We start from the raw sequence: 144,179 nt of genomic DNA, 5'->3' as shown, positions 1-144,179 counted from the left end.
ATGTTGCATCTTTATCTTGGAGTGCTTTATCATATATCCAAGGATAAACTTCATGTTCACTAGGGATCAAGTCCGAAGACTCTCCCAAAAACATGAATCTATCAGGTTGCCTAACAACCCTCCCACTACGACGAGGCACTACCTGTAACTGTGCATCATTTGTGACACGTGTTGCAGTTACTTGTGGTATCTCATCTTGTACTGTTGGTACTAAAGTAGAAGCGTCCTCTTTTATTTCCTCAAGAACAATTTTACTCATGGGCTTGTGGTTCATTACATAGTCTTCTTCTAAAAATCGTGTATTGATGCTAACAATGACCTTCTGATCTTTAGGACTATAAAACAAACCACCTTTCGTTCCTCTAGGATATCCCATGAACAAGCAAACTTTCGTACGTGATTCCAACTTATCAGCGTCTCCCTTCAGCACATGTGCTGGACTACCCCAAATCCGAATGTGTTTCAAACTAGGCTTACTCCCATTTCATAATTCTGTGGGAGTAGAGGGTACTGACTTAGAATATACCAAGTTTAAAATGTACGTTGCCGTTTCCAGAGTGTATCCCTAAAACGAATTTGGTAATTTTGAATAACTCATCATTGATCTAACCATTTTCATAAGAGTCCTATTCTTTCGTTCCGCCATACCATTCTGTTGAGGTGTACCAGGTGCAGACAATTGAGATTGAATCACTGCATCTGATAAGTAACTTATAAACTCTCCTAAGAGGTACTCTCCACCATGATCAAACCGTAGTGTCTTGATACTTTTACCTTGACATTTCTCCACATCAGCCTTGTACTCTTTGAACTTATCAAAGCACTCAGACTTGTGGCGCATCAAGTAAATGTACCTATATCTCGAATAGTCGTTTATAAAAGAGATAAAATATTTGAAATCACCTTTTGCCTGGATAGTTATAGGCCCACATAAATCAGAATGAACAAATTCCAACACTTATCTGGCTCTATACCCCTTTGCCTTAAAAGGCCTCTTGGTCATTTTTCCTTCCAAGAAAGACTCGCAGGTGGGAAAATTTTCCACTACCAATGAACCCAAAGGTCCATCAGCTATTAACCTTTGAATCCTACTCAAGTTAATATGACCCAACCTTAGATACCAAAGATATGTTTGGTTCATTTTCGAAGGTTGCTTTCTCTTATTGAATTAGAAGATGTGTTATTAATTTCCATTTGTTGCATCGAGGGAGTTTTTAGATTAAGAGTATACAAATTACCAACCAACGTACCAGAACAGATAACCACCCTATTTTTTTTTATAACCACTTTGTCATCAAAAGAAACAGAATATCCATCCTTAAATAATTTAGAAACTGAAATCAAGTTTTTTCTAAAACATGGTACGTAAAGACAATTTCTCAAAATCAATATTTTATTCCTATAAAAAGATAAATAAACATCTCCCACTGCAACAGCCGCTACTCTTGTAGCATTGTCCATGTAGACGGTGATCTCTCCTTCATATAGTTGTCTGGTTTCCTGGAACCCCTGCAATGAATTGCAGACATGATCAGTGGCTCCCGTATCTACACACCAGATACCGATAGATAACACCACTAAATATGTTTCAACAACTAATGAATAAGATACACCTTCATTCTCCTTTCTCATGGGCTCCTACCTGGCAGCCTGATTCTGGTATCTGAAGAGTTCCTTGAGATTGAGCATCATGTCATAGGCAGTGGGCAAGGCCTGATGCTGATGTTGAAGCACATTTGACATAGAAACCAAAATGTAACACCGCGCCATCTCATCTGCCTTGACCCATTTCCTATGTCTCTCTATCTCCTCTTCACTAGAATCTTTATTAGGCTCGCTAGGACAGACCTCAAGAAGTACGAACTTGTATTCTTCAGCAGTTAAGACAATATCCAAGTTTCGTTTCCAATCAATATAATTTGGACCAGTAAGTTTGTTTTCTTTTAAAATAAAAGCAAGGGAATTGAAAACCATTTTGAAATCCTGAGAATCATAAAATAAAATACTTGGTCAAAACTTTAGAATTTAAAATAATATTGATTCCTCAAACAATATAATTTAAATTCACCAACACCTCAAAACACTGTGAATTTCGTATGCCACGATAGTGTGGACGTATACTAATTCAAACATTTGTAAGAGGAGATTTTACCCATTAATTTTATTATCTTGTCAACATAACTTTATGACAAATAAAATTAATAGTTGGTTTATCTTCGGTCACACTAACAATAGCAGTGACTCCGATAGAGAGGATACTATTAAATGTGCCTAAGTATATACCATTACTTGATACTTAGTCCATTAATTGAGATTGTGCCCTTTCAGATGGAAAAAATCACACATACCTAATTAATTTTCTATAATCATCCATAGAGGAAGTTTGATCTAGTGATCCGTAAACAAACTCATCTGATATGGAGGAAGGCACTTAAAGCCAACGCGCAAGTTTGAATGCATCACATACAAACTAGTAATGGAGACCGTGAAATTTATTTAAATAATCTCTCTCCTAATTAGTTATTTAAATTGAGAAATTTTAATCATGCACGTACATCACAACACACACATCACACCACATAAAAATAGCATATAAGGCAATAAACATGAAAATAAAATTCACAACTATTATGGCCTCATCCAACGCTGTCCTCCAATGTGCCGCCGATGGATCAATCCGTCATGTCTATCTCGCTTCCTTCTCCATCGTGCCTCTGGTCCTCAAAATAGCACCACGCATAGCAAAGATACAAGCCACAATAAAAATAAAATTTTACATTTATCGATCCTATATTCTACAAAGGAATTTACGTGTAATTTAAATCGAACAGAATATAAAACAACAACAATAATAATAATACAGCAACTGACCGTATTTAATTATTACAATCATGCACACACAACAAACTTGACATGCCTAAGGGTTCAAATCACACACAAGCACACAAAAAGCCATAATAATTGGATCTAGGATGCCTGCAACCACAGAGTTAATCTATCTAGCATATCCAACTATTATCCGGCCTAAACTTTTGTATGAGCAATGCATAATTTAACCAAAAACCAATCACACAGAACCAGAAAACTCGCTCTGATACCACTTGAAGGGCACTGGAATTCCGTTCTATTTCAATTTCCTTGTACAAAAAAAAATTGTGCAAGAATAGAACTCTTCCTAGCAACCCGCATGTTCGATCAAAGATGTGTTCAATCAATCAAGCAAGTCCTTGAATGATCAAAGCACACCTTAATCAAAATACAAGATCGCTGGCCTCTTGTGTTGGTATTCAAAATCGATACGCAAAATCAATACAAAGAAAAATGAAACTAGATACGCAGTGTAATTAAAGAACTAGTTGTACCTTTTCCTTGTAGCTAAAGACCTCTTGATCTTCTGCTGTATTCCTCTCCTCTTCTTGGACGTCGTGTGGGCGATGATCTACCAAGACAACACCACTCTCCTTCTCTTCTCAGTTTCCAAACCGCCGGCTACAAAATGATGCTCTTAGGATGGGGCACCTTCTAATCTTTTTCGTTCTCTTCTTCTTCCTCTTCTTTCTCTTCTTCCTCTTCTTGCTTTTCTTCCTCTTTTCCCCTTTCTTCACGCCGCCAGCCACCAAGATGAAGAAGTGGCACCGACCACCAAGGAGGAGGAGGGGATAAGGGCGCTGACCCTAACCAAGGAGGAGGAGGGGGAAAGAGGCGCCGACCCTAAGCTAGGAGAGGGAAAGGGCGCCGACCACAATGAGGAGGAGAGGGGTTTGTGCCGTCGGCCCTAGGGGGAGGAGAGGGGGCGGCAACCACAAGGAGAGATGGGATTGTGGAGAATAAGAAAGTTAGGTTTTAGGGGCCACATCCTACTCCTTTTTATAGACTTACCGTTGGTTACAAGAAAAGAAAAATTAACAAAATTTTGTTTAGAAAAAATCTAAACAAACTATGTTAAATCAAACCAAGTTAAGTTAAACTAAACCAAGTTAAGTTACACCAAACCAAGTTAAGTTAGACCAAACCAAGTTAAGTTAAACCAAACCAAGTTAAACCAAACCCGGTTATGGATGGGTGGATGTGAGGCTTTATATATAGAGGATACAACAGGGATCTAGAGGAGGAATTGGTTTAGGTCTCCCAATGGGTTTGGATTTCCCGTGTTCGCCCCGAACACCCAACTCAAATCCATCAATAATAACTCATACCACTAAAGGGTTATTATTGAACTACCGCACTAATCCCATATTACAATATGAGCTCCTTCTTATTATGAGTGCATTAATCTCTCCGTGTTTAAGATATCGTATGTCCGTTAATTAAATGAGTTACTGACAACTTAGTTAATTAACATCTGAGTCCAAGAGTAGTACCACTCAACTTTATTATCATGCTGGACTAAGTCCACTTGCAGGGTTTACATGATAATCCTTATGAGCTCCTCAAGGGGACATCATCAACCTAAATAATTAGGATACGGTTTCCTTCTATAATCAACAACACACCATATAAATAGTACTATCTCCCAACTTATCAGGCCTATTGATTTAACGAATAAATCTCACCCATTGATAAATTAAAGAAATTAAATACTAAGTATACGTGTTTGTTATTATATAGGGATTAAGAGGACTCACATCCATAATAACAGAGGTTCTTATTCTTTTATATATAGTCAGTATAAACCGAACAACCTCAAATGGTCCTGCTCAATATACATATAGTGTACTAGTGTAATTTAGAGTCAAGACAAACTAATTCCAAATTACACTACTGTTAGCTAGAGCCCTAGAGCTAATCATTTGATGATTGTATTATGGACTTGTTGTATCATATTCTATATAAATAAAGGCATTTGGTTTTTTGGTTATTATACTTACTTGTATTGGTGTCAAATAAACTAAATATAATAACGTCCTTGAGTAGAAGATTCTTGCCTATATCAATCAATTAGCTGAACCGATAGTGAGATGATATAGGGAACACTACTCTTAATCATTCCTAGTCGAGTATTAACATTCAGGGATAATGTTAATGCAATAAGACTAGCATGTAGGTCAACTCGATGACTTGATCTCACAAGTCATGGATATAGAGATATCAAGTTGACACATGGGTATGCATTAGAGAATGTATACTGAATGACCCTCCATGAGAAAGTATCATGGATCGTTATATGAGTGTCATATACTTTCTCATGTGGCTATTAGTATGACTACTAGTCCTTGGACTTGAAGTCACCATGGATCCCTACATAAGGAGTTATGTACTTTGGTTTCGTCAAACGTCACCCGTAACTAGGTGGACTATAAATGCGATTACTGGGTATGTAACGAATTATGCAGAGGGATGTGAGTGATGTAGATGGGATCTATCCCTCCTATATGACGGGAGAGACATCGGTATTCTTGATAGAGTGAGACCACGAAGTGCATGGCCATGTCCAAATGAGTCAATATGAGATATTGAGCTCATTTGTTTTAGTAAGTGTTAGCTAGAGCCCTAGAGCCAATCATTTGATGATTGTATTTTGGACTTGTTGTATCATTTTCTATATAAATAAAGACATTTGGTTTTTAGTTATTATACTTACTTGTATTGGTGCCAAATAAACTAAGTATAATAACGTCCTTGAGTAGAAGGTTCTCACCTATATCAATCGGTTAGTTGAACCGATAGTGAGATGATATAGGGAACACTACTCTTAATCATTCCTAGTCGAGTATTAACATTCAGGGACAATGTTAATGCAATAAGACTAGCATGTAGGTCAACTCGATGACTTGATCTCACAAGTCATGGATATAGAGATATCAAGTTGACACATGGGTATGCATTGGAGAATGTATACTGAATGACCCGCCATGAGAAAGTATCATGGATCGTTATATGAGTGTCATATACTTTCTCATGTGGCTATTAGTATGACTACTAGTCCTTAGACATGAAGTCACCATGGTTCCCTACATAAGGAGTTATGTACTTTGGTTTCGTCAAACGTCACCCGTAACTGGGTGGACTATAAAGGCGATTACTGAGTATGTAACAAATTATGAGGAGGGATATGAGTGATGTAGATGGGATCTATCCCTCCTATATGACGGGAGAGACATCGGTATTCTTGATAGAGTGAGACCACGAAGTGCATGGCCATGCCCAAATGAGTCAATATGAGATATTGAGCTCATTTGATTGAGTGAGTCTACTTGGAGTTCAAGATTTAGATTGATTAGAGGATGACACGGTCTATGCCTCACATTGATCAATCTAGATGTCTAGGATAGAAGGACACTTGTCATATATTGTGAGGAGTCACAATTAGTAGTCACAAGGTGATGTTGGATCTCAACATTCTTGTAACTTGGGTAGTAATGATGTATTGCTAGATACCGCTCATTACTTATGCTTCTAAATGAGTTTAGGGGCATTGCCAACGTTACATGAACCTATTGGGTCACACACAAAGAACAAGTGGATGGAGATTAGGTTCATATGATGAACCAAGAGGATTAGATTCATTTGATGAATCAAATTGGATTAAGAGTAATCCTAATTGGGCTAATTGAGTTGGACTCAAGTTGATTCATGTGTTCAATAAGTCTAATTTAGATTATGACTCATTGAATCAATTTAATTAAATGAATTAGATTCATTATATTAAATTGGCTTGAATTAAATGGTTGGATTAGATCAACCATGAGAGAGATTAAGTCAAGTTTGACTTGACTTGAGAGGAAGATGAAGAGTCAAGTTTGACTTGACTTTATGCCACCTCATTGGTGAGTTGGCATTAAGTGGACCAATGATGATGCTCCACATCATCATGGTTACTTAAGTGAAGTGCCACCTCATGGGAGTTACCAAGAGTTGTGACTCTTGGTATCCCATGGAGGTTACAAACCACTTAATTAGATGAAAAGAGTTTCATTTTGCAAGAGTAACTCTCATTCAAGTGATCTTCCTTCTCCTAAGCTCTCTTCTTGCTCATTCTCTTCTCTTGGTCGTGGGTTTCAAGCAAGGGAGAAGAAAGGAGAGTGAATCTAATCCAAGAAGAAAGGTTAGTGAAAGTCACATAGAGATTTTAGAGGAGTGTGTTATCTTCTTTTCCTTTTTTCTTCTTCCAATCCTACCCGAGAGCCCTAGAGAGTGCTAGCACACTTGTGGTGCTCTCTTCTCCATCCTTGAGTGTTTGAGAACACTTCTTGTTCGTGTGGATATCACTAGAGAGTTGTCTACATTGACAACTTCGAAATCCGGCGTACCGTTGGACGAGCGGGATTTGCGAGGGCACGCTTCAAAGGTATAAAATGTTTTTCCTTTGTAGATCTACTATAGATCATAGTTTGAAACTCGTACTCATATTTTCGAAAGTTTTTCTTCGCACGAGATCCAGTGACATGGGTGATTCGGGGTTTCCGTGACGAGAAAAGCGGTCTTCGCGGCCCGAAAACCCAACAGTAAGTCTTCTTGTTGTTCAAGATTTAGATTGATTAGAGGATGACACGGTCTATGCCTCACATTGATCAATCTAGATGTCTTGGATAGAAGGACACTTGTCATATATTGTGAGAAGTCACAATTAGTAGTCACAAGGTGATGTTGGATCTCAACATTCTTGTAACTTGGGTAGTAATTGTTGGAGCAATCCCAATGGTCCGCGGGACCATGTGTTTTGGTGTTTGGGCAAAGGGTTTAAGTTAGGTTCACCCTTGTATTTGATATGTGTATTTGAGTTGTGCAGGTTTGCAGGATACACATGTGACTCAGGTTGATGGCTTCGGGGCCGGTGAAGGATGGAGCATCCGAGGGACTGTAAATAAGACAGCGAGGACAAGGGCCGAGGGAAGCGACTTCGAGGCATACGCGAAGGATGGCATTGGGGACGAGCCGCGGGCTTGAATGCATCTGAGGGACGAGAGCCAAAGGAAGTAGGCTTGAAGGCAAGAGGTCAAAGCTGCAAATGAAGTGTCAAATGAGTCGTAAGGGTGAGGGTACGAGTGCATGAGAGATTGTACTCGGAGTAAAATCCTAGTTTTAGGGTTTTACTGTAGCGTTACTATAGCAGTACTGTAGCAGTCAACTGCATGTTTTAGCAGTCGACTGGTGCAGTCGACTGGGGCAGTCGACTGGCAGCGAATAGAATGTCTCTGTTCACTCGGTTAGTGAGGAATCGAGCCGTGGGATGTAACGGTCGAATTTCCACAGAGGGCAATCGACTGCATGTTTTAGCAGTCGACTGGTAGGCGGAGTTTTCCAACCCGTGGTCTATATAACCAAGCCTTGGGAGCTTGGTTGAGGTTGACGAAATAGAGGTGGTTAATCTCTATTAGTAGTCTACTTGTGCCCTAGCGTCAAAAGAGTTCTTGTGAGGGTTGTGGTGAGGTTTCTCCACCCACAACGAGCTACGTGAGCTAGCCGGAGTTTGCCGGGGAGTAATCCACCGAAGGATCGGGATCATCCACCTTACGGACAGCCGTGGAGTAGGAGCCCTAATCTCTGAACCACGTTAAACGATCGTGTAGCTTGGTTTGCATTTCTTTCTTGCCTTTATCTTTAAGCTTCTTTGTTTTGTTTGTATTTCCGCTGCGTAAACTAACGTTGTAGAAAGAAGCGAGTATTTGGGGGTGCCGTCTATCCAACCCCCCTTCAAGTTGACCGACCGATCCCGCAACAAGTGGTATCAGAGCGAGGCCGCTCTCCATTGGACTAACCGCCAAGGAAGCAAAGATGACCGACTTAATTGAACCGCCAAAGCTTGAAGGTAGAGGCTTATGGGACATCACGTATTGGATGATGAAGATGGAGGTCTTCTTCAACACGGATTGGGACACCATGATGGTGGTCAAAGAGCCGTTTGAAGTCCCTAAAGACAAGAAAGGGAAGAAGCTTCGATCACGACATTGGACGGAGGAGCAAACCACACTATCAAAGGCAAATGATAAGGTAATATCCATTTTGATTGATATTGTGCCTAATGACGTGATGAGCTGTGTAGGAAAATACGAGAATGCTCACGATTTGTGGAGCAAGATAAAGAAGGTTTAATGGGAAGAACCTTTGCCTACAGAAGAAGAAGAAAAATCTGAAGAAACGGATGAAGAAGCTCGAGTAGAGGAGGAGCAACCGGAAGGTGACGAGCACTCAACATCCGAGGAGAAGAAGGATGAAGAAAGGCCATCCACAAGTGTGGATGAGGAAGATGCGTCATCATCAACATCCTCAAGAATTGAAGAAGAATCCAAGACAAGTGAAGAGGATGAAGAAGAGGTTTTGGAAGTGGTCAACCTAGCATGCACCTCCACCGAAGTGAAGTCAAAGGACCATATCACTTGCTTCGGATGCAATGAGAAGGGACACTACAAGAGTAGATGTCCTATGGGTAAGAAGAAGGTAGCTCCTAAACTCAATTCAATTCATTTTGAATCTAATTTGAGTTGTAGGAAGAAGAAGGAGAAAAAGCACATAGTGTGCTTCACGTGTGGTGAGCGGGGTCATTACTACACCAAATGCCCAAAGAAGAAAGAGATCAAAAAGTTGGCACATTTGAAGAAGGAGGAGAAGAAGTGGAGGAAGAATGGAGGCTCATGTCAAGGGGGAGCTCCAAAGGTAAAGGGTAAGGTAAATCCAAATTTAAATTCGAAATCAAATTTAAATTCCTCCATGCATGCTAGGAATAATTGTTATTATTTACCCATGCAAAATTTTAGATTTAAATATCATGATAGGAATAGGGTTAATGTAGATCAAAACCATAGGAAATCTATGCATGAAAAATCTAGAAACAATAGACCTAGGGAGACCCAAGGCATTAATCCCAAGAAGGGGAGACACATGCCTAGGAAGGGTAGGTCTAGGAATGTCCAATTTGGACAAATTAACTCTAGGGTTAGAAACCTAGAGAAGGAGAATCAAGCTTTAAGGGGAAAGCTTGATAAGTTAGAACAATTCCTTAAGAGATTCAATGTTGGATCTAAGGAATTAAGGATGATGTTGGGTAGCCAAAGACCCAACAATGATAGATCAGGTTTGGGATACCGATCTAGTCCCTCCAAGGACAATGAGAGTTCATATGCTAGGGTGGCAAATGATTATGGCAAGGGAGAGGTCTCCAAGGCTAAGGGAAAGTCTTATGCTAGGGTTGCATATGACTATAGCAAGAAGAAGTCAATAAATGGCAAGGGAAAGCCATTTAATGGTAAGAAGAAATTAACTAAGGACAAGGTGTCCAAGGTTAAGAAAGTTACGTTTGTAGGCCAAGTGTCACCGGGGGTGGACCGATGTGGCCTAGCCATTGTGGATGAGTCACCTAGGGAGGTGACTAAGGTTAAGAGCTCTAGGGGGAGCTCAAAGAGTCAATTTGGGACCCATGGCCAATAGATCTCAAGGGGGTTTTACTTGGGAGTCTAGACAAGCCATGGAATGTGACAAGTGGTTTGGAGACGGACTTGAGTCTCAAACCTAGGGTTTTGGCACAATTGGTTTATGTTTCATGCAAGAAATATGACAATTGGGGTCATATAGCATGAAAATTGGTTTTGGATGTATAAATGCCATATAAACCAATGATAGGGATGCATTGTGGGTTAGTATGGGCAAATACATCAAGAGGAAGCCAAAACTAGGACTTTAGGTCAAGGTTCAATTGAAATTTTTAGCTAGTTTTGTGTTTTATGTCAATCTTGGGGTTTGTGGAATTGACATTGACATTATTTTTAGCTATTATTTTTATATATATTTTTCCCAAGTAGACATTGACATAATAGACCTCTCCACAAAATTTGAAATTTTTTAGAGGTTTGTGGAATTTCTGGCGCATTTCTGAAGTTGGCCAGAAAAGGTTGATTTTTTCATGAATAGTGTACCAGTCGACTGGTACAGTTACCAGTCGACTGGTAACACTGTTCACGAGCACAGAATGTCTCTGTAAGCTCATTTTCATGGGGGCAGTCGACTGGTACTTCTTGCAGTCGACTGATACCAGTCTAGAAGTGTTTTCAGCACTAGATTTTGACCAGGTCAGCTCATATAGATATATGGGATCCAGGGGGGATACATACATGAGTTTAGGGTCATTTGGATGACAAGTTTTCAATAATTGAGATATTGTTGGAGAACTTTTTGGATGTTAGGCAAAGGGGGAGAAGTAAGGTTTAGTTGGGAAAACTTGAAAGTACATTTGTGTAGGGGGAGCCTTGGGATAGGTTGTTAAAAAGTCCGTTGTAACAATCCTAGCTCATGGGGAGCATAGGAGTAGGGGGAGCCTTGGGATAGGTTCAAATGCATGATGCATTGTTTCGGCGGTTGCCAAGTGTGTAGCTTTGGCAACGTAAGTCCATTCGGCGATGTAAGTCCAAGTGTATAGCCTTGGCAACGTAAGTCCATTTGTTTTAACATGTTTATTTGCTATATGTTTTCCCTAACTTAAATGTATTGCCAAACACCAAAAAGGGGGAGATTGTTGGAGCAATCCCAATGGTCCGCGGGACCATGTGTTTTGGTGTTTGGGCAAAGGGTTTAAGTTAGGTTCACCCTTGTATTTGATATGTGTATTTGAGTTATGCAGGTTTGCAGGATACACATGTGACTCAGGTTGATGGCTTCGGGTCCGGTGAAGGATGGAGCATCCGAGGGACCGTGGATAAGGCAGCGAGGACAAGGGCCGAGGGAAGCGACTTCGAGGCATATACGAAGGATGGCATTGGGGACGAGCCGTGTGCTTGAATGCATCTGAGGGACGAGAGCCAAAGGAAGTAGGCTTGTAGGCAAGAGGTCAAAGCTGCAAATGAAGTGTCAAATGAGTCGTAAGGGTGAGGGTATGAGTGCATGAGAGATTGTACTCGGAGTAAAATCCTAGTTTTAGGGTTTTACTGTAGCAGTACTGTAGCAGTCGACTGGATGTTTTAGCAGTCGACTGGTGCAGTCGACTGGGGCAGTCGACTGGCAGCCAATAGAATGTCTCTGTTCACTCGGTTAGTGTGGAATCGAGCCGTTGGGATGTAACGGTCGAATTTCCACAGAGGGCAATCGACTGCATGTTTTAGCAGTCGACTGGTAGGCGGAGTTTTCCAACCCGTGGCCTATATAACCAAGCCTTGGGAGCTTGGTTGAGGTTGACGAAATAGAGGTGGTTAATCTCTATTAGTAGTCTACTTGTGCCCTAACGTTAAAAGAGTTCTTGTGAGGGTTGTGGTGAGGTTTCTCCACCCACAAGGAGCTACGTGAGCTAGCCGGAGTTTGCCGGGGAGTAATCCACCGAAGGATCGGGATCGTCCACCTTACGGACAACCGTGGAGTAGGAGCCCTAATCTCCAAACCACGTTAAACGATCATGTAGCTTGGTTTGCATTTCTTTCTTGCCTTTATCTTTAAGCTTGTTTGTTTTGTTTGTATTTCCGCTGCGCAAACTAACGTTGTAGAAAGAAGCGAGTATTTGGGGGTGCCGTCTATCCAACCCCCCTTCAAGTCGGCCGACCGATCCCCCAACAGTAATGATGTATTGCTAGATACCGCTCATTACTTATCGTCCTAAATGGGTTTAGGGGCATTGCCAACGTTACAAGAACCTATTGGGTCACACACAAAGAACAAGTGGATGGAGATTAGGTTCATATGATGAACCAAGAGGATTAGATTCATGTGATGAATCAAATTGGATTAAGAGTAATCCTAATTGGGCTAATTGAGTTGGACTCAAGTTAATTCATGTGTTCAATGAGTCTAATTTAGATTATGACTCATTGAATCAATTTAATTAAATGAATTAGATTCATTATATTAAATTGGCTTGAATTAAATGGTTGGATTAGATCAACCATGAGAGAGATTAAGTCAAGTTTGACTTGACTTGAGAGGAAGAGGAAGAGTCAAGTTTGACTTGACTATTTGCCACATCATTAGTGATTTGGCATTAGGAGGACTAATGATAATGTGCCACATCATCAAAGTGTGCCACCTCATGGGGGTTACAAATCTATTCTCTTTAATGACCACATTTAATGAGAATGAGGGTTACCTTTTTGGTTTTGAATGAGAATGAATTTTTCATTCACTCACATTCACATCATCTTCTTCCTCAAGCTCTCTTTTTGCTCCTTCTCTTCTCTTGGTCGTGGGTTTTAAGCAAGGGAGAATAAAGGAGAGTGAATCTAATCCTAGAAGAAAGGTTAATGAAAGTCACATAGAGTTTTTAGAGGAGTGTGTTCTCTTCTTTTCCTTTCTTCATCTTCCAATCCTATCCGAGAGCATTAAGAAGTGCTAGCACACTTGTGGTGTTCTCTTCTCCATCCTTGAGTGTTAGAGAACACTTCTTGTTCGTGTGGATACTACTAGAGGTGTGTACATTTGAACACACTCGAGATCCGGCGTACCTTGGACGAGCGGGATTTGCAAAGGGCACGCAACAAGGGTAACTTTTTAAACATGTAGATCTAAGTGTAGATCTAGTTAGTAAACTCGTACATGTAAATTTCTGTTCTATACTCTTCGCACGGATCCGGTGGCATGGGGGTTTCGGGGTTTCCGCGACGCGAAAAAATGATTTTCGCGGCCCGAATCACCCAACAGTGATATCAGAGCCACGTGCGAAGACATGTATGATTTTATTTTGTATTTTTATGAAAAATATAGCTTCTGTGAATTTCTGTAATTTCATGATTTTTATAGTTTTAAAGGGTATTTTTCTCGTAGAAGCGAAGCACAAGTGTTTAGACACTTGTAGGCTTCGACTACCGAGAAGATTTTTCCGTAACGGCAATGTTTCGACCCAAAACCTTTTGGGACAGTGGGCAAAGGCACTGTAGGATCGCTTAGGAGCAACTCGCGATGGTTAGATCGTGGGTAGGGGTACTGCCCCTAACCCCGCAAGGGGATTTGCTCCGCGATTGCGCCCGAAATCGCTAATTGGGACCGCCGGGAAAAATTTACTCATAAAATTGTAAAAATTATGAAAAATTACAGAAAATTATGAAAAATATATAATTTAGAATTATATATTATTTTTGTGATAGTCATGGCCCAAAAAGACCCAATATGATTGGATTTGTGTTGTAATTTATAATACGGTCTGCGTGCCGTCATGTGTTTGTGTGTGCTGTATTTGATACGCGACTTGCGCGTCGTGCCTCCCTATTTATATTCTGGTTGTATATTAGATTTAGACTCGAATATAACTCGAGTTTCAAAATATAATGTAAATTTTGAAGCGATGGAAGGTCCACTCAAGACGGAGTTACGAGGAAGGCGCGAGCAACACAAGGTGGTCAAAAGGAAGGCGCTTGAGAAGCTGTTGACCTTAGGTTGAACATCCGATCTTCTCATTGGCTTGAGAAGATCGTAGTAGGGCCATGACATAATCACAAAATTATTTAATTAATTGCTTTTGTGTGTATGTGATGCATGCTAGTTAATTAAGTAATTAATTAGTGCCTAACGATTAGATTAGATATAAATCGTGCACATGATGCACCCCATGATTAGATTATATCTAAATCAAGTATATGATACACATTATCGATTAGATTAGATCTAAATCACGTCGACTCTAATGCTTACCGTGCCGTGATACCTATCACTACCTCGATCACATGTGTTGTTGAATCTGCCAAAACAGAGCAACACATATTATCTTGGTAGGGTACGGAGGGACAATCTTGGTCCCGCTTATCAACGCATGGGCGAGTACAAACTCAATTAGATTGAGTATTCCTAGTTTACTCGATTGGATTGAGTACAACTATAGACATTCTTCCAACGGTTGGAAAGGTAGGACAAAATCACGTTTATATTAATTCTCGGGCGTATTAGCCAAAGCTAACTCGAGTTTTAATATTAATGTGGATCTTGATCCTATAAACAAGAGTTGCATAGAGATGTAATTGGTAATCGTTACCTACCGATCATACTAAAACTTGGGCGTATTAGCCAAAGCTAACTCAAGGGTTAGTATGATGTGGATCTTGTCCCACATGAATTATAGAATTTAGTGGGAGCATCATTTAGTTAAAGGCCTAATTAAATGATTTAAAAAGAATATGATATTTATTTTCTATATTTTTCTATTGTAGAATTGCCATAACGTCAAACACGAACATCTTCTCTCTGCGTTCTGTCCTTAAGAAGGACAAGCTCAATAGAGCAAATTTCCTGGACTGGTACAGGAATCTGAGAATAGTTCTCACTCAGGAACGTAAACTGTACGTTCTGGAGCCCACTGCCACGCAAGCTGACAAAGATGCTTATAAGAAACATCAAGATGACGCATTAGATGTGTCCTGTCTTATGCTCGCGACCATGAACTCTGAGCTTCAGAAGCAACATGAGTTGATGAGTGCTTATGATAAGGTTGAACATCTTTGTCACCTATATCAAGGACAAGCAAGGCATTGGAAGAGGAACTCCAAAGAATACTTGGAAGATCTTAAGAAGAAGAGAAATAAGATTTCTACTTCAGGTATATATGTTATAGAAGTCAACCTCTCTATTTCTTCATCGTGGGTATTAGATACCGGATGTGTTTCGCACATTTGTACTAATGTACAAGCGCTGAGAAATAGCAGGGCATTGACGAAGGGTGAGATAGACCTAAGAGTAGGCAATGGAGTACGGGTTGCTGCTGTTGCTGTAGGAACTTATCATCTATCTCTGCCCTCTGGGCTTATACTAGAATTAGATGATTGTTGTTATATGTCTGCATTAACTAAGAACATTATATCAGTTTCTTGTTTGGACAAGAAAGGTTTCTCGTTTACAATAAAGAACAAATGTTGTTCTGTCTATTTAAATGATATGTTCTATTGTAGTGCACCTCTAATAAACGGACTCTATATTCTAGATCTTGAAAGCCCTATTTATAACATAAATACCAAGAGGTTCAAGTCAAATGACCTGAACCAAACCTATCTCTGGCACTATCGCTTAAGTCATATAAATGACAAGCGCTTATCCCAGCTCCATAAGGATGGTTTGCTGGACTCATTTGATTTTGAATCTTATGAGACGTGTGAGTCATGCCTACTAGGCAAGATGACCAAGACACCTTTTAGTGGGCACAGCGAAAGAGCGACTGATTTGTTAGGACTCATACATAGTGATGTATGTGGCCCTTTTAATGTCGCTGCTAGAGGCGGTTACAGGTACTTCATCACATTTACTGATGACTTCAGTAGATATGGTTATGTGTACTTGATGACACATAAGTCAGAATCCTTTGAAAAGTTCAAAGAATTCAAGAATGAAGTACAGAACCAGCTTGGCAAGAGTATTAAGGTACTTCGATCAGATCGAGGTGGAGAATACCTTAGCCATGAGTTTCGTGACTACCTAGCTGAGTGTGGGATTCTATCCCAACTCACTCCTCCTGGAACACCACAGTGGAATGGTGTATCTGAAAGGAGGAATCGTACCATATTAGATATGGTACGATCTATGATGAGTCACACAGATCTTCCGACATACCTTTGGGGCTATGCTCTAGACACGACAGCTTTTATACTCAACCGAGTTCCGTCAAAGACCGTGATAAAGACACCATATAGGATATGTACTGGGAGAGATGCCCAGGTATCTTTCATGAGGATTTGGGGTTGTGAGGCTTACGTTAAACGTCAAGTCTCAGACAAATTAGGACCCAAATCCGACAAGTGCTACTTTATTGGATATCCCAAGGAAACTAAGGGATATTACTTCTATATTCCTAGTCAACACAAGGTAGTTGTGGCAAAGACTGGGGTCTTTTTAGAAAGGGACTTTGTTTCTAGAAAGACTAGTGGGAGTACATTCGATCTTGAAGAAGTTCAAGATGTGGATCCTAGCACTGAAGCCTCGATGGAAGTTGAACTAGAACCACAAAGTGTTGTGGATGATGTTGTTCCACAAAGAGTTGAGGAACAACAACCAGTTCAAGTAGACATACCTCTTCGCAGGTCTGATAGGGTACATTGTCAGCCTGAGAGATACTCATTTTCTCTTGTCTGACCATGATGACGTTGTGCTCATAGAGGATGAGCCTACCACCTATCAGGAAGCTGTGATAAGACCAGAATATGAGAAATGACTAGAAGCCATGAGATCCGAAATGGAATCCATGTACACCAACCAAGTATGGACTTTGGTTGATCCACCTGAAGGGGTAAAACCCATAGGGTGTAAGTGGGTCTTTAAGAGAAAGACTGACATTGATGTACTTATCTATAATGGTCACTTGGTAGCTAAAGGTTTCAAGTAGATTCATGGTATTGACTATGATGAAACCTTTTCACCAGTAGCGATGTTTAAGTCCATTCGGATCATGCTTGCTATTGCAGCTTACCACGATTATGAGATCTGGCAGATGGATGTCAAAACCACATTTCTGAATGGAAACCTACTCGTGGATGTGTACATGACACAACCTGAGGGTTTTGTAAATCCAAAGCATACTAGCAGAGTATGCAAGTTGCATAGGTCCATTTATGGACTAAAGCAAGCTTCTCGGAGCTGGAATCTTCGATTCGATGATGCAATCAAATAGTTTGGTTTCATCAAGAATAAAGATAAACCTTGTGTCTACAAGACGGTTGTAGGGGACATAGTTATCTTCCTCATATTGTATGTGGATGACATACTACTCATTGGGAAGGACATCCCTATGCTTCAGTCTGTCAAGACCTGGCTAGGGAGTTGCTTCTCAATGAAGGACTTAGGTGAGGCATCCCACATTCTAGGGATATAGATCTATAGAGATAGATCTAAGAGATTGCTTGGCCTAAGTCAGAGTACATATATTGACAAGGTACTCCTTCAGTTTGCCATGCAGAACTCCAAAAAGGGATTTCTGCCGATGTCACATGGCGTGAGTCTTTCGAAGACTCAAGGTCCCTCTTCTAGAGAGGAGAGAGACCGTATGGATCAGATCCCTTATGCCTCAGCAATAGGATCTATCATGTACGCCATGCTATGTACTCGACCTGATGTCTCGTATACTTTGAGCATGATGAGCAGATACCAGTCAGATCCAGGTGAAAGCCACTAGATAGCTGTCAAGAATATTCTTAAGTACTTAAGAAGGACTAAAGAATATTTCTTGATATATGAAAGCAATGATGAGCTAGCTGTAAAGGGTTACAGTGATGCTAGCTTCCAGACCGACCAGGATGATTATCGATCGCAGTCAGGGTTCGTGTTTTGCATAAATGGTGGTGTTGTGAGCTGGAAGAGTTCGAAGCAGGACACAGTAGCTGATTCTACGACAGAGGCCGAGTATATTGCTGCATCAGAGGCAGCAAAGGAGGCAGTTTGGATTCGCAAGTTCGTCACTGAACTTGGGATGGTTCCTAGATTGTTGACCCTATTGAACTCTATTGTGACAACAATGGAGCTATAGCACAAGCGAAGGAACCTCGCTCACACCAGTGGACCAAACACATACTACGGCGCTTCCATCTCATTCGAGAGATTATCGAGAGAGGAGATGTGAAGATTTGCAGAGTACCCACAGAGGCTAACATCGCAGATCCCTTGACCAAGGCTTTGACACAGAGGAAGCATGATGGTCACACTAGGTCATTGGGGCTTAGAGCCTATACTGATTGGCACTAGTGCTAGTGGGAGATTGTTAGCTAGAGCTCTAGAGCCAATCATTTGATGATTGTATTATGGACTTGTTGTATCATATTCTATATAAATAAAGGCATTTGGTTTTTTGGTTATTATACTTACTTGTATTGGTGCCAAATAAACTAAGTATAATAACGTCCTTGAGTAGAAGGTTCTTACCTATATCAATCGGTTAGCTGAACCAATAGTGAGATGATATAGGGAACACTACTCTTAATCATTCCTAGTCGAGTATTAACATTCAGGGACAATGTTAATGCAATAAGACTAGCATGTAGGTCAACTCGATGACTTGATCTCACAAGTCATGGATATAGAGATATCAAGTTGATACATGGGTATGCATTAGAGAATGTATACTGAATGACCCGCCATGAGAAAGTATCATGGATCTTTATATGAGTGTCATATACTTTTTCATGTGGCTATTAGTATAACTACTAGTCGTTGGACCTGAAGTCACCATGGATCCCTACATATGGAGTTATGTACTTTGGTTTCGTCAAACGTCACCCGTAACTGGGTGGACTATAAAAGCGATTACTGGGTATGTAACGAATTATGCAGAGGGATGTGAGTGATGTAGATGAGATCTATCCCTCCTATATGACGGGAGAGACATCGGTATTCTTGATAGAGTGAGACCACGAAGTGCATGGCCATGCCCAAATGAGTCAATATGAGATATTGAGCTCATTTATTTTAGTGAGTCTACTTGGAGTTCAAGATTTAGATTGATTAGAGGATGACACGGTCTATGCCTCACATTGATCAATCTAGATGTCTTGGATAGAAGGACACTTGTTATATATTGTGAGGAATCACAATTAGTAGTCACAAGGTGATGTTGGATCTCAACATTCTTGTAACTTGGGTAGTAATGATGTATTGCTAGATACCGCTCATTACTTATGGTCCTAAATGGGTTTAGGGGCATTGCCAACGTTACAAGAACCTATTGGGTAACACACAAAGAACAAGTGGATGGAGATTAGGTTCATATGATGAACCAAGAGGATTAGATTCATGTGATGAATCAAATTGGATTAAGAGTAATCCTAATTGGGCTAATTGAGTTGGACTCAAGTTAATTCATGTGTTCAATGAGTCTACTTTAGATTATGACTCATTGAATCAATTTAATTAAATGAATTAGATTCATTATATTAAATTGGCTTGAATTAAATGGTTGGATTAGATCAACCATGAGAGAGATTAAGTCAAGTTTGACTTGACTTGAGAGGAAGAGGAAGAGTCAAGTTTGACTTGACTATTTGCCACATCATTAGTGATTTGGCATTAGGAGGACTAATGATAATGTGTCACATCATCAAAGTGTGCCACCTCATGGGGTTACAAATCTATTCTCTTTAATGGCCACATTTAATGAGAATTGGGGTTACCTTTTTGGTTTTGAATGAGAATAAATTTTTCATTCACTCACATTCACATCATCTTCTTCCTCAAGCTCTCTTTTTGCTCCTTCTCTTCTCTTGGTCGTGGGTTTCAAGCAAGGGAGAATAAAGGAGAGTGAATCTAATCCAAGAAGAAAGGTTAGTGAAAGTCACATAGAGTTTTTAGAGGAGTGTGTTCTCTTCTTTTCCTTTCTTCATATTCCAATTCTATCCGAGAGCATCAAGAAGTGCTAGCGCACTTGTGGTGTTCTCTTCTCCATCCTTGAGTGTTAGAGAACACTTCTTGTTCGTGTGGATACTACTAGAGGTGTGTACATTTGAACACACTCGAGATCCGACGTACCTTGGACGAGCGGGATTTGCAAAGGGCACGCAACAAGGGTAACTTTCTAAACATGTAGATCTAAGTGTAGATCTAGTTAGTAAACTCGTACATGTAAATTTTTGTTCTATACTCTTCGCACGGATCCGGTGGCATGGGGGTTTCGGGGTTTCCACGACGCGAAAAAGCAATTTTCGCGGCCCGAATCACCCAACAACTACAACCATTCCAATGGTTTGTCCCAATCCATCTTGGTTGTGAGCTACTATTTATAATTTATAAGGAACCGATAATATGATCTTCTGTGTGACACCACACACTATATTATCTACAATATAAATTAAATGGACAATTACATTGACATATATATAAATATAAAATGCAGACATTTGACCAAAATAATTTTCATTTCAAAATATTTCAAAATAGATGTTTATACAAAAGCTAGGCTTATAGTATACATCCCAACAGTTTTAAATTTCTTGAATATGCCGAAGACCTCCGATTTTTGCTTCAAGAAGTATACCCAAGTTTTTCGAGAAAAGTCATCTATAAAAAGAATGAAATAATTACTCTTACCAAGTGAACTTGGCTTTATCGGACCACAAACATCCATATGTATAAGTTCAAGTGGCTTCTGGGTTCATGAACTTGACTCCTTTGGAAAACCTCATCTGAATTTCTTCCCATATAGACATGCTTCACATAATTATTGATCAGGATGTTTGATACAGGGTAGTCCCCTCACCGTCTCTTTCTTTAAAAGCAATTCTAGTCCTCCAAAATTGAGATGCCCAAATCGAAGATGTCATAGCCAAGTGATGTCTTTATAATAAGTTTTGAGACAATTGACAATATTATTTTGAATATTAAGCATAAACATTCTATTTCTTGACATGCACACCTTAGCAATCATGCAACCAATACCATCTTTCAAGATAAGCATATTATCTTTTAGATGAATATCATATCCTTTTTCTAAAATTCATCCTAAGCTCAAAATGTTGCTCTTTATATTTGACACAAAGAAAACATTTGAAATATATTCATATTTTCCATTCTTCAAACGGATGAGAATGTTACCTTTGTCTTTCACCTTGATCTTTGATTCATCTCCAAAGGATACATTACCACCAACTGATTCATCAAGCTCTACGAACATATTTCTTTTTCTACACATATGATTGCTTGCACTAGTGTCGAGATACTAGATTGTATGTTCGCCTCTTTCATTATCTTTATATGCTAGCAGTAGGGTGTCATCTTCCTCTTTCCTTTCTTCCATATAGTTTGCTCTTTCATATACTTTATTCTTGGGTGATTTATATTCTTTAGCATAATGCCCAAATTTGTCACAATTGTAGCATTTAACTTGAGATTCATCGTACCTCAAGTTTGTGTACCCTCTTCCATGTCCTCTTGTTGAATGTTCTCCTCTTTCATTGTTGTGGTTGGAAACTCATCCTTGCTCATTAGGATTGTCTCGTCCATATCCACGACCTCTTCTACGTTGACTTCTATTGTTATTGAAACTTTCATCTTTCTTTGTCGGTTGAAGAGTCGTCTTCAGGCGTTGTGTAATTTCTTCATTTATCTTCTTCTTTTCTTCATGGGCTTGTAATGAACCCAAGAGTTGCTCTATCATCATGGCTTGTAGATCCTTGGTCTCTTCGATGATGGTTGTGATGCTATCAAATTTTGAATCCAATGATCGAAGAATTTTTTTAATGATAGTTACTTCTTCTAGTTTCTCACCATTTCTCTTTAATTGATTGGAAATGGTAGAGACTCTAGAAAAATAATCAGACACCAACTCATCTTCTTTTATACGAAGAGTATCAAACTGATTTCTTAATATATGAAGTCGTACCTTTTTTTTTACCTTTTCTTCTCCTTAATATGAGACTTGGAGCTTTTCCCATGCTTACTTGGCTGGAATAGCACTTGAGATCTTCTCAAAACCATCCTCATGTAAAGATTGATAAATGAGAAAGAGAGTCTTCTTGTCTCTCTTTCTTAAATCTCTTAGACTGTCTTTTTCAGTCGAAGATAGTGTTGAGTCATCACGCGGCTCAACGTAGCCTTTTTCTATAATCTCCCAAATATCATGAGCTCCAAGAAGTACCTTCATCTTGATACTCCAATTATCATAATTACTCATCTTGAGTACCGGAACTTGGAAGGGAACTATACCTCCATTAGCCACAGTTCTGATACCAACTTTGTTGGAAAAAAGAAATTATAGAAGAAGAAATAAAAGAGTTATGAGAGGAAAATCTACTTTATGTGGAGGAGGATAATCTCTACATGGAAAAGGCGGAGAATAAAACAAACAACTTTCAACTTGCTTCATTCATGAAAAAAGTACATATTTATAAATTTATTGGATAAGTATCAATCTCAGATAATCACGACTCTTTTTTTATTATTTTATCACCATGAAACTCTTGTTCCTAGTATAATTATCACCTCATCCATTCTATCTCTATCCACTGTCACCTCATTTATTTTATTCTATCTATTAATTCTATTTTATTTAAAATTAAATTTAATTTCAACAGATCGTGGCTTTAGTAGAAGATGCGACATCATGCTCCGTGTTCAAGAGTTTAGCATTCGCAACCCACTCGGGCTTGAACTTAATACCAACAGTATCGTTAATAATTTTAAGATTACCTCAATGGTGGTGCGTAGTTTGAAGCTGCATGCTCGGTAGTGATGCACCACAAATGCATGCCTTGACTTGCTAGCTCTAGTGGTGCAGGACGGCTTGTGCTTAAGAGCATCTCCAAGATAGGATTTGTGAGAAATTTTTAAAATAAAAAAAAATTAAATTATAGATATGAGATTTGAGATTTGAGATTTGAGATTTATAGTTTAAGAATATTAGTGAAAATTTAAATATGTTCTTTTATATTAAATTTAAGTATATGTATGAAGTTATGTAATTTTAATCATTGGAGATGTTTCAATAAAATTTTATAATACAGTAAATTATGTTGGTCAGAATCTGATCAGCTAGAAATGAATTTTAATATAAAATATTGCTAAATGATCAGATTTCAACCAGAATACATGCATGCATATGTATGTATATTTTAGTAATATCATATGTATATATTAATTATATGTATGTATATACATGTATTATAATTGAAAGATAGAGATTTATAATTTATCTGATTTTGATAAATAAAATTTATTGATTTATATTATTGACATAGCATATTAAAATTCTAAAAAAAATTCAATTTTAAGATATCCTAAGTTCGGAGAGGAATTGTTTCTCGAAATGGATGTGGTGCGACTACGTAATCCTTGAGGGGATCGTCCTGGGTGACACCGAACGTCCTGTGGCCAACTCCACCCTGATGTGCTTGAACTCGACACGTGGTAGCCACTGCGGCGGGAAGAGCATTGCCCGGTTGTAAGTAACATGAGGATGACCAATCGAGAGCCCGCATGTGGCGCGACCCCATGCAACGAGGAAGTTGCTTGTTGCATGGCTGTTCGGCGACTAGGTGGTGAGGTGTGAACGCCACCATGAGGGTCTCGCACGTGAACCTCCTGACCTGCACCAGCTCAGGGTCCAACGAGTGGATATGGTGTTGGTAGTTTTGAGAGCATGAAAATTTAAATGAAGTAATTAAAATAATAATACGGAAATCATAAACACTCACATTGATCTTCTGAAGAATCGCAACCGAAGACGCCGGTCAATGAAGTCGCCGATGAACCGCCGGAGACGTCGCTGCTGCTGTCGCCGAGAAGATCATCACACGGAACCTTCTCGGACTCTTCCACAAACCAAATCCCGTCTCTAAGGATGTTCTCCCTTTGCTCACACACGATCACCTCCACTGCTCTTCTGCGCACCTCTGATCGCCAGAAGCTCTCTCCACCTCTGATTGCCTTGGACACCTCTTATAAGAAGGCTGAGGAAGACGAAGGGGAAAGGATGCCCCTTCGTCTCCTTGGTGTTTCCAGCAAACTGCCGTTTGCGGCAGCGAAAAGGATGAACCCTTTCGTCTCTTGTGTAACGCACAACATCTCCCACTCGTCCAAGTCAATCCAAATGGTCACATAGACCATGTTAGTCACATAGACTACAAGGTGATCATGTCACAAAGACTACAGTAAAATTTAGTCATAAAGACCAAATAAGTCACATAGACTTTATGAGGATCAAGTCACGAAGACCAGAGCAAAATTTAGTCACATAGACCAAATAAGTCACATAGACTTTATGAGGATCAAGTCACGAAGACCAGAGCAAAATTTAGTCACATAGACCAAATAAGTCACATAGACTTTATGAGGATCAAGTCACGAAGACCAGAGCAAAATTTAGTCACATAGACCAAATAAGTCACATAGACTTTATGAGGATCAAGTCACGAAGACCAGAGCAAAATTTAGTCACATAGACCAAATAAGTCACATAGACTTTATGAGGATCAAGTCACAAAGACCAGATCAGAACATCTATTCCATACATTAGGGAAAATGGTTCGTGCGACAGCAAGCACAGTGAGCATTCAATTGCTAAGAAGATTGTCACACCTTACTTAGCTGCTCCATAGAACAAATCAGAGACATAAATGTTCATAGAACAAATCATAGACATAAATGGCTTGCCTTTACCCCAGATTAAATTATTTACATCATCATGAACATCTCTAATCCCTCATATTGACCATATGTCAAGAGCATGTTCAACACCTCCAATCAAACAAATTATTCACAATTACATTTTATGTACTGAACTAAAAATGTAACCGGTACTAGTGAATAAATGTCGCAGATGTAAATCAATCTTAATCTTTCTTTTTAGCTAGAATCCATTCACTCTAATCAGTTGCTTTCCTAGTTATGCTCCATAGACCGAATCATCCATAGCCAATAGGAAACATGCTAAAGTAGCAGACACTGATCAGAACTTCAAGTAGACAGCTAAATAGTCACTTAGGGTAAAATCGAGATTAACTTATAATTTCAAGGGTCTTACATAGTAGAGAAGCAGGGATCCATTCTCCTATAACCCTTCTTGCCGCCATAGCACATATGGTATGAATCACATGCTACGATCTTATTCTCTTTACCAAAAAGAGCGCATATTTTTCCCAATTTTAACATCGTACAGATTTCGATCTAGACATTCCCAATGTCTAATCCTGAATTCAACATATGAATTCTAATTTGGCTTCAAGCAGATTCAGTAAATGGTGGGTGCATTTACTCCAATTATTACACAAATGATCTCATCTTGACACAAATATCAAGGCGACCTTAACTTACGGGTATGTCTCTATTCACAGCTACATAAGCTGTCCCATAAGCAACGGTCTTACCTCTATTCATACTCAACAAATAGAGATGATTGTCCATGTGAGTGGACCAATCCCAATCTGCCAACATGCTTATCGAGACTTTTATTCGAATGTAACCGAGACATATACACTGAATAGATCATGGAATTTTTCATTTATCAAAATGTCTTTACAATTGTTACATTCTCCGAAGTCCCAAAGACTTCATATGCCCATGAAATGACTCTTTAGTCAATGGCTTAGTAAAAGGATCAGCAAGCATATTTCGTGTAGGGATGTACTCAAGAATAATCTTTTTCTTGTCAACAATATCCCTTACAAAATTATACTTAATTTCTATATGCTTGCCTTTGCTGTGATATTTGGGATCCTTGGAAAAAGCTATCGCAGCTTGACTGTCACAGTACACAGTAACAGGACTCCCACTATTCTCAACAATCCTCAGATGCTTCAGGAACCTTCTTAGCCAGACAGCCTTTTGCACAGCCGCTGCACAAGCCACATATTCAGCTTCCATTGTCGACAAGGCTACACAAGCCTGCTTCTTGCTATTCCATGAGATGGCGCCATCATTCAGCAAGAAGACATAGCCAGATGTGGATTTTCTGTCATCAAGATCCCTTGCCCAATCTGCATCTGAGTAGCCACTTAGGCTCATATCTGATCCTTGGAAACAGAGGCAATAATCAGCTGTTCCTTTAAGATATCTGAATACCCTCTTCATCGCTTTCCAGTGTCTCGATCCTGGGTTTGACTGGAAACGACTAACTAAGCCAACAACATAGCTTATATCGGGACGAGTACACAACATAGTGTACATCAAACTACCAATAGCACTGGCATATGGTTTCTTCTTCATTTCGGCTATTTCCTCTAGAGTCTTAGGATACATACTTTTGCTCAAGATAGTACCTTTCGCAATAGGCGTCTGTTCAATGTTGTAATCTGACATATTGAAGTGTTGTAGCATCTTAGTGATATAAGCTTTTTGAGACAAACCCAAAAGCCTCTTTGATCGGTCTCTTACGATCTTCACTCCTAAGATGTACTCTACTTCTCCCATATTTATTATGTCAAATTGTGATGAAAGCCAACTTTTGACTTCTATCACACTCTTTATGTCACTTCCAGCTATTAGCATATCATCAACATATAATGATAAAATGACAAGCTTTCCTTTTTTCCTTTCTTAGGTAAACACAATGATCCTCATTGATCATTTCGAAACCATAAGATAATATTACTTCATTAAATCTTATGTTCCATTGTCTTGACGCTTGCTTTAGCCCATATATAGACTTCCGAAGTCTACATACTCTTTTCTCTTGGCCTTCAGCAACATAACCTTCTGGTTGTACCATATAGATTTCTTCATCAAGATTACCATTAAGGAAAGTCGTTTTTACATCCATCTGATGTAATTCCATGTCATAGTGTGCTACTATAGCTAGGATGACACGTATTGACACAAACTTTACAACTGGGGAGAATGTCTCTTCAAAGTCAATACCCTCTATTTGGGTATATCCTTTTGCAACTAATCGAGCTTTGTATCGATTAATCGATCCATCTGCTTTCCTCTTTACTTTGAGAATCCACTTATTCCCAATAGCCCTTCGGCCCGGAGGAAGATCGACTAAATCCCAAACTTGATTTTTCCTCATTGACTCCATTTCTTCATATATTGCAATTTTCTATTTTTTTCTAACTGAGCTTCTCAAAGCTTCCTCAACTGTTCGAGGTTCCTCATCATCAACTGGGAGAACCATCAATGCCTCATTCTCAATATCAAACCTTCTCCGAGGAATAATCTGACGACTACTTCTTCGAAGGTTAGACTGTTGAGAAACTGACTCATTCAGTGGCAAATTACTCCCACTCGGTTGACTAGATTCAGGCATCTCCTGATTTGTTGATAAAGGAACATTATCCTCCTCCTCTATCTCATATAGAGGAATTGTCTTATCAACTTCACCTCGTGTTGGGAACTCAGTTTCTAGAAAAGTAGCATCTCTTGACTCTATCTCAGAGATGGTTCCATCTTGTCGCTCACCAATAAAAACATAACCCTTAGAAGTCTCAGAGTACCTTATAAAGATACACTTCTTACCTCTGGGTCATAATTTTCCATATTCGTGAGTCTTATCATGAACATAGGTAGCTGACCCCCAAGGTCTCAGATTACTCAAATCCGGCTTTCTGCCTATCCAACGTTCATGTGGGGTAGATGGAACTGACTTTGAAGGCACTTTGTTAAGTAAATAGGCTGCAACTAATAATGCATCTCCCCAATAGGAGATTGGCAAATTAGCCTGTGCCATCATAGACCTAACCATTTCAAAAAGAGTCCTATTTCTTCTTTCAGCAACCCCATTTTGCTGTGGAGTTCCAGGGATAGTAAGCTGTCTAATAATCCCTTTCTCATTACACATTGTCTTGAACTGATCAGACAAATATTCTCCTCCACGGTCAGTGCGCAAGGTTTTAACCTTACGTTCCAATTGATTCTCAACTTCATTCAAGTAACGAATAAAGCAATCCAATGCTTCAGATTTGTGAGAAATCAAATACACATGACCAAAACGTGTGAAGTCATCGATAAATGTAGTGAAATAAGAACTCCCATTTCTAGCCTTCACATTCATTGGACCACAAATATCCAAATGAATTAATTGCAATGGTGATTCGGCCCTAATAGCCTTACTAAATGGTTTTCTTGTCGTCTTTCCCGCAAGACAATGCTCACATATAGACAAGTCAATCTTAGCATGAGTGCCTAATAGACCCTCCTTAGCTAATCTATTCATTCGTTCTTGTCCTATATGTCCCAATCTAGCATGCCAAATTTCCTCATTAACATCAGTATTACTAGTAAGAGCAATGTTTGAAAAATAACTATTATTATTTGGTTCTACATCAAGAACCATAAAACCATTTGTTACATAACCATATCCAATTAACACAGAGTTAATTTGAAGTTCGACACAACGGCTATAAACATTTACATTGTAACCTAAATCAAGAAGACAAATAATGGAAACCAGATTCTGTCGAATCTCAGGAGCGTACAGGACATTATGTAGAAACAAGGTGCCTCCACCACGTAGGTTGAGCTTGCAAGTGCCAATTCCTTTAACTTTAATTCTTGCATTGTTTCCTACATATATCCATTTGTTGCCAGCTGGTACCCGACGGTACTCCACATATGTAGCTCGATCACGAGCTACGTGGTTCGTTGCTCCTGAATCTACAATCCACAAAGGATACGAATCAGCTAACAACACTATACTTGCAACATATTGCTCATGGAAAGAAGACAAAAATGGATCTACCTTTTTAGGCTCAGTACAATCCCGAGCAAAATGACCCTTCTTGCCACAGTTGAAACAGGTCAACTTGCTCCTAGGTTTTTGTCAATTTTTCTTTCCTTTCTTCTTGATTTGGTTTTTCGCAGCAACAACATTAACCTCCTTTCCTTTCCCCTTTCCTTTCTTGAACCACTTGTTCTTATTCTTGGAACCAGAACCTTCAGCTACAAAAGCTTGACCCGAAATCCTTGCGGATTCAATCCTCTCCACCTCAAGTTCCACATGGCGTGAGACATCAGTGAAAGTCTTGATACTCTCACTATGGGTCAGGTTCTGTTTCATCGTTTCCCAAGAATCAGGAAGGGAACGGATAACTGCCTGAACCTGTTGTTCATCGGTCAACGTATAACCAGCAGTCTTAAGCTCTCGAATCATGTTACCCATCTCCCTGAGATGTTGGGCCATGGTAACATTCGAGCGCTTCTTACAACTATCAAACTTGATAGTTAGCTGACGGAGCTTACTCAGACTGACTCCACTGTACTTCTCTCTAAGGGCTACCCAGACTGCATGAGCCGATGGTAATGGCTCATATTCAAACACCAGGTCATCCACCATTGAACTAATCAATATACCCTTAGCAATGGAGTCCTTCCTTTTCCATGCCTTATAGGCATCAAGGTCACGTCTGTGCTGTGCTGTGGAACCATCAACCGGTTCCTCCATGATTTGGTTTACAGCCTCCAGAACTTCTTGTTCCTCAAGAACATTTTGTATCTTGAGGTGCCAGATTTTATAGTTATCCCCATATAATTTCTCACCCTTATTGAGTTCAGCTATGATGTTTTTAGTTGCCATGATCTACATAAATAAACAAATTATTTATTATTTCAGTGTAATTCATATATGTGCAACTATTTATTGACTCAGTGTAAATTAGAGTTAGTTTACAAAATCAAGTGATAACATTGTTTCCACTCATCATTTGTATGTTCTAATCTAATCAGCACTGATCAATTATATTACACATATCTCAACTAATGAACAAATCATTTATATGAACTTATCATATCATGAAATGAACTAATCATTTCCAAGTTAGTTAACATATAATATAACTTTTATTATATAATTCTGTTCGTACAAAACAACAGAAATTATTACATGACTCAAAATCTAGATGAGCTAACACTGCTCGTACATAACGACAGCAAACAAAACACTAATAAACTAGATAGGCCAGCACTGCTCCCACTAGGACAAACACTAGTATAGCAGCCAACACTATCCCTATTAACCTGGACTCATTTGGGATAATCTCAGATGGGGTAGCTTCAGGATTCTCCATTAGATCCATTTCTGAATCTTCCTCGAGCATCTCCTGGTCCTCTTCAGACTCTTCAGGCTCTTCTTCACCCATATGGTGAAGTAGTTCCTCACACAGTACTGAATATGTGACACGCCCTTGATGACGCCCCCATACATAGTCTGCTATTATCCTGGGATACTCTGGCAATGAATGCATCAATGCCCAGATCCTATAACTGTCCAGGACTGGAAACTCTTCTTGCTCAAGTTTCCAAAATAGTCTATCCAGCCGACTAACATGTCCGTCAACTCCATAAGCAGACTTATACTCTATCTCCTGAATCTCCTCTCGGTGCTGGTTTCGCCGCACTTCGTGACGAGTCAATGTGGTAATTGTCCGTGCCATCTGAAAAATTGAATTTAAATAAGTCAGTACAAAACCGACTAAACAGTATAAAACTAGTTTAATTCAATTTATACAGGCATACCATCATTATAAATCAAGAAAAACAAATCTTCTCGATTTTCAGGAGTTTAAGTCGACTGACCCATTAGACCGGTCAATTAGGAGTCTGGATGTTAAACTTAGTCTATTGTCCGCATTAGAACTAATCTAATTGGACCTATGTTCTGTTATCGTTTAAGCTCATTTGAGTCAATCACAGACTTATTAATCAAACTCAGGTCTGTTTGATTTATCTAATGCCCATTGGATTAAGTCTGAGTCATTAGAACAAATCTAATGTTTTTGATCAAATCTGGCACAACGGAACTAATCCGGTCATATTTGATCAGCCCAACTTCTGTAATCAAGAATACCCAATTAATTCAATAATAAACTGGACTGGTTAAACCAACAAATAATTTAAACCAGCTTTAGGTATCATTGAATCAAATTGGTCTGCCTAAATCAATCAATAAGTTAAACCAGACCTGGGTTTGATTGATCAAGTTGGTAGGGTTCTATTTTCGATAAATTGAACCATAATTTAATTAAATATTTATTTATTAATTAATAATACATTTACTTATGTATTTAATTAATTAATAAATATATTTAATTAAAACTTTAGCTCATGCACTTGTTTATTTATTTAATTAATTAATATTATTAATTAAATCTTTAAACAGTGCTGCATGCAACGAAGGCGATTAATTGTGCTTCGAAGAGAAAACAAACTGTTCATGCCGCTTTTTTTTTTTTTTTTACTTGAATCGATTCATGAATCGATTCCGTGCTTTTTTTTTTCTTTTCACTGTGCTTCGTCAAAAGCACTGTTCATCCCGCGATTTTAAATCGATTGAAATACTATTTTAATCGATTCAATTCAATTGAATTGATTGGTTAATCGATTCAATTGATGAACAGTATCGTCTTCTTCGCGACAGAAAAAGAAAAACGCAAGCTTTTTCGCGTCGATTTCCATGCTTTCAAAACTATACATGCTCTGATACCATTGTTGGTAGTTTTGAGAGCATGAAAACTTAAACAAAGTAATTAAAATAATAATGCAGAAACCATAAATACTCACATTGATCTCCCGAAGAACCGCAACCGAAGACGCCGGTCGATGAAGTCGCCGATGAACTGCCGGAGACGTCGCTGCTGCTATCGCCGAGAAGATCACCACACGGAACCTTCTCGGACTCTTCCACAAACCAAATCCCGTCCCTACGGATGTTCTCCCTTTGCTCACACACGATCACCTCCACTGCTCTTCTGCGCACCTCTGATCGCCAGAAGCTCTCTCCACCTCTGATTGCCTTGGATGCCTCTTATAAGAAGGCTGAGGAAGACGAAGGGGAAAGGACGCCCCTTCGTCTCCTTGGCGTTTCCAGCAAACTGCCGTTTGCGGCAGTGAAAGGGATGAACCCTTTCGTCTCTTGTGTAACGCACAACATTTGGTGGTGCAGAACTTGCAACATTAGCGGCGTCGTGCTCAAGTGCTCAGGAGTTCGACACTTGAGAATCAAGGAGTTGTAGTCATGTGAGACTCGATTAGAGTCTCTTTATGCAAGTGTTCCATTTAGTTTTTTATTAGTTTTATATGAATATATTTTTTAATTAAGTTATTTATTTAAGAAAGGTTATTTTATTTTATTTTTAGGCCGGGGTTATTCATCCTTCTCTAGTCGATCGTCAAAGGTCTTAATAAGTGGTATCAGAGTAAAGATACTTCAGGAGGACTAACCATCAAACGAAGCACATAAATAATTTGGATCAAGTATATACCCATCAAAGTTCGAGGGGGAATTCGCAAGCTAGAAATTAAAAGAGAATGGATGCATTTTTCAAAACAGATTCGATTTATTATTAATAATAGAATTTGATTTTGAAGCACCCGAGGGCAAGGAAAAGTATCAATGGACGAAGAAGGAACAAGCCAACTTCGTGGCAAATGACAAAACAGAGTTTCATCTGCTGAGCGTTCTACCGTCATAAAAAATCAATCGGATCGGAGCTTACAAGTCCACTAAGGAGCTCTAGAAACATTCTTAGAACTTCACGAAGGAACCTCGGAGGCGAAACTTACGAGACGGGACTTACTTTGCAACCAGATCAGCAACCTCCGATTAGAAGAAGATAAAACAATAGCACCTCATCACTCGAGGATCAAGGAGCTCATCACCGGACTTTTGAATCTCGGAGAAAAGGTAAGCAACCAAGATTCGCTAAGGTACGCTCTTAATGCATTCCCTAGACATACAAAATAGGCATCATTAGTATATGTCTACTATATCTTTAAGGACTTAGAATCTGTTACCTTAGAAGAGTTATTTTCCACTTTTGAATTCTATGAATCGAGATGTACAGATACGAAGGAGCCAAAGCATAACATTACCTTTAAGACAAAGATGGACGAACAAGCTTCAGAAGCCTCTCTCGATGACGATGAAACAGTCATGATGGTAAGGCGATTTAAAAAATTACTTAAATTTAGAAAATTTAATTATCTACAGGGTAGAAAGAAAAGAACAATCTGATGTTACCACTGCAATGAAGAAGAGCACGTTAAAGACAACTGCTCTAAGTTACAGATCAAGGACAAGGACAAAGGAAATAACAAGAAGCTTGTCCAATCTAACAAGTACAAGATACTAAAGGCTACGTGGGATGAAACATTTTCCGAATAAGAGTTTGTGGCTTTCTCTAAACTTGCATTAATGGCAAGCCATGAAGAAAATGAAAATGAAGCAAGCTCGTCTGAAACGAGCATCGAGAGCATCGATAAAGGGGGAGCTACATCGGATGAAAGCAGCAGTTCAGGGGGAGCTACGGATAGCGGGATCAACCAGGTAAGTCAGGTACAATCTCTTCTACCTGATAAGATATTCAAATTTGTTAAATTATTGTCAAAGGATTACTGTAAGCTAGAAAAAGAAAACCAAGAGTTAAAATTGATTCTAACTAAATCTTGTCCATTAGAAGAATTTGACAAAATAAAATTGAAAAATGATAATTTGCAAGTAGAAATAACATACTTGAAAAATCATGCATATTCGTTTAATGAAAATAATAAAAGATATAATAATTTGAAATGGTATTTTAAATACCACAAGGGACAAATTAAGAAAATTTTAAAGAAATACATACCCAAAAGATTTTTAATTAATCCAGTTGGAAGGAACTTATATTGGGTTCCAAAATTATTTTTGGATTAAAACTTCAAAATTAGGACTTTCAGAGAGTAGATTAAATGTTTGATTTCCTTAAGAGGCTTTATCTAGAAAGTGGTTGTTACTCTAATAACCAAGAAGGCCTAGTGCCTCACCACATCTTGGAATCCAATTAATGAAATAAAATATTTAATTGACTAACTGATAAAGCATTTAATTGTAATTAATGCTTTAAATAATTACTTAAACATTTTTTTTAGAAAATTTTAAATTTAAAGTTCTTAAAATTATTTACGTTGTATTTTTTTTTAAAGTGATATCAAAGTTATTTTCAAAGTTTTCAAAAACTTGATAAGTTTTTTTTTAAAATGTTGAAAAATAAGAATTTTTTAACTAAAAAAATTTATTATTTTTGAAAAGTTACCCTTAAATTTTTTTGATACCCAATTTTTTGTGTGATCAAAGTGCGAGAAGGGAAGATTAAGTCTAGGGGAAGGTAGTTTAAACTTTTTTTATAGTTTAAACTTTTTTCAATTTTTACACTTTATTACAAAATTTATTGTTTTGACTTTATGTCAGTTTATCCTAACTTAACTTAGGTCGCTCACATCAAAAAGAGAGAGATTGTTGGTACCCCAAGGTAGTTTTGATGTGATCAAACAAGTTAAGTTAGGTCATGTTATGTTTAACCCTGTGTCTACGTATGCAGGAACATAGGAGCACAGGGAGTCGAGCAAAAGCCACAGCTAGCGAGAAGGACGAAATGGGAGAGAGCTGATAGGTTAGGTGCGTCTGAGAGACAAGGTGCTGCAGAAGAGTAGATCGATAGACAAGAATGGAGCGTGTAGTGCTTCCGAGGGACGAGAAGTAGGAGCAAAAAATTACTGAGGAGTAAAAGATGCAACTGTCCGAGGGATGAAAAGCTGTGGAAAGTACGTTAGCGGAAGAGAAGGAAGCACTTGACGATTCCGAGGGACGAGAAGTCGAAGCGGAAGCTTGCTCGAGGAGAAGGCTGGAAGTTGTGTTCAGGTGAGTCCTATTTCAGATGGCCAAAATCACCCAAGCGAGCGGAGCCGGAGCAGAAGACCCGGACTCATGCGAGCGGAAACGAAGAAGGAGGCCGAGACCAAAAATCAGCAAAGGGCTTATTTTTGGCCCTTAGGGCGCCCGAACCAGTCCGGGGTGCTTGGACTAGTCCGGGGCGGCCGGAACCGTCCGGCGCGCTCGGACTTTAGGCGCCTGGAACCCTAATTTTATCAACAATGACGCGACATTGGAACGTTACATTAGGGATAGATATCTATCTCATTTCAGGCACCTGCAACGCTTCCAGGCCCCCTGAGCAGGGCTATATAAGAAGCCATGCTCCTATAAGTAAGAACAATGAAAAATAGTGAAACAACATTTGTACGCTTTTTCTGTTTAGCTTTCTAACTCTGTACGTTCATTGCTGTAAGAGACTTCTTCGCCCAGAGGAGATTTTTAGTGTGCTTTTTCATCTGTCTTGGATTAACAACTTTCACGGTTGTGACCAAGTAAATTCTCGGTGCCTCTTTCCTTTTAGTTTCTTTATTAATCTTATGCAAGTGTTCTTTTAATTAAGTTATTTGTCCAAGAAAGATTGTTTTGTTTTGTTTTTATGTAGGGGTTATTCATTCCCCATCTAGCTGGCTGTCAAGGGTCCTAACAATTAATGTTTTAAAAGCTATTTATGTATCTTAGTTAAATTGAAAACCTCCTATGGATGTATATACAATTGATATATATATATATATATATATATATATATATATATATATAGACATTTCACCTTCATCTTCTCATATGCCTGTGTACTTTCATAGCCTATCACTCTTCACCTCATATATCCCTTCTAGTTGCTGAACCACCAATTGAGAGTATATGTGAAGAATTACCCTGATAGCCTTCACATGCTTGGTAGCATGCAAACTTGCTAGCAAAACTTTGTACTCGGTGTTGTTGTTAGAGGCCTTGTAGTTAAGTTGCACGACCACTCTTAGCTCTTTATGGCGAGGCAACACCATTAAAATTCCACTTCCACTTCTTTGTTTTGTGGAGGAACCATCCACAAAGACCTTTCAAGTTTCATTTCCTTTCTTCCCAACTATTTCTACCTGGAAATCGGTCAATGCCTGGCTTTAATGGAAGTATGAGACTAGTATTGAATGTCATATTCACTGAATTTAATAGTCTACTTGGATAACCTTTTTGAAGCTTCTAGTTGAGAGAAAACATGCCCTAGGGCACTGTTATGAACACCGTAATGGGATGAGAGATGAAGTAGGGTCGGAGCTTTTGAGTTATCATGACCAAAGTCAAGGCTAGCTTCTTCGAGGTGTTATAACAACACTCAAAGGATTTTAGTAGATAACTGGTAAAATATATTAATTGTTGTACAATTCCTTCTTGCTGAAGAAGGATCGAGCTAACCAATCCTTATGAAGCCATGGGCTACACTGATAAACACTCCTTGGAGAAGGATCTTGGTTGCCATTTCTTTAATTTAATACATGATTTTTGATAGTGTCATATCATGATATACATGCATCATTCAAATGTGAAAATTTTCTTTTTTAAAAGTATGCATTTGATGTATGTCATTCTCATTATTATGCATTTTAATTCCTTGTAATTAAGGATAATGATAGTATTTAACATTTTAGATAACAAGTCAAATTAGAAATACCTAGATAAATATACATGATCATTTAGTTTAAGAAAAAAAAAATCATTTTTACATCTTATAAGAATGATAAGTTAACTTTTGTGTGTATTGAAACACATTAGACAAAAGTGAAATATTATGATGATGAGTTAAGTTGAAAGTGTTGATTTGATGTATCTAAATGAGTTAAATTTCATCATAATTAAATGAATTTTATGTTGGTGTTGGGAGCACCACATTGAATCCAAGGTTTTGATGTATAACTAAGGTTAAAGTTAGATTTGGTGAGACCAAATGAATTTGTTGTTGGTGCAGGAAGCATCAGATGATTGAACCTAACTTTTGATAATGGAAAAGAGTTTAAAGTTAAGGGCTATTGTGGTTCTAATAAATCAGACTAAGATGAAAAGTCCTAGTTGCGACTAGATAAGAAAGCCCTTGTTCGAAGGACTAGATAGAAGTCTTAGCTGGTTGAGAACATTGGACAAAAATCCTACTGGTCGAGGACAATAGGTGAAAGTCCTAGAGGCCGCAGACACTAGATGGAAGACTGGATGGATCTGGGATTTGACGTCCAGCTGAAAGTCTTGAAGTCTTGGATGCTGAGAAAAAATCCAAACAGTCTGGAGGACTGGTTTGGTATAAGGTAAACTCTCTTAAGAGGAGTAGGTGAGGACGTGCTCCTTATTTAGGGAACAGTAGGCGTCAGTTTGACCTAAGATTTCATAGAAAATCCAAGTCAGAACCAGACAGTCCCAAGACTATCAAATTAATTAGTTAATACTATTTTAGTGTGCAAACTCTATTTTTCAAGGTATAATTGGTATTTAGATTAACATGTTTTGCAAGAGTTGAAATACACCAGCTAGCATCGGGTGAACAGTGCTCGAGGCACCTCAGAGCTACTCGAAGGAACCTCGGAGTTGAACGAAGGTGCCCTGGATAGGGTGAAAGTGACCTCGTGTAGATAAACTTTGAGGATAAAGGTATTCTATAGGGATGTGCCCTGGAGTGGATGTCGGGCGCCTTAGAGTGCATTGGAGGTTCCTCAGAGTGCCTAGAAGGTGCCCTCGGTCGGATAGAAACCACAATTTGTGAAGGTTATTGAGTCTGAAGTGCATGAGATCAAATTCAGGGTTGGAGGCACCTCAAATGGGATTGGAGGAGCCTCTAATGACCTATAAAAGAAGCTCTTGGCCAACCACTTGTATAGAACTTCAAAATCAACAAGCTACAACTTCTACACTCAAATGCTCACCGTGCTACTTTGACTTCCAACTATAACGCTGCGACGCTGTTCTGACAACTGGGCTCTATATCAGATTTTCATACTGTTGATAAAATTTATTTTACGCAAAGTTGTAATAATTTCTTTTGTAAATTATTTGTAATCATCAAATTGTTAGTGAATTTCCCAATGAAAGTGATCATTGAACCTGGGTCATGGAGTAGGAGTTATCACAGACTCCAAACCAGGTAAAACGACAAGTGTTAACATTGCTTTTTAATTTATTTCCTCTATTTTTATTACTCTAAGTCTTTTTACGAAAAACATTAAAAGCTACTAGCGCTATTCACCCCCTTTAGTACTTTTGATCGTACAATTGGTATCAGAGTGGGGTCGCTCTAAATCGGTGCAACTACTATTCAACCACTCAATTTTTTTTTGAGTTTTACGTTTCTCGAAGTTGGTATAACACCACTCAAGTTCATTACTTTTCATACCGCACTACTAATCTCAGACCTAGTCTTGGAATAAGTTTTTCTCAATTTTTTGTGTACGAGATTTTGAATGGCTCATTAAGAAGGCTATAGTACCGCATGCCTGCTCCTCTTCTTCGACGAGGATTTCAGATATTGAAAAGGCCGGATAGAGTACCACCTAAAGATGCAGGTGGAGATGTGGATTATCATTCAAACTGAATTCACATTCCCTAATGAGGATGGGGTACTCATCCCCTACGGCAAGAGGGATGCATCAACAAGGAAAAAGATCAAGGCCAATGTAAATTCAACCCAAACATTGTAGTACAAACTAACTAAAGAGGAGCTCAACCAAGTCGGTCCGTTCACAAGTGAAAAGGACCTCTGGGAAAAACTAATCGAATTGCACGAAGGGACCTTCGATACAAAGGTAAGTAAACATGACTTAATTCTAAAATTATATAATATTAAAATATAGGATGGTGAATCAGTGAGCCAATTACATTCTTGGATCCAAGACTTGCTCAATGGTTTCCATGCGATCAGACAAAAGGTGGAGAACCGCACATTATAAGGTACACATTAAACACTTTTCCGAGGAATACTTTGTGGGCATCGATGGTAGATGTGTATAAAGTTTTAAAGGATTTTTTATTAATTAGACTAGATGAGTTATTTTCTAAGTTTGAATTACATGAATAGACTACTACACTTTCAGTCAAAAAAGGTATTTCTTTGATTGCAGGTACAAGCAAGATGAAGGGTTAAATAACAAGTACTGAACCAAACCCAAGTCCAAAGGTGAATTAGATTCAAAAGATGACAATGAAATGACTGCCAAGCTCATAAACCCGGTTCAAAATTGTACAAAATAAGAAGGGGTTCACCAAACAAGAAATCAAGAAGGTGATTTAAACAAAGATGAAGTAATTGAATCCAAATTCAAGCACGAAGGCTAAGTCAAAGGTCATCTATTACAGATGCAATAAGAAAGGACACATCTAGTTAAACTATCCAAATCTAAAGAAAGCCAAGAAGAAACGGAAAAAGAATGCCCTACAAGCAACGTGGGACGAGTCTTCATCAGAAGACTCTAACAAAGAACATAAGCAAGCAAGCTTCATCGCGCTTCTGGCCCAAGAATGAGTTGCCAAAACTGAGACCAAGAATGAATCATAAGCTGAGTCCAAGTGAAGCCATGGATCCATATCGGGTTTAGACGATTCCGACTCTGCTATAAGTCTATCGTTAGTTAGATTGCACAATTTAATTTCTTACTTATCTAGAAAATTAGTCAAGTTCAATATCCAAGTCAAGTCATTCCAAAGGGAGGTTAAAGCCCTCAAGGAGAAGACTAACCCAAGTCTTTTGACTGAGCCAATTCAAATTGAAACTTCAACTCAAGTCCAACAACTTGAGAAAGAAAATTCTAATTTGAAAACTCAAGTCAAGGAACTTAAGGACACATTAGAACAAGGTTCTAAAATTCGCTAGGCGCTAATCGGGCGCTAGACCAGCGCCTAGCGCCTAGGCCGCCTAGGCGGGAATTAGGCGCTGCTAGGCGGATTCCTCGGATTAATAAGATTTATTAGATTTATTAATTTTAAATATAAAATATCAAAATATAAATTAATTAATAATAGTTATTAGAATTTTTAAATTTTAAATATAATATTATTAGAATATAAATAAATTAATAAATTTTATTAGGATTTTTTAAAAATTTTAAATATAAAATTATGAATATAAATATGATTTATCTGGATTAATAAGATTTATTAGAATTTTTTAATTTATACCTAAAATATTATAAATTAATTAATAATAGTTAATCCTAGTTTTTAAATTTTAAATATAATATTATTAGAGTATAAATAATTAATAAAATTTATAAAAAAGATTTAAATTTTAAATATATTTTTTATTTAGTTTGTTGGGATAATTTAATTAGGGGTATAAAAGCCTATTGAAATTATCCTATTTAAGTGAGAAATTGTTTAATTAAATAAATAATTAAAAATTTTAAAAAAAAGGAAAAGAAAAAAGAAAAAACGCGAACTCAGTAAATGACGCGCGGGACGCCGGAGGCTTCAGGCGGCACCGGAAGCTTCGCTGGAGGCTTCCGGCAGCACCGGAAGCTTCAACGTCGCGTCCCGTACCTACGCTGGACGTGACCCTGGTACCACCGGAAGCCTCGGGCGAAGCTTCCAGGGCCGCTGGAAGCTTCCGGCGACGGGTCTGGCTGCAACAGACGCGTCGGGAACGCGTCTGGCATTGGCGGGCGCGTCCCGTGTCCCGTGATGCGGCGCCCAACGACTACCATCGACGCCGAGCGTCGCCTAGGCGGCCCAGCCGCCTAGGTTGGCCGCCCAGCACCTTTCCAGTGCAGTTGCCAACCGCCGAGCGCTTAGGCGGCGCCTAGGCGGCCGCCTAGGGCGCTTTTTAGAACACTGCATTAGAATGATTCACTTTGGGTTCCAAGAACCTTGATCTAATTCTTAGAAAACAAAGAGTCATATACAATTGATTTGGACTTGGATACAAGACTAAACATTGATTCAGATCTTACTTGTCTTTAGTAAATTGAAGCAATAGAAATCTAGTCTAAGCATGAGTCTCTAATTCTAACTTGACTAATCAAGTTGGACTTAATCAATATTGGATCTCTAAGGATCAAATCCATTACATTGATAGACCTTTTCGAGGCTATAATCTAGGGGGAGCCAATAGGAATACTATCTTTATTATTAGATAGTTTTTCTTGATTTATTGCTTTCCTTATTTCTGCCTAGTTTAGGATAGTTAGACAAGAACTTAGGCTTGATCAATACTTGACTAGTTAGACCAAGGATTTTCAGAAATAAAGTTAATTATTTAATTTCCTTAAAAGGCTCTATCTAGAAGTGATCATTGCACCGATACCCAAGAAGGCCCCTATGCCTCACCATAGCCTTGAAGCCAATTATCGAAATAGATATTTAACTAACTAACTGTTAAACCTAAGTTTAATTCAAATATAAATCAATTCTTAGATTTCAAATTAAATCAATAAAGATAAATTAACAACCATAATACAAGACACATAAGGTTTCTTGTTTGAGAATTTAGAAAAGGGTGAGATGGATTTAGGATAAAATTAAGAATTAGCTTAACTTAACTTAAACTTATTCAAACTTAAACTTAACTTAAACTCAACTCAAATATAATCAAACTTAACTTAAATTTAACTCAAACATAATCAAACTTAACTTAAACTTAATTCAAACATAATCAAACTTAACTCAAACATAATCAAACTTAACTTAAACTTAACTCAAATACAATCAAACTTAACTCAAATTTAATCAAACTTAACTCAATCAAACTTAACTTAAACTTAACTCAAAGATAGTCAAACTTAACTCAAACATAATAAAAAATAACTCAATCAAACTCAACTTAAACCCAACTCAAACATAATCAAACTAAACTTAAACTTAACTCAAACACAATCAAACTTAACTTAAACTTAAATATAATTAAACTTAATCAAACTTAACTCAAACATAATCAAACTTAACTCAATCAAACTTAACTTAAACTCAACTCAAACACAATCAAACTTAACTTAAACTTAACTCAAACACAATCAAACTTAAGTCAAACTTAATCAAACTTAACTTAAATATAATCAAAATTAACTCAATCAAACTTAACTTAAGCTCAACTCAAACATAATCAAACTTAACTCAAACATAACTCAAACATAATCAAACTTAACTCAAACTCATACAAACTTAATGCAAACATAATCAAACCTAACTCAAACATACTCAAACTTAATCAAATCTAGTAACATTAAGATCCATCTCACAAAGAACCCATAGGAGTAACATGATTGATCATCTAGATTGGGTGAGATGAAAAATAAGGAGTTAAAATCAATCAATATATCTTATAATCTATTTAAATTGGATCCAAATCAAAATACTTTGTGTAGGAACATAATAATTTGGATCAATGGATGTTGGATAGTGAATGCTCCGGATACATGACTGGAGACAGATTAAAGTTCACCAAACTTAAACTCACGAACTTAGGATCAATTGCATTTGTCAATAATGGAAAACTTAAGGTGATCAGAATAGTCAATATTGAACTGGGTTCTAATTTTATTATTCAAAAAAGTTTAACTAGCAGACAAGTTTAAGTTTAACTTACTTAATATTAGTCAATTATGTGATTCTGACTATTTAGTAACATTTTCAACCTTTGAATGTATAATTAAAAAAATTAAAAATTTTGAAATTATATTTAAGAGAATTAGGAAAAATAATATATACACAATTGACCTACCAACCTCTTCACTCAAATGTCTATTGACACAATAAGAGGAAATCAAGTTGTAGCACAGGAAACTGGGTCACACTCAAGACTCATTTCTAAAATGAGTTATAATAGTTTAGTTATAGGCCTACCAAAATTAAGAAATTTAGAAAATATAATCTGTAATGCTTGTCAACAAGAAAAATAAACTAAATCAACTCCAAAACCCACAAACCTAAATCAAACTAACTCAATACTCGAGCTCCTATATTTAGACATTTTTTATTCACACGGAGCTAAGTCACTAAGTGAAAACTAATACTGCTTAGTAATAATTGATGACTACTCAAGATTTACATGGGTACATTTTTTAAAAATAAAGATGAAACCTTTGAAAATTTCAATAATTTCTACAAATTAATAGAAAATGAAAAAGGTATAAAAATTAAAAGAATAAGAAGTGATCATGTTTGGGGGGGGGGGGGGATTTGAAAATCATAGATTTACCAAATTTTTCCAAATAAATGGATATCACCATGAATTTTCATATCCTAGAACCCCTCATCAAAATGAACTAGTGGAAAGAAAAAATAGGACATTATAAGAAGACGCTAGAATCATATTAAATGAATATAACTTAAGTAATCAATTTTGGGTGGAGGCAATAAATATAGTATGTTATATTCAAAATAGAATTTTAATTAATAAAGTTTATAGGAAAACCCCTTATGAAATGTATTATGATAAAATACCCAACTTAAATTATCTAAAAGTATTTGGATGTAAAGTACACATATTAAACACTAAAGATTTCTTAGCCAAATTTATATCCAAAACAATAACTAATATTTTCCTAGGGTACTCCACAACTAATAGGGCCTATAAAGTCTACAATAAAATCACCCTAATGTTAGTATTTAGCCCTAAGAGCCAATTATGAGATGATTAGGTTTTTTGGATTACTCATTGAGTTAGCTCAAATGAATCCACTCATTAGATTGAATCCAATCTGAATAAGACACATTGGATTAATAGTTAGACTCATTGAGTTATTGGATTAATGAGTTAAACTCATTGGGTTATTGGATTAATGGTTAATTTAATATAATAATCCAATACATTAAGAGGAATACAAAGAGACAAAAACCCTTGGTATTCATTGGATGAATATAAATAGGTTTTTGATTGAATTTTTTATGATGATGAAAAAGAGAGACTCTTCATCTTCTCCTTCTTCCTCTTGGGTGAATTTTTCTCTTGGCCGAACCTTCTAAGTAGTTCTTCTCCAAATTGTGAGTTCATGTGACGAATAGAACGTGTTCATGTATATACCATAGAGGCACGACCACTTGATCATGCTGAGATCTGCATCCAAAGAAAAGTTACTGTCGGGATTGCAAAGGACACACAACAAAGGTATAACCCTATAATCACGAAACTTAGTATATTATTTTGCCTTCGCATGGATCTTCTGGGAGAGGATCTAGTAAATTTTTCACTGTACTTTTCACGTGTTTAGCACAGTAGATCCCTACAGTGGTATCAGAGCCACTTGCGAAGGCATATACTAAGTTGTAGTTAGATTTTATATGTGATATAGAAATTGCATGATAGGTTTACTATGATCTGTCAAATTATGAATCTCGACCAGATTATGAGTCTCAGCCAAATTTTGAGTCTCGTCCAAATTCTGAGTCTCGGCCAAAATTGGTATTTTGTTGGGAATAAAACATAGTTGGTGTTGTGACCAGCAAGGTCTCGGCCAAAGGTGTTTTGTTAGGAATGAAACATAGTTGGTATTGTAGGTAGTAGGATCTCGGGTTTGGCAGTAACTCATATAATGAGTATGCAAAATATTTTTTACTTCCGGGGTGCTGCCCCCTAACCGCCACAATGGGCACTACCCCCTAACCCCCGCAAGGGGCACTGCCCCTTAACCCCCGCAAGGGGTAGTGCCCCTTTACCCCCACTCGTGCCTTCATTTTTTATCACTCTTGTTGTAACGTTAGACTACCCTTGAATGTAGCTCAAGGTTTCTTTATATTTTGTAATGTACAAATTAGAGAAAGAATGAGTCTACTGGACAATGGTGAAAAAAAAAAGAGAAGGACAACAACACATGGTTACTAAGGAAGTACTTGGAGAAGATGCTTAGACCTAGGTTGACCTTTCGATCTTCTCATTGGCTTGAGAAGATTGTAGTTTATGGGGCCATAACCATGCCATGTTTAATTAGCATATATATTGATGTATGCCATGATATGCCATAAATGTATGTGATGCATGTGTAACTATCATAATTAGGTCCTTTTCATATGCCTACCAAAGTTTGGTGCTCACTTCTAGCTCGATCAATTATAGTCAGATTTTGCCAAAGTAATATGACTTGATTTATCTTGCTAGAGTGCGACTGGACAATTATGATGTCCGACTATTAAACTTTGGCTTGTTTTAGAACTTGAAGAGTGTTGTTATGTGTCTACCTTGAGTAAAAACATTATCTCTATTTCTTGTTTGGGCAAGAAAGATTTTTCATTTGTAATAAAGGACAAATATTGTTTTATTTATTTCAATGAAATGTTCTATGATAGTGCACATCTTGTAAATGGACTTTATATTCTAGACTTTGACAATCCAATCTATAACAAAAATACCAAATGGCTAAAGTCTAATGATTTGAACCATACATATCTCTGGCATTGTTGCTTAGGTCACATAAATGAGAGTCACATATCTCAACTCCATAAGGATGGACTTTTGGACTCATTTGATTTTGAATCATATGAGGTATGTGAATCTTCTCTTTAAGGTAAGATGACAAAGACTCCATTTAGTGGACACAGTAAAAGAGCTAACATCATGTTAGGACTCATACATACTGATGTATGTGACCCTTTCAGAATAACAGCTAGAGGAGGCTATCATTACTTCATTACTTTCACTGATGATTTCAGTAAGTACGATTATGTGTATCTGATGAGACATAAGTTATAATCCTTTGAAAAATTTAAAGAATTCAAGAATGAAGTACAAAACCAACTTGATAAGAGTATTAAGATACTTCGATCAGATCGAGGTAGGGAATACCTTAGCCAAGAGTTTTATGACCATTTCGTTGAGTGTGAGATCATATCTCAACTTACTCCACCTAGAACACCACAATGGAATGGTGTATCAGAAAAAAGAAATTGTACTTTATTAGATATGGTATGATTGATGATGAGTCAAACAGATCTTCCTATTTCCTTTTAGAGACATGCTTTAGAGATGGCCACTCTCACGCTTAACCGCATTCCATCTAAGGTTGTCAAAAAGACACCATATACAATATGGACTGGGAAGAGTCCCAAGATGTCTTTCATAAAGATTTGGGGATGTGAGGCTTACGTTTGATGACAAGTCTCAGATAAACTAGGGCCCAAATTAGATAAGTTCTATTTTATAGGATATCCTAAGGAAATAAAGGGATACTACTTCTATAATCCCACACAAGGCAAAGTGTTTGTTGCCAGAACTAGTGTCTTTCTAGAAAGAGAGTTTATTTCTAGAAAAACTAGTGAGAGTAAAGTCAATCTTGAATAAATTCAAGATACACAATCTAGCATTGAAGCCTTGATGGAAATGGAATAAGTACCATAAGTTGTTATAGATCATGATTTTGTTACATTGCAAGAAGTTGTGGAGCAACAACCTATTCAAGTAGAACAAGCTCTACACAAATCTGATAGGATCCATCGTCAACATGAGAGATATTCTTTTCTCTTGTCTGACCATGGTGATATATTGCTTTTTGGTCTCAATGAGCTTACATCTTATCAGGAAGCTGTACAGGGCCCAGATTTTGAGAAAAGGCTAGAGGCCATGAGATTCAAAATGGAATCCATGTACACTAAACAAGTATGGATTTTGGTTGATCCACCTGAAGGGATCAAACCCATTGGGTGTAAGTGGGTCTTCAAGGTGAAGACTGACATGGATGGTTATATCCATACCTATAAAGGTAGATTGGTGGCTAAAGGATTCAAGCAAATTCATGGTATAGACTATGATGAAACCTTTTCACTAGTTGCGATGCTAAAATCCATTTGGATCATGCTTGCTATTGCAGCTTACTATGATTATGAGATCTGGTAGATGGATGTCAAAACTGTATTTCTTAATGGAAATCTACTCGAGGATGTGTACATGACACAACCTGAGGGTTATGTTGATCCAAAGCATGTTGGAAATGTATGTAAGTTGCAACGATCCATATATGGATTAAAGCAAACTTCTAGAAGTTGGTATCTTCGATTCGATGATGCGATCAAAGTGTTTGGTTTCATCAAGAATGAAGATGAACCTTGTGTCTACAAGAAGGTTAGTGGGAGCACAATCATCTTTCTTATATTGTATGTAGATGACATACTTCTCATTAGAAATGATATCCCTACTCTTCAGTCAGTGAAGATTTGGCTTGGGAATTATTTCTTAATGAAGGACTTAGGTGAAGCAACCTACATTTTAAGCATCAAGATCTATAGTAATAGATCTAAGAGATTGCTTGGTCTAAGTTAGAGTACATATATTGATAAGGTACTTAATCATTTCGCCATGCAGAATTCCAAGAAGGGATTCCTGCCGATGTCACATGGTGTGAGTCTTTCGAAGACTCAATCTCCTTATTCTAAGGAAGAAAGGGACCACATGGATTAAATTCCTTATGTATCTACTATAGGGTCTATCATATACGTCATGCTTTGTACTCATCCAGATGTCTTGTATGCATTAAGCATGACGAGCATATACTAGTCAGATCTAGGTGAAGGTCACTGGACATCTGTCAAGAATATTCTTAAGTACTTGAGAAGAACTCAAGATTATCTATTGATCTTTGGAGGTGATGAAGAGCTTATTGTAAATGGTTACACCAATTCTCACTTCTAAACTGATAAGGATGATTCCAGATCATAGTCAGAGTATGTATTTTATTTAAATGGTGATATTGGGTATTAGATATTCTTGCGGTTCCATCTCATTTGAGTGATCATCAATAGAGAAGATATGAGACTATGCAAAATATTGACCGATGCTAACATTGCAGATCCTTTAACTGATGCTTTGGCATAGAGAAAGCATGATGGTTACACTAGGTAAATGGATATTAGATATTTCAGTGATTGACACTAGTGACATAAGAATATTGTTAGTCTAAGCTCTAAGAGACAATCAAGAGTTGATTGACTTAGGACATATTGTGTTATATTTTATTTTATTTATAAAAGTAAAAGTTGATTATTATATTTATTTCAGTTCAATGCTGAATGAATAAGTATAATAATGTCCTAGGTGGTAGGTTCTAGTCTACAACATATCAATTGGTTGAATTGATAGTGGAAACCTATAGATATATATAGACACTACTCTTAATGATTCCTAGTCAAGGTTTAATATGCAAGAACAATATTAATGTGTTGAGACTATCATGTAGGTCAATGGATGATTTAATCTCACAAGTCATGGATATGAGATAAAAGGTTGACACATGGGTATATATTAGATAATATGTACTAAATGAGACACCATGAAAATGTTTCATGGATCGTTATATGAGTATCATAAATATTCTCATATGACTATTGGTATGAATAGTCCTTAGACCTGAAGTCACTGTGGTTCCCTACATAAGGAGTTGGGTACTTTGGTATCGCCAAACATCACCTGTAACAGGGTGGACTATAAAGTCTATCACTGGGTATGCAATGAGTTATGTAGAGGGATGTGAGTGATGTAGATGAGATCTATCCCTTCCATATGATGAAAGTGATATCTGTGGGCCCCTTGATTAGTAGGACACAAAAATGTATGACCATTCTCAAATGAGTCAATATAAGATATTGAACTTATTTGTTTTGAGTGTGTTTACTTAGAGATCAAGAAACACAAAGATTGATAAGAGGATGACACGGTCTATGCCTTATTGATCAATCTAGATGTCAAGGATAGAAGGACTGAGTCATACAAGATAATAGCCATGGAAATGTTAAGTCAGATCTTAACATTCTCATCACTTGAGTAGTAATGATGCATTGCTAGTGCCACTCATTGCTTATGTATCTAAAATGTTGATTTAGATACATTGCCAAGTTACAAGAGCCTATTGGGTCACACACAAAGAACATGTTGGTTTGGAGATAGGTATTTTAGTTTGACTAAAATACTAAGGATCTTAAGAATAATGGGTTAATCTAAAGTGTTGGTGTCATCTTTGTGGTGATTGACACTAGTGTTAGTGGGAGATTGTTAGTATTTAGCCCTAAGAGCCAATTATGAGATGATTAGGCTTTTTGGGTTACTCATTGAGTTAGACTCAAATAAATCCACTCATTAGATTGAGTCCAATCCAAATAAGACACATTGGATTAATGAGTTAGACTCATTGAGTTATTGAATTAATGGGTTAAACTCATTGAGTTATTGGATTAATGGTTAATCCAATATAATAATCTAATCCATTAAGAGAAATACAAAGAGACAAAAACCCTTGGTATTCATTGGATGAATATAAATAGGTTTTTGATTGATTTTTTCATGATGATGAAAACGAGAGACTCTTCATCTTCTCCTTCTTCCTCCTCTTCTTCCTCTTAGGTGAATTTTACTCTTGGCTGAACCTTCTAAGTGGCTAGCACCAAAAATTTGGTTTTTCTCTAAATCGTGAGTTCTTGTGATGGACAAAACATGTTCGTGTGGATACCGTAGAGGCATGGTCACTTGATTGCGCTGAGATATGCATCTAAAGAAAAGTTACTATCGGGATTGCAAAGGACACGTAACAATGGTATAACCCTATAATCATGAAACTTAATATACTGTTTTACCTTCACATGGATCTTTTGGGAGAGGATCTAGTAAATTTTCTGCTGTGCTTTTCGTGTGTTTAGCGCACTAGATCCCTACACCTAAAAGCTAAAGAAACAACCAATGTAATCTTTGATGAAGAAAATAATCTATCTAACTTAATCGATGTAAATAATGATCGAGATACTAGAAACATAGAAGATGATGAAATTAGACCTAACTCAAGTGAATCAGATGGACCAATTGCTAATCCTAACATAAGAACACTTAGGGTAAGGTCTAACCACCCAATTGACCAAATTTTAGATGACTCAAACTTAGGATTTCGAACTCGATCATCCTATAGAAATTTAAGTCAAATAGTTGTTATCTCCAAGATTGAAATCAAGACTATAGAAGAAGCCCCTACCTGACCCGAATTAGACAATTGCAATGCAGGAAGAACTAGCCCAATTTGATAGAAATCAAGTGTGGGACTTAGTACCTAAACTAGATAATAATTTAATTATTGATACAAAATGGGTCTTTAGGAATAAATTAGATGATGAAGGGGAAATGGTTAGGAATAAAACCTGATTGGTAGTTAAAGGATTTAGTCAAGTTGAAGGACTTGACTATGATGAAATCTATGCCCTAGTAACTAGACTTGAATCCATTAGGATGTTGTTGGCTTATAAAACATATAAGAACTTTAAATTATATCAAATGGATATAAAATCTGTATTTCTTAATGGATTCATAAAGAAGAAGTCTATGTTGGTCAACCTCTTGGGTTTGAGGATCTAGATCACTCAAACCATGCTGGATTAAAACAAGCTCCTAGGGCTTAGTATGAAAGACTATCAACATATCTAATATCTAAAGAGTTTAACTAAGGTCAAATTGACTCAACCTTATTTGTTAAAATCTTAGAAAAAAATATCTTTATAGCCTAAATCTATGTAAATGATATAATTTTTCGTCCAACCAATATAAATTTATTAAAAGAAATCATTAAATTAATGGAAAATCAGTTTAAAATCAGTTTAGTAGGTGAACTAAATTTTTTCTTAGGTTTCTAAGTAAAACAAACTAAAGAGGGTATTTATATCTATCAAATAAAATATGCTAATGAATTAATTAAAAAATTTAAAATGGAGAATTCTAAAAACATCAATACCACAATGACAACTAATGTAAAAATTGATTCTGACTCAGAAGGTAAACTAGTAGCCTTAAAGTATTATAAAAGTGCAATAGGGAGTCTATTATACTTAACTACAAGTCAATTTGATATTTTATTTATAGTTGGTTTGTGTGCTAGGTACCAATCATATGTAAAAGAATCACATTTAATAAATATAAAAAGAATACTTAAGTATCTTAAGGGCACATTAAGTGTAGAACTTTGGTACCCTAGGACTAGCACATTTAACTTAGTTAGATACTCTGACTCAAACTATGTTGGGTGTAAATTAGATAGAAAAAGTATTAGTGGAAGCTGCCAATTTCTAGGTCAGTGCCTAGTAAGCTGGTACAGTAGAAAGTAATACTATGTTGCCTTATTCACCACTGAAGCAGAGTACATAGTTATGGAGGAATGTATAACTCAACTTTTATAGATGATGCACATGTTAAAAGATTATCAATTATAATATAAAAATATAAAAGTCTCAATTGATAACATAAATTCAATCAACTTAAAAAAAAAATTCAATACACCATTCAAGGACTAAATACATAGAAGTCAAACATCACTTTGTAAGGGCTCATATAGCTAAGGGTGATATTATACTTGACTATATTGAGTCCAAGTCAAACCTTTCAGATATCTCCACTAAACTCTTACCTAAACTTGAGTTCAGTACACTTAGAAGATAATTAAGAATATGCACAGTAGAATAGGTTGCTTTATAACTTACTTGTCTTTAAGTTTCTAATTTCTACTTTAAAAATATGTTTTTCAAAATTTCTAGTTTTTAAAATTAATATGTTTTCAACTTTAAACCCTATTTTTCCAAAATTAATGTTTTCAAATTGAGCTATGGACTTAGACTAGGCTTTTCCCTTAGAAAGCATGAACATATAGAGTTTAGCAGCCATCATCTCACAAGCACACTAGGACTACCTTGCCTGTAATTGAAAATACTTAGAACGGTGTGAGATGCTTAGGACCTTGCCTAAACTTCAAAGTGCTTATGTCAGTGCATCAACATAAGTTTAGGAGAAAAATACCGATGTAAATTGATCAAGGTAAGTCATCCTTCTTAGTCAAACTAGCTGGATTACTTACTTAACTTGACTAACTAAATACAACAACAACCAAGCCTTTTCCTACTGGGTGGGGTCGGCTGTATGAATCCTTTTATGCCATTGAGCTCTATCTCCTACTATATCATCATCTATATTTAAATAAATTTTATCTTGTTTTATTGTTAATAAGCAAGTCTTTTTTGGTCTTCCTCTTCCTTGTTTGATATGCATGTTTTTCATACTTTCACATCGCCTAACTGAAGTATTTATTGGTCATCTAAGTACATGTATGTACCATCTTAAATGTGTCTCTTAGAGTTTTGCCTCAATAGATGCAACTCTGACTTTCTTTCTAATGCTCTTATTTCTTATTTTGTCCATCCTCGCATGTCCACACATCCATCTTAACATCCTCATCTCTGTAACTCTCATCTTCTGCTCATGTGCTCGAGTCATAACCCAACATTCAGCTCTATATAACATAGCAGGTCTAACTACAGTTTTATAAAACTTATTTTAAGTTTAAGAGGTACTTTACGGTCACATAAAACACTCGACGCTCCTCTCTATTTCACCCATCCTACTTGTATTCTATGTAAGATATTTCTCTCAATCCCTCCATCATTTTACAAAAATGATCCTAAATATTTAAATCTCTCGATTTTGGGCAACTCGTCCTCTCATATCTTAACAATTATCTCATTACTTCTAATATTACTAAACTTAAATTCCATATATTCTATCTTTAATCTACTAAACTTAAAACCTTTTCCTTCTAGTGTTTCCCGCCAAGATTCTAGTTTAGCATTTACTCCTTCACGTGTTTCATCTACTAAAATAATATCATCTGCAAATAACATGCACCACTGTACTGTGTCTTGAATGTGCATAGTGAGTTTGTCCATAATTAGTGTAAAAAGATAAGTGCTTAAAGCTGATCCTTGATATAACCCTATCTTTATTGAAAATTCTTCAGTTACTCCGTCTGATGTCTTTACTCTGGTCGTTACATCCTTGTATATATCCTTAATTAGTTCAATATATATTACGCTAACACCTCTCTTTTCTAGAATTCTCCATATAATTTCTCTTGCGACTCTATCATAAGCTTTTTCTAAGTCAATGAATACCATGTGTAGATTTTATTTTTGCTCCCAATATTTTTCAATTAATTGTCTAAGAAGATGTATAGCTTTTATTGTCGACCTTCCAAGCATGAACCCAAATTGATTTTCAATCACTCGGGTCTCCTTCCTTAATCTTTTTTCTATTACTTTTTCCCTAAAGTCTCATAGTATGACTCATTAGTTTAATACTCCTATAGTTTGTACAATTTTGTACATCTCCTTTGTTCTTATATAAGGGAACTAGAGTACTTATCCTCCATTGATCAGACATTTTTTTTGTTTTCAATATCATGTTAAATAATTTTGTATGCCATTCAATACCTTATTTCCCTAGGCACTTCCATACCTCTATCGGAATATCATCTGGTCCAATAGCTTTTCCATTGTGCATCTCATTTAGAGTTTGTTTTACTTTTAAAGTTTACATTTTATGATAAAAATTAAAATTTCTATACTCATTTGACCTACTTAAATTACTTAAGTTAAGTTTGCCACCTAAACCTTCATTAAAAAGTTGATGAAAATACCTCTTCCATTGCTTTTTTATTTCTCTATCGTTTACTAATACCCTATTACATTCATCTAATACATTTTATTTGGCTAAGATCTCTTGTTTTCCTATCTCTCACTTTAGCTATTCTATAAATGTCTCTTTTCCCTCTTTTGTATTCAATTTATGATATAATCGTTCAAAATTTTCATTTTTTGCTTCACTCACTACTTTCTTAGCTTCTTTCTTGGCTATTGTATATATTTTTTAAGTTTTCCTCATTCTTACAAATATATAATTCCTTTAAAGCTATTCATTATTCCTTCACTTTCTCTTGTACTTTCTCATTCCACCACCAAGATTCCTTACATAGTAGTGCATGTCCCTTTGACTCACAGAGTACACTCTTAGCTACTATTTTCAACTTTGATACCATCTTATCCTATGTTGTATTAGAGTCATCGTATATTTCACCTAATGCTTGTACTTCTACCTTCTCCTTAAATATATTTTGCTTCCCATCCTTTAACTTCCACCACTTAATTTTAGGAATCGTATATTTTTTTTCTATTGATACTATGTTTGAGGTGTATATCCAACACTACTAACCTATGTTGGGTAGTTAAGCTTTCTCCAGGGATGACTTTACAATCTTTACAAATATTTCTATCCTTCTTCCTAAACATAAGAAAGTCAATTTGCGATTTATTTTCCCACTTTTGAATGTGACTAAGTGTTCTTTTCTTTTCTTAAAAAATGTATTAGCTAATATAAAGTCATATGCTATCACAAAATCTAATATAGCTTTCCCTTCCTCATTTCTCGTTCCAAACCCATAACTCCTATGTATCCTCTCATATTCCTCATTTTTCACTCTGACATGTCCATTTAGATCATATCCTATTAAAATCATTTCATTTGGTGGAATATTTTATAATATTTCATCTAAGTTCTCCCAAAACCTTGATTTGGTAGCATCATCTAATCCTACTTGTGATGCATATATGCTAATTATGTTCATAATTTTTTTTTGCCACTATTATCTTAGGAGCTTAAATTTATCTCCTTTTCTAACTGCTCTTACAACTTCATCCTTTAACATGCTATCTACAATAATACCCACTCCATTTATTGCTTTACTCTATCCAGTGTACCATAACTTAAAACTCGAGTTTTCTATCATCTTTGCCTTCTCACCTATCCATTTTGTCTCTTATACACACAAAATACTAATTCTTCTCATAATCATCATATCTACTATCTCCATTGATTTACCAGTGAGAGTTCCTATGTTCCCTATTCTAAATATTAGATTATTAGTTTTCTTATCATATTTATTTTTATCCAACCTATGGTGTGAGAACTCTTGCCTATTTAACACCACACCCAAGTTCTCATGGAGATGTAGCGGTCTTTGCTGAGACGTTACAGTCGGACCTTGTAATGTGAACTCTTGCATATTTAACACTACACCCGAGTTCTAGAAATGTAGTGCTCCTTACCGAGACGTTACAATCGGACCCTACAACGCTTTCCTTCCGGCGAACAACTTAGCATTAACACAATAGTTTAATGGATCTATTCATTGAATATTTGTCATAACTTTTACGCTGGCTGACAACTTAACGCAACCCTCCTTTATCTGGGCTTGGGACTGGCCATGACCGGTCGTCTGTTGGGTTTTTCGGGCCGCGAAAACCGCTTTTCGCGTCGCGGAAACCCCGAATCACCCAAAGCCGTAGATCCGTGCAAGGAAAACCGAACGGAAATTACGAGTACGAGTTTCAAAACATTGATCTACAGTAGATCTACAAAGGAAAAACCTTATACCTTCGAAGCGTGCCCTTCGCTTATCCCGCTCGTTCAAGGTACGCCGGATCTCGAGAGTGTCAACGTAGACACTCCTCTAATGATATCCACACGAACAAGGAGTGTCTCCCACACTCAAAGGATGGAGAAGAGAGCCCCAAGTGTGCTAGCACTTTCTCTAGGGCTCTCGGATGGGAAATGGAAAGGAAGAAAAGAAGAAGGTACAAAAGAAATCTTATACACTCACTAGTAGTATCCTTCCTTTGTGACCTTCACCTTTCCTTTGCTCTTGGATTCACTCAACCACCTTCTCATCCATGGAAGTGCACGGCACCAGCAAGAGAAAAGAGGAAGAGAGCTAGGAGGAAGAAGAAACAATTACACCACATCAATAGCCATAAAACAATGAAACCTCCTTTCATTATGTGGCCGGCCACACATGGGTAACCCCCTCATTTAATGTGGCCGGCCACATTAAATGGAGGATTGTAACCTCCTTGACAACTAGGAGATGATGTGGCTGCCATGTAGGATGAGTCATCCTCCATGAAGTGGCAATTCATCAAGTCAAACTTGATGTTTCAACTTCCCATTTTGGTCAAGTCAAAATTGACCAAATCTCTTCCATGTTGAGTTGCATTCATTCTTTGATTCAAGTTAATTTCAATTTAATGAATCTCAATTCATTAATATAAATTGACTCAATGAATCAAATTTAAATTAGACTCATTCAACAATTGAAACTAATTGAGTCTAACTCAATAAGTCTAATTTGAATCCAATCTTTGGTGCATCATATGAACCTAATCCAATTGGTTCATCATATGAACCTAATCTCCATTCACTTGTTCTTTGTGTGTGACCCAATAGGTTCTTGTAACGTTGGCAATGTTTCTAAACTCCTTTAGAAACATAAGCAATGAGCGGCATCTAGCAATACATCATTGCTACCCAAGTTACAAGAAATGTCGAGATCCAACATCACCTTGTGACTACTAATTGTGACTCCTCACAATATATGACAAGTGTCCTTCTATCCTAGACATCTAGATTGATCAATATGAGGCATAGACCGTGTCATCCTCTGATCAATCTAAATCTTGAACTCCAAGTAGACTCACTCAATCAAATGAGCTCAACATCTAATGTTGACTCATTTGGGCATGACCATGCACTTAGTGGTCTCACTCTATCAAGAATAGCGATGTCGCTCCCATCATATGGGAGGGATAGATCCCATCTACATCACTCACATCCCTCTGTATAATTCGTTATATACCCAGTAATCGCCTTTATAGTCCACCCAGTTACGGGTGACGTTTGACGAAACCAAAGTACATAACTCCTTATGTAGGGATCCATGGTGACTTCAGGTCTAAGGACTAATAGTCATACTAATAGCCACATGAGAAAGTATATGACACTCATATAACGATCCATGATACTTTCTCATGGCGGGTCATTTAGTATACATTCTCCACTGTATACCCATGTGTCAGCTTGATATCTCTATATCCATGACTTGTGAGATCAAGTCATCGAACTGACCTACATGCTAGTCTTATTGCATTAACATTGTCCCTGAATGTTAATACTCGACTAGGAATGATTTAGAGTAGTGTTCCCTATATCATCTCACTATCGATTCAACTAATCGATTGATATAGGTATGAACCTTCTACTCAAGGACGCTATTATACTTAGTCTATTTGACACTAATAAAAATAAGTATAATAACCAAACAAATGCCTTTATTAATATACAAGAATATGATATACATGAGTCCATACAATCATCAAATGATTGGCTCTAGGGCTCTAACTAACAATCTCCCACTAGCACTAGTGCCAATCAGTATAGGCTCTAAGGCCTAATGACCTAGTGTGACCATCATGCTTCCTCTGTGCCAAAGCCTTGGTCAAGGGATCTGCGATGTTAGCCTCTATAGGTACTCTGCAAATCTTTACATCTCCTCTATCGATAATCTCTCGAATGAGATGGAAGCGCCGTAGTATGTGCTTGGTTCGCTGGTGTGAGCGAGGTTCCTTCGCCTGTGCTATAGCTCCATTGTTGTCACAATAGAGCTCAACTGGGTCGATGTTAGAACCACTGTATGAACTCTGCAAATCTCCACCTCTCCTCTATCGATAATCTCTCGAATGAGATGGAATCGTTGTCAAACTGCTGTGAACTCTTCCAGCTCACAGCACCACCATTTAAGCAAAACACGAACCCTGACTGCGATCGATAATCATCCTGATCGGTCTGGAAGATGACATCACTGTAACCCTTAACAGTTAGCTCATCATTGCCTCCATATATCAAGAAATATTCTTTAGTCCTTCTTAAGTACTTAAGAATATTCTTGACCGCTATCCAGTGACTTTCACCTGGATCTGACTGGTATCTGCTCGTCATGCTCAAAGCATACGAGACATCAGGTCGAGTACATAGCATGGCGTACATGATCGATCCTATGGCTGAGGCATAAGGGATCTGATCCATGCGGTCTCTCTCCTCTCTAGAAGAGGGACCTTGAGTCTTCGAAAGACTCACGCCATGTGACATCGGCAGAAATCCCTTCTTGGAGTTCTGCATGGCAAACCGAAGGAGTACCTTGTCAATGTATGTACTCTGACTTAGGCCAAGCAATCTCTTAGATCTATCTCTATAGATCTGTATCCCTAGAATGCGGGATGCCTCACCTAAGTCCTTCATTGAGAAGCAACTACCTAGCCAGGTCTTGACAGACTGAAGCATAGGGATGTCCTTCCCAATGAGTAGTATGTCATCCACATACAATATGAGGAAGACAACTATATCCCCTACAACCTTCTTGTAGACACAAGGTTCATCTTCGTTCTTGATGAAACCAAACTGTTTGATTGCATCATCGAATCGAAGATTCCAGCTCCGAGAAGCTTGCTTTAGTCCATAAATGGACCTATGCAGCTTGCATACTCTACTAGTATGCTGTGGATCTACAAAACCCTTAGGTTGTGTCATGTACACATCCTCGAGTAGGTTTCCATTCAGAAACGCAGTTTTGACATCCATCTGCCATATCTCATAGTCATGGTAGGCTGCAATAGCAAGCATGATCCGAATGGACTTAACATCGCTACTGGAGAAAAAGTTTTATCATAGTCAATACCATAAATCTGCTTGAAACCTTTAGCTACCAAGCAACCCTTATAAATAAGTCCATCCATGTCAGTCTTTCTCTTAAAGACCCACTTACACCCAATGGGTTTTACCCCTTCTGGTGGATCAACCAAAGTCCATACTTGGTTGGTGTACATGGATTCCATTTCGGATCTCATGGCTTCTAGCCATTTCTCGGAATCTGGTCTCATCACAGTTTCCTGATAGGTGGTAGGCTCATCCTCTATGAGCATAACGTCATCATGGTCAGACAAGAGAAATGAGTATCTCTCAGGCTGACGACGTACCCTATCAGACCTGCGAAGAGGTATGTCTACTTGAACTGGTTGTTGTTCCTCAACTCTTTGTGGAACAACATCATCCACAACACTTTGTGGTTCCAGTTCAACTTCCATCGAGGCATCAGTGTTATTGTTCGCATCTTGAACTTCTTCAAGATCGAACGCGCTCCCACTAGTCTTTCTAGAAACAAAGTCCCTTTCTAGAAAGACCCCAGTCTTTGCCACAACTACCTTGTGCTGACTGGGAATGTAGAAGTAATATCCCTTAGTTTTCTTGGGATATCCAATGAAATAGCACTTGTCAGATTTGGGTCCTAATTTGTCTGAGACTTGACGTCGTACGTAAGCCTCACAACCCCAAATCCTCATAAAAGACACCTGGGCATCTCTCCCAGTCCATATCCTATATGGTGTCTTTATCACGGCCTTGGATGGAACTCGGTTGACAATGAAAGCTGCCGTGTCTAGAGCATATCCCCATAGATATGTTGGAAGATCTGTGTGACTCATCATAGATCGTACCATATCTAATAAGGTACGATTCCTCCGTTCGGATACACCATTCCACTGTGGTGTTCCAGGAGGAGTGAGTTGGGATAGAATCCCACACTCAGCTAGATAGTCACGGAACTCATGGCTAAGGTATTCTCCACCTCGATCAGATCGAAGTATCTTAATACTCTTGCCAAGCTGGTTCTGTACTTCATTCTTGAATTCTTTGAACTTTTCAAAGGATTCGGACTTATGTGTCATTAAGTACACATAACCGTATCTACTGAAGTCATCAGTAAATGTGATGAAGTACCTATAACCGCCTCTAGCAGCGACATTGAAAGGGCCACATACATCACTATGTATGAGTCCTAACAAATCAGTCGCTCTCTCGCTGTGCCCACTAAAGGGAGTCTTGGTCATCTTGCCTCGTAGGCATGACTCGCATACCTCATATGATTCAAAATCAAATGAGTCCAGCATACCATCCTTATGGAGCTGGGATAAGCGCTTGTCATTTATATGACCTAAGCGACAGTGCCGAGGTAGGTTTGGTTCATGTCATTTGACTTGAACCTCTTGGTATTTATGTTATAGATAGGGCTCTCAAGGTCTAGAAAATAGAGTCCGTTTATCAGAGGTGCACTACAATAGAACATATCGTTTAAATAGACGGAACAACATTTGTTCTTTATTATAAACAAGAATCCTTTCTTGTCCAAACAAGAAACTGAAATTATGTTCTTAGTCAAGGCACATAACAACAATCATCTAATTCTAGTACAAGCCCAGAGGGAAGAGATAGATGATAAGTTCCTACAGCAATAGCAGCAACTCGTGCTCCATTGCCTACTCGTAGGTCTATCTCACCCTTCGTCAATGCCCTGCTATTCCTCAGCGCTTGTACATTAGTACAAATGTGCGAAGCACATCCGGTATCTAATACCCACGATGAAGAAATAGAGAGGTTGACTTCTATAACATTTATACCTGAAGTAGAAATCTTATTTCTCTTCTTCTTAAGATCTTCCAGGTATTCTTTGGAGTTCCTCTTCCAGTGCCTTGCTTGTCCTTGATATAGGTGACAAAGATGTTCAACCATATCGTAAGCGCTCATCAACTCATGTTGCTTCTAAAGCTCAGAGTTCATGGTTGCGAGCATAAGACAAGACACATCTAATGCGTCATCTTGATGCTTCTTGTAAGCATCTCGGTCTGCTCGCGTGGCGGGAGGAGCCTCGGAATGGGTTGCTCTAGAACGACGTTCCTGAGTGAGAACTATTCTCAGGTTCCTGTACAAGTCCAGGAAATTTGCTCTGTTGAGCTTGTCCTTCTTAAGGACAGAACGCAGGGAGAAAGAGTTCGTATTCGACGTCATGGTTATCTACAACAGAAAATTTGCAGAAATAAATATCATATTCTTTTAAAATCATTTAATTAGGCCTTTAATTAAATGATGCTCCCACTGAATTCTATAATTCTTGTGGGACAAGATCCACATCATACTAACCCTTGAGTTAGCTTTGGCTAATACGCCCAAGGTTTAGTATGATCGATAGGTAACGATTACCAATTACATCTCTATGCAACTCTTGTTTATATAATCAATATCCGCATTTATATTAAAACTCGAGTTAGCTTTGGCTAATACGCCCGAGAGTTAATATAGATGTGATTTTGACCTATCATTCCAACTATTGGAAGAATGCCTATAGTTGACTCGATCCAACCGAGTAACTAGGAATACTCAATCTAATTGAGTTTGTATTCACCCATGCGTTGATAGGCGGGACCAAGATTGTCCCTCCGTACCCTACCAAGATAATATATATTGCTCTGCTTTGGCAGATTCAACAATACATGTGATCGAGGTAGTGATAGGTATCACGGCACGGTTAGGCATTTAGAGTTGGTTCGATCTAGATCTAATCTAATCGAGAAGGATGCATCTTGTACACGACTTAGATCTAATCTAATCGCAAGGGTGCATCATGTGCACGACTTAGATCTAATCTAATTGTTAAGGCACTAATTAATTAATTAATTATTAAACATGCATCAGATACATAACAATTAATTAATTAATCTATTTGTGATTTAGTCATGGCCCTACTACGATCTTCTCAAGCCAATGAGAAGATCGAATGGTCAACCTAGGGTCAACAGCTTCTCCAAGCTCCTCCCTTTGACCATCTTGTGTTGCTCGTGCCCGCCTCGGAACTCCGTCTCGTGTGGACCCTCCACCGCTCCAATTTGTACATTACAATTTGAAACTCGAGTTATATTCGAGTCTAAATCTAATTTACAACAAGAATATAAGAGAAGGCACGACGCGCAGGTCGCGAATAAATAAAAACATACAACACGCGCAAACATATAACGGCACGCATGTCGTATTATGAATTACAACACAACCAATCATATTGGGTTTTTGGGCCATGACTATCACAAAATTTATATATAATTCAAAATTATATATTTTCATAATTTTCTATAATTTTAAAATTAATTTTTAAAATTTTTACGAGTAAAATTTTCCGGCAGTCCCGCTTAGCGGTTTCGGGCGCAATCGCGGAACGGATCCCCTTGCGGGGCCCAGGGGTAGCGCCCCTACCCGCGATCTAACCATCGCGAGGGTTCCTTTGCGATCCAACAGCGCCTAAACCCGTTATCCCAAAACGATTTGGGCCGAGACATTGCCGTTTCGGAAAAATCTTCCCGGCGGGTTCGTTTTTAGCGATTTCGGGTGCAACCGCGGAGCAAATCTCCTTGCGGGGTTAGGGGCAGTACCCCTACCCACGATCTAACCATCGTGAGTTGCTCCTTTGCGATCTAATGGCACCCGAGCCCGCTGTCCCAAATGGATTTGGGGCGAAACGAAGCCGTCTTGGAAAAATCTTTCCGGTAGTCGAAGCCTACAAGTGCCGAGACACTTGTGCTTCGCTTCTATGGAAAAATTACCCATAAAAACTATTAAAACTTAAATTTACAGAAAATTCACAGAATGTTTAGTTTTCATAAAACCAAAAATAAAAACTCGTACAAGCCTTGCACGTGGCTCTGATACCACTGTTGGGTTTTTCGGGCCACGAAAATCGCTTTTCGCGTCGTGGAAACCCCGAATCACCCAAAGCCGTAGATCCGTGCAAGGAAAACCGAAAGGAAATTATGAGTACGAGTTTCAAAACATTGATCTACAGTAGATCTACAAAGGAAAAACCTTATACCTTCGAAGCGTGCTCTTCGCTTATCCCGCTCGTTCAAGGTACGCCGGATCTCGAGAGTGTCAACGTAGACACTCCTCTAATGATATCCACACGAACAAGGAGTGTCTCCCACACTCAAAGGATGGAGAATAGAGCCCCAAGTGTGCTAGCACTTTCTCTAGGGCTCTCGGATGGGAAATGGAAAGGAAGAAAAGAAGAAGGTACAAAAGAAATCTTATACACTCACTAGTAGTATCCTTCTTTTGTGACCTTCACCTTTCCTTTGCTCTTGGATTCACTCAACCACCTTCTCATCCATGGAAGTGCACGGCACCAGCGAGAGAAAAGAGGAAGAGAGCTAGGAGGAAGAAGAAACAATTACACCACATCAATAGCCATAAAACAATGAAACCTCCTTTCATTATGTGGCCGGCCACACATGGGTAACCCCCTCATTTAATGTGGCCGGCCACATTAAATGGAGGATTGTAACCTCCTTGACAACTAGGAGATGATGTGGCTTCCATGTAGGATGAGTCATCCTCCATGAAGTGGCAATTCATCAAGTCAAACTTGATGTTTCAACTTCCCATTTTGGTCAAGTCAAAATTGACCAAATCTCTTCCATGTTGAGTTGCATTCATTCTTTGATTCAAATCAATTTCAATTTAATGAATCTCAATTCATTAATATAAATTGACTCAATGAATCAAATTTAAATTAGACTCATTCAACAATTGAAACTAATTGAGTCTAACTCAATAAGTCTAATTTGAATCCAATCTTTGGTGCATCATATGAACCTAATCCAATTGGTTCATCATATGAACCTAATCTCCATTCACTTGTTCTTTGTGTGTGACCCAATAGGTTCTTGTAACGTTGGCAATGTTTCTAAACTCCTTTAGAAACATAAGCAATGAGCGGCATCTAGCAATACATCATTGCTACCCAAGTTACAAGAAATGTCGAGATCCAACATCACCTTGTGACTACTAATTGTGACTCCTCACAATATATGACAAGTGTCCTTCTATCCTAGACATCTAGATTGATCAATATGAGGCATAGACCGTGTCATCCTCTGATCAATCTAAATCTTGAACTCCAAGTAGACTCACTCAATCAAATGAGCTCAACATCTAATGTTGACTCATTTGGGCATGGCCATGCACTTAGTGGTCTCACTCTATCAAGAATAGCGATGTCGCTCCCGTCATATGGGAGGGATAGATCCCATCTACATCACTCACATCCCTCTGCATAATTCGTTATATACCCAGTAATCGCCTTTATAGTCCACCCAGTTACGGGTGACGTTTGACGAAACCAAAGTACATAACTCCTTATGTAGGGATCCATGGTGACTTCAGGTCTAAGGACTAATAGTCATACTAATAGCCACATGAGAAAGTATATGACACTCATATAACGATCCATGATACTTTCTCATGGCGGGTCATTCAGTATACATTCTCCACTGTATACCCATGTGTCAGCTTGATATCTCTATATCCATGACTTGTGAGATCAAGTCATCGAACTGACCTACATGCTAGTCTTATTGCATTAACATTGTCCCTGAATGTTAATACTCGACTAGGAATGATTTAGAGTAGTGTTCCCTATATCATCTCACTATCGATTCAACTAATCGATTGATATAGGTATGAACCTTCTACTCAAGGACGCTATTATACTTAGTCTATTTGGCACTAATACAAATAAGTATAATAACCAAACAAATGCCTTTATTAATATACAAGAATATGATATACATGAGTCCATACAATCATCAAATGATTGGCTCTAGGGCTCTAACTAACATCGTCATGGGTGGAGTTTTGATTAACCAAGTAAACACTACTATTTACTGATAACTAGTTATTAACTAAGGGTTAAACATTTTTATTATTTTCAAAATTAATTATTTTTTTCACACATGCTTGGACTCTAGTGTTCTACTCATGCTATTAACTTTGCCTAAATTTAAATTTTTAAAAAAAATTCTCGCCTTAAACAAAACAATTATTTAGATACTTGTATCTTCAATTTTTTTTTACATTTTAAAAAAATTATTTTTGATATATGTCAAAGGGGGAGAACAAGATTAAAAGTTAAATCAAGAGTAAAAGTCAAGATTAAACGTTAAGTTTTTGTTTTTCTAAGCCTCTTTCTAAAATTGAGCTTTTTTCAAATATAGTCTTTGAAACTTAAGTATCCTCTCAAAATAAGTTTTTTTGAAAGCTAAGTACTCTTTCAAGTTAATCTTTTTTTTTTTTTTCAAAAGCTAAGTACTCATTTAAGTTAAGCTTTTTTTAAAAGGGGGCTAAGGTTTTAAAAACTAAGGAGAAAAAGGAAATGAAAGTTTTTTTTTTCAAAATCTATATTCTTTTTCTAAAGTAAAGTTTTTTTTTAAAATTAAGTATTTTCAAATCTAAGCATTTTTCAAAAAGAAGATTTTAAAAGTTAGATGTTTTTCAAAGTTAAGTGCTATTTTTCAAGGGGGTTAAAATTAAAATATTTATTTGGGAAAACCTTGAAAAGCATTATGTACTTAGAAATTTTAACTTTGAAAAAGTAATTAAAAATTCTTATGTATAGGTCTTTAGTTATTTTTAACTAGTTATGTTTTACTTAACTTTGAATTATGTTACCATAATCAAAAGGGGGATATTGTTAGTGTAAGAAGCACTAGTTGATTAAATCCAAGTTTTGATAATGACAAAGGGTTCAAAGTTAAGAGTTATTGTGGTTCTAATAAATCTAATTGATTGTGCAGGAAAGTCCTAAGTGAGCTTAAACAAGGTAAAAGTCCTAATGAATACTAGACAAGTGGAAAATCCTAGTTGCAGTTAGGCAAGGAAGTCCTAGTCTAAGGGACTCGATAGAAGTCTTAGTAGATGGAGGACATCGAGTGAAAAATCCTACTGGTCGAGGATAGTAGGTGAAAGTCCTGGAGGTCATAGACACCAAGCGTATGATTGGACAGGTCGAGGATCGGATGTCCAGCGAAAAGTTCTAAAGTCTCAGATGCTTAGCAAAAGTCCAAATAGTTTAGAGGATTAGTTTGGCATCAAGTGAACTCTCTTGAGAGGAGTAGATAAGGACGCGTTCCCCGTTGAGGGAATAATAAGTGTCGATTAGACCTAGGATTTCATGAAAGATATGAAAGTCAGAACCAGATAGTCTCGAGATTGTCAAATTAATTAGTTAATAGTATTTTAGTGTGCTAACTCTATTTTAAAGGATATTTTTGGTATTTAGACTAACATATTTTACAAGAGCTGAAATACATAAGTTAGCTTTGGGTGAACAGTGCTTGAGGCGTCTCAGAGTTGCTTGGAAGCACCTCAGAGCTGTGTGAAGGCGCCGTGCATAGGGCGGAGGCACCCTTGCATAGACAAACTTTGAGGATAAAGTTTACGTTGTGGGGAGGCACTATAGAGCGCATGGAGGGTACCTTTTAATGCATTGGAGGGCACTTCAGAGCACCTAGAAGGCACCCTTAGGTGGATAGAAATAGTAGTAAGTGGAGGTTATTGAGTCAGAAGAACAGGGAATCAGATTCACGGCTGCAGGTGCCTCGAATAGGATTAGAAGTGCCTCTAATGCCTTATAAAAGAAGCTCTTGGCCAGCCACTTGTACATAACTTCAAAATCAACAAGTAACAACTACGCTCAAACGCACACCGTGCAACTCCACTTTCGACTACAACGCTGCGACGCTACTTCGATAACTGGGCTCTACACATGATTTTTATACTATCAGTATAATTTATTTTATGTAAGGTTATAATAATTTCTTTTGTAAATTCTTTGTAATCATCAAATTGTTAGTGAATTACCTAATGAAAGCGATCGTCGATTGTGGACCTTGGAGTAGGAGTCATCACAGACTCCGAACCAAGTAAAACTAAAAGTGTTAGCATTGTTTTTTATTTATTCCCACTGTTTTTATTACTTTGAGTCTTTTTATGGAAAATGTGAAAAAACCATAAGCTCTATTCACCCCTCTAGTATTTTTGATCCTACATTTGTGTCAAGTGTGTAGGAGCAGGTTACTTGATAGTTGTTGAAGTTTTGATTGGGAACTAGACATTGGCTAAGTCTTAGTGAAACTAGACAACTAAAGTTCTAATTGAGAATTAAGCATAAGTCTTGGTTGAGAACCAAGCAAGTAAATCTTAGTTGGGAACTAAGTAGATCAAGTCTAAGAGGAGTCAATTGGGAGTTGAAGTCTTGGCAAACAAGTCTAAGTGAATTTAGCTCGAGGTTGAAACTTAATAAGTCACACTAGATGGGTTAGTTGGGAGCTGAACATCTAGCTACGGTAAGTGTGAGTTAGATTTTGAATCATATTCATTATGCACATCCAATGCAGGAAGTGAGTTTTGACAATTCTAGGCGACTAGAATATAGTTCGGGTGATTGAGTGTGGATAACTTTCAGTTGACGAAGTCGGGAGGTACCAAGCGACCAAAACAAGGAGCTGGTGACTGCAATATTTGGGAGATCATAGATAGCTTCAAGCGACTAATAGAAGATGAGATCTAGCGATCTGAGAGAGACAGTCAAGATAAGATTTGACCAAACTCTAGGCGACCGGAGAGATTTTAGTCGATCAAAGATTGCATATGATGTTATCTATCAGATAGATATCATAACCACGTCAGCAATATCCAAATGATCAAAAAATCTTCAATTGATTGGACATGTGTCATATCATCATCGACTATAACTCTAAAAAAAGGAGCTCGATGTTTTCGACAATAAATCTTCCTCATCTTGTTGCTCGTGTTGTGCTTCTCAATTAGCTAAAATGGCATGCAGCAACTTTGCACTCAACCTCGATCGATAGGCTTGTAAACCTTACATTTTTGCTGTCGTATGATTGTTTTGATATTTTGTGCTAAACTATTTTTAGATATTTTTCATTAAAGGTTTCTCCAACTTGAAAGTTTTATAGAAAGGAGATTCTGAAATAACAATCAATTTTTTAGTTGTTGTGCGTGTCAAATTTTGCCCAAATCTTGCATGCTCTATCGGATCAGATCTCTAACTAAATTTTGCATGCTTTACTGATCAAAATCTCTAATTAACTCCTAATGCTCTGCCTAATTAAATCTCTAACAACGTCTTGCATGCTTAAATTGTCTTACTTGTGAAGTTGTTATTCATAGCTTACTTGATTAATTTGTGAGAGTTAGAATTTTTCATTATTCCATTGTCATTATTCCATTGTATTGCTAACACTTGATAGGAGAACGGTTATCCTACGGGTTGAAAAGAATAGGGAATTGAGGAGAAGATAAGAAGATAAACCACTAAAAGGGAACTTTTATTAAGGATTATGTTAAGAAATTGAAGAATGAGGATTACGGAGGCAAGTTATAGAGTTAACCCAGTAGATGGTAACAATTGTGGCAATATAAAATCTTGAACGTTGGGAGATTTTATATCGTGGATCTGAATCTACTTTTGAGAATCCATACTATCATTAGACTGCAAGCCGTGAATGCCATCTTTGTGAGGAGTCTTATGAAGACATTTATTTTCAAGTTGAATTGCTTGAATTTTTCGGTACATTACAAGCAAAGAATTTCGTTGATTGGATGAACAAAGTGGAGAAAATCTTTGAGTATAAGCAGGTTCGAAATTAGATGAAGGTAAAGTTGATTACCATCATATTCAAGGGACAAGACAGGACAAGTACAAAATAGATGACTAGAAGAAGAAGAAGAAGCTGAGGAGACACTTTCTGCTTTTCAGCTATACTCAAACTCTGTTTCAACGACTTCACTCATTGCAACAAGATACAAGATTGGTCGACGAATATACAGATGAGTTCCACTAGCTGACAACCCAAAATGACTTATTTGAGGTGGAGGAGCAGATAGTCACACAATACTGAGGGGGGTTGCGTTAGCCCCTACAAGATACCCTCAGGCTTCATTCATTTCTGATGGTGTTAGAAGGCTACCAGCGTGCACTAGTTATTGACAAATAACAAAACTAAAAGCTAGTGGTAAGAGGAGACCAAAATAGTTGATTAGTTCACCCTCAAAGCTCATGTTCTATACCACAATAACCTTCACAGGTTAATTCTAATGCTCCTATCACATGTTATCATTATGGAAAACAGGGACACAAGGCTAACCGATGTAGAAAATCTACTCCTGCTAATCAGAAAGGCAAAAATTTATTGATCAAGGAAGACAGGGAAAAAGAGACAGAAGAAATTGGTAACGTGGTGTATGATGCGTTTGACGAGATAATTTATGGTGACGACCAAGAGATAATGGTCGTTCGTAAAAGTCTGCTAACTCCCAGGGGTGATTCAGAGGAAATTTAGTTGAGAGTAAATATTTTTCATACTACTTGTACCATTGTAGATAAAGTCTACAAGATAATCATCGATAGTGATAATTATGAGAACGTAGTATCTATTGAGGTTATCCAAAAATTATAGTTGAAAACAGACTATCATTCTAAACCATATAAGTTCTCATGGTTGAATAAAGATAGTGAGGTAATAGTAGACCGATGATGCCATGTACCTTTTTCATTGATAAATATTTTGATAATACTTGGTGTAATCTGGTAGCCATAGACACATGTCATGTATTATTGGGGTAGCCTTGGAAATATGATTGCAGTACTATTAATGATAGGCGGAAGAATACATATACCCTTCAAATCAAGGGAAAGAAGATTATGTTGGCACCATCGTAGGAATGAGCCACTCCAATTCCCGGAGCCAAGAATACTAATATACTTTCTATATCCATGTTTTTAGATGAGATGGAGCATGGAGCGATTGTTTATGCTTTGCTACCATGCTAGAGCAAAGCCTTAGACACGGACACTAAGTTACAAGCTGAAGTACAATAGCTGCTAACAGATTATGATGAGTTGATGCCAGAGGATTTTTCTTCTAGGCTACCACCCATGCAAGATATCCAACATTAGATTGACCTTATTCCAAGATCGAGTTTGCCTAATTGACCAACATATCACCTTAGTCCCAATGAGGCTAAAGAATTATAGCGACAGGTGGTGGAATTATTGGAGAAGGGCTATATCCGTGATAGCATGAGCCCATGTGCAGTTCTAGCCTTACTAGTGCCGAAGAAAGATGGTTCATGGTGTATGCATGTTGACAACCAAACCATCAATAAGATCATGGTGAAGTACATATTTCCAATTTTCCACTTGGATGACATATTAGATCAACTATCTAGTTCTAAGGTTTTTGTAAAAAATTGACCTTAAAAGCGGATACCACTAGATCAGAATAAGGCCTTGAGATTAATGGAAAACAGCATTCAAGATGCAACATAAGCTATATGAGTGGATGGTCATGCCTTTTATATTGTCTAATATGCCCAACACCTTCATGAGGTTTATGCATCGATTCTATGGTCTTTCATGGGAAAGTTTGTGGTGATTTACTTTGATGACATTCTCGTCTATAGTTTGACATGGGCATCCCACTTTGATCACCTCCGCACTATTTTGCAAAGTTAAAGACAGAGTGCTTATTTATCAACATGAATAAGTGTTCTTTGGTTACAATATCAATAACTTTTCTTAACATTATTGTATCTACTGATGGTGTTCAAATAGATCAAGTAAAGATAGAAGTGGTTGATACGGGTTATGATAGATCGGCCTGGCGAGGGGAGGAGGAGTTTAGGTCAAGAAAGATAGGAAAGACATATAGTCAGTCAAATGTAGGCCGAGTGAGCACCCATGTGCTTATACACGCTCGGTCGGATGAAGCTCGCTCGAGCATAAACTCTCGGCCAAGCAACGCCCGTTGGATTGTAAAGGCATTTAGCCTTATGTATAACCTCCTTCATCTTATCGGCCGAACACAGGCCGAGAGAGCACCCACGTGCTCATATACGCTCGACCGGATGAAGCTCGCCCGAGCATAATCGCTCGGGTGGGTTTTGCCCGAGCATAATCGCTCGACCGGGCAAAACCCACCCGAGCGCAAAGGCATTTAGCCTTATGTATAACTCTCATCATCTTACCGGCCAAACACAGGTCGAGCGAGCACCCACGTTCTCATATACGCTCGGTCGGATAAAGCCCGCTCAAGCGTAAAGGCATTTAGCCTTATGTATAACCTTCATCATCTTACCGGCCGAACGCAGGCCGAGCGAGCACCCACGCTCGACCGGATGAAGCTCGCCCGAGCATAAACGCTCGGTCGGATAAAGCCCGCCCGAGCGCAAAGACATTTATCCTTATGTATAACTCTCATCATCTTACCGGTCAAACATAAGCCGAGCAAGCACCCACGTGCTCATATATGCTCAGCCGGGCAAAGCCCACCAGAGCGCAAAGGCATTTAGCCTTATGTATATCTCTCATCATCTTGTCGACCGACTGCAAGCCGAGCGAATGCTTCCGCACTCATATATGCTCGGCCGGGCAAAGCCCGCCCGAGCATAAAGGCATTTAGCCTTATATAAAATTCTCCGCATATTGCCGACCGACCATAGGCCGAGCGAGTGCTTCCGCGCTCATATATGCTTGGCCGGGCAAAGTTGGTCAGAGTATAAAAGCATTTATCCTTATATAAGATTTTTAGCATATTATCAACCGACCGTAGGTCGAGCGAGCGCCCCTATGCTCACATATGATCGGTCGGGCAAAGCCTGCCCCAGCATAAAGACATTTAGCTTTATATAAAATTCTCCGCATATTACTGGCCGACTGCAGGCGGAGCGAGTGCCCATGTGCTCATATATTCTCGGCCGAGCAAGGCATGACCCAGCATAAAAGGCAGGTTTAACAGGAAGCATTCTTAAGAATATATGCGGCCGGCTTGAATGACCGACCGAAACATATTCAACAGGAGGTAGTCTTAACAGTATATACGATCGGCTTGAACGACCGACCGAGACATATTTAACATAAAGCATTCTCAACAGTATATATGACCGGCTTGAATGATCGACCGAGACATATTCAGTAGGAGGTATTCTAAACAGTACATGCGACCGACTTGAACAACCAGCCAGACATGTTTAATAGAATATTTGGCGGGAAAATCTTTTACAAGCTTCTTCAACTATGATCACGTGTCCCCATTATAAATACAAATCATAAATGACAAAATGGGTACATCTGGGGTATACAAAAGATTCTTTAAAGGATTATTACACGAACTATAGAGGATGACTTCACCTCCTAACAAACTCTAACGAATTGGGGACCACCTCACGACTACGGAGGTCACGTGAGGTAGTATAAAAAGGGGGGTCTTCTCCATTGGCAAGGTACGCAAGTTCTAGTATCTAAACTCTGATTCACTTTACTTATTATTTTTCTTCGTCTTCTTCCATCTGTGAGAGGAATTGACTTGAGCATTGGAGGGCCTAGCCAGGGATCCCCACATCGGTTTTAGGTCACTAACGTTGTGTTGGCTCGTCTCAATATGCGTAGGAGCGTTGAGGAGTGTCTTTGGATCGTCGGAGTTCATCTTCATCAGAGGTCATCATCATTCATTAAAACCAGTGTTCATCTTCGTAGATTTCAGATAGGATCAAATTTGGCACCATCTGTGGGAATTATTCACCTGGATCTGAGGCTACAAAGATGGAGGAAGTTGGTAAACCCAACACCATCACTATTTCGCAGGATGATATGGAGTTTCTCAACGCCAGAGTACAGAAGATACTACAACAACAACAACAAGTGAATACGAGCGGGGCACATTACTTGTAGTGCCACCTCCGGTAATGTCTGTAACCTCTCACCACCGAGAGAAGGAGATCAGGGGAGGAGATCCGGCTCATATGTTCTCTGCACCTCTCTCTCCAATTTGACATCCTAAAGCTTACTTCTGGACACCCATTGAACAAGGAGGATGAAGAGTAGTCCTTTAGGAATCCTTTAGAGAAACCCCTATAAGGGAAGAATGAAAAGGGAAGGTGGCAGCTAATGATAGTTCTCCAGAAAGGATTATCACTCCATTCTCTCAATGGGCGTTAGAGGATACATTGCCAAAACAATATCAGAACTTAAATGTGGAAGAATACTCGGGAACAACTAATCCCGAGGATCATCTTCTTAAGTTTGAGCATGCGCCACACCTCCAACAATTCACTGATGGAGTTAAATGTCAAATGTTTCTTACTACTTTTGGAGGAGCAGCTTAAAGATGGTTTAAGCGATTGCCGGAGAATTCTATTCACCTCTTCAAGGATTTTTGCGAGGTATTCTTGCATCATTTTTCTAGTAATCGGAGATATCATAAAACTCCATGGAGTCTTTTTTCTATCAAGCAAGGTCCTAAAGAGTCTACTAAGGCTTATATTAAGAGATTCAATCAAGTGGCTATTGATGTTCCATCAACAACCACAGAGATCCTGGTAAGCGCCTTCTCTCAGGGGCTTAATGATAATGATTTTTTTCAAGGATTTGATTAGGAATCCTTCTACCAATTTTGATATATTAATTGAACGGGCTTCAGAGTTTATTAATGTGGAAAAGGCTCAAGCTGCCCGCACGAAAGAGGTTAACACCTTTGCACTAGTTCCAACAATGACCCGCCCGGTGGGACCTACTCAACCTCCTAAAGGACCTCGGGCGGACCCGCATCATCATCATCCTGAGCCTTGACCTCCGGCGGTGCAGCATGTGGATGCTCCTACACATTTTCTGCAAAGATAGTGTACTTATCATCTAACTAGTACCCACAATATAGAAAACGGTTTCGCTCTGAAGAATCAACAAGCAGGCAACACTTGATATTGTCGGCGTTCTCTAATTCCAAATCGACGGTGATATCCCCGACAAAATAGTTTGCTTAGAATCGAATATCAACTGAGTGCGTCACAAGCAGAAATACTACCTCTCCCTGTGGTACAAGCTCAAGCACATGGCCAGGCACAGTCAGAACCATCATCAGCTCGACAGGAAGAAAATCGTAATAATGTCGCTCGGGGCAACATTAACATGATAGTGGGAGGGCCCACTGATGGTGATTCTAACCAGGCCAAAAAATCGCACTCTCGGTGATTAACAATTCATGTCGTTGGATGTAGTGCTGAGAAGGTGGCAGGGCCGAAGATCAATTTCAGACCCAAAGATCTGGTGGGGGTAGAAGTACCCCCTAATGATGCACTAATAATCAAGGCTGTTATAACCAATTATAACATTTCACACACTTTTATTGATACCGATAGCTCTGTTAACATTATCTTTAAACAAGCTTTTGACCAGTTGCAGATTGATCCAAGTGAGCTTCAGCCTATGGTTACTCTATTATACGGGTTCACAGGCAATGAGGTACAACCACTGGGTCAGATAAAGTTGACCATATCTTTAGGGGAGGAGCCTCTTATGCGGACTCGCCGATCGGTCTTCATAGTGGTGGATGATCCATCATCCTATAATGTTATCCTGGGTCGACCAGCCTTGAATGAATTCAGGGCAGTCATTTCTACTTTCTATCAGAAGATAAAATTTCCTATGGATGATCAAGTAAGGGAAGTTAAGGGAGATCAAATAACAGCATGAAAGTGTTATGTGAAGATTGTAAGGGCGGAAGCTAATGCTGCCTGAAAAGCTCAGAGAATGGATATTAACGCCATTCATGAAAAGCCACCCGCCCTTATATATGAAGAGAAGGAGGAAGTGCAAATACAGCCTGGTCGACCGGAAGCTATTACACATATCGCTTCCGACTTGGATCCTGATCTCAAAGAAGATTTGATAAAGTGTCTGACAAAAAATAGTGATGTGTTCGCTTGGACACCTAAGGAAGTGAAAGGTGTTGCACCAACAATCATGGAGCACGCTCTTCATGTATATCCGGATGCCTAGCTAGTCAAACAAAAAAAGAGGGACTTCGGAGCTGACCAAAATAAGACTATCAAAGAAGAAGTAAACAAGCTACTGGAAGCTGGATACATTCGGGAAGTACAATTTCCAAGCTGGTTGACTAATGTGGTTTTGGTTTCTAAGCCAGGTAATAAATGGTGAGTATGTATTGATTTTAGAGATCTCAATAAGGCTTGTCCAAAAGACTATTATCCTTTGCCCTGCATAGATCAAGTGGTAGATTCCACGGCTGGCTACGAGTTCATTAGTATGCTGGATGCCTATCAAGGGTATCATCAAATTCCACTTGCTAAGGCCGATCAGGAAAAGGTTAGTTTTATAACTACTGAAGGTACTTATTGATATAATGTTATGCCTTTTGGTCTCAAGTATGCAGGGGCTACTTATCAACGACTTATGAACAAGGTTTTTCAGAAGCAGATTGGGAGAAATATGGAATTTTATATGGATGATATTCTTATAAAAACTATTCGGGCTTCTAGTTTATGTGTTGATATTGAAGAAACTTGTAAGACTCTAAGAAGGTATGAGCTCAAGCTCAATCTGAAAAAATGTTTATTTGGGGCCAAGAGATGGAAGTTTGTAACGCCCGCCCTCCCTGCTAACCCTAAGGGACGGGGCTACGATACTCTATGTACAAATTTTTCTTTTTAAAACAGCGGAAGACTTAAAATAATTCTCTTAGTTTAATAAAAACTTTTCTTTTGTTTTCCCTTTCATCAAATCCGAACTACACTATCACGGCCTCAATAACATGATATCAAAATTAGTAGAAACATAACATCAAGTCACACATACGGTACTACAATTCATGATACCAAAGCATAGTTCTTTAAAAGTTTTTAAAGCAGGTTCTTATTTGGTTGCCTAGCCACTGCCACACACATCTCCTTGCCTCTCCTGCTGCTCCTCTAGCTCATCCAGCTTTTTCCTTTAACTGTGGTACAAGGACAGTAAGCTGTGAGCACTCATGGCTCAGTAAGTTCCTTTCCTACTCACTAAAACCGAAAATCATAGTATAATCAAAGAATGTCTCAACATGGCATCATTTCAACTAGTCATGACATAATGTAACATACTCTTTTAAGCATATCATGCAACATGAAGAAATCATAACTAGTCATGGCATATCATAGCGTAAAGCATAGCATGAAGCATAACATAATCGTATCTAATCATGGCATATCGTCATAAGGAGTCATGGCATATCCTACACATGGACATATCATGGAACATAACATAATCATATCTAACCATGGCATATCATAAATCATCATAAGGTATATGCAATATGATTTTGAAAAACATGTATCCGAAAAACATGTGTATGTCTCATGATCTTTAAAACCATTTCTTCTTACATATATACTTGAACATAATCTCAACTTAAAGGGGATCCCGGCTATGTACCACTTACATATTGCGCGCAACCTATGTAGGTCCAAGGTAGCAAGTCTTGAACCTTACAAGGCAACATACTAGGCCCGAGTCTTACTCCATCGACCTAGGGGCACTTAGGAGCCCATCCCTACCGAGGCCCGAGTCTTATTCCATCGACCCCGGGGCGCTTATGGAGCCCACCCTTGGTACAAGCCATATAAAGTAAAGTACATGTCATACTTATACATATCATACATCATAAAAGCATGCATCACTTAGGCACACATCATATCATAAAAGTATGCATCACTTAGGCATACATCAGGTCATAAAAGTATGCATCACTTAGGCATACATCATACCATAAAAGTATGCATCACTTAGGCATACATCATATCATAACAATATGCATCACTTAGGCATAGATCATAAAAACATACATATCTTAAGCATAAAGCATATCATCAAGCATGCATAATTTAACCACATAGCATATCATGAAAGCATGCATATTTTAAGCACTAAACATAGCATCAAAGCATGCATAATTTAACCACATATCATAACATAAGCATGCATATTTTCAGTTCATATCATATCATCAAAGCATGTAAAATTTACCCACATATCATAACATAAAGCATGCATATTTTGAACTCATAACATATCGTAGAAATTCTCATCTTGTATAGCTCACAAGCATACATATCTAAGCATAAAAGTGTATCATGTGCTCATCCAATCATAAGGAACAATGTAACATGATTAATTTGGGTACTAAGCTTCCTAGTCCTTTGGGTTCTTATCTTGGCCGAAACCCTCTTAGGTGCCAATTTAGGTTTTAAACAACATCCAAGCATGTAGAACCTAATTCATCCACATATCGTTTTCATAGGAAGTATTATAAACAAGATTTACTTGGACTCTAAGTTCTCCAAGTCCTTAAACCTCATTTGGCTGAACCTTAACAAGTGTGAAACAAGGTTCTAAATGACATAAAGCATGGAAACCTTAACCATATTTATAGCATTTGTTTCAAGGAATATAGTAAGCACAATTGAGTTAGTTCCTAAATCCTTTAAGCCCTTAAAATTATGTCATGGCCGAAACTTACAAGTACTCATTTAGGTTTTCAAGCAAGCATACAAGCATGTGAACTTACTCTAACATCATGTATAAATTTATAAATGGCATCATACAAGTGGTCATGGCCGAAACTTCCCTTAGCATCAATTTAGGTCACTAACAACATATAGCATGTGAATTTTTAGCTTTCTACATTTCATATTTCATGGAGAGTGACATGAGCATGTTCAATGTAAGTTCTAGGGTTTCTAAGGCATGTATCCCTTCATGGCTGAGACTTTAAGGTGTCCATTTGAATCATAGTTAAATGTATAAGCATGTGAACACAATCAACATGTTATCTCAATTTCATAAGAAGCATCTTTAACACATGAGGTCTAAATTTTAAGGTTTGTAGGTCTTTAAACCCTACATGGCCGAACCTCATCAAGCATGGAATTTGTTCAAATGGCATAAAAGCATAGAAAGTCATAACACATTTCATAACATGTATAAAAGTCAAGCACTATAAGCATACATTTAAATTGTGTCTTAGGTTTCCTAGGTTTTTCCTTTCTTTATCTCATAGCATATGTTTGGCCGAAACCTTCCAAGTCTTTAAACTAGGTTTTAGGTGACCTAAAGTATGGAAAACCTAAACAAGTTTTATGGCAAAAATATCAAAGAAACTATACATATAAGTTTGGTTCACAAACAAGCTAGGACCCTTGTGATCATAATTATCATATATCATGCAACCAATTTTCCTATACTCTAATTAAGCATGGGAGCATCAAACAACTTTCATATCTTATTGTCATGGAGGTTTTGAGCATGTTAAAAATCTGTTTAAGCTATTCTAAACCATCCACCTTACCATGGCCGAAACATTAAAAGTGATGTTCATGAGTTTCTATCAACATACAAGCATGCAACTCTTTAAGAAACTCTATATTCTATCATATAAACATGGTGAGTTTAAATTCAAAGTCTTCCTAACCCTAAACCCTTCCTTGGCCGAAACTTGTGAGTGGGGTACTTTTGGTTCCAAGTAACCTTCAAGTATGAAAACAATAATGGATCCTTAACCATTTATTTAGAGGGTTTTGTGCAAGTTAGGTAAACAAATAAATTCCCTAGCCCTTATAAAACCTTTTTGGCCGAAACTCTAGGGTTAGGTACATCTCTAATCCAGCATCACATATATATAAAAATATGAGAGAAAACCTTCTTACAAAGTATAGAAAAATTATCATGAATCAAGGCTTATATTAAACATTCCTAGGATCAACAAGTCCTTTCTTTGGCCGAATTTTCACAACTTTGTTTCTAGGTTTTAAAATCCTCATAAAATCCAAAAACACATTAAAACCACTTGTACCACAGGTGAGGGGATACTTACTTCCTTTTCGCTTGTGGTTCTAAAGTGTGGTGATGGAAGAAAGGGTCTCTTCTTCTTGTTCTCCTCCTTTGATTTCCCTTGGTAGCCTTCCTTGTATCCTAGGAGGAACCTTGTTTTGGGGGCCGAAAATGGAGGAGAGGGGGCTGAGGCTCTCGGTGGTGGAGAGGAGAGAATGAGATAAATGAGAGAAAAATAAAATCTTCTCTTTACATGCTCCCTTTTATGTTAAGGGGGAAGAGGTAGCAAAATTGGTTTTTGCTTTCCTTCTCCCTTAGCCCCTTTTTCTTTTATTTTATTTTATTTTATTTATTTATTTGTTCTCATCATTCATGATGAAACAAGGGGGAATGAATCCCCTTAATTGTCCTCTTTAAGTCACGACAAAGGGAGAGGAAGAGGGAGAGAAAAGAAGGAAGGCAAGTTGCCTTTCTCTTGCTCTTTTCTTGCTTTCTTTTGGCTAGCTTTTACTCTCATCCTTATCATGAGTTTCCCTCCTTTGCTATCAATATATCATTCCTATCCCAACTGGTTATTACCCATTAATCCTATCATTTACATCATGAGAGGTTCAAGGTTCAATCCTTGACCACTCCCTATTTTTATTTCTTTTTATTATTTCTTTTTGGTTCAACATTCTACTAATATTTTTCTAAGGCAAATTCATCATTCTCATATTTATCTTAAAAGCTTAGTGGGTGTTACAAAGTTCCTAGGGTACATGGTGACCGAGCAAGGAATAGAAGTCAATCCCAGGAAGGTGAAAGCATTGCAAGACATGGCTCCCCCAAAGAACCTGAAGGAGGCTCAGAGATTGACAGGGAGCATTACTGCCCTATCTTGCTTCATTTCTCGGTCGGCCGATCGGAGTCTCCCTTTCTTCAAGGTACTCTGATGAGCAACTAAGTTTCAATGGAATGAGAATTGTAGCAAGGCATTCGAGGAATTAAAAGAATAATTATCTACTCTTATTGTATTAGCTAAGCCAATAGTAAGAGAAACTTTGTGGGTGTATTTATCAGCCAACGATTATGCTGTTGGTTCTGTATTAGTGAGGCAGGAAGAAAAAGAATAATTGTCTGTGTATTTTTTGAGCCATTTATTAAAGGGAGCAGAGTGTCGATATTACACACTCGAGAAGTTAGCTTACAGATTGGTTCTAGCAGCTCGGAGGTTATGCCCTTATTTTTTGTTACACCCAATTATAGTATTAACTAACATCACTCTCGGTCGGGTGCTTGTTAATCTAGAAGCATCCGAAAGATTGATTAAGTGGATGACTGAGCTCAATGAGTATGATATACAATATCACCCTTGGGCAGCCATCAAAGCTCAAGCTTTAGCGGATTTCATAACAGAAATACCAGGTCTCGAAATAGAGGAAACTTGGATTATCTATGTGGATGGACTTCTACTCGACAAGGCAGTGGAATTGAAATTCTTCATATATCTCCTAGGGAAGATCGAATATAGTTATCTGTCAGATTGAATTATAGAGCTACCAACAATAAAGTTGAATATGAAACATTGATAGCAGGTTTGTAAGCTGCTAAGCATGTGGGAGCGGCTAGTGTGGTAATTCATTTTGATTCTCAATTGGCATCACAACAATTGACGGGTAGCTTTGGAATTAGTAATGAAAGACTCAAACTATATGCAGATGCCTTTGATAGATTGAAGGCTAAATTTCATGAAGTAACTATAAAGAAAATCCCTCGAATAGATAATTAAGTAGCAGATGAGTTAGCTAAATTAGCTTCTGCCATTGTGCCTTGGAATTTGGATAGGCCCGTGGAACAAATATTATTAGTATCTTGTGTTGAGCAACAGGCTAATCTTGAAATTCAAGGTGATTGGAGAACACCAATCATTCTATTTTTACGACAAGGAATTCTACCCAATGATGTAGAGCAAGCTAGGGTATTCAAGAAGAGGGCAAGCCAATATTCTATGATCGGAGACCACTTATATAAAAGGGTCTTCTCTAGCCCTCTACTTAAATGTGTTGGATCAGATGACATATAGTATATTCTACAAGAAGTACATCAAGGTTCTTGTGGTAGTCATATAGGAGGTAGGTCTCTTGCCAGAAAGATATTATTAGCTGGATATTTTTGGCCTACTTTACAAGCAGATGCTGCTCATCTTGTGAGAACCTGTTTGCCTTGTCAAAAACATCAGATTATTCCTCATTATCTTACTGAATTATTGAAGACCTCTATAGTATCTTGTCCTTTTGATCAATGGGGCATGGATATAGTAGGGCTTTTCCCTCTTGTGCCTGCTCAGAGGAAGTTCTTGTTAGTAGCAGTGGACTATTTCTCTAAATGGGTAGAAGCAGAACCAGTGGCCAGAATTACTGAACATGCAGTTATTAAATTTCTATGGCAGCATATTGTTTGTAGATTTAGTATTCCACACAAAATAGTTTCTGATAATGGAAAGCAATTTCAAGGGAGAAAAATTAAGAAATGGTGTTTTGACTATGACATCACACAAGCTTTTACTTCTGTGGCATATCCCCAGAGTAATGGACAAGCTGAAGTAACCAATAGAGAAATTATCAGAGGACTTAAAACCAAATTAGATCATGTGGAGGGAGGGTAGCAGGGTAGATGAACTACCCAGTGTATTATGGGCATATCGTACTACTCCTCGAGAAGCTACAGGAATTACTCCTTTTCACTTGGTTTATGGTGGTGAAGCAGTAATTCCGATTGAAGTCAGAGTAGAGTTTGATCGAAGAAGGCTTTATGATGATAATAATGCAGATCGATGCCTTATGGAGCTTGATTTAATAAAGGAAGCGCGGGACAAAGAAGCAACTCGGCTTATTTCCTATCGGCAAAGAATGAGACGAAATTATAACAAAAAGGTTATTCCAAGGTTCTTTCAGGTAGGTGATTTGGTATAGAAGAGCATCAAGCCCGTAGGAGATGTTAACAAGCTAGAACCTCAATGGGGAGGACCTTATAAGATTATACAGAAACTTGTATCGGACACCTATTATCTTTAAGATGCAGAAGGGAGAAAACTTGAATGACCTTGGAGTGCTAATCATCTGCAACCATATAGAACTTAACAAATATGCCAGTAAGTTACTTATGTATTTTGTTTAAACATTGTTAATACAAATAACAAAGAAAGTGCAAGCAATATCATTCAGAGAAGACATATACTCTTCTTTAAAACTCCATCTAGTCGATCGGGGACCCTAAGGAGTGACCGACTTGACATCCTTAGGGAGAATCAGAGACTTTAAACCATCGAACAGTCGATCGGGGACCCTAAGGAGTGACCAGCTTGACTTCCTTAAGGGGAATCAGAGACTTCAAACCATCGAACAGTCGATCGAGGACCTTAAGGAGTGACTAACTTGGCTTCCTTAGGGGAAACCGGAGACTTTAAACCATCGAACAGTCGATTGGGGACCCTAAGTAGTGACCGGCCTCGCTTCCTTAGGAGGAACCGAAGACTTTAAAACCTTCATCTAGTCGATCGGGGACCCTAAGGAGTGATCAGTCTGGCTTCCTTAGGGGGGACTTGAGACTTTAAACCATTGAACAGTCGATCGGGGACCCTAAGGAGTGACCGACCTGGCTTCCTTAGGGGGAACCGGAGACTTTAAACCATTGAACAGTAGATCGGGGACCCTGAGGAGTGATCGACTTGGCATCCTTAGGTGGAACTAGAGACTTTAAACCTTTCCTAAAGATCAACCTTGGGGTTTGACATCAACATTACTTATTGAGCCTATATTCAATTTCTCTCGGGTGTACAAATCCGACCGATTTTCTATGTAGTCGGGAAAGCTTGAAGGAATATTTACGTAGCATATATTCAATTTCGCTTGCGTGTACAAATCCGACTAGTCTTCTGTGCAGTTGTGAAAGCCCGAAGGAACATTTACATAGCATATATTCAATTTCGCTCGGGCATACAAATCCGATCGATCTTCGATACAGTCGGGAAAGCCCGAAGGAACATTTACATAGCATATATTCAATTTCGCTCGGCCGTATAAATCCAACCAATCTTCTACGCAGTCGAGAAAGCCCGAAAGAACATTTACATAGCATATATTCAATTTCGCTCGGGCATACAAATCTGATCGGTCTTCTATGCAGTCAGGAAAGCCCGAAGGAACATTTACATAACATGTATTCAATTTCGTCCGGATATATAAATCTGACTGATCCATTAGATAAGTTGGAAATTCTTCATATATGAGTAAGATACTTAATTTATCATACAAATCTGGAGATCACAAGAAGAAATTTATTCATCATTATATATCACTCAAAGGATAACTAGGAGGTCTATTCCCTTTGATTATAATGCTTCTACGAGATTTCTCTACATACGGTAAACATATTGAGAAAGGTCGTTTATACGAATGCTTGGGTGGTTCTGAAGAAAATCAAATCACACAAGGAAAAGCAAGTATGAACTTTCATTAATATTTTATAAATAGTAAATGATATATATCAGTTAGGAAATTGTTATAAAATGCAAATATAAAATTCCAAGTCTACTCAAATTTTCTCAGGAGGTCTTTTGGGAGTTCTCGGTTAAGTCATCGACGATCTATAAATAAGGGGGGAGGGACTTCAAATAGACAACCTACCTCTCTCAGTTGTTGGATTACTCCTTCAACCGAGTAAGTAAGAGTTTCTACAATTCATCTAGCATACTCTGCACCAAATTCAGGAGAATTTAAATAAACTCTGTGCCTGTTGTGCCAGCGCTCCTCCTCGCCTACTTTATATGCATGAAATTCAGATTGTAGGCTATCTTTCTCCCCTTGTAAAGTAGTCTTCTCTGCCTTAGCCTCTACTAGTTCTTGTAGGAGTGAGCTTATTTACAAATCTTGGGCTCGAAATCTTTCCTGTTGTTGGAACAAGGCAAAGTCTTTGGAGGCTAATTTTGGGGCTAACTCAGATGATCCTGAACCATGTTACTATTGTAACTGGTTTAGTAGAGTGGTTTTATGAGTAACATCCGAGAGGGATTTATCTTTTAAAGGCCTTTCAACGCTAAGTGTAGAATTAAGCCCCTCTAACTACAACTCCAAGTTTCTTTTGTCCTCCTCTCAGAGCATTTGACGAGTGTCTTGTAAAGCATTTTCTAAATTAGCAGTGAACTCAGCTTGTGACTTCACCTTATCCTGTAGTTGAATGAGTTCGTTGTTGGGGAGGTTGGAGGCAGCTTGTAACTCCTCTACCTTGTCTTTTAGAACTTGGTTAGTCCTCTCCAAATTTACAACTAGCTTACCCAAATGTAGGCTCGAAGCATATAGCTAGATAAAATGATAGTAAGGTTACATTTTGTAAGTAGAAAATAAGGAAGTTAGGTTCAAAAACTTATCACAGTGGCTTGATGATTGTGGTCGTCGGTATGCTCAGAGAAGGTGCTTCTTCTTATATGCGCCTGAGATTGCAGCTAAGACTCAGCCAGTGCCCCCTTTAGTTGTAATAATCCATATAAGGCAGAGGTAGAAGTTTGATCGAGTAGAGATGGCAAACTATGGCCTTGTTGAAATAAGATGGAAGGACGGGGAGAACTTGTAAATGGTGAAGAAGAGGAAGGAAGAGGTTTAGAGGCTTGTGAAGAGGGGTTAGGAGATGGGAGGCTCACTAGTGGTGGATTTGTTCTACTGGAGGATCCTGTTCAACGGGTGCTATAGTAAACCCAGAAGTGACTGATCTCCTGCAAGGAGTTCTGTTAGCACTATGTCTGGTGGAAGAGGAAGGTAAAGCTAGGAGAAGGGGCAATGTATCCTTAGGAACAATAGGTACCTCCTTTGATAAAGGAACAACTGGGGGAATAACAGGAGACATATGTGTTGGAACTTTCGAGCAGTAAAAACTGATTTTTGCATTGTGGAAACCTTGAAATTCTTAGCCACTGGATCCGTGCGAAGAATAAAATTTTCATGTACTTAGTTTTCTACTCTAGATCTACTTTAGATCTACATGTTAAGATGTATACCTTTGAAGCAAAGCTCTTCGCAAATCCTGCTCGTCCATGGTTCTTCGGATCTCAAGTGTGTTCAAGTGTACACACCTCTAGAAGTGTCCACACGAACAAGAGATGGAGAGGAAACCTTAGAATGTGCTAGCACCCCAAGGAGTCTCAGCAAGGATGAGAGGGAGAGAAGAGAAGAAGAGAGGAAGGAAGAAGATGGATTGAATGAGCACACAATGCTATTCAAGCACCATAATGTGGTCGACCACATTTAGAGGGTTTTAAACCTCCATGGGATACCAAGAGTTATGACTCTTGGTCTCCCTCATGAGGTGGCACTTGATCAAGTCAATCTTGACCAAGTAAAGAAGCCTTGATGATGTGGAACACCATCATTGGCCAACCCCATGCCATGTCACAATGAGGTGGCTTTTGGTCAAGTCAAACTTGACCCTTCATCTTCCCTTCTCAAATCAAGTCAAACTTGACCTCTTATATCCCATGGTTGATCAAATCTAACCATTTGATTCAAACCAATTTAATTTAATGAATCTGTATTTATTGAATTAAATTGACTCAATGAATTATACTCTAATTAGACTCATTGGAAACATGAATCAAATTGAGTCCAACTCAATTAGTCTAATTTGGATTACTCTTAATCCAATTTGGTTCATCATATGAACCTAATCCTCTTGGTTCATCATATGAACCCAGTCTCCATCTAATTGCCCTTTGTGTGTGACCCTATAGGTTCTTATAACGTTGAAAGTGCTCCTAAACCCATTTAGAAGCATAAGTAATGAGTGATATCTAGCAACACATCATTACTACCCAAGTTACAAGAATGTTGAGATCCATCATCACCTTGTGACTACTAATTGTGACCCTTCACAATATATGATAATGTCCTTCTATCTTTGACATCTAGATTGATTAAATTGAGGCATAGACCGTGTCATCCTCTAATCAATCTATATCTTGAACTCCAAGTAGACTCACTCTAAACAAATGAGCTCAATATCTCATAATGACTCATTTGGGCATGGCCATGCACTTAGTGGTCTCACTCTATCAAGAATGATGATGTCACTCTCGTCATATAGGAGGGATAGATCCCATCTACATCACTCACATCCATCCGCATAATTTGTTACATACCCAGTAATCGCCTTTATAGTCCACCTAGTTACGGGTGACATTTGACGAAGTTAAAGTATGTAACTCCTTATGTAGGAAACCATGGTGACTTCAGGTCGAAGTACTGATAGTCATACTAATAGTCACATGAGAAAGTATATGACACTCATATAACGATCCATGATACTTTCTCATGGCGGGTCATTCAGTATGCATTCTCCAATGCATACCCATGTGTCAACTTGATATCTCTATATCCATGACTTGTGAGATCAAGTCATCGAGTTGACCTACATACTAGTCTCGTCGCATTAACATTGTCCCTGAATGTTAACACTTGACTAGGAATGATTAAGAGTAGTGTTCTCTATATTATCTAACTATCAATTCAACCAATCGATTGATATAGATATGAACCTTCTACTCAAGGACACTATTATATTTAGTTATTTGACACCAATACAAGTAAGTATAATAACCATAAAGAAATTTCTTTATAAGTATATAGGAATATGATACATCAAGTTTATACAACAATCATCACATGATTGGCTCTAGGGCTCTAACTAATAATCTCCCACTAGCACTAGTGCCAATCAGTGTAGGCTCTAAGGCCCAATGACCTAGTGTGACCATCATGCTTTCTCTGTGCCAAATCGTTGGTCAAGGGATCAACGATGTTAGCCTTTGTGGGTAATCTGCAAATATTCACCTCTCCTCTATCGATGATCTCTCGAATGAGATGGAAGCGCCGTAGTATGTGTTTGGTTCGCTCGTGTGAGCGAGGTTCCTTAGCCTGTGCAATTACTCCATTGTTGTCACAATAGAGCTCTACAGGATCGACTATGCTAGGAACCACCCCAAGCTCAGTAATGAACTTGCGGATCCAAACTGCCTCCTTTGCTGCTTCTGATGCAGCAATATACTCGACCTCTATTGTAGAATCAGTAACTGTGTCCTGCTTCAAACTTTTCTAGCTCACATCACCACCATTTAAGCAAAACACGAAACCAGACTGCGATCTATAGTCATCCTGGTCAGTTTGAAAGCTGGCATCACTATAACTCTTTACAACTAGCTCATCATCACCTCCATATATCAAGAAATATTCTTTGGTCCTTCTTAAGTACTTAAGAATATTCTTGACCGCTATCCAGTGATGCTCACCTGGATCTGACTGGTATCTGCTCATCATGCTCAAAGCATACGAAACATCAGGACGAGTACATAGCATGATGTACATGATAGATCCTATGACTGAAGCATAAGGGATCGTATCCATGCAGTCTCTCTCCTCTCTAGAAGAGGGACTTTGAGTCTTCGAAAGACTCATACCATGTGACATCGGCAGAAATCCTTTCTTAGAATTCTGCATGGCAAACCGTAGTAATACCTTGTCAATATATGTACTCTGACTTAGGCCAAGCAATCTCTTAGATCTATCTCTATAGATCTTTATGTCTAGAATGTAGGCTGCTTCACCTAAGTCCTTCATTGAGAAAAAATTCTCTAGACAAGTCTTTACAGACTGCAGCAAAGGAATGTCTTTCTCAATGAGTAGTATGTCATCCACATACAATACAAGGAAAACAACTGTGTTCCCAACAACCTTCTTGTAAACACAGGGTTCATCTTCATTCTTGATGAAACCAAACTATTTGATCGCATCATTGAATCAAAGATTCCAGCTCCGAGAAGCTTGCTTTAGTCCATAAATGGACTTATGCAGCTTACATACTCTGCCAGTATACTGTGGATCTACGAAACCCTCAGGTTATGTCATGTACACATCCTCGATCAAGTTTCCATTCAGAAATGTGATTTTGACATCCATCTGCCAGATCTCATAATCATGGTATGCTGCTATAGCAAGCATGATCCGAATGGACTTAAACATCGCTACTGGAGAAAAAGTTTCATTATAGTCAATACCATGAATTTGTTTGAAATCTTTAGCTACCAGACGACCCTTATATATAAGTCCATCCATGTCAGTCTTTCTCTTAAAGACCCACTTAAACCCAATGGGTTTGACCCCTTCAGGTGGATCAACCAAAGCCCATACTTGGTTGGTGTACATGAAATCCATCTCGGATCTCATGGCCTCCAGCCATTTCTCAGAATCTGGTTTCATCACAGCTTCTTGATAGGAGGTAGGCTCATTCTCAACGAGCATAACGTCATCATGGTCAGACAAGAGAAATGAGTATCTCTCAAGCTGACAACGTACCCTATCAGACCTGTGAAGAGGTAGGTCTACTTGAAATGGTTGTTGTTCCTCAACTCCTTTTGGAACAACATCATCCACAACACTTTGTGGTTTCAGTTCAATGTCCATCAAGGCTTCAGTGCTATGGTCCATATCCTGAACTTCTTCAAGATTGAACGTACTCCCACTAGTTTTTCTAGAAACAAAGTCCCTTTCTAGAAATACCTTAGTCTTAGCCACAACTACCTTGTGTTGACTGGGAATGTATAAGTAATATCCCTTCATTTCCTTGGGATATTCAATAAAATATCACTTATCGGATTTGGGTCCCAATTTGTCTGAGACTTGACGTCGAACGTAAGCCTCACAACTCCAAATCCTCATAAAAGACACTTGGGTATCTCTCCTTGTCCATATCTTATATGGTGTCTTTATCACAGCCTTGGATGAAACATGGTTGAGTATGAAGGTTGTTGTGTCTAGAGCATAGCCCCAAAGAGATATAGGAAGATCTGTGTGACTCATCATAGATCGCACCATTTCTAATAGGGTACGATTTCTCCTTTCAGATACACCATTCCACTATGGTGTTCCAGGAGGAGTGAATTGAAATAGAATCCCACACTCAGCTAGATTGTTAAGAAACTCATGGCTAAGGTATTCACCACCTCTATCTGATCGAAGTATTTTAATACTTTTGCCAAGCTGGTTTTGTACTTCATTCATGAATGCTTTAAACTTTTCAAAGGATTTAGACTTATGTGTCATCAAATGCACATAACCATATCTACTGAAGTCATCAGTAAATGTAATGAAGTATCTATAACCACCTCTGGCAGCGACATTGAAAGGGCCACATACATCACTATGTATTAGTCCTAGCAAGTCAGTCGCTCTCTCGCTGTGTCCACTAAAGGGAGTCTTGGTCATCTTGCCTAGTAGGCATGTCTCGCATGTCTCATATAATTCAAAATCAAATGAGTCCAGCAAACCATCTTTATGGAGCTGGGATAAGCGTTTGTCATTTATATGACCTAAGCAACAATGCCAGAGATAGGTTTGGTTCATTTCATTTGATTTGAACCTTTAGGTATTTATGTTATAGATGAGGTTCTCTAAATCTAGAATATAGAGTCCGTTCATCAGAGGTGCACTACAATAGAACATATCATTTAAATAGATGAAACAACATTTATTCTTTATTATAAATGAAAAACCTTTCTTGTCTAAATAAGAAACTGAAATGATGTTCTTGGTAAGAGCAAGCACATAATAACATTCATCTAATTCTAGTACAAGCCTAGAGGGCAGAGATAGATAGTAAGTCCCTACAGCAACAGCAACAACCCATGCTCCATTGCCTACTCGTAGATCCACCTCGCCCTTTGTCAATGCCCTGCTATTTCTCAGCGCCTGCACATTAGTACAAATGTGAGAAGCACATCTGATATCCAATACCCATGATGCAGAAATAGATAGATTGACTTCTATAACATATATACCTGAAGTAGAAGTCTCACTTCTCTTCTTCTTGAGATCTTCTAGATAAACTTTGCTGTTCCTCTTCCAGTGCCTGGTCTGACCGCAGTGGAAGCAGGTTGCATCCTTGGCGACCCCTCCTTTGGGTTTTAGTGCCTTGCCTTTGCCCTTGGCTTGGGACTTTCCTTTTCCTTTAGGCTTACCCTTGCCCTTATGCTTTTGTACCATCAAAATGGAGTTGGGCTTTACCTTCTTAAGGTTAAGCTCAGCAGTTCTTAACATGCTTAGCAGCTCAGGCAGTGACTTGTCAATTTCGTTCATGTTGTAATTCATGACATATTGACTGTAGCTCTCTGGCAAGGATTGCAAGATCAAGTCTGTGGCCAGCTCTTGGCCAAATGGAAATCCCAACCTCTGTAGGTTCTCTATGTACCCAATCATCTTGAGCACATATAGACCTACGGGAGTCCCATCTTGCATCTTGCACTGAAACAATGCCTTGGAGATATCGAATCTCTCGTGCCTCGCTTGTCCTTGATATAGTTGACGAAGATGTTCAACCATATCATAAGCACCCATCAACTCGTGTTGCTTCTGAAGCTCAGAGTTCATGGTTGCGAGCATGAGGCATGACACATATAATGCGCCATCTTGATGCTTCTTATAAGCATCTCGATCAGCTCGCGTGGCAGTGGCAGGAGGTGCCTCGGGAATGGGCTGCTCCAGGACATACAGTTTTCGTTCTTGTGTGAGAACGATTCTCAGATTCCTGTACCAGTCCAGGAAATTAGCTCCATTAAGCTTGTCCTTATCAAGGAAAGAACGCAGAGAGAAGGTGTTCGTGTTTGTCGACATGGCAATCTACAACACAAAAATCCCGAAAATAAATAACATATTCCACTAATCATTTAATTAGGCCTTTAATTAAATGATGCTCCTACTGAATTATAGAATTTTTGTAGAATCAAGTCATGGATGTGGTCAAACCACACTTACTAGATTCTAACCAATTAGCTATAATTCTTACAGGACAAGATCCACATCATACTACGCCTTGAGTTAGCTTTGGTTAAATCACCCAAGACTTAGTATGATCGGTAGATAACTAATTATCAATTACATCTCTATGCAACTCTTGTTTATAGGATCAAAAATCTCATTTACATTAAAACTTGAGCTAGCTTTTGCTAAATCACCCAAGATTTAGTATAAATGTGATTTTTATCCTATCGTCCAACCATTGGAAAATGCCTATAGTTATACCCGATCAAATTGAGTTAACTAGTTGTACTCAATCTAATTCAGTTTGTACTCACCCAAGCCTTGATAGGCGGGACCAAGATTGTCCCTCCACACCCTACCAAGATAATATGTGTTGCTCTGCTTTGGTAGATTCAACAACAAAAAATGATTGAGGTAGTGATGAGTATCAAGACTTGGTAGGCATATCAAGTTGACTTGATAAAGATCTAATCTAATCGTGGATTCGTATCTTATACGCATCAAGGCACTAATTATCCTACTCTAGCATGCATCACATACACACAAGCAATGAATAATTAAATTTTAATTAGGCCATGGCCCTACTACGATCTTCTCAAGCCAATGAGAAGATCGGACGATCAACCTAGGGTCAACAACTTCTCCAAGCTCCTCCCTTTGACCACCATGTGTTGCTCGCACCCTCCTCGTCGTTCCTTCTCGAGTGGACCTTCCACCGCTCCATTTTTTTTGTACATTACAGATATGAAACTGTAGTTACATTTGAGTCTAAAAATCTATTTACAACAGGAAATAAAAAATGAGGGAGGTACGACACGCAGATCGCATAATATATACAACACGCACATCACACAAAATGGCGCGCAGGCCATATTATGAATTACAACACATTTAGTCCAATCAAATTGGGGTTTTTCGCCATGACCATCACAAAATCATACATAATTCTAAATTATGTATTTTACATAAATTTCTGTAATTTTACTACTGGTTTTACAATTTTATGAGTTAAAATTTTCCGGCGGTCTGGTTTAGCGATTTTCGGGCATGATCGCGGGACAATGCCCCTTGCGGGGTTAGGGGTAGCACCCCTTCTCACGAAATAAGTCTCACGAGTGTTCTACTATGATCTTACAATGCCTTAAGCTGCTGTCCCAAAACAATTAGGGCGGGACATTACCGTTTTGGAAAGTTTTTCTCGGTAGTCGAAGCCTACAAGTGTCCTAGCACTTGTTGCTTCGCCTCTACGAGAAAAATATCCATAAAATCTATAAAAATAGTAAGTTATAGAAACTTACAGATCTGAATTTTTGTCATAAAAACAAAAACAAAATAAGTACACACTTCGCACGTGGCTCTGATACCACTGTTGGAACTTTTGAGCCGCAAAAACTGCTTTTTGCATTGCGGAAACCTCGAAGTTCATAGCCACTGGATCCGTGCAAAGAATAAAATTTTCATGTACTTAGTTTTCTACTCTATATCTACTTTAGATTTACATGTTAAGATGTATACCTTTGAAGCAAAGCCCTTCGCAAATTCCGCTCGTCCAAGGTTCTTCGGATCTCAAGTGTGTTCAAGTGTACACACCTCTAGAAGTGTCCACACGAACAAGAGATGGAGAGGAAATCTTAGAATGTGCTAGCACCCCAAGGAGTCTCGGCAAGGATGAGAGGGAGAGAAGAGAAGAAGAGAGGAAGGAAGAAGATGGATTGAATGAGCACACAATGCTATTCAAGCACCATAATTTGGCCGACCACATTTAGAGGGTTTTAAACCTCCATGGGATACCAAGAGTCATGGCTCTTGGTCTCCCTCATGAGGTGACACTTGGTCAAGTCAAACTTGACCAAGTAAAGAAGCCTTGATGATGTGGAACACCATCATTGGCCGATCCCATGCCATGTCACAATGAGGTGTTGGTCAAGTCAAACTTGACCTCTTATCTCCCTTGGTTGATCAAATCTAACCATTTAATTCAAACCAATTTAATTTAATGAATCTATATTCATTGAATTAAATTGACTCAATGAATCATAATCTAATTAGACTCATTGGAAACATGAATCAAATTGAATCCAACTCAATTAGTCTAATTTGGATTACTCTTAATCCAATTTGGTTCATAATATGAACCTAATCCTTTTGGTTCATCATATGAACCCATTCTCCATCTAATTGCCCTTTGTGTGTGACCCTATAGGTTCTTGTAACGTTGTCAATGTTCCTAAACCCATTTTGAGGCATAAGTAATGAGCGGTATCTAGAAACACATCATTACTACCCAAGTTACAAGAATGTTGAGATTCAACATCACCTTGTGACTACTAATTGTGACTCTTCACAATATATGATAATGTCCTTCTATCCTTGACATCTAGATTGATTAAATTGAGGCATAGACCGTGTCATCCTCTAATCAATCTATATCTTGAACTCCAAGTAGACTCACTCTAAACAAATGAGCTCAATATCTCATATTGACTCATTTGGGCATGACCATGCACTTAGTGGTCTCACTCTATCAAGAATGATGATGTCACTCTCGTCATATAGGAGGGATAGATCCCATCTACATCACTCACATCCCTCCACATAATTTGTTACATACCCAGTAATCGCCTTTATAGTCCACCCTGTTATGGGTGACGTTTGACAGAGCCAAAGTATGGCCAGCCACAACTTAGCTCCCATCTTGGTTTGGTTTGGCCGGCCCTAGCTTGGGCTCTAAGCTAGGCTTGGCCGGCCACCAAGATGTGGGTAAGAAGTTGGGTTTTGGTGAATATAAGACTTTATAAATAAGAGGCTATAATAGGGGACGAGAAGAGAAATTGGTTTTGGTCTCCCGATCAGCTTGAGCTTCTCGTGTTCGCCCCGAACACCCAACTCAAGTTTATCAATAATATCTCATTCCACTAAAGAGTTATTATTGTACTACCGCACCAATCCCAAATTACATTATGGTTTCCTTCTTATTATGAGTGTATTAATCTCCCCGTGTTTAAGATATTGAATGCCCACTAATTAAATGAGTTACTGACAACTCACTTAATTAATATCTAGCTCCAAGAGTAGTACCACTCAACTTTATTGTCATGCCGGACTAGGTCCACCAGTAGGGTTTACATGACAATCCTTATGAGCTCCTCAAGGGGACATCATCAACCTAATTTACTAGGACACAGTTTCATTCTATAATAAACAACACACCATATAAATAATATCATTTCTCAACTTATTGAGCCTATTGATTTAACGAGCTAAATCGCATCCTTTGATAAATTAAAGAAATAAATATTAAATATACGCGCTTGTTATTATATCATGATTAAGAGCACACACTTCCATAATAACAGAGGTTTTGTTCTCTTATATATTCAGTATAAAAAGAAACTACCTCAAATGGTCCTGCTCAATACACTCATAGTGTACTAGTGTAATTTTATAGTCTAGATAAACTAATACCAAATTATACTACAACCACTCCAATGATTTACCCAATCCATCTTGGTTGTGAGCTACTATTTATAATTTATAAGGATCTGATAACATGATCTTCTGTGTGTCTTCTCACACCATATTATCTACAATATAAATTAAATGGACAACTACACTTAGCATAAATGTAGACATTTGACCAATGTGATTCTTATTTCTAAATAAATGTTTATGCAAATAGCTAGACTTTTAGTATGCATTCCAACAATCTCCCACTTATACTAAAAGACTCTGCTGCCATATACCCTGCCATACATCTGATTCCCAATCCCTCAACATGCCCATCAAAAGCTTTCACCTTAAGGGCCTAGTGAAAGGATCTTCCAGGTTATCATCTGATGCAATCTAGGCGACAACAACTTCTTCTCGTTTATACGATGTCTCGTATTAGGTGGTACTTGCGCTCAATGTGTTTACTTGCCTTATGGACTCATGGTTTCTTCGAGTTTGCTATTGCACCACTATTATCACAATAAATTGTAATAATTTTTGGACAAATCAGGAATCATATCTAAGTTCTGTTGGTGCAACCTTAGGTCAAGGTTAACCTGGTTGACCTGACTCGAGTTGACCTGACTCGAGTTGTGTTTTGATGTTTGACGAGAAGTGAGTTGTATTCTTGATGTTTGACAAGAATAGGTGTTTGGGAGATTGTAGGTGCAACCTTAGGTCAAGGTTGACCTAGTTGACCTGATTCGGGAAAAGTCCAAGCAGGGAGCTTGGCACGCGACAAGTCCAAGTATGGAGACTTGGCACTGGTAAAGTCCAAGTACGGAAACTTGACACGGGGAAAAGTCCAAGCAGGTAGCTTGGCACGCGGAAAGTCCAAGTATGGAGACTTGGCACGGAGAAGTCCAAGCAGGGAGCTTGGCACGAGGGAAAGTCCTAACTGGGATGTTAGGCAGGTGGAATGTCCTGGTGAGTGATACCAAGCAGTGGGAAAGTCCTAACTGGGATGTTAGGCAGTGTGGAAAGTCCTGGTGAGTGATACCAGGCAGTGGGAAAGTCCTAACTGGGATGTTAGGCAGTTGGAAAGTCCTGGTGAGTGAAGCCAGGCAGTGAGAAAGTCCTAACTGGGATGTTAGGCAGTGTGAAAGTCCTGGTGAGTGAAGCCAGGCAGTGAGAAAGTCCTAACTGGGATGTTAGGCAGTGTGGAAGTCCTGGTGAGTGGAGCCGGGCAAGGGAAAATCCAGATGGATCAAGGGTGATCGAACATCTGGTGTAGGGAAGTCTAAGTAGATCAAGGGAGTGATCGGATACTTGGCACGAAGAGGAAAGTCCAAGTGGGTCAAAGGGATTGACCGGACACTTGGTGGGGAGTCTTAGCAGGTCAAGGGAGTGACCGGATGCTAAGCATGATGTACCAATAGATCAAGGTTGATCGGATATTGGTTTGGAAGGTTTGGGACTTGGTTTGGGCAAAAACCAAGTTTTGGATCGGTCTGCAGACCGATCCAGTGATACACTGGATAGCCTGATCGGTCACCAGACCGATCAGTAACCATCCAGTAGCCTACTGTAGGTTATCTGATCGGTCTGGAGACCGATCAGACAACGATCAGGAGGCGCAAAGAATTCGGGAGAAAAGAAGCCTGATCGGTCCGTAGACCGATCAGGAGCTTCCCTGATCGGTCTGTGGACCGATCAGGAGCTTCCCTGATCGGTCCATGGACCGATCAGAGACGGAACAGAAGCAAAGGCTAGGGAGTGGATCGGTCTGTGGACCGATCCACATGTAGCCTGATCGGTCTGTGGACCGATCCAGGAACTAGCCGTTGCGTCGCAACGGCTAGATTTCTTCTGTGTTTCTTCGCTTTCTTCGCAGGTTATAAAAGGAGGGCTGCTACTGCGAGCCTTTCTTCTTCTTTCTCTTCTTTTCAACTGAGCTGCTGCTGTGCTCTTGAGCTTTGTTGAGTTCCGAAGCTCCGTGTGAGCTTCTTCGACTGGGTTTCTGCTGTTGTAGGCGTCTCGTGAAGTTGCTGCTTCAACCAGTCGACGAGAAGGCAAGCGTGTTTGTTTTACATTCATATTGTCTTGTGCTTCTTTGTATTTTGTATACTTCTATCTTGTTGTTGCAAGAGTTATTGTGGCGAGATTTCTCCACCCACAAGGAGTATATATTAGCCGGTTCTCCGGGGACTCATCCACCGACGGATTGATAGGCTTCGTCCACCTTACGGACACGCCGAGGAGTAGGAGTTTATCTCCGAACCTCGTTACATCGGTTTGTTTGAGGTTTGTCTTCTTTCCCTTTCGTTTCTGTGTTTATTTTCCGCTGCGCTAACACTAGTTTGTAGAAACGCGACGATTTGGGGTCGGCTATTCACACCCCCCTCTCTAGCCGAGTACGAACGATCCTAACAAGTGGTATCAGAGCGAGGCCGCTCTTCGACGGATCAACACCCAGGGGAGCACGGGCTAGAGATGGATCTCTATGGAGAAGATGTCACGATTCAACCCTTCTACGAGTCTCACGACAACTTCACATATTGGAAGATAAGGATGATGTATTTTCTTAGGACTAATATGTTAAATTGGTTTTGCGTACAAGAGGGGTTTTCCCCTCCGATGGATGAGGAAGGAAAACCTATCAAGAAGAAGGAGTGGACGAAAGAGCAAATCCGGCAATCCGAAATCAATGACGAGGTAACAAAAATTATTGAATTTGCTTTACCTAATAATGTTTTGTGTAAGATAGATAGGTACAACAACGCCAAGGAATTGTGGAACAATTTGGCAAAATTTCATGAAGAGGAACCTAGTGAGCCAAGTAGCTCACATCATGGAGAAAGCGAATTGGGAGTTGAGGGCTACTCAACATCCAAGGAAGAAGAGGAGGAGAGCTCTTGTTCAAGATCGGAGCAAGAAGAGGCATCTACCTCCGGAAGGGATGAAGAAGAAAGCTCATCTACATCCACAACCCTAGGTAACTCAAACACTGTGATTTCAAGCAAATTACACATAATGTGTTTTGAGTGTAGGAAGTTTGGGCACTACAAGAGTAAGTGTCCAAAGAGGGTTAGAAAGACTCCATCGGCGCCAAAGATCAAGGAAGTCGCAGTCCCAACACGCAAGGGCAAGGAGCACGTGGTGTGCTTCCAATGCAAGCGAAGGGGACATTATCGGAGTCAATGTCCGAGGGGGAGGCAATCTCACAAGGACAAGAGACCGATAGGGGGAGCTAAGGCAAACCCTAAGGTAACATTTAAGGCACACTCTTGCAATAATAATAAGACTCATGCTAGTAGTTTTATTGCAATTGTCAAGAATGATAAGCATGATAATTCTAGGAACCAATATATGTGCTTAGGTGCCAAAGATGTTAGTCTAGATAAGGATAACACTAGGAAAGCCAACCCTAGGATTAACTCATCTAAGGTTAAGGGAAACCTAGATAGAAATCCCAAATCATCTAGACATATGCCTAGGAATACCTCAAAGAAAAATGAAAAATTAAAAATTGAGGTATTAGAGAAGGAGAATCAAGTCTTGAGGTCAAGACTTGATACTTTGGAAAAGGCTCTTAAGAACTTGGAGAAGTCATCTCTAGGGTATAAGGGTCAAAAACCAATGTCCAAGGACAAGAAAGGTTTGGGTCACAAACCTAAGTCTCAAGTGGTCAAGCCCACTTATCATAATGTTCCATTCGATTATGGAACAAAACCTAGGGCTAGGAAGACCAACACCAAGGTCACAAGGGGAGTCACCCCTAGAGTTGATCTTGATGAGTCCCAAACGGCCAAGGCTTTAAAGCCTAAGAGGGTCATTAGGAGGGTTGCTAGGGAAGTTATTCCTAGTGAATATTTAGTGAACCCAATGAGCTCTAATAGGTATTGGGTTCCTAGGAGCATCTTCTCTACCCCATAGATGGGTTAGAGAGTGTCAACTCCGATTAGAAGGGTAGTTAATCCAACTTTGAGGAAATTGACACTCAAGGAACATTTTCAAGATTTTGTGAATCCTTGAAAATGAAATGGATTTATCATTTACTCCTTGAAGAGTAAATTGTGCCATATTTGAAAAAAAATTATATCGACTTTAATCTTTATTGGCACAAGTTAGGAAAACCTAGAGAAATACCAAGTTGGGGTCTTGGTACTCTCTTAGGAATTTAAGACGATCTAGGCCTTAATTTTAAAAAAAAAAAAAGGTGCTATTCTTGAGGAAATATGAAATATGCCAATATTTGAGGATATACTTAATGTTAAGTGGCATAAATTAATCAAGAAAAATAGGAATGCCAACTTAGGTTTGGGCATTTTCTTGAAGCACTTTGAGCAATCTAGGTTTAGACTTTAAGTTAGCTAAGGGGTTAAGGATACTTAGATAGGTAATCTAGGTATATTTATTTATGCTAAATCTTGCCATGATTGTTTGTCCTCACATGTCATGACATCATGTTTAGTTTTATTATCATTTGAAATGTCATGATAATGCTTAGGCTAGTTTTTATGTCATGTTTATTTAAGTTTCAAACTTTATGCCATGACATCATGACATTGGCACATGTTTTCATTTATGATACCATTTTATGCCATGTCATCATCTCTTGCATTAATAATCAATTGAATTGATTTAAGGATGAAAAACACATTTTGATATTGAGATCAAATTTGTGTTTAGAAAATGCATGAGACCTTAGTCTAAGATACCTAAACCCATATCTCACATTAAAATTGCCATGGATGTGTTTGATACACTTTAGATGTGTGTGAGATATTAGGATCATGAATTAGGATCAAGGTGCATAGTTCTTGTACCTAGATGAGCCTAATTCAAGAAAAGGAGGATCATAGGGAAAACTTATGTACAAGTCATGTACATTTAGCCCTAAGATTATGGTCCTAAATTAAAAGGTTTAAAATCATTTTGAAATTGATTTGGAAAACCTTGATGAAGCCATCTTAGTGATTGCATTCATCATTGAACATTGTGATACAAAGTTGAGTTAAACTTGAACTATTTCAAAGTTTTTGAACTTTGTATCAAGATTGAAAAATGGAAGTTATTTTCATAGAAAACTATTTTTCCTTGATAGTATATGTTATGAGGAATGTATCCTCAAAATTTCATAATTTTTGGAATTTTCTGGAATTTGTTGTGAGTTTCTGAATTTCGGGAGAAGGAAATCAGAACTCGAGTCTGTCCAAGGCTGGATCGGTCTGGGGACCGATCCAGAGGGGTTCTGATTGGTCCGGTGACCGATCAGGCGTGCTGAATTTGCTGAATTTCGACTGTGGTCTGAAATTTCAGCTGTGGGAGTTGAGTTTCGGGTTTCTAAAGGTTTGAAACTCTCCAAGACATTGTTGGTGCAATAGTCAAGGGGGAGTTGACCTTTAGGGGGAGTTTTACCTATTAGTCAAGGGGGAGTTTTTACTCCTAAAGACTTGAGTGATGTGGGATTATCACTAAGTTGATTGTTGAATTTAGTTTCAAGGGGGAAATTAAGGGTTTCAATGAAAGGTATGGGACTTTCATTAGGAAGAAACTCTTGACCTTGATTTCCTCTTTTTGATGTGTGTCAAAAAGGGGGAGAGATGTCCCAAGGGGGAGAGTGTAGGTTTTGGAAGAATGTTCAAGGAAGAACATTGGAAAACCTAAGTTAGGTTATCAGGTTAACCTAACTTGATTTTGGATTTTGTCAAACATCAAAAAGGGGGAGATTGTTGGTGCAACCTTAGGTCAAGGTTAACCTGGTTGACCTGACTCGAGTTGACCTAACTCGAGTTGTGTTTTGATGTTTGACGAGAAGTGAGTTGTATTCTTGATGTTTGACAAGAATAGGTGTTTGGGAGATTGTAGGTGCAACCTTAGGTCAAGGTTGACCTAGTTGACCTGATTCGGGAAAAGTCCAAGCAGGGAGCTTGGCACGCGACAAGTCCAAGTATGGAGACTTGGCACTGGTAAAGTCCAAGTATGGAAACTTGACACGGGGAAAAGTCCAAGCAGGTAGCTTGGCATGCGGAAAGTCCAAGTATGGAGACTTGGCACGGAGAAGTCCAAGCAGGGAGCTTGGCACGAGGGAAAGTCCTAACTGGGATGTTAGGCAGGTGGAAAGTCCTGGTGAGTGATACCAGGCAGTGGGAAAGTCCTAACTGGGATGTTAGGCAGTTGGAAAGTCCTGGTGAGTGAAGCCAGGCAGTGAGAAAGTCCTAACTGGGATGTTAGGCAGTGTGAAAGTCCTGGTGAGTGAAGCCAGGCAGTGAGAAAGTCCTAACTGGGATGTTAGGCAGTGTGGAAGTCCTGGTGAGTGGAGCCGGGCAAGGGAAAATCCAGATGGATCAAGGGTGATCGAACATCTGGTGTTGGGAAGTCCAAGTAGATCAAGGGAGTGATCGGATACTTGGCACGAAGAGGAAAGTCCAAGTGGGTCAAAGGGATTGACCGGACACTTGGTGGGGAGTCTTAGCAGGTCAAGGGAGTGACCGGATGCTAAGCATGATGTACCAATAGGTCAAGGTTGATCGGATATTGGTTTGGAAGGTTTGGGACTTGGTTTGGGCAAAAACCAAGTTTTGGATCGGTCTGCAGACCGATCGATGTCGGATAGCCCGATCGGTCACCGCACGATCGAACCATCCATGGGTTATCGATCGGCCCGCGGAGACCGATCAGACAACGATCAGGAGGCGCAAAGAATTCGGGAGAAAAGAAGCCTGATCGGTCCGTAGACCGATCAGGAGCTTCCCTGATCGGTCCATGGACCGATCAGAGACGGAACAGAAGCAAAGGCTAGGGAGTGGATCGGTCTGTGGACCGATCCACATGGAGCCTGATCGGTCTGTGGACCGATCTAGGAACTAGCCGTTGCGTCGCAACGGCTAGATTTATTCTGTGTTTCTTCGCTTTCTTCGCAGGTTATAAAAGGAGGGCTACTGCTGCAAGCCTTTCTTCTTCTTTCTCTTCCTTTCAACTGAGCTGCTGCTGTGCTCTTGAGCTTTGTTGAGTTCCGAAGCTTCGTGTGAGCTTCTTCGACTGGGTTTCTGCTGTTGTAGGCGTCTCGTGAAGTTGCTGCTTCAACCAGTCGACGAGAAGGCAAGCGTGTTTGTTTTACATTCATATTGTCTTATGCTTCTTTGTATTTTGTATACTTCTATCTTGTTGTTGCAAGAGTTATTGTGGCGAGGTTTCTCCGCCCACAAGGAGTATATATTAGCCGGTTCTCCGGGGACTCATCCACCGACAGATTGATAGGCTTCGTCCACCTTACGGACACGCCGAGGAGTAGGAGTTTATCTCCGAACCTCGTTACATCGGTTTGTTTGAGGTTTGTCTTCTTTCCCTTTCGTTTCTGTGTTTATTTTCCGCTGCGCTAACACATTTTGTAGAAAGAAACGATGATTTGGGGTCGGCTATTCACACCCCCCTCTCTAGCCGAGTACGAACGATCCTAACAAGTTCATCATGAAGTTTCTGAGTCATATAGCTTCCATGGCTGCCTTATAGGCTACCATATACTCAGCTTCCATAGCGGAGTCCGAAAAATCACCTATGCTTAACACTCCTCCATAGTTATGGTTTCACCTCCTAAAGTAAACACAAAATCCTGAGGTTTACTTACTATTGTCCCTATCAGATTGGAAGTCCGAATCCGTGTAACCCATAGAGAGCAAATCATCTGCCTTATAAGCTAGCATATAATCTCTAGTCCCTCTCAGATACTTTAATATATGCTTTACGACAGTCCAGTGTCCCGGTCCTGGATCACTTTGATATCTGCTAACCATACCCACGACAAAACAGATATCCAGTCTCATGCATAGCATACATTAGGCTTCCTATAGCTGAAGCATAAGGAACTGCCTTTATTTCTTCTATATCTTTTGATGTCTTCGGAGACATCTCTTTAGATAAAGATACTCCATGCCTAAAAGGTAGAAAACCTTTCTTGGAGTCTTGCATGCTAAAACGAGCTAGGATCGTATCGATATATGAAGCTTGGGATAAGCACAACATTCTTTTCTTGCAATCCCTTATTACTTTGATCCTGAGAATTGTGCACATTCTCCCAAGTCCTTTATATCGAATTTCTTGGACAACCATACCCTTACTTCCGACAACACTTTGATATTATTTCCAACTAACAAAATGTCATTTATGTATAGTACAAGAAATACCACCACATTTTCATCACACTTCTTGTATACACAAGACTCATCCGGATACTGAATAAATCCATACGACTAGATTACTTCATTAAACTAGATGTTCCAAGACCTTGAAGCTTGTTTCAGTCCATAAATAGACCGATTGAGCTTATATACTAGATGCTCTTTGCCCTTTACAATAAACCCCTCTGGTTGCTTCATATGGATGTTTTCTTCAACACTTCCGTTAAGGAAAGCTGTCTTGACATCCATTTGCCAAACATCATAATCCATATGAGCAGCAATAGATAAGAGTATCCGGATAGACTTAAGCATAGCTACTGACGAAAAAGTTTTCTCATAATCGATTCCCTCTTTCTGAGTATACCCCTTCGCAAAAAACCTTTCTTTGAAGGTTTCCACCTTCTCGTCTGTCCCTCTTTTCCTTTTGTAGATCCATTTACGTCCAATAGTTTTTACACTATTTGATGGTTCTACTAGCTCCCAGACTTTGTTAGAATACATAGATTCTATTTCTGAATTCATTGCTCTTTGCCAAGATGTTGCATCTTAATCTTGGAGTTCTTTGTCATATGTACGGGGATCAGGTTCATGTTTACCTGGGATCAAGTTCGACGACTCTCCCAAAAACATGAATCTTTCAGGTTGCCTAATAACCCTCCCACTATGACGAGGCACTGTCTGTAGTTGTGTATCATCTGTGATACATGTTGCAGTTTCTTGTGGTATCTCATCTTGTATTGTTGATACTAGATTAGACGTATCCTTTATCATTTCCTTAAGAATAATTTTACTCATGGGCTTGTGGTTCATTACATAGTCCTCTTCTAAAAATCGGGCATTGGTGCTAATAATGACCTTCTGATCTTTAGGACTATAAAATAAAACACCTTTCATTCCTTTAGGGTTACCCACAAACAAGTGAACTTCTATACGTGATTCCAACTTATCAGTGTCTCCCTTTAGCACATGTGCTGGACTACCCCAAATCTGAATATGCTTCAGACTAGGCTTATGCCCATTCCACAATTCTATGGGAGTAGAGGGTACTGACTTATAAGGTACCATATTCAGAATGTACACTGCTGTTTCCAGAGCATATCCCCAAAACGAATTTGGTAATTCTGAATAACTCATCATTGATCTAACCATTTCCATAAGAGTCATATACCTTCGTTCTGCCACACCATTCTGTTGGGGTGTACCAGGTGCAGTCAGTTGGGATTGAATCTCGACCTCTGATAAGTAACTCCTAAACTCTCATAAGAGGTACTCGCCACTATGATCAGATCATAGTGTCTTGATACTTTTACCATGACGTTTCTCCACATCAGCCTTGTACTCTTTGAACTTATCAAAGCACTCAGACTTGTGGTGTATCATGTAAATGTACCTGTATCTCGAATAGTCTTCTAAAAGAGATGAAATATTCGAAACCTCCTCTTTCCTGGATAGTCATAGGTACAAATCAGAATGAACTAACTCTAAAACATCTTTGGCTCTATACCCCTTAGTCTTAAAAGACCTCTGGGTCATTTTCCCTTCCAAGCAAGACTCGCAGGTTGATAAGTTTTCCACCACCAATGAACCCAAAAGTCCATCGGCTATTAACCTTTTAATCCTACTCAAGTTAATATGACCTAGCCTTAGATGCCAAAGATATGTTTGGTTCTTTTCCGAAAGTTGCTTCCTCTTATTTAGAAGATGTGTTATTAACTCCCTAATGTTGCATCTTGGGAGTATTGCCATCCAACGTATCAGAACAGATAACTTCCCTATTTTTCTTGATAATAACTTTGTCATCAAAAGAGATAGAATATCCATCCTTAAATAGTTTTAGAAACTGAAATCAAGTTCTTTCTAAAATTTGGTATGTAAAGTCAATCAATATTTTATTCCTATCAAAGGATAAACATCTCCCACTACAACAGCTGCTACTTTTGCAGCAGTGCCCATGTAGATGGTGTTTTCCCCTTTATATAGTTGTCGGGTTTCCTGGAACCCCTGCAATGAATTGCAACCATGATCAGTGGCTCTCGTATCTACACACCAGGTACCGGTTGATAACACCACTAAACATGTTTCAACAACTAATGAATAAAATTCACCTTTATTGTTCTCATTTCTGAGACGACAGTCCACCTTAGTGTCCAAGTTTTGTTTCCAATCATTATAATTGGGACTAGTAAGTGTATTCTCTAACATCTAGGGGATTGAAAAATATTTGAAATCCTAAGAATCACGAAAATATTTGGTCAAGACCAACATCTCAAAATTCCCGTGAATTTTGTATGCCACGTTAGTATGGACGTATACAAATTCAAACATTTGTAAGAGGAGATTTTATCCATTAATTTTATTGTCTTGTCAACCTATCTTTATGACAAATAAAATTAATAGTTAGTCTGTCTTCGATCAAATATTTGGTCAAAACTTTAGAATTTAAAATAATATTGATTCCTTAAAATAATATCATTTAAATTTACCAACACCTCAAACACCGTGAATTTTGTATGCCACATTAGTGTGGACGTATACAAATTCAAACATTTGTAAGAGGAGGGTCTTACCTATTAATTATCTTGTCAACCTTAAATTGCCTCAAATATCATGAATTTTGTATGCCACGATAGTGTGGATGTATACAAATTCAATTATTTGTAAGAGGAGGTTTTACCCATTAATTTTATTTTGTCAACCTAAATTTATGATAAATAAAATTACCTCAAATACCATGAATTTTGTATGCCACGATAGTGTAGACGTATACAAATTCAAACATTTGTAAGAGGGGATTTTACCTAGCTTTATGACAAATTAATAGTTGGTTTTTCATCGGTCACACAAATAATAGCAGTGACTCCGATGAGGAGAATACTATTAAATGTGCCTAATTGTATACCATTACTTCATACTAAGTCTACTAAATAGAATTGTGCCCCTTTAGTTGGAGAAGATCACACACATCCTAAATAATTTCCTATAATTATCCATTAAGGAAGTTTGATCTAGTGATTCGCAAACAAACTCATTAGATGTGGAGGAAGGCACTCAGAGTCAACGCGCAAGTTTGAATGCATCACTTACAAACTAGTAATGGAGACCATGGAATTTAATTAAATTCCTCTCCCACTTAGTTATTTAGAATGAGGAATTTTAACATGCATACAAGCACACAAACACAAGCACACATAGCATAAAAGATAATAAATAAGAAAAATAATTTTCCAACTATTATGGCCTTTATCCTTAGTTGTTCTCCGTGTGCCACCAACCCTAGCTACTGCCATCTTTAGCCTCCACAATCGGGTCTAGTTGCCACATCTATCTTGCTTCTTTTTCCGCTGCGCCTCTGGTCCTCAAATAGCACCACGCCTCGCAAGAATATGATCTGCGACAAAAATAGAATTTTACATTTATTGATCCTATATTCCACGAAAGAATGTACATGTAATCTAGATCGAACAAAAAGTAAAATCCTAAAACTAATACAACTCCTGCTGTATTTAATAAATACAATCATGCACACACACATAAAATGCCCTCGACATGTCCGATGGTCCAATCACACACAATCACAATAGGCCATAATAGTTGGAGCCTACAACCACAGAGTTAATATATTTATACATCCTACTTTTATCCTGCCTAAAATATGTATGACATGTGCATAATTAAACTAAAACCAAACATACAGAGGTTAATACCTAGCTCTGATTCCAATTGTTGGTTGCTACTCGGAATACCATCCTGGTTCCCTTGTATAAAACTTTGTATAAGCATAGAACTATCCTAGCTACCCATGTGCTCTACTAAAGTTAAATTAGGATTGCAAACGATGCTTAACATTATTAATCCAAATTTCCCCTTTAGAAGTTAAACTTGGATTGAGAACAAAACTTAACATTCTTACTCCAAGTTCAACCGATGAGATCTTCCTAAGTTAAACCATATTACAGAAGTTGATCAAATATCTATTTCAAGGATTGGCTTTCAGGTCAAACATGGCAAGACACTAAGCCTTCTTGGTTATGGGATCATCCACCACTGCCTAGACAAAGCCTTTCAAAGAAATCATATATTTAAACTTCTCATAGTAAACTAGGTTTAACTACAGAAACCTCAATAGAAGCACAATATCGAAATATGAAATCAAAACAAAAATCGGTAACAAAAATGATAACTAAAATAGATAACCTCTTGTGTTTGGTTTTTCAAGATCTATACAAAAGATGAACTAGTTATGATACGGAAACTAATAACTAGTTATACCTTTTGTAGCTTATAGACCTCTTGATCTTCTATTGTATTCCTCTCCTTCTTTTGGACGCCGTGTTGGTGACGATCTAACAAGATGAAATCCACCCAAGCCTTCTCTTCTTGTTTCCAAGTTTCGGCCACCAACAACCTTCAAGGATGATGAGTTCCGGCCACCAACCAATCTCCAAGGGATGCTAGGAAACAATGCCTCCTTTCTCTACTCCTTCAAGCATAAGCCAGCCACCAAACAAGCTCCAAGAGATGATGCTGCCGGCCACCAAAGAGGGAGAGAAGGAGAATAGGAAGGGCCGACCACAAGGAATAAGAGAGGAGGAATAGAAGATGACTTGTGAGGTGAGGCACCTCTACCCTCTCTTTTATATTCATTGGTCATGGCAAAAAAGGAAAGTTTTAAACATAATTAAAACTTCCTTATTTTCCTTGCCCATGTCTTAAAAGAAAAGTTTTTTTTTAAAAAAATAAAACTTCCTTTTAATGGTGTGATGGTCGGCCACCTTCATGTGCCCCAAACAAGGAAACTTTTAAAACAAAAAGTTAAAACTTCCTTATTTGTTTCTGGAAATTTTTAAAATAAAAATTTCTCTTTTTAAATCCCTTCATGGTTGGTTATAAAAGGAAAGTTTTATAAATTAAAATTTCTCTTTTAAACCATGTGGATGATTACAAAAAGGAAAGTTTTATAAAAAAATTAAAATCTTCCATTTAACTACAAATAAGGAAAGATATCAAACTTTTCTTTTAATCCTTTGTAGAAAGCTATAAAAGGAAAGTTTTATAATTTATAAAACTTTCTTTTAAAACCATGACTTCCACATATGGAAAGATTTAAAATTTAAAAACTCCTTTTAATCTTAATGTGGCAGGCCACCCTTGCTTGGGCTCCAAGCTAGGGCCGGCTACAACTTGGCTCCTATCTTGGTTTGGTTTGGTCGTCCCTAGCTTGGGCTCCAAGCTAGGCTTGGCTGGCCATCAAGAGGTGGGTAAGAAGTTGGGTTTTGGTGGATATAAGACTTTATAAATAAGAGGCTACAATAGGGACCGAGAGGAGGAATTGGTTTTGGTCTCCCGATGAGCTCGAGCTTCCCGTGTTCGCCCCAAACACCCAACTCAAGTTCATCAATAATATCTCATTCCACTAAAGAGTTATTATTGTACTACCACACCAATCCCAAATTACATTACGGGCTCCTTCTTATTATGAGTGCATTAATCTCCCTGTGTTTAAGATATTGAATGCCCACTAATTAAATGAGTTACTGACAACTCACTTAATTAATATCTAGCTCCAAGAGTAGTACCACTCAACTTCATTGTCATGCCGGACTAGGTCCACCTGCAGGGTTTACATGATAATCCTTATGAGCTCCTGAAGGGGACATCATCAACCTAGATTACTAGGACACAGTTTCATTCTATAGACAACAACACACTATATAAATAATATTATTTACCAACTTATCGGGTCTATTGATTTAACGAGCTAAATCACACCCTTTGATAAATTAAAGAAATAAATATTAAATATACGTGCTTGTTATTATATCATGATTAAGAGCAAACACTTCCATAATGACAGAGATTTTGTTCTCTTATATATTCAGTATAAAAAGAAACTACCTCAAATGGTCCTGCTCAATACACTAAAAGTGCACTAGTGTAATTTTATAGTCTAGATAAACTAATACTAAATTACACTACAACCACTCCAATGGTTTGCCCATTCCATCTTGGTTGTGAGCTACTATTTATAATTTATAAGGATCGGATAATATGATCTTCTGTGTGTCTCCTCACACCATGTTATCTACAATATAAATTAAATGGACAATTATACTTAGCATAAATGTAGACATTTGACCACCAATGTGATTCTTATTTCTAAATAAATGTTTATACAAAAAGTTAGACTTTTAGTATACATTCTAACAATAGGTTGTATTCCCGAGATACTAAAATCATTACCAAAGTTAAGTGTAAAAAATTCAGGGAGCTTGACAGGGATTTCTTATTCGGGTGGCTGGTATTAGTCGATCAAAGTTCAGGGTTAGTTTAAAAAATATATATACATTCGTACATAAACTCGATCGATCACTAAAGATCGACCGAGTATTAAGGTTGAAAGTGAGCACGAGTAGAAATTTGATCGGTCACTAAAGGTCGACCGAGTATTAAGGTTGAAATTGAGCACGAGTAGAAACTCTATCAGTCACTAAAAGTCGGTTGGGTATTAAGGATGGCATAGAGCAGGGATAAACCCGATCGGTCGCTAAAGGCCGTCAATTGTTAAAGAAGAAGCTGAGCATAAATGTAAGCATGATCGGTTATCAAAGGTCGGTCAAAGGCCAAGTGTAAATGAAATTAAACATAAAACTGAATCTGCCCGATCGAAAGGAATCAGATGAAAATGAATATTAAAGAAACAAAAACAAAGGATAACAACAATTAGAGCATCTTAAAAGATAAAAAGTTGTTCTTCAAAACAAAAACATCCTGGTTTACAATTAAAATAACTTAGGAAATGAGTCGAGAGGCTTCTCAGCAAGTAGTTCTCGACGATCCAAGAAGTTGGGTGGGGGGGGGGGGTCAGAAACTAGGTGGCTTAGCCTCTTCAATTGTTTTTCTCCACCCTCAGCTCCCCTGGTGAAGGCTTTGGCAATGCAGGCAGTGATAGGAGCATTAAATTCAGGAGATTCTAGCATTGCCCTTTTTCTCTTCTCGAATCTAGCATCTTCACCCACCTTGTACTCTATTAAGGCATCATGAGATATTTTCAATTCAGACTCTTTAGGAATGCTCTGCCTTAATTATAGTTAAGGATGAGCTTAGGGAAGTTAGCTCAGAGTTCTTAGATTCCAGAGTAGCATCCTTAGCAGCTAATTCCAGAGTGTGAGCATCCTTCAATGCTTGTAGCTGGGATAACAATTGAGCATTCTTAGTAGCATATGTATCTACTTTGGATGTTAATTCGACATGAAGGAGATTCTCTGACTTAGGTTGGGATTTAAAATCTTTGGTAGAGGCTTTCCATTTGCTTGAATTTGTGAGTTTTGCCTCAAGAAGCTTGCGAGTTTCTTGTAATTGGTGAGATAATTCTTCAGAGGCTTGGGAGGAGGAGGCTCCAGAAGCTGTCTATTTTAGCTTGGCAACTTCTTGAGTTAGATCATATATGTGTCAGGACATATTTATATTAATAATCCACCACTGTCAAAAAGTTATTATTAGAATGCATTAATGAAAAAACAGAAGGATAAAGGGCATATTACCTTAGTTTCATCAAAAGAAAACTGGTCAGCCTAGTCGGCAGAAGTGAGCTTCTCAAATTCTTTACAAGCTTCTGCCCAGGCTGTCATTAGAGAACCCCCCAATAATATTGGTAAGGTAGGAGTAGACGTGGAGGAGGATGATAAAGACCTATGGAGAGAAGGAGGAGAAAAAATAAGAATAGAAGGACCCTCAGTTACTGAGGGTGGTAGGAAAATTGGCTCAGAAAAATTCATCATAAACGCAGGATTGGAGCTAACACTCGGAAGTGGGGGACCTTCTGGTAATTGAGAAGGGGAAGAAACGAGTGTGGAATACAAAGAGGAGAGGGTAGGCTCCGGAGAAGAAGAAGGAACACCCCCTGAGGGTATCTTTTCAGAGGTAGAGACAACCCATTTTTTAGGACGGGGTGCTAACATTAATCGACTCCCGAGGCATTTTCTTGTAGGAGTAGCCTCGGGTACCTATTCTTGAATTTCCGCAGGGGTATCTTCTGGAGGTATGCTGGCAGATGCTTCCCCAATAGTAGTTGGAGGGCTAGGAGCGAGCGCTGGTTGGGTTGAAGGCTCATGTAGAGGAGCACCAGATGCTTGAGCTGCGACATTAAGTTCTACTCTAATATCTAGCTCTTTAGATAATACTTCTTCCTCCTCTAGACGGATTGCATCGTCAACCAAAGCTCTGAATAAAGTATCCACTGCAACAAACCAAAAAATACTTTAGTTAGTAAAAGATAAATAGTTAAGATTTCAAAACTTACCAAAGGAATATTGTAGATTCTTTTGAACGGGGCTCAAGCCAAAAAGATATAAGAGATCATCGCGTATCCATCGATGAATATATAAGCGATGACCTAATAATTCACTAGAATATTCAGAAAAGATTGGTTATTGATGAAGCTGCCTTACATCATGGGGAGGGGGAAAGGAAGATTGCCATTTAGTAGACCACGCGATAGGATCGGGAAATTTGACAAAGAAAAAGTGTGATTTCCAACCCTTGATGGATGAAGGTATTTCTTCAAAGAACACCATCTTCAAGCGAGATTGGAAGAGAAAAACCCCTAGTTCTGTTTTCTTGGGGCAAGAAAACATGAAAAAGTTTTGAGCAGTAGGAGGTATGCTGAAGAGGTGAAACACCATATACAACCCACATAGGTATATAAAGGCGTTTGGGGCAAATTATTGTAATGGAATACCAAAATAGTTGCTAATATCTATTAAGAAAGTCAGAATGAGAAAACGTAAGCCTGTGATTAGTTGATCTTTAAAAAAGGTAATGCAGTCGTCAGGGGGAAGACAAGGTTGAGCAAGGCATTAACAAGTCATTGGATAGAAACATGGCAAATCTACATAGTTTTACATCTTCATCACATCACAAATACTTCCTACATCCTAGATCTGGAGATCTACTCCATTACAAAGGAAGAACATCCCCACAACATAAAGTAAAGCATACTTACAACCCTAGATGTAAGAAGAAGGGGAAGAAGAGATGCTTGCCGATGTTTCTGATGTCTTGGAGATGTCTCCTTGCTCTAGAGATGGATGGATCATCAAGGGATGGAGATGAATGAAGCTCTAGTATTTCCCCCTAAGAGAAGAACCCTTCCCCGAAGGAGAGGGATGAAGTCTCTAACCAAAGATGAGTCAAAGAATGAAGATTTTGACCCTTTTATACCTCCTCCAAACTGCCCAGGAAAACCAATATTATAGGGGTCCGGTAAACCGGAATTTTCACCCATTAAACTGGGTTTTCTCATGATTCATCCTGAACAAAAGTTGTAGATCTTGAAATTATCTATAATCTGATATTTAGATCGAGCCCTGGCTCCAACTAAATCAAAAGTTATGATAGTTCAAAGTTTGGTCTGCAGTCTGGGCGGAGGTCCAAATGAACCCGTAGTTGGGAGGCACGGCCATACCATTTAGCATGGGTAGAAAATGCTATCTCTCTTTTTGATATGAAGTAAAGTTGTAGACCTTGAAGTTAGCTATGTTTCAGTATAAAGAATAGCCCAAAACTCCAACCGAGCGTAAAGTTATGGCCATTTTACGATCAGTTTGCAATTTGCCCAAAATTTAGCACAGCTCTGTTTTGGCATGGCACGACCCCGTGGAACGACCGTCTAGATCCACACGGCCGGCTTTTTTTTGGCCTTGGATCTGGTCACATAGACATGTGGGTCACACAGCCGTCGCCTTCTTCTTCTCTGCCAAAGTCACACGGCCGTGTGGATTCACACGACCGTGACCTTCTCCACTTTTGGAAAGTTGGCACGGCCGTGCCATTTGGCACGACCGTGTGCTGCCTAGCGATGGGGAGAATGGCAAGGCCGTGTGGGTCACACAGCCATGGCCTTCTTCACATCTGAATTGCTGGCATGACCGTGCCATTTAGCACAACCAGAACATGCTAATGGCCATACGGCCGTGTGACCTACACAGCTCAAGCTTGATTTTTTCCAGAGTTGCTCTTGTGTGCGTTTTAGCTCTATTTTTGCTCCAAATCGTATCCTATCAATCAAAATAAGCAAAGAGTAGATCTTCAAATAAAATATAATGGAAGTATGATATTATAAGGAAATAGGGTGTAATAAACATAGATTATGCTAATGAAATATAAGTAGATGTGCGTCCAAACATGCATAAAAGTGTATATAATCTACGCACATCATCTACCCTGCCACAAGAGACTCGTAGACTTCTTGAGGTAGAATCTAAAAATATGAGTCAATGGAAGGCCTTTGCAGAAAATTTTGAGTCTCAAGTTAAATCAGAGACTAACTTTCGCGCTGAACTAACATCTAAACTAGATAAGTATACCGCCAAAAATGCTGAATTGTCATCTCAGTTGCAAGCTCTGAAGGATGTTCATGCTTCAGAATTGGCTATCAAAGTCTTTAATTTATAATCTAAGGACTCTGAGCTAAACTCTCTACATTTATCCCTAACCATAGCTCGGGCAGATATTTCCTCCGAAGAGTCTAAATTAAAAGCTTCTCAAGATACTCTGGCAAATTATCAAGTGGGGGAAGATGACTGATTTGAAAAAAGGAAGAGAATACTTTTAGAGTCTCCTGAATTCCATGCCCCTATTACTACCTCGATCAGCAAGGCTTTCACTTATGGGGCTGAGGGGGCTATAAAGCAACAAAAAGAAAAAGGATATATAACTTCTGACCCTCCAGCTAATTTCCTCGATCATCGAAGATTACTTGATACCATACCTCCTGATATGTTTTCTAAGCTGATCTAATTTTTTATCTAATTTTCAGCATGTCTTTGTGATGTAGAACAATTCTGACTATTAACCTTTTCTTATAATGCTTTAACTATTTGCACAATTTTTGTTTCTATCCTTATCTATTGAGTATCTAGAAATTTACATACTTAGATGAAGTTATGTTGATTTTAGTTGATTTGATTTCATTATTGAAGGGTTGAGTTTCTATTTTTAATACATTATTTCTTGATAACAACTTTAGTCGGCCCTTTACCAGCGGACTGAGTTCACTTATGTATTTAATTTCACTAGGACTTAATACTTGACCCGCCTTTCATGACCGGTCAAGTTTATACCTATATATATATATATATATATATATTAGATTAACCTTTGAACTCGATCAGCTAGTAATGGCTGACCAAGTTTATACACATATATATATTTTGGATTAGCCTTAAGATTTGATCGATCAATAACGACTGACTGACTTTATAATACCAAAAACATATAACTTTTATAAATATTTAGTCTTTCTTGGGATCTTGGAATCTTTAAGTTTAACCTCGGTAGTGGCTTTAATATCTTGAGAACGTAATATTTTTTATCGGTTATCAATACCATTTTCCTATTGGTGACACGTGTATCTAGGACGTCTGAAATGTACCTATCTTATTATGTCCACCGCCTTATCAATCCATCCAACGGTTCCTCTTTCACCCCACTTTGTTCCTCACCTTGATCTAACATTCTTATTTAAAACACCCTTTTCGATGCCCTGGTAAGGATTTTTAAAGAGAAAAAAGAGGAAAAACCATAACACTTCCTCTTCTTCCTCTAATGTGCCTATTTCTTATTCTCCACCGTCCCCTAGCTATTCTTCTTGTTCCTACTAATCTTTCAATGTCGACCCCCAATGAGTGGCATACTCAATTCTCCTCCAAATTTACAGTACAGGAGGCCTATGAGCTTCAATGGAACTATGACTTTCCTCTGTACCTAGCTATCCCTACTTCCAAGAATCGTCCTCATCTTCATCCTCCAGAGAATGTAGCCATCTTTTGGGAACAGGCCCTATATAGTTTTCAATTTCCTATTCATCCCTTTTTTGTTGAGGTTAGTAGGTATTTTGACCTTCCCCTGAATCAACTCATTCCCTAATCATTTTCTATTATGGTTGATTTTGTTATTATTTCTTGTTTACTTGACTTTCCTTTATCTCCTTGACTATTCCACCATTTCTTCATTCCTCATCAAGTGGAAGATAGTCTTTCTAAATTTCAATCACGCCCTAAAACAACTTTATTCCATAGAATTCCACCTCAAGGAGAATGGCGGGATAATTCCTTTTTTTTGCCCCCCCCCCCCCCCCCCCCCCCACCATATCCGATAACCTGGCATCGAACCCTTTCTCCCATTCACCAATTAGGTAATATTTTTGAAGATCCCATGGAAAAATTAAAAGAAGCAAAGTTTAATCTGCCTGCCTTAATCGCGAAGGTTTATTATTTGCCTTTGGTCTTAGCCCAATCGATACGGCCTTGGACATTCCCTTTGGTAAGATTATTCTCCTTATATATGTTTTTGATCATTTTCATATTATTTCTAACATGAAGTTCACTTTTTTGAGTTGATGCTATCCTTGTTGGTGCAACCTTAGGTCAAGGTTGACCTGGTTGACCCGACTCGAGTTGACTTGACTCGAGTTGTATTTTGATGTTTGACTTGGGAAGATTGTTGATGCAACCTTAGGTCAAGATTGACCTAGTTGAGTTGCATGTTGATGTTTGACACTCGTGGAAGAGTTGTATTCTTGATGTGAGACAAGAATAGATGGTTGGGAGATTATTGGTGCAACCCTAGGTCAAGGTTGACCTGGTTGACCTGAAAAGTCCAAGTATGGAGACTTGGCAAACGGAAAAGTCCAAGCAGGGAGCTTGGCACGCGAAAAGTCCAAGTATGGAGACTTGGCACTGGAAAAGTCCAAGTACGGAGACTTGGCACGGGGAAAAGTCCAAGCAGGTAGCTTGGCACGCGGAAAGTCCAAGTATGGAGACTTGGCACGGGGAAAGTCCAAACAGGGAGTTTGGCACGGGAGAAAGTCCTGGTGAGTGAAGCCAGGCAGTCGGAAAGTCCTGGTGAGTGAAGCCAGGCAGTTGGAGAAAGTCCTGGTGAGTGAAGCCAGGCAGGGGAAAGACCTAGTGAGTGAAGCTAGGCAGTGTGGAAATCCTGGTGAGTGAAGCCAGGTGAAAATCCTAGTGAGTGAAGCTAGGTGAAAGGGAAAGTCCTGGTGAGTGAAGCCAGGTGAAAGTCCTGGTGAGTGAAGCCAGGCAGTGGGAAAGTCCTAACTGGGATGTTAGGCAGTGTGGAAATCCTGGTGAGTGAAGCCAGGTGAAAGTCCTGGTGAGTGAAGCCAGGCAAGGGAAAATCCAGATGGATCAGGGATGATCGGACTTCTGGTGTTGGAAAGTCCAAGTAGGTCAAAGGGATTGACCGGACACTTGGCAGGGAGTTCTAGCAGGTCAAGGGAGTGACCAGATGCTAGGGATGAAGTACCAATAGGTCAAGGTTGACCGGATATTGGTTTGGAAGGCTTGGGACTTGGTTTGGGCAAAAAACCAAGTCACTAGTTATCTGATCGGTCTGGTGACCGATCAGTAACCGATCAGTGTGCTACTGATCGGTATCTGATCGGTCCACAGACCGATCAGAAGGTGATCAGTAACCGCGAGAAAGACGCCTGATCGGTCTGTGGACCGATCAGGAGCTTTCCTGATCGGTCGTGGCGACCGATCAGGAGACGACGTCGCGAAGGAAGAGCCAGCTGGGATCGGTCTGTGGACCGATCCAGCTGTGTCCTGATCGGTCCACAGACCGATCAGAGTACGCACAGAAGGTTCTGTACACTGGCTGATCGGTCTGGGGACCGATCAGCGCAGGGCCTGATCGGTCCATGGACCGATCAGGGACGGAACAGAAGCATAGGCTTCTTCCCTGATCGGTCTGCAGACCGATCAGGATGTTGCCTGATCGGTCCACAGACCGATCAGGGTTCTAGCCGTTGCGACGCAACGGCTAGTTTCTTCGCTGTCTTCTTCGCAGGTATAAAGGGGTCGAGGGCTGCTGCTGCGCTATGGCTCTTCTTCCTTCTTGCTATTCTAAGTGCTGCTGTGCTTGAGCTTTGTTGAGCTCCTCCAAAGCTTCGCGTGAGCTTCCGGCTGGGTTCCTGCTGTTGTAGGCGTCGCGTGAAGTTGCTGCTTCACCTCCAGTCGACAAGAAAGCAAGCAATTGGTAGAGTGCGATTGTGTTCATATTGTATTGCTTTTCTTACTGCTCTTGTACTCTTTGTTTGCTGTTGCAAACGTTTGTGGCGAGGTTTCTCCACCCACAAGGAGTATATTGTATTAGCCGGTTCTCCGGGGACTCATCCACCGACGGATTGACCGGACTCGTCCACCTTACGGACACGCCGAGGAGTAGGAGCCCTAATCTCCGAACCTCGTTACATCCTCGTGTTAAGGTTTGGTTTTCTTCTCTTTCGTTTCTTTGTATTTTCCGCTGCGACTAACCTAATTGTAGGAAGAAACGAGAGCGATTTGGGGCGGCTATTCACACCCCCCTCTCTAGCCGTACGAAAGATCCTAACAAGTGGTATCAGAGCGAGGACGCTCTTCGTCGGATCAACATCCGTGGGAGCAAAGCTAGAGATGGATCAATTCGGAGAAGACATCACGATTCCACCCTTCTACAACGACAACTTCACATATTGGAAGGTAAGGATGATGTATTTTCTTAGGACTAATATGTTGAACTGGTTTTGTGTACAAGAAGGGTTTTCTCCTCCAATGGATAAAGAAGGAGAGCCACTTGAGAAGAAGGAGTGGACAAGAGAACAACTTCACAAATCCGAGATCAACAATGAGGTAACTAAAACAATTGAATTTTCATTACCTACTAATATTTTGTGTAAGATAGGTAAATACAACAATGCCAAGGAGTTGTGGGATAACTTGGCCAAGTACCATGAGGAGAGCTCCACCTCAAGCCATGAAGAGGAGCCTAGTGAGCCAAGTAGCTCACATCATGGAGGGAGCGAATTGGGAGTTGAGGGCTACTCAACATCCAAGGAAAAAGAGGAGGAGAGTTCCTCTTGTTCAAGTTCGGAGCAAGAAGAAGAAGTTTCCACCTCCGGAAGGGTTGAAGAAGAAAGCTCATCTCCACCCTCAACCCTAGGTAACTCAAGCAATTTAAGTTCAATTAAATTACACATTGTGTGCTTTGAGTGTAGGGAACATGGGCATTACAAGAGTAAGTGTCCAAAGAGGGTAAGAAAGACTCCACCGGCACCAAAGGTCAAGGAAGCCGGAGTCCCAACACGCAAAGGCAAGGAGCACATCGTGTGCTTCCAATGCAAGCAAAGGGGACACTATAGGAGCCATTGTCCGAGGGGGAGGCAACCTCACAAGGGCAAGAGACCGGGCACATCGATAGGGGGAGCTAAGGCAAACCCTAAGGTAATCTCTAAGGTTCATTATTGCAATTCTAATAAAACTCATGCTAGTAGTTTTGTTGCAATTGTTAATAATGATAAGCATGTTAACTTTAGGAACCAATACATGTGCTTAGGAGCTAAACATGTTAGCCTAGGTAAGGATAACACTAGAAATACCAACCCTAGGATTAACGCTTCTAAAGTTAAGGAAAACCTAGGTAGAAATCCCAAGAAGACTAGACACATGCCTAGGAATATCTCAAGAGAAAATGACAAATTAAAACTTGAGGTATTAGAGAGGGAAAATCAAGTCTTGAGGTCAAGACTTGATAATTTAGAAAAGGCTCTTAAAAACATGGAGAAGCCATCTCTAGGGTTTAAGAGTCAAAAACCCAAGTCCAAGGACAAGAAAGGTTTGAGTCACAAACCTAAGCCCCAAATGGTCAAGCCCACATATCATAATGTTCCATTTGATTATGGAACAAGACCTAGGGCTAGGAAGACCATTACCAAGGTCACAAGGGGAGTCACCCCTATAGTTGACCTTGATGAGACCCAAATGACCAAGGCTTTAAAGCCTAAGAGGGTCATTAGGAGGGTTGCTAGGGAAGTCATCCCTAGTGAATTTTTAGTGAACCCAATGAGCTCAAGTAGGTATTGGGTTCCTAGGAGCATTTTCTCTACCCCATAGATGGGTTAGAGAGTGTCAACTCCAATAAGAAGGGTAGTTAACCCAACTTTGAGGAAATTGACACTCAAGGAGCATTTTCAAGGTTTTGGGAACCTTTGAAAATGAAATGGAATAATCTTTATCATTCACTCCTTGGAAGAGTAAAGTGTGCCAAAGTGAGAATATATTAATCTCACTTTAAGTTGACACAATTTGGAAAAACCTAGAGAAATATCAAATTGGGATTTTGATATTCTCTTAGGTAATCAAGGCAATCCGGGCCTTAAATTAGAAGTGCTACTCTTGTAGAATTTTAAATGGTATAAATCAAACAAGAGATCAAGAAATGCCAATTTGGGTTTTGACATTTTCTTGGAGCACTTTGGGCAATCTAGGATTAGGACTTAAGTTAGCTAAGTGATTAAGGATACTTAGATAGGGAATTTAGGTATTTTATTTGTGCTAACTTGCCATGATTGGTTGCCATATGCCATGCCATGACATCATATTTATTTTATTATCATTTGAAATGTCATGATAATGCTTAGGTTATCTATATGTCATGTGTTAGTTTAGTTTCAAACTTTATGCCATGACATCATGACATTGGCACATGTTTTCATTTATGTTATTAATTTATGCCATGTCATCATCTCTTGCATTAATAATCAATGAAATTGATTTAAGGATGAAAAACACATTTTGATATTAAGATCAAATTTGTGTTTAGAAAATGCATGAGACCTTAGTCTAAGATACCTAAACCCATATCTCACATCAAATTGACTTGAATGTGATTTGATACACCTTAGATGTGTGTGAGATATTAGGATCATGAGTTAGGATCAAGGTACATAGTTCTTGTACCTAGATGAGCCTAATTCAAGAAATGGGGGATCATAGGGAAAGCTTGTGTACAAGTCATGTGCATATAGCCCTAAGATTGTGGTCCCAAATTAAAAGGTTTAAAATCATTTTGAAATTGATTTGAAAAACCTTGATGAAGCTTTCCTAGTGATAGCACTCATCATTGAACATTGTGATACAAAACTGACTTAACTTTGAACTATTTCAAAGTTTTCGAATTTTGTATCAAGATTTGAAAATGGAAACTATTTTCATAGAAAATTATTTTTCCATGATAGTGTATGATATGAGGAATGTATCCTCAAAGTTTCGTAATTTTTCAAATTTTTTGGAATTTTCTAGGAGTTTCTGAATTTCCGGAAGGGGAAATCAGAAATTCTGATTTCAGTGGCTGGATCGGTCCGGGGACCGATCCAGGGAAGCTCTGATCGGTCTGCGGACCGATCCAGAGTATTGTGGATCGGTCTGCAGACCGATCCAGTGAGTTCGGGACCGATCCAGAGGGGTTCTGATCGGTCCGGGGACCGATCAGGGCGTGCCAACCTGCTGAATTTCAGCTGTTGTCTGAAATTTCAGTTATGGAAGTTGTGATTTTGGATTTCTAAAGGTTTGGAACTCTCAAAGACATTGTTGGTGCAATGGTCAAGGGGGAGTTGACCTTTAAGGGGGAGTTTTTACCTAATTGTCAAGGGGGAGTTGACTTTTAGGGGGAGTTTTTACTCCTTAAAACTTTTGAGGATTAGTGATATGAGATTATCACTAAGTTGATTGTTGAGTTTAGTATCAAGGGGGAAATTAAGAGTTTCAATGAAATGTATGGGACTTTCATTAGGAAGAAACTTTTGACCTTGATATCCTCCTTTTACTTTTTGATGTGTGTCAAAAAGGGGAGAGTGTTTATTGGAGAACCCAAGTTAGGTTATCGGGTTAACCTAAGCTAGGGGAAGAATGTCAAGGAATGTTCAAGGAAGAACATTGGAATTCTTTTTGATGTGTGTCAAAAAGGGGGAGAACTATTGGAGAACCCAAGTTAGGTTATCGGGTTAACCTAAGGGGAGAATGTCCGGAGAATGTTCAAGGAAAGAACATTGGACATTGGAAGATGGTTGGAAAACCTAAGTTAGGTTATCGGGTTAACCTAACTTGATTATAGTTTTGTCAAACATCAAAAAGGGGGAGATTGTTGGTGCAACCTTAGGTCAAGGTTGACCTGGTTGACCCGACTCGAGTTGACTTGACTCGAGTTGTATTTTGATGTTTGACTTGGGAAGATTGTTGATGCAACCTTAGGTCAAGATTGACCTAGTTGAGTTGCATGTTGATGTTTGACACTCGTGGAAGAGTTGTATTCTTGATGTGAGACAAGAATAGATGGTTGGGAGATTATTGGTGCAACCCTAGGTCAAGGTTGACCTGGTTGACCTGAAAAGTCCAAGTATGGAGACTTGGCAAACGGAAAAGTCCAAGCAGGGAGCTTGGCACGCGAAAAGTCCAAGTATGGAGACTTGGCACTGGAAAAGTCCAAGTACGGAGACTTGGCACGGGGAAAAGTCCAAGCAGGTAGCTTGGCACGCGGAAAGTCCAAGTATGGAGACTTGGCACGGGGAAAGTCCAAACAGGGAGTTTGGCACGGGAGAAAGTCCTGGTGAGTGAAGCCAGGCAGTCGGAAAGTCCTGGTGAGTGAAGCCAGGCGGTTGGAGAAAGTCCCGGTGAGTGAAGCCAGGGGAAAGACCTAGTGAGTGAAGCTAGGCGGTGGAAATCTCGTGTGGAACGGTGAAAATCCTAGTGAGTGAAGCTAGGTGAAAGGGAAAGTCCCGGTGAGTGAAGCCGGTGAAAGTCCCGTGAGTGAAGCGAGGCGGTGGGAAAGTCCTAATCGGGATGTTAGGCGGTGGAAATCTGGTGAGTGAAGCGGTGAAAGTCCCGTGAGTGAAGCGAAGGAAAATCCAGATGGATCGGGGATGATCGGACTTCTGGTGTTGGAAAGTCCAAGTAGGTCAAAGGGATTGACCGGACACTTGGCAGGGAGTTCTAGCAGGTCAAGGGAGTGACCAGATGCTAGGGATGAAGTACCAATAGGTCAAGGTTGACCGGATATTGGTTTGGAAGGCTTGGGACTTGGTTTGGGCAAAAAACCAAGTCACTAGTTATCTGATCGGTCTGGTGACCGATCAGTAACCGATCAGTGTGCTACTGATCGGTATCTGATCGGTCCACAGACCGATCAGGAGACGACGTCGCGAAGGAAGAGCCAGCTGGGATCGGTCTGTGGACCGATCCAGCTGTGTCCTGATCGGTCCACAGACCGATCAGAGTACGCACAGAAGGTTCTGTACACTGGCTGATCGGTCTGGGGACCGATCAGCGCAGGGCCTGATCGGTCCATGGACCGATCAGGGACGGAACAGAAGCATAGGCTTCTTCCCTGATCGGTCTGCAGACCGATCAGGATGTTGCCTGATCGGTCCACAGACCGATCAGGGTTCTAGCCGTTGCGACGCAACGGCTAGTTTCTTCGCTGTCTTCTTCGCAGGTATAAAGGGGTCGAGGGCTGCTGCTGCGCGATAACTCTTCTTCCTTCTTGCTGTTCTAAGTGCTGCTGTGCTTGAGCTTTGTTGAGCTCCTCCAAAGCTTCGCGTGAGCTTCCGGCTGGGTTCCTGCTGTTGTAGGCGTCGCGTGAAGTTGCTGCTTCACCTCCAGTCGACAAGAAAGCAAGCAATTGGTAGAGTGCGATTGTGTTCATATTGTATTGCTTTTCTTACTGCTCTTGTACTCTTTGTTTGCTGTTGCAAACGTTTGTGGCGAGGTTTCTCCACCCACAAGGAGTATATTGTATTAGCCGGTTCTCCGGGGACTCATCCACCGACGGATTGACCGGACTCGTCCACCTTACGGACACGCCGAGGAGTAGGAGCCCTAATCTCCGAACCTCGTTACATCCTCGTGTTAAGGTTTGGTTTTCTTCTCTTTCGTTTCTTTGTATTTTCCGCTGCGACTAACCTAATTGTAGGAAGAAACGAGAGCGATTTGGGGCGGCTATTCACACCCCCCTCTCTAGCCGTACGAAAGATCCTAACAATCCTTTCCACTTTCATGTACAAGAATACTCGCCTAACAAGAGTAGTCTTGACTAGAATGAGGGAAAACTTATTAAGGGATCGTCGTCTCAATCACCCTTCCTCTTCTCTTGGTTTATTACCTTCATCTGAGCAACCCAAGGAATCATCAAGCTCATCAGAATAGGAAGATTGCTTCATGGTGAAGCGTAAGAAACCTCGTGCCTCCTCGCCATGTCCACTTGCTTCCACCATAGCTACTTTTGAGCAGATTCCTATTACTCCTTTTGAAATCTCATATACTAGAGGTAAGAAACTCGCTCCTCCTACATGTGCTCATTCCAATTCTACACTAAATATGATGGGGCCAAGAATTCTCATTCCTATGTATCTTGCTATTCCTCCAGTTGTTTCTTCACATGAAGTAGCACCAACTGTTCTTGTGGCTTCGTTGCCCCTCCTTCAAGCTACCACCTTTTCTTCCACCAAGCCCCATGCCAAAAGAACCCCTTGTAGGAGATCGGATACTCCTGGGCCTATTAGGACATCTATTGAGCAAGATCCATCGTTGGCTGGCCTTTCACCTCATGATCTATCTCCACAGGCTTCCTTGGCTACTCCTAAGCTTCTTCCTTCTTCTTCTTCTTCACAATTTACAACTCCCGCTAGCTCCTCCATTCTTTTCAAACAATCTCATGGGTTACCTTCCTAGCTTGGTCAAACTTCTATTCCCGCATCATATCGGCTACTTCAGCTAAAAGGATCACTAAGTGAGTCCTGGTTACAGCCACAGGCCCATGTGAAAAGAAGTACCATATCTGAACGTGTCGATGATCATAGTCGTCAAGCTACTATGGTAAGTCTCTAACCAAACTTATTTAGTTAGTATCTACAAAATGTAACCGTGTTATTATTCTATCTAGATCTATGCTTCGAGCCTACATTTGAGTAAGCTAGTTGTGGATTTAGAAAGGACTAATCAAACCTTAAAAGACAAAGTGGAGGAATTACAGACTACTTTCAACCTTCCTAACAATGAACTCATTTAACTACGAAATAAAGTGAATTCACAGACTGAACTCAATGCTAGCCTAGAAAAATCCCTGCAATATTGTCACCAATTGCTACAATCTTGATGAGAATAAAACAAAAGCTAAGAACTATAATTACATGGGCTTAATTCTCAACTTAATGCTGAAAAGGACTTAAAAGATAAAGCTCTCTCAGATGCTGCTCATAAAACCACTCTTTTATACCAGCTACAATCATCATATAACTCAAGGTCTCCTGAGCTAGCCCCAGAATTAGCTTCTAAAGATTTTCTACTATTTCAGCAACAAGAGAGATTACGAGCTCAAGATTCACAGATAAACTCTCTTTTGAAAGAACTAGAGGATGCTAATGCAGAGAGAGCTACCTTACAGGGAGAAAAGGATAGCCTACAATCTGAATTCCAAACATATAAGGCAAATGAGAAAGAGCGTTGGTAAAGCAAGCGCAGATCCTATTTGGATTCTCTTGAGTTTGGTAAAGAATATGTTCGGCGTATTGTAGGAACTTTCACCCATTCTGTTGAAGGGGTAGTCCGACAATTAAAAGAGGGGGTTACTTATCTGGAGAACCTCCACCCCTATTTTTAAATCGCTAACGACTTAACCAGAAGCTTCCAAAAGACTTTCTAAGTAGATTTGAATGAACTTGAAATCTTGTATCTATACTTTCTTGTTATTTCATCACTACTGTACACTACTTATTATTTATCAAATGTTAATGAAAATTTGCAATTACCTTTCTTTCCTGGTGTAGATTCCTCTGTCTTTGGAACCACCCAAGTATTCATATAACTTAACTCCTTTAATATATTATCCATATATATCTTGTAGAAGAATCCCATAGAGAAATTGTAATCAAAAGAAGTAGACCTTATAGTTATCTCCTGAGTGACATATAGTAACTGAATGAATTTTTCCTGATGATCTCCGAGTTTGTATGATGGGTTGAATGCCTTGCTCATATATAAAGAATCTTTGACCGGTCTAGTAGTCCGGTTGAGCATATATTCCCAGACGTAATAACTTGTTGAGGGTTTAAAGTATTCGGTTCTACTTAAGGAAGCCTGCCCGATTACTCCTTAAGATCCCCGATCAACCATATATAATGGGATAAATGCCCTACTTATATATAAAGAATCCTTGACCAGTCTAGTAGTCTGGTCAAGCATATATTTCTGAACAAAATAACTATATGTGATACACCGATTGACCTTACATCACCAAACGAAGTGCGATAAATATAATATTCAAATTCAATATACTTTGACTAACTTGCGAAGAGTTTAAAGTCTTCAATTTTCCTTAAGGAAGCCTGTTCGGTCACTCCTTAAGATCCCTGATCGATCATATGGTGGTTTAAAGTCTCTAGTTCCTCTTAAGGAAGCCTATCCAGTCACTCCTTAAGGTCCCCGATCGACTGGATGGAGGTTTAAAGTCTTTAGTTTCCCCTTAAAGGAGCATGTTTGGTCACCCTTTAAGGTCCTCGATCGACTGGATGGAGGTTTAAAGTCTCTGATTTCCCTTAAAGGAGCCTATATAGTCACCCTTTAAGGTCCCCTGATCGACTAGATGTAGGTTAAAGTCTCCGGTTCCCCTTAAAGGAGCATGTCCGATCATCCTTTAAGGTCCCTAATCGACTGGATAGAGGTTTAAAGTCTTCGGTTCCCCTTAAGAAAGCCTCTCCAGTCACTCTTTAAGGTCCCTGATTGACTGGATGGAGGTTTAAAGTCTCTGGTTCTACTTAAAGGAGCCTGTCCGGTCACCCTTTAAGGTCCCCGATCGACTGGATGAAGATTTAAAGTCTCCGGTTCCCCTTAAAGGAGCCTTTTTGGTCACCCTTTAAGGTCCCCGATTGACTGGATAGAGGTTTAAAGTCTCCAGTTCCCCTTAGAGGAGCTTGTTCGGTCATCCTTTAAGGTCCCTGATCAACTGGATGGAGGTTTAAAGTCTCCCGTTTTCCTTAAAGGAGTTTGTCCAGTCACCCTTTAAGATCCCCGATCGATTGGATGGGGTTTTAAAGAAGAGTGTATGACTTCTCCAAATGATATTGCCTGCACCTTTTCTATTATCATATCAACAATGTTTGAACAAAATACATAAATGACTTACAAGCATATTTGTTAAGTTCTATATGGTTGTAAATGATTAGCACTCCAAGGTCATTCGAGTTTTCTCCCTTCTGCATCTTAGAGGTAATAGGAGCCTGATACAAGTTTTTATATTATTTTATAGGGTCCTCCCCATTGGGGTTCCAGCTTGTTAACATCTCCAACAGGCTTGATGCACTTCCATATGAGATCACCAACCTGAAAAAACCTTGGAATAACTCGTTTGTTATAATTTTGTCTTAGTCGGACATATTCTTTGATAATATGAGATGAGTCGGGTTGCCGCTTTGTCCCATGCTTCCTATATTAAGTCAAGTTCCATAAGGTGTCGATCTACATTACTGTCATCATAAAGCCTCCTTCGATTAGATTCCACTCTGACTTCAATTGGAATTACTGCTTCACCTCAATAGACCAAGCGAAAAGGAGTTATTCTTGTGGCATCTCTAGGAGTGGTATGATATGCCCATAGTACACTGGGTAATTCATCTACCCAGCTACCACCAACATGATCTAATTTAGTTGTGAGTTCTCTGATAATTTCCCTGTTAGTCACTTCGGCTTGTCCATTACTCTATGGGTACGTCACAGAGGTGAAAGCTTGTGTGATGCCATAATCAGAACACAATTTTTTAATTTTCTTCCCCTGAAATTGCCTTTCATTATCAGAAAGTATTTTATGTGGAATACTAAATCTGCAAACAATATGCTGCCATAGAAATTTGATAATTGCATGCTCAATAATTCTGGCCAATGGCTCTGCTTCTACCCATTTAAAAAACTAATCGATAGCTATGAATAAGAATCTCCTTTGAGCAGGCTCAAGAGGAAAAAGTTCAACTATATCCATACCCCATTGATCAAAAGGACAAGATACTATAGAGGTCTTCAATAATTAGGTGGGTTGATGAGGAATATTTTAATATTTTTGACAAGATAAACATGTTCTCACAAGTTGGGCAGCATTTGCTTGTAAAGTAGGCCAAAAATATCTAGCTAATAATATTTTTCTACAAAGAGATCTACCTCTCATATGGCTACCACAAGAGCCTTGATGCATTTCTTGTAAGATATACTGTATATCATCTGATCTGATACATTTAAGTAAAGGACTGGAGAAGGCCCTTTTATATAGATGATCTCTAATCATAGTATATTGACTTGCCCTCTTCTTATATACCCGAGCTTGTTCCACATAAGTGGGTAGAATTCCTTGCTGTAAAAATAGAATGATAGATATTCTCCAATCACTCTGGATTTCTAGATTGGCCTGTTGCTCAATACAAGATACTAATAATATTTTCTCTACCGGTCTATCTAAATCCTAAGGTATAATGGCAGAAGCTAATTTAGCTAATTCATTTGCTGCTTGATTGACTGCTCGGGGGATTTTCTTTATATTTACTTTATGAAATTCAGCTTTCAATTTATTGAATGTCTTTGCATATAACTTAAGTCATTCATTGCTAATTTTAAAGTGCCCTGTTAATTTTGGTGCTGCCAATTGAGAATCAATTACCACACGAGCAGCTCCCACATGCTTAGTAGCCTACAAGTCTGCTATCAATGCTTCATATTCGGCCTCATTATTGGTGGCTCTATAATTCAATCTAACAGATAGCTATATTCGATCATCTCTATGAGATATAAGAAGAATCCCTACTCCACTATCTTGTCGAGTAGAAAATCTATCCACATAGATGATCCAAGTTTCCTCTGATTCTGGACTTGGTATTTCTGTTATGAAGTCCACCAGAGCTTGAGCCTTGATGGTCGTCCGAGGCTGATACTGTATATCATATTCACTAAGCTCAGTTGTCCACTTGATCAACCTTCCGGATACCTCTGGGTTAATGAGTATCTGACCCAAAGTGTTATTAGTCAATACTATAATTGGATGTGACAGAAAATAAGGGCGTAATCTTCAAGCTGCTAAAACCAATCTGTATGCTAGCTTCTTGAGTGTCGTATATCAGCACTCTGCTCCTTTTAATAAATGGCTTAAAAATACACATGTAATTGTTCTTTCTCTTCCTGCCTCAAACACCTTGTTGCAGTCCTCATCCCATTGAAATTTAGTTACTCACCAGAGTATTTTGAAGAAGGGAAGACTCTGATCTGCTAACCGGAGATGAAGCAAGATAGGGGAGTAATCCTTCCTGTCAATCTTTGGACTTGAGGTTCTGTGAGGGAGCCATGTCCTAAAATGCTTTTACTTGGCTGGGATTGACTTCTATTTCCCGCTCGGTCACCATGTATCCCAAGAACTTCCCACTCTTGGCCCCAAATAAATATTTGTTGCGATTGAGCTTGAGTTCATACCTCCTCAGGGTCCTACAAGTTTCTTCTATATCAGCACATAAACTAGAAGCCCATATAGATTTAATAAGGATATCATCCACATAAACTTCTATGTTTCTTCCAATCTGTTTCTCAAAAATCTTGTTTATAAGTCGTTGATAAGTAACTCCTACATTCTTTAGACCAAAAGACATAATATTATAACAATAAGTACCTTCAGCAGTTATAAAGCTAACCTTTTCCTGATCCTTTTTGGCGAGTGGGACCTGATGATATCCCTGATAAGCATCCAGTATATTGATAAATTCATACCAGCAGTGGAATCCACTACTTGATCTATACGAGGCAAAGGATAATAATCTTTTGGGCAAACTTTGTTGAGATCTCGAGAATCAATGCAAACTCTCTACTTGTTCCCTAGTTTGGAAACCAGGACGACATTAGCCATCCAACTTAGGAATCGTACTTCCTAAATATATCCAGCATCTAATAGCTTGTCCACTTCTTCATTGATAATTTTATTCTGATCAGCTCCGAAGTCTCTTTTCTTTTTCTTGACCTGCCAAGCATCTGGATGCACATGAAGAGCATGTTCCATAACTGTTGGTGCCACTCCTCTTAGCTCCTTAGGTATCCATGCGAAATGACCGCCCTGAATTCATATAAGGTCGGTCGACCCAAAATAACATTATATACTGATAGGGCATCAACATGAAGGATGATCAGCATGTCCGCATAAGGAGCTCCTTCCCTAAAGATATGACCAATTTTATTTGACCCAATGGTTGTATTTCATTGCTTGTAAACCCATATAATGGAGTGATCATAGGCCGAAGCTCACTTGGGTTTATTTGTAACTGATCAAAGGCTTGTTTAAATATAATATTAATAGAGCTATCAGTGTCAATAAAAGTATAAGAAATGTTGTAATTGGCTATAACAGCCTTAATTATTAATGCATCATCATAGGGTACTTCCACTCTTACTAAATCTCTAGGCCCAAAACTGATTTCCAACCCCACCACCTTCTCAGTACTACATCCGATAGCATGAATTGTTGGGACCAAAAATGTAGCTAGAGGGGGGTGAATAGCTCGGCATGATCTTGTGCTCGTCATTGCTCGCTTCTTGTGATGATATGTAGTGGAAAATACAAGAACCAACACAACAATGCTAACTCTAGGGATTTACTTGGTATCCACCTCAAGAAGAGGTGACGAATCTAAGGATCCACACACTCACGCACCCTCCACTATGAAAACACTCCTTTATGGTAACTACCATAGGCGGAGAAGCCTTACAAGCTCTCAGTATAAGAAGAAAGGAAAGGGAAACAAAATACAATAAGATCTTACAAGTTTACACAAGAAACCCTAACCCTAACTTCTTCCTCGCCTCTTGACTTGGACGTGCACCAGCACAAGCCTCCAAAAATCTTCAAGATCTGGCGGTGAGAGCTATGGAAAGATGCTATGGAATCACTGTTGTCGCTTGAGAAGAAAGCCCAGAGAGATCTACCGAAGAAACGCTCGCCAACGGCTAATATTTTCGCCAACGGTCGGATCCCAATCGATTGGGTTGCTCCCAATCGATTGGGGAGGCTTTGGATCGATCGATCGATCTAGAGTGCCTCTGTGCTCCTGGGAATTACCTGGATCGATTGCCCAATTGATCCAGCACATCTCACGTGTTTTCCTGCGCTGTCGCGCAAATTCCCAGCCTATCAATCGATCACCCGATCGTTTGGAGGCTCCCAATCGATCGAGTGATCGATTGGGAGGCATTCTGTGTGAATGCTTCTCTTCCCCAATCAATCCACTGATCGATTGGGAGAAGCCTTTGTCGTAGCACCCATTCAATCGATCAACCGATCGATTGAATGTGATTCAATCGATCAGTTGATCGATTGAATCACCTTGACTTGATCTAATCAAGTCCCCAAGTGCCTAAATCTAACATTCGGTCAACCATGACCTGTTGGGACATCGTGCCTAGCATCCGGTCACCCTTGACCTGCCATGACTCCCTCACCAAGTGTCCGGTCAATCCCTTTGACCCACTTGGACTTTTCTCCTCGTGCCAAGTGTCCGGTCAAACTTGACCCACTTAGACTTATCTCCACTAGGTGTCCGATCAACCTTGATCCACCTGGATTTTCCGTGCCTGGCTTTACTCACCAGGACTTCCCTTCTTCCTAGCTTCACTCACTAGGACTTCTCACTTTCCTGACTTCACTCACCAGGACTTTCCTTCTGCCTAGCTTCACTCACTGGGACTTTTCATCTGCCTGACTTCACTCACCAGGACTTCCTTCTGTCTAGCTTCACTCACTAGGACTTTCCACAATTGCCTGGCTTCACTCACCAAGACTTTCACCTGGCTTCACTCACCAGGATTTACCAGTCAAGTATCCAGTTAACCTTGACCTACTTGACTCTCCTTCACAATCTCCTCACATGGACAATTGCACCTACAATCTCCATGTATTGTCAAACATCGAAACCCAAACATCAAGACTCGAGGTTGACTCAATTTAATCTCAGTCAATGAAGTCAACCTTGACCTTGGGATTATTACACCAATAATCTCCCCCTTTTTGTTGTTTGACAATACCTCCTTTAAGTTAGGCTAATCCCATAGTCTCTAAATCCTTCATGCCAATATGAATGAGGGTTCCCTTTATTCTCCTCCTTTTCTAGAGGGCAAACTCTCTCTTAGGTAATGAAGGTCTAACTTAAACCCTACATTCTCCCCCTATTGGCACACATCAAAAATTCTCCCCCTGAAGAGTTACCCAACGTTGGTCACAGCTTCACTCGTTGTTCACAACATAATAACGAAGGTCCCATACCCTTCATTATTCTTAACGCTCAACCTTGAGCATATACCACCTGGTATATTCATACATGATTCAAATGAAGGTCCCATACCCTTCACTTTCATCAAATGCTCATCCGTGAGCATATACCAAGTGAACAATGAAGATATCCACTCTCCATTGTAGGTAAATGTCAACCTTGAACATTTATGCTAAGGAAGATTAACCACCTCCCAAAGTGTATGAAAAATAGATTTTCATGTCCTTAAAGAGTAACTCCCCCTAAAGACATGCATGTAACTTCTATCATTGCACCAACAATGACTTTGAATCCCTAAACCTTTAAGAACCCCAAATTTAGAAGTTTTGAGGTTCAAAAATTCAATATTGAAACCAAACCTCAACCTAAACCTCTACTTAGTCTTCCTTGACCAATCCATCCTTGTTTTCATCATGAAAACTCCTCCTAAATGTATAAAAATGTATTTTGAGGGGTTAGGAAGGGTTTTATAGACTAAAAATGGTTCAAAATGCTGAAAATAAGCTTTCCCAGCTAAAATCAACATCCCCAATCGATTGGAGTTGGGTCCCAATCGATTGAACCTGCTTGAATTGATCCACTGATCGATTCAGCTAGTGTGGATCGATCTGTGGATCGATCCAGTAAGCTTCTGCTCGTGAGAAACTCACCCTCAATCGATCGCCCGATCAATTGAGGAACTTCAATCGATCGGATGATCGATTGAAGCTCTGAATTTCTGAAGTTCCATTTTAGTGAACTTCAGAAACTTCCCTAAAATTCTACAAAATTCTAAAAATCATGAAAACTCATGCAGACATTCCTTAGGGTATATACTATCAAGGAAAAATAGTTTTCTATGAAAATACTTTCCATTTTCCAAGATTGACACAAACTTGAAAACTTATAAAAACTTTAGTGTTTTCTTCTAGTGTGTGTCTAACTTTTCAATGATGATTACTATCAAAAGATAGTCTTCACCAAGGTTTTCCAAAAATCATTTTAAAATCATTTTCAAAACCAATATCCAACCATGTTCCTTAGGCTCAATGCACATGACTTGTACATTAGCTTTCCCAATGATTGGAAAACACATAACTATATGTTTTGATGAACCTAGAACTAAAAGAAATGCACTAAATAGATATCTTGAGTTTTGTTCATCATCCTAACATCTCACTTGTATCTAATGTGTACTAAAAACACATACAAGTCACCTTATAGTTCTTTAGTGAGATGTAAACTTTGTTTTTGATCTAATCTAGGGATCATGCATTTCTATCTAGTCATTTTGAGGTTATGAGCATCCACCAAGGATGATACTTGTTAATGAATATCATTTTTCCTTAATTTTAAGGAAAATAATGCATGATGTGATATGTCATACATCAAAATAAATAATTAAAAAAAAATTATAACTACATGATGTATGTATGACATGACATGATATTTTTTAACTTTTTCATAATAAGGCATGAACGCAAAATATGATGTCATGACATATTATGAACAAAAAAAAGCATGACAAATTAGCATAAATAAAATACCTAGAATAACTATCTAAGTATCCTTAAATTTTAGCTAATTTTAAAGTTTAAAACTAGATTACCCAAGATTTCTCAAGAAAATGCCAAAACCCAATTTGACATTTCTTTTGCTTTTATAAATTTTGTGCCAATTTAAATTAAGCATATTCCTCAAATTTTGGCACAATTTACTCTTCCAAAAGAGTAACAATTTGAGTTAAGGCCTAGATTGCCTTTAATTCCCTAAGAACATACCAAAATCCCAACTTGGTAGTTCTTATGATTTTCCCAATTTGTGTCACTTAAAATTACATCCAATTTCTCAAAATATGATACATTTTACTCTCTCCAAGAGTAACTGTTTATCCTTTTCATTTTCAAAGGTTAATAATAACCTTGAAAATGCTCTCCGAGTGTCAACTTCATCATAGTTGGGTTAACTACCCTTCTAATCGGAGTTGACACTCTCTAACCCATCTATGGGATAGAGAAAATGCTCCTAGGAACCCAAACCCTATTGGTTCTTCTTGGATGCTCTAGGTACTCACTAGGGATAACTTCCTTAGATACCTTCCTAGTGACCTTGTTAGACTTCTTAGAAGCCTCGGTCACATTTTCTAGGTCAACTCTAAGGATTTCTTCCCTTGTGACATTCTTTGTGACTTTCTTAGACTTCTTAGAAGTCTTAGTCACATTTGTTGTAAAAATACTCTTATTGATACCCTCCCTAGTATCCTTGACTTGACCCTTAGACCTAGAGTTAGTTCCATAACTATATAGAACTCTATGGTAAGAAGGCACATCCCTTTTGGTTTTAGGTTTGTATCCCAAACTCCTATGGCCCTTGGATGACCCTTGTTTTGCTAAACCTAAGTTATGCTCATTTTGCCCTTTTAGGATATTTTTCATCCTATTTAGGGTATTTTCTAATTTATCAAGTCTTGACCTCGAGACTTGATTTTCCATCATTAAATCCTTAGTATTAGGTTTTTCAATGAATCCTTGAGCATTTTTATTTCTAGGCTTATAACTATAATCCCTAGAATTCTTGCCTAAATTTTTATCCACCTTCCTAGACTTAGGTGTGGTAGTTTTAGCATGAAGAGCTACATGTTTTTCTTTAATGCTATCATGCTTTCTATTCTTATGGTAAATAGCATTAAAATGATAAAAACTTGAGTTAGCATGCTTTTTACCCTTATTTAAAGGGGGTAGGCTCAATGAATGATACCTTTCATTTTACCTTGGAGGCTCCACCTTGAGTTGTGCTTCCTCCTTGACCCTTGACCGCTTTCTTCCCCTTGGGACATTGACTACGATAGTGTCCCTTTTGATTGCAAAAGAAGCACACAATGTGCTCCTTGCTCTTCTTTATGGTGGGGGTGGTCTCCTTGGGCTTCTCCTTGCCCTTAGGTGCACTTGCTTTTTTAGTGCCCATGTTCCCTACATTCAAAACATATGATATGATTTTTATTTTTAATTGAAATATTTATACCTTCACATGTAGGGGTGACATCTTCTCCTTTGGATCCGGGGTAGAGACTTTCTCTTGATTCGACATTGATACTCCTCTAATATATTTGACCTGACTTGTGGAGGTGGAAGCTTCTTCATCCTCTTCTTCTCTTGACCCGGATGTGGAGACTTCTCCTTCTTCTTGATCCGGTGTCACCGAAAGTCGCTCCCCCTCAATCCTAGAGATGGAGGCTTCTTCATCTTCATCTTGTATATGGAACAAATAGTATGCTCCCTCTTTGCCCTTTTCATTGTATTCCTTTGAAGATTAGGCTTCTTGGACTTCTTCTTCTTCGGAAGTTGAGCATCTCTCAATTTCGGAGTCCTCTTGCTCTTGGTCTCGCTCCAATGAGCTGCCCTCTTTGGATTTATCTTGATTTGGTATAGTGGAGGGTTCTTCATGAAGTTTGGCCATCTTGCTCGACAATTCCTTTGCATCTTCAAATTCTCCAATTTTGCAATGAATGGTGCTTGGCAATAAATTAACCAATAATTTGGTTACCATGTCATTCGCCTCGCACCTTTGAGTTTGTTCTTGGCTCCATTTGCTCTTTTTAAGGATTTTGCCCTTTGAATTTCTTGGAGCCTTGAAGCCTTCCATGCGAGCAAACCATTGCTCTATCTCCATCATAAGAAAATTCTCGATTCTTGATTTCCAAGAATCAAAGCTTTTCATTGTGAACAGTGGAGGCACCCTTGTATCGAATCCAAGTCCATCTTGGAATTCCATTTGAAGTTGAGCTTGAAGAAATCTTTGACTTGAAGAATTTTGCTCCAACTTCTTCACCCTCTAGCTTTGTTGCCCCTTCCGATGATGATTCTGGTGAAGAGCGGCCTCGCTCTGATACCACTTGTTGGGATCGAAAATGTAGTTAGAGGGGGGTGAATGGCTCGGCGTTATCTCGTGCTCGTCGTTGCTCGCTTCTTGTGATGATAAGTAGCAGAAAATACAAGAACCAACACAACAACGCTAACTCTAGGGATTTACTTGGTATCCATCTCAAGAAGAGGTGACTAATCCAAGGATTCACACACTCACACACCCTCCACTATGAAAACACTCCTTTACGGTAACTACCGTAGACGGAGAAGCCTTACAAGCTCTCAGTACAAGAAGAAAGGAAAGGGAAACAAAATACAATAAGATCTTACAAGTTTGCACAAGAAACCCTAACCCTAACTTCTTCCTCGCCTCTTGACTTGGATGTGCACCAGCACAAGCCTCCAAGAATCTTCAAGATCTAACGGTGAGAGCTGTAGAAAGATATTGTGGAATCGCTGTTGTCGCTTAAGAAGAAAGCCCCGAGAGATCTACCGAAGAAATGCTCGCCAACGGCTAATATCTGCGCTAACGGTCGGATCCCAATCGATTGGATTGCTCCCAATCGATTGGGGAGGCTTTGGATCGATCGGTCGATCGATCCAGAGTGCCTCTGTGCTCCTGGAAATTACTTGGATTGATGCCCAATCGATCCAGCACGCCTCGCATGTTTTCCTGTGCTGTCGCGTAAATTCCCAGCCTCTCAATCGATCACCCGATCGATTGGAGGCTCCCAATCGATCACCCGATCGATTGGGGCGATCGGGTGATGGATTGTGAGGCATTCTATGCGAATGCTTCTCTTCCCCAATTGATCCACTAATCGATTGGGAGAAGCCTTTGTCGCGTCATCCATTCAATCGATCAACCGATCGATTGAATGTGATTCAATCGATCAGTTGGTCAATTGAATCACCTTGACTTGCTCTAATCAAGTCCCCAACTGCCTAAATCTAACATCTGGTCAACCATGACCTGTTGGGACATCGTGCCTAGCATCCGGTCACCCTCGACCTGCCAGGACTCCCTCACTAAGTGTCCGATCAATCCCTTTGACCCACTTGGACTTTTCTCCTCGTGCCAAGTGTCCGATCATACTTGACCCACTTGGACTTATCTCCACCAGGTGTCCGATCAACCTTGATCCACTTGAATTTCCCATGCCTGGCTTCACTCACCAGGACTTCCCTTCTGCCTAACTTCACTCACTAGGACTTCTCACCTGCCTGGCTTCACTCACCAGGACTTTCCTTCTGCCTAGCTTCACTCACTAGGACTTTTCATCTACCTGGCTTCACTCACCAGGACTTCCTTCTGCCTAGCTTCACTCACTAGGACTTTCCATAACTGCCTGGCTTTACTCACCAGGACTTTCACCTGGCTTCGCTCACCAGGATTTTCTAGTCAAGTATCCAGTCAACCTTGACCTACTTGACTTTCCTTCAAAATCTCCTCACATGGACAATTGCACCTGCAATCTCCATGTATTGTCAAACATCGAAACCCAAACATCAAGACTCGAGCTTGACTCAATTTAATCTCAGTCAATCAAGTCAACCTTGACCTTGGGAATATTGCACCAACATGATTACTAATAGCCAAGCGTATGACTTTCTCGCCGGTTGGAATCACCATCAGTGGGCCCTCTAACTATCATATTTATATTACCCCGAGCAGCATTGTTGTGATTTTCTTCTTACCGAGTCAATGGTTGTTCTTGTTGTACTTGATCCGACACTTGAGTTTGTCCTACTGGGAGGGGTAAAATTCCCACCTGTGATTTACTCAGCTAATATTCAATTTTAAGAGGACTATTCTGTCATGGATATCACATGTGATTTGGAACTAGAGAATACTAACGATAACGAGTGTTACCCGCCTGCTGATTCTTCAAAGTAAAATAATTCTTCGTGCTATGAGTACTTATCAAATGATACGTGCACCGCCTTTGAGAGAAATGTTGAGGAACTTCCATATGTTGTACTACTTGAGGCCAAGGCTCGGGGTGACGATGATGTAGATATGCCCGAGGTCCTTTAGGAGGCTGGGTAGGTCCTGTTAGATGTACTACAGTAGGAACTGGCGTAGAAGAGGTAGTATCCTTTCTTCGGGCGGCTTGAACCTCCTCCACATTGATGAACTCTGAAGCTCGTTCAATCAATATATCAAAATTAGTAGGGGGTTCCTGACTAAATCTTTAAAGAAATTGTTATCATTAAGCTCTTGAGAAAAGGTGCTTACTAAGATCTCCGTGGTGGCCGTAGGGACATCGATGGCCACCTGGTTGAACCTTTTAATATAGGCTTTAATAGATTATTTAGGTCCTTGCTTAATTGAAAAGAGACTCCAAGGAGTTTTATGATACCTTCGATTGCTAGAAAAATGATGTAGAAATACCTTGCGAAAATCCTTAAAGCGCTGAATAGAATTATTCGGTAAATGCTTGAACCATCTTTGAGTCACTCCTCCAAATGTAGTTAGAAACATTCAGTATTTAATGCCATCAGAGAATTGTTGAAGCATATCAACGTTTTCAAATTTCAACAGATAATCCTCAGGATTAGTTGTTCCTGAATATTCTTCGATATTTAGATTTTTGTAATTCTTTGGAAGCAGATGATCCAGCACTCGCTGAGAGAATGGATTGATAATCCATTCCGGAGAACTATCACTAGCCACTATCTTTCCTTTGGCTTATCACGTGTCGGCGCTTTTCTAGAGGATTCCTAGGGAAATTCCTTTCGACCTCCTTGGTCCGGAAGAATGCCCTAGGGCATCAAGTTGGGGAGAGAGGAGTAGGGAATAGATGAACTGGCTCAGCTTCTTCCACCCCTCTTTCCCTTGGATGAGAGGTTGTTGATATAGCAGGATTCGGAGCTACAGGCATCATACCTCCAGTATTGGCTTAATGTTGTTAAAAATGCTTTTACACTTTGGCCTGGATGAGCAGATCTAGATCCTCCTGAGATATAGTAATAGTGTTAAGTTTTCCAACTTCCTCCATCTTCGAAGTTTCAAAATCAGGTGAATAGTTCCCACAGATGGTGCCAAATTTGATCTTGTCTGAAATCTGCGAGGTGGTGCGCTGGCTTTGGCAAACAACAATTTCTAATGAAGATGAACTCCTAAAGATCTAGAAGAGCTCCTCCACGATCCTACACAGTATGAGATGAGCCAACAAAGTGTTTGTGACCTATGACCTAGGTGGGGATCCCTAGCTACGCCCTCTGACGCTCAAGTCAGTTCCTCTCTCAAAGGTGGAAGAAGAAGATGTACAGTAATTGAAGTAATTTGAAATAGAGTTTAGATGCTAGAACTTGCTTACCTTACCAACAGAGAGGATCCCCCCTTTTTATACTACCACATGTAACCTCTGTAGTCATGAAGTGGTCCCCGATTTGTTAGAATTTGTTAGAAGATAAAGTCATCTTCTAAGCTTCATGCAATAATCTTTTAAGGAATATTTTTTATACTCTAGATGTACCTCTTTTATCGTTTGTGACTCATATTTATGATGAGATATGCATAGAAACACGTTACTATAACTGAAGAAGCTTCTAGAAGATATTTTTCGCTAAATTCATTAGACTGTCATATTTATATACTTCTGTTAAGCATGTTTCGACCGATCATTCAAGTCGATCATGTATATATGAAGAATACCTTGAGAATACCTTATGTTAAGCATGTTTTGGCCAAGAATTTCTATGAACTTTATAAGGCTGAGCGCCTTTACGCTCGATCAGGTTTTACCCAGCCGAGCACCTATACACACTAGTGCTCACTTGGCCTTCATTTGACCGGTAACATACCAAAAGCTTCTATTTATGAGGTTAAGTACCTTTACACTCGATCAGACTTTGCCTGGCCAAACACATATACGTATGATAGTACTCGCTCGGCCTTTAGTCGGCCAGTAACATACTAAAAGCTTCTATATGTAAGGTTAAGTACCTTTGCACTCGATCAAGCTTTGCTCGGCCGAATGCATATACGTACAATGGTACTCGCTTGGCCTTTAGTTGGCCGGTAATATACTAAAAATTATATATAAGGCTAAGTGCCTTTACAATCGGTCGAGCTTTGCCTGGCCGAGTGTATATATGTACAATAGTACTCGCTCGACCTTTAGTCGGCTGATAATATACTAAAAACTATATATAAGGCTAAGTGCCTTTATGCTCAATCAAGCTTTGCCCGGCCAAGCGCATATACATACAATAGTACTCGCTCGGCCTTTAGTCGGCCGATAATATAATAAAAGCTATCTATAAGGCTAAATATCTTTATGCTCGATCAGACTTTTTCCTGACTAAGCACTTGTAAGCACATTAGTGCTCACTCGACCATCACTCGGTCAGTAATATACTAAAAACTATATATAGGGATAAATATCCTTATGCTCGATCGGACTTTGCCTGACCTAGCGTCTGTACATATAATGGCACTCGCTCGACCTTTTATTTGGTCGTTCATCATCCTATCTTTCTCGACCATGACCTCTACTTTGCTTGCCAAGCCACTTCATCATAATCCATATCATCCCCCATCTTTGGTGTCAAATCAATCCTCACATTCATCTCCATAAGGTCTAGTCTTGGTGCTACTCTATCCTATGTTTTTCCTAGAATGTCAAGTAATCTGCCAATGAGACTTTCACAAACATTTTTTTCAATGTGCATCACATCAAGAATATGTCAAACATGTAAATGTTTCCAATACTCAAGTTCAAAGAATATAGATTTCTTTTTCCAGCATGATTTTTCATCAACATCCTTTAATTCAAGCTTCCCACCCATTTTTCCCAAATGATAATTAATACTTTCAACTCTTTTTAATACTTCATGGCTAGTTAATGGTTTTGGTGTGAGGTTAAACTCTTGATTCACGTTAAATACTTTATTTTGCCTTCGATAAGGATGACTTCTAGGAAGAAACTTTCTATGGCCAGTATATGACATTTTTCTACTATGCTTCAACCTTGTTAAATATGTTTCTTCACCACATATTGGACATGTAGGATCGATGCGTGCTAGAGGGGGGTGAATAGCACTCATGGATTTTTCACTTTTCAAAAAACAAATAGAATAAGATGTAGTGAAATAAAGAAAGAAAACAAAAAGCAAGCGCTAACACTTTTGGTTTTACTTGGTTCGGAGCCTGTGACGACTCCTACTTCAAGGCCCGTGATCGTTGATTGCTTTCATTTGGAAATCCACTATCAATCCAAAAAATCTTCACAAAGATGATAAGTACAATATCACTATAATAAAATTAAGTTACCAACAAATAAAAGATCAAGAATGTGTTCGTCTATTTTCGGAGTAGCAGTTAGGTGTTGTTGAGTTGTTCTGGAGTAGTGCGAACGTAAGAAGGTCATTCTAAATGTCTATTTCAAAGATGCTGGTTAAACCCTATTTTATAGCCGAGGTAGATCTGATCCAGATCCACGAATCTTGGGATCAGTCTTTAACTCAACTATGATTAGTTGAGCGATCCAGGTGTTCGGTCGACCTAACCTTTTGAACCTGCCTAGCTTTATGTCCAGATTCTGCCACTTGGATAAGAGTCTTCTTTGATCGATCGATCTCAGTATTCAGTTGACCGATTCCACTTTCCTCGCTAGTTTATCTAGTATAATCAACCTGGCCTGACCATGTTGACGCGTATCCACTGTTCAGTTGACTAAACCCACTGTTCGATCGACCGATCCCTCCCAATCAACTTGTTGGAAATTTGATCTATTTACTTGAGAGTTCGGTCGACCGATCCAGAGGTTCGATCGATCGATGAAAGATGAAACTTTAACCTGTAAAATAATAGTTTCCTGCAAAACAGAGTATAGAAAATAGGCTGACAACATATGAAGTAAAAATCAGTTTTGATAGTCTTCGAACTGTCCGATCCTAACTTTAAGTTTCGCTGAAACTCTAGGTCGGACCGACACTTACTATTCCCTCTTTAAGGAACGCGTCTTCACCTACTCTTCTCAGGAGCATTTATCTTTTGTCAGATCGGTCCTCCAGACTGTCTAGACTTTTGCTTAGCGTTCAAAACTCTAGGACTTTCTGTTGAACGCCCACTCTACGACCCATTCAATCTTCCACTTGGTCTGCGACCACTAGGATTTTCACCTAGAGTCCCTAACTCTAGGATTTTTCCCAAAGTGCTCGACTCGTCATGACTTCGTCCAATCCCCTGGATCAAGACTTTGTGTCTAACCATAGCTAGGACTTTCCTTTATGTAGGGTTACTTCCCCCTAAGGTTTTTCACCTACCTAGATTCCACTAAGACTTTTGCCTAAGAACACTTAGGACTTTCTCCAAACTCATTCACACTTATTAGATAACAAGACAACTTAACTTTGAATACTTTGCCATAATCAAAACTTAGGTTCAATCGTCTGGTACTCCCTGCACCAACAATCTCCCCCTTTTTAATTATATCAACCTAGTTCAAAATTAAGTAAAGCATAACAAACATATAAGGAATTTAAGCATGAGTATAAGTGAAACAATTAAAAAAAACTCCCCATTACACTATCCCTTAAAAAATATATTTAACTTAACTTTCATCTTCATCTCCCCCTTTGGCGTATATCGAAAAGAAGTACTAACTTAAAGAGAATATTAATTTATAAGGATAGAAAAAAAAATCTAATTTTTAATCTATTTCACAATTATAACATTAAGCTCTCTTTTAATTAAACAAATTTAGTTTTGAAAGGGATTTAAAACACTTAGTTAAGTATTCAGCTAAAAAGAATTTTGATTAAAACTTTATAAAAACTTTAAGTACTTAATTAGCTTAAAAAAGATTTTGATAAAAGACTTTAGTTAAGTACTTAGACTTGAAAAGATTAAAAAAGTATAGTTAAGTACATAAAAACTTAGTTAAGAATACTTTTTTAAAAATTTATTTTTCCATATAGAAATATTTGAACTTCCTTTTTTAAATAAAGTATTTAAAGTTGTTTTTCAAAAATAGTTGAACTTTCTTTTCAAAAATAGTTAAACTATAAAAAACACTGAACCTTTTTTTTTTAAAAAAAAATACTTTGAACTTTTAAAGAACTATACTTTGAAATTTTGAATAAGAATGCTTGAAATTTTGAGAAAATATTTAACTTTTAGAAAAATCTTTAATTTAACTTAACTCCTTTCACTCCCCTTGATTAATATATTAAAAAATTAATTAAGTTTAGAAATCCTAGAATCCAAGCATTTAAACCAAAAAGAAATAAAAATTATTATCTATTTTCCTAATTTTCTATCTCACCCTTTCTAAGTTATCAAACATATGAATCCTATGATTTAATGTGAGATGGAGTTAAGCTTATATCTGAATTCTGAAAAATATTTAAGTCTAAGGAGAATAATTTAATTTAGAATATCAAAATAATGAAGTTTAAATTTTAATAAATTAAATTTGAATTTTTAAGTTTAAATTTTATTTTGAAGAATAACTAAGTTTGAATTTTGAAGATTTAAATATTCTTTAAAAATATTTAATTTTTTTAAAAGGTTGTTTTGAAATTAATTAATTACATTTTGAAATTATTAGGATTTTGAAATTAATTATACTTTTGAAATTAATTATAATTTTAAAATTAAATATACTTTTGAAATTAATTATAATTTTTGAAATCAATTAAGAATTTAAAATTAATTATACTTTTGAAATTAATTATATTTTAAAATTAATTATACATTTTGAAATTAATTAAGAATTTGAAATTAATTATTCTTTTAAAATTAATTAAGAATTTAAAATTAAATATACTTTTGAAATTAATTATATTTTGAAATTAATTATACTTTTCCAAAGTAATTAAGAATTTAAAATTAATTATTCTTTTTGAAATTAATTAAAAATTTAAAATTAATTATTCTTTTAAAATTAATTAAAGTAACTTAGGTTAATTAAATTAAATTAATTTTTGTTGAATTTTAATTATGTTAACTTAATTGAATTGAGTTTAATTAATTTAGATTTGGTTAACTACTTTTTATTTTAAACCTAGATCTATCTCATCCCTTTCTAGATTTTCAATCAAGGAATCTTATAAGTTTTATGAGATGATTAATTTAATCTTGAATTTAAATTCAAATATAAGGATTAATTTACATTTGAGTTAGACCAAGGTTTGACAATTAGTCAATTGATTATTCATTTCAATAATTGGCTTCGTAGCGAGGCAATAGGCTTTCTTGGATATTAGATCATCAACCATTTCTAGATAAAACCTTTTAATGAAATTAAATATTTAATTTCCTTTCTGAAAATCCTAGGTCTAACTAGTCACGTGTGAATCAAGCCTAAGTCCTTATCTACACTAATCTAAGCAAGTATAATAAAAGCAGTAAAACAAGCATCAAACAAGTCTATTTAATGATAAAAATGATCTTTCTATTGGGTCCCCCTCGATCATAGCCTTGATAAAGTCTATCAAGGTAATGGATTTGATTCTTGGGGATCCAATATTGATTAAGTCCATCTTGATTAGTTAGATTAGACTTGGGATCCCATGCTTGGACTAAGTTTCTATTTGATCGATTTACAAGAGATAAATATGATTTAAATTTGTATTTAGCCTTATATCCAAGTCAGGATCTATTGTATTCTACTCTTTGTTTTCCATGAATCAGATCAAGATTCTTGGAACCTGAGGTGAATCGTTCCAATGTATCTTTCAGTTCCTTGACTTGACTTTTCAGGCTAGAATTTTCTTCCTCAAGTTGTTGGACTTGAGTTGAAGTTCTAGTCTGAATGGATTCAGTCAAGGATCTTGGGTAAGTCATTTCCTTAAGGGTTTACCTCCTTTTGGAGTGACTTCACTCGAATGTTGGATTTGGCTAACTTGTGCATGAGATAATTTACTAAGTTATATAGTTTATCTATTTAAGAAGAACTTACAGTGTGGTTAGGCCCTTCGGAAATCGATATGGATTTGTGGCTTCTCTCAGACTCGGTTTCCAACTTGCTCTCGATTTCAAATTAGTTGACTTGTTCTTAGGTCGTAAGTGCAACGAAGCTCATCACATCTTCGTCAGAATCTTTTAAAGAGGATTCATCCCACATCGCCTGCAGTGCCTTCTTATTCTGTTGCTTCTTCATTTCCTTCTAGTTTGGATAGTTGGCTTTGATATGCCCCTTTTTATTGCAGCCATAGCAAGTTACTTCGGTCTTGGCTTTTGAACTTGGTTGCACTATTTTTGACTAGATCACCTTCTTGATCTCTTTTTTGGTGAATCTTTTCTTCTTGTTGTAGAGTTTTCATACAAGGTTAACAAGCTCAGCGGTGATCTCATCGTCGTCATCTTCTGAGTCCAGTTCATCATCAAACTTGGGTTCGGTCCAGCGCTTTGCTCTTGGTTCCTGCATTTTAATTGTACCTATGACCAAAGTAATACCTTTCTCAACTGACAGTGCATTAGTCTATTCGTGAAGTTCGAATTCAAAAAATAATTTATCTAATTTAATTTGCGAAAGATCCTTAGATACTTCGTAAGTATCTATCATGGATGCCTACAAAGTGTTCCTCGAAAATGCATTGAGTGCATACCTAATGATGTCACGATTTTTCACCTTTTGTCCAATTGCGTGGAGACCATTGAGGAGGTCTTGGATGCGTGCATGTAGTTGGCTCGCCGTTTCACCTTCCTGTATTTTTATATTATATAATTTATTTAGAATCAAATCATGCTTACTTACCTTGGTCTATGAAGTTCCCTCGTGCAGTTTGATTAGTTTCTCCCATAGTTCTTTCGCGCTTGAAAATGGGTCGACTCGGTTCAGCTCTTTTTTTGTCAAGCCACATTATAGAGTCTGAGTAGCTTTGGAATTATCCTCGATCTTCTTTCTGGTTGGTGTATCCCATTTGTCGTACGAGATGAGGACTCCATCTTCAGTGGGATATGTGAATCTCGTCTAGATGATTATCCACATTTCCACCTTTGTCTTGGTGATACTCCATTTGGCTCTTCTAGTAGCCAAACTCTTTGCCAGAGAAGAGGGGAGGGCGTACAGTGTTATACCCTTCTTGGTGGGCCAAAATGAGTTCTTGCACAATAAAAAAAATAAAACTTGTCCCAACACTAGGTCTTGGCTTAGTAGTGCGGAATGAAGTATAAAAAATAAACGAACTTGAGTGGTGTTGCACCAGTTTTGAGAAGAAGACTTGATTGTGAGAAAAACTGATCTAGAAGAGGTAATTGTACTAATTCTAATTGACACCAAAAAATTTAAAAACTAATACCAAGAAAAAAAAATTGCTTGAATGGTGGTTTCACCGATTCGAAGCAACCCCACTCTGATACCAATTATAGGGTTGATACGTGATAGAGGGGAGGGTGAATAGCACTCATGACTTTTTTACTTTTTAGAAAACAAACAGAATAAGATGCAGTAGAATAAAGAAAGAAAACAAAAAGTAAATGCTAACACTTTTGGTTTTACTTGCATCGGAGCCTGTGATGACTCCTACTCCAAGGCGTGCGATTGTTGATCACTTTCGTTGGGAAATCCACTATCAATCTAAAAAAGCTTTACAAAGATGATAATTACAATATCACTATAATAAAATTAAGTTACCAACAAATGAAAGATCAAGAATGTGTTCGTCTATTGTTGGAGTAGCAATTAGGCGCTGTTGAGTCATTTGGAGCATTGCACACATAAGAAGATCGTTCTAAATGTCTATTTCGAAGCTGCTAGTTGATGTGCATAAATATTATGATAGTTTATGCATGTTTTTAGCGCACATTCACTTGCTTTATACGTACATATTCTTTTTATGATCACCTCTTTTATCATGTACTCATCATATATACTCTTTTGTT

Source organism: Zingiber officinale, chromosome 5A, assembly GCF_018446385.1.
Source record: "Zingiber officinale cultivar Zhangliang chromosome 5A, Zo_v1.1, whole genome shotgun sequence".
NCBI classification, from domain to species: domain Eukaryota; kingdom Viridiplantae; phylum Streptophyta; class Magnoliopsida; order Zingiberales; family Zingiberaceae; genus Zingiber; species Zingiber officinale.
The sequence above is the reverse complement of the archived record's forward strand: the minus strand, read 5'-3'. Positions refer to the sequence as shown.